This window comes from Rhipicephalus microplus, chromosome 6 (genome assembly GCF_043290135.1).
Source record: "Rhipicephalus microplus isolate Deutch F79 chromosome 6, USDA_Rmic, whole genome shotgun sequence".
In the NCBI taxonomy this organism is placed as follows: domain Eukaryota; kingdom Metazoa; phylum Arthropoda; class Arachnida; order Ixodida; family Ixodidae; genus Rhipicephalus; species Rhipicephalus microplus.
Genome location: NC_134705.1, coordinates 84,552,932 through 84,672,287, shown reverse-complemented (window position 1 = coordinate 84,672,287; position 119,356 = coordinate 84,552,932). Strand labels below are relative to the sequence as shown.

The 119,356-nt window shown below is 56.7% G+C and overlaps 5 non-coding genes and 13 pseudogenes across 5 annotated transcripts; 9 read left to right on the top strand and 9 right to left on the bottom strand.

The window, feature by feature from the left end:
• Window positions 1–7,391: 7,391 nt before the first annotated feature.
• On the bottom strand, window positions 7,392–7,564 carry LOC142766161 (U2 spliceosomal RNA; annotated as a pseudogene).
• Window positions 7,565–15,750: 8,186 nt separating this feature from the next.
• On the bottom strand, window positions 15,751–15,933 carry LOC142766321 (U2 spliceosomal RNA). The gene has a single exon (XR_012884493.1). It is a non-coding gene; the product is annotated as a U2 spliceosomal RNA (small nuclear RNA).
• Window positions 15,934–25,247: 9,314 nt separating this feature from the next.
• LOC142766444 (U2 spliceosomal RNA) lies at window positions 25,248–25,429 on the bottom strand (annotated as a pseudogene).
• A 6,210-nt stretch (window positions 25,430–31,639) lies between these two features.
• Window positions 31,640–31,848, bottom strand: LOC142766213 (U2 spliceosomal RNA; annotated as a pseudogene).
• An 8,217-nt stretch (window positions 31,849–40,065) lies between these two features.
• Window positions 40,066–40,255, bottom strand: LOC142766297 (U2 spliceosomal RNA). The gene has a single exon (XR_012884477.1). It is a non-coding gene; the product is annotated as a U2 spliceosomal RNA (small nuclear RNA).
• A 7,132-nt stretch (window positions 40,256–47,387) lies between these two features.
• LOC142766435 (U2 spliceosomal RNA) lies at window positions 47,388–47,568 on the bottom strand (annotated as a pseudogene).
• A 6,525-nt stretch (window positions 47,569–54,093) lies between these two features.
• On the bottom strand, window positions 54,094–54,268 carry LOC142766399 (U2 spliceosomal RNA; annotated as a pseudogene).
• A 3,074-nt stretch (window positions 54,269–57,342) lies between these two features.
• LOC142766451 (U2 spliceosomal RNA) lies at window positions 57,343–57,524 on the bottom strand (annotated as a pseudogene).
• Window positions 57,525–59,987: 2,463 nt separating this feature from the next.
• On the bottom strand, window positions 59,988–60,171 carry LOC142766325 (U2 spliceosomal RNA). Its single transcript, XR_012884496.1, has one exon. It is a non-coding gene; the product is annotated as a U2 spliceosomal RNA (small nuclear RNA).
• Window positions 60,172–60,636: 465 nt separating this feature from the next.
• LOC142766274 (U2 spliceosomal RNA) lies at window positions 60,637–60,819 on the top strand. Its single transcript, XR_012884456.1, has one exon. It is a non-coding gene; the product is annotated as a U2 spliceosomal RNA (small nuclear RNA).
• An 8,197-nt stretch (window positions 60,820–69,016) lies between these two features.
• On the top strand, window positions 69,017–69,189 carry LOC142766160 (U2 spliceosomal RNA; annotated as a pseudogene).
• A 9,294-nt stretch (window positions 69,190–78,483) lies between these two features.
• LOC142766398 (U2 spliceosomal RNA) lies at window positions 78,484–78,658 on the top strand (annotated as a pseudogene).
• An 8,198-nt stretch (window positions 78,659–86,856) lies between these two features.
• LOC142766159 (U2 spliceosomal RNA) lies at window positions 86,857–87,029 on the top strand (annotated as a pseudogene).
• A 7,133-nt stretch (window positions 87,030–94,162) lies between these two features.
• Window positions 94,163–94,352, top strand: LOC142766295 (U2 spliceosomal RNA). The gene has a single exon (XR_012884475.1). It is a non-coding gene; the product is annotated as a U2 spliceosomal RNA (small nuclear RNA).
• Window positions 94,353–102,494: 8,142 nt separating this feature from the next.
• On the top strand, window positions 102,495–102,669 carry LOC142766148 (U2 spliceosomal RNA; annotated as a pseudogene).
• A 4,933-nt stretch (window positions 102,670–107,602) lies between these two features.
• Window positions 107,603–107,781, top strand: LOC142766355 (U2 spliceosomal RNA; annotated as a pseudogene).
• A 2,542-nt stretch (window positions 107,782–110,323) lies between these two features.
• Window positions 110,324–110,539, top strand: LOC142766316 (U2 spliceosomal RNA; annotated as a pseudogene).
• Window positions 110,540–117,099: 6,560 nt separating this feature from the next.
• LOC142766443 (U2 spliceosomal RNA) lies at window positions 117,100–117,281 on the top strand (annotated as a pseudogene).
• The last annotated feature ends 2,075 nt before the right edge of the window (window positions 117,282–119,356 follow it).

Below are 119,356 nucleotides of genomic sequence, written 5' to 3'. Positions count from 1 at the left end.
GAGGGTATTTCTGCGTGTGGCCCGGAGTGTCTGCTTGCGCCCAACCAACTATTTGTTGCGCCACTCCAGTATAGGAGCAGGCCTCTCCCGAGGTAATCGCCCGCTTGGAAGAGGGAGCGCGCCGTCTTCACAGCGAGGATTTTGCTTAGGGTGAGGGCGTGCGGTAGCCCAAGCCCCCCCTCTGTCACAGCCATCTGTAGGAGGCTTCGCCGCACCGGTGGAGGTTTGTGGTTCCAAAGGAATGCGTTTAGCATCTTGTTGATCTGGGTTGCCACTTTCACAGGCATGACAGCAACCCGGCTCGTGTAGAGGGCTAGTGCGCAAACACACGTTTTCGCGGCGAGAGCCTTCTCATGAATGGACAGACTGTGCCGGCTCGCTCTTTCGATGAAGTGGCGAGCCCTGTCTAGGACTCGCGTCCACGTTGTCACCGCCACTCCCTCGCATGTGTAGTAAATGCCCAGCACTTTCACCGTAGATACGATGCTGATTTCTCCGATTGCCTCGGCGGGGAAGCCACCGAACAGGAGGGCCTTACTCTTGGCTTCGTTCAGCAAGGCGCCCGATATTCCTGCGTAGGTGCTGAAGATCCGACGGAAGTGCTCCAAACTGCTTGGGTTCCGGACGAACAGGGAGACGTCGTCAGCGTATGCTAACACCTTTAGTTCGTCAGAGCCCGTCAGGGGTAGGCCTCTAAACTGCGGGTCACATGCGAGGTTTGTAAGTAGGGGTTCCAGTGACAGGATGAAGAGCGTCGGGCCCAACGGGCACCCCTGTCTTATTCCGCGCGTGTATTGGAATCCAGCCGACTCGGACCCGTTGACTACGACGCTGCCTCTCAGATCTTTATACAGGAGTTCTAGTATAGAGACGAAGTCCGCTGGGAGGCCGAAATGACGGAGCATTTCGAACAGGTATGCATGCCGCACCCTGTCGAAGGCCTTCGCCTGGTCCAGCGACAAGAAGGCTCCCTTAATTTTCTTTGCTGCGGCGAACTCGAATGCGTCTCTTGTGAGCGAAAGATTCGCAAACATAGATCTGCCTGGCACGGCGCAGGTCTGGTGCGGGGCTACCATGTCTGGGAGGAAGAGTTTGAGCCGATTGTTGACTATGGTTGCCACGATTTTATAGTCAACATTAAGAAGGGTAATCGGACGCCAAGACGCCGGGTCACATGGGGGGGCTCCGTCTTTCAAGATCAGGACGATCCGTCCGTGGCGGAAAGAGTCCGGCTTCACCCGTTGCTTGAGAACCAGGTTTACAACCTCAAGGAGGTGATTACCAAGAGTCTCAAGAAAAGCAACATAGAAAGCAGCCGTGAGGCCGTCTGTTCCTGGGGCAGAAGTTGGGGGCATGGTGCCTAAGGCGCAACGAAGCTCCTCAATCGTTGCTTCGCCACACAAAGTCGTGTAGTCAGCCTCGTCCAAGCGCCGGAGATTCCTGCAGAGATCGCTTGTTGCTCTTGGTAGCCCAGGTTCACAGGGCTCAGTCTGCTGGAAGGCCGACCTGAAGTGGTCCCGGAAGATGGCTGCAATCTCGGCCTGGTCTTCTGTGATCGTCCCGTCAGGACGCCTGGCCTCAGTGATCTTTGAGCAGCCATTCCCGTTCACCTCCCACAGATCGACTTCCGTTGTGTCTGCCGCGGTACTCTGCGTCGCCTTTGGCCTCCGCGTCAACTCTTGTAGGAGTCTGCCGTACTGGACCTCCAAGGCCCCAAGGTAGTCTTTTGTGCAGGCAGTTAGGGTGTCGGCACCTTCGATTATTCTCTTCCTCCGCAGAAGCTCATTCATTTCTCTGGTTATTCTTTTTTTTCGTTTCCTGCCCTCTCTTTGCAGGAGCCCTTTCCACACATTCTTCAGGTGGTCCCAGACTTCAGGGGTGACCTGGGGGGCTTCTTTCAGCGAGTTTGCGATGAGGTCCTGAAGAATCGGGGCGCAAGTTTTGTCATCCAACAGCGCCGAGTCGAGTCGCCAGCGCGTGCTGCCGGTAGGAAGACCGGGCGTTCCCTTGACCGTTGTGAGGACTGGGGCATGGTCAGTTTGCCCTTGCAGGAAGTCCGGCAGGGCTAGGACTTCGCACGACATAATGGAGGGGAGGAGGAAGTCCGGGACGTAAGCCCGGTCGATCCTGCTTGCCGTGGTTCTTGATGACCGGGTGGGAACGAAGGTGTCATCGTGGAGATGGACCCATACATCCGTGAGCCGCAGGTGCCGAAGGATCTTCACCAGTTCTTTGGCGTGGTAGGTTGATCCCCCTCGGCCTGGACCCCGGATGTCTCTCGTCGAGTCAACCACGCAGTTGAAGTCACCAAGAATCACGTGTGGCAGAGGATCGGTTAGGCATTCATGGAGTTCCTTAAAAAAGGAGTTTGTATCCGCGCGCGTCACTGGGGCGTATACGTTCGTAAAACGGACTCTCCTTCCGTCCACGTATATGTCTAGCATGATCGAGCGGCCATTTGCTGAAAAAATACAGTGGGAGCCCTGCCGGTAGCGACCCGAAACGAAAATGACCCCGACACCACAGGACCTGGCAGTCGTCAAGGAGAAAAAGGCATCAGTGTGGCACGAACGCCGGAAATTAACCACGTCTAAGGGAGACCTGAAGTTGGTCTCTTGGACGAAAAGTATGTCTATGTCCTGACCTTGGGCAACGGATAAGACCTGACGTTGTTTGTCCCTGTCTCGGAACCCACGGACGTTCCAGGTGGCAAACTTAAGCGACGGCATCTCCGATGGCTGCGCGCACAGCTGAGTGAAGGTAAAGAGCCAGCTGAGAGCAGGCAAAAAAAACTAGGGAGGCATTGTTAGGGGGACAAACGCCTAGGCTGTTGAGCAGAACGGGCTCGCGTGTTTTTCGTCGGTGCGGTGATCGCCTGTTTAACAGCACGCAAGCGTCAAATGTAAACAAGCGTGACGTCACGCGCTGCCGCGATAGCGAAAGAGTGTGAAAGCGCGTGTGTGCCTGCGATAAGAGGAGCATTGCAGCATGGCTTGATTCCGGTGTCGGTGGCGAGGGTGTCTCGGCGTGGCTAATCTTAGTAAGAGGGGAGGGGGGGGGGGGAGAGCGGCGCGTCGCCTAGGCAGATGGATGGCCACTTATTTTCTTCGCTCCCCGGTGTCATCCGCGGGGGCGGAGGGGGGGCCGTCGCCTATAGAGCCCTTTCGCGACTTCTTTGGCTGGTTGCGGGCTAATGTTGCATCACTGTCGCTGCTTGTTTCAGGGGGCTTTGAGCGGCGTAGGGCGTGCTCGGCGCTCTCGGCTCTCCCCCCTTTCTCCTTCCTCCTGTCTTCTGTACCGGTCGCCGACCTTCGGCGCGAGCGTGAACGGTGCCGCCGCTGTTCGAGTTCAGGCGGGAGCGTGTTTGCGGGAGAGGAAGGGGGGGCGTCTCCTGAGCTGCTCGCTATTGGTAACTGGTGGAAGAGGCCGGTGAGGGTTGTCGAATCGTCGTGTGCAGCGTCGCCCGGGAGTATGTAGCGGCCGCAACTCGTGATCGGGATGTCTTCTGAGCAGTTTGGGCGTGTGTGCCTGCTGGGCAGCGGCGGGAAAGATTCGTCGTCCAGTCTGCGCGGCGCTTGCTCCTCTCTATTATTAGTCGCCTTGGCCTTTGCGGTTTCTTGGTCATCAGGCTCCGATAAGACCACCACCCATGAATCACGTGACGAGTTCGGGGAACTGGACTCGGTGCCGCTTCCGCCGTCGGAGACGCGGTGTGTGTGAGGGCTGTCTGCTCCTCCCGCTTTCGCTGGCTGACCCGCGGGAAGCGACGTGGACGTGGACTCGGCGTGCGTACTGTCACTCGTGTTCGTGGTATCCGTCTCCCTAACTGGTGGAACGCTAGGGGGGGTACGAGTGGGGGGGCCCGAACGCAAGACTTGCAAGTTCGGCTTGTCGGTACGGCTGACCAGGGGGGTGAGGACGCTCGCGCGGTCTTGTTTGTTGGCGGCGGTTGTAAGAGCAGTCGGGAGGCCACGGGCGGCTGCGACATAAGACCGTTTGCGAAAACATTCGCGTGTGCCGTGTTGGCCCCCACATCGCTGGCACTCGGCTTCGCATCCCTCCGTATCATGGCCAAAGGTGCCACACCGTTTGCAATAAGGCGTCGAGCAAGCGGAGGCCATGTGGCCCACCTCGCTACACCGCGCGCAAACGCGCCGCATTCCCCGGTACTCGAACATTACGCGGTGCCCCGCGACGGTTGTGAAGTTGGGCACCGGTTTGTTCATTTCCATGCGCACAACTCGTATGCCATTCAGCTTGTTTGGGCGGTTTGTGGCTGTCGCAAAGGCCACGCTCTTCACCTTCCCAAACTGCGCAAGTGCGTTTATCAGGGGTTCATCGGGGAGAAATGCGGGGTAGCGAAACACGTTAACGAAAGTTATCGGTGGCCCCACAGCCTCCACTGCCACTTTCACATTGCTAACGACAAAACCCTCGGCTACCGTCAATTTGGTTGCTTGAGCCGCGGTGCGAGTACACACCAGGAAGCGCGATCCACCCATATGCTGGAGTACGTGCACGCTATCATCTCCGGCAGTGCGCTCTACTGCATCGATTAAATCATCTATACAAAGATCGCCGTCTGGCGCGTTAAAGAAAAAACAATTTTCCCTCACCGGGAGGTTAGTTTGCGCGGATGTCATGCTGGTAAGCGTTGCCTGTTGCTCCTCCAAGCTAGGAGAAGGGGGGGCGTGGCTGTGACTGGTAGGAACGCAGCTATGCTGCGTACTGGTAGACGGGCTCAGCAGGCGCTGTGTCCGAGGTCTGGTAGTTGATGGTAGACGGCGGGGCGGAAGGCACCAGGGCAGCAGGTGGGGTCCGGGGTCCGCACGTCATCGGGCATGGGGGGGTCACCGAGCAGGAAAGCCCGGGACAGGGATCCGGGTGCTGCAGGCTGGGCCGACAGCTCTCCGGGGTAGACGCTGGACTTTCTTTTCGCACTGGAAGGCCCGGGGGTCGACGTCGGCGCGACGTGACCCCAGGTCCGGCTGAGTGACTCGCGCGAGAAAAAACGGCTTGCTCGGACACTTTGATCTTAGCCAAAAGGCCGAGAAGCGATGCAATTCATTAGCACGTAATTAAAATCCATTCTTTCACACCTCGTACTTAGTTCTGGCCAAAAGCCGGGCAAACAGTAGCAAAGCAATTCCGACGTCCACCCATGCACAACCAGCATTGTGCACCGACAGCGGCAGCGCTGGCTTCACGGCATTGCTTTTATCCCCAGTCCGCTTGAAGTTTCTAGTTTCGCTTACAAACATGTTAAAACTGAAACCTTCTTTTTCCCAGAGGTCGAAGCCACGCGTGCTTGCTTGCATGCGTACTCTCTATGCGCCCATGACGTCACACCAAATGCTTGCTGGCGAACATTATCAGGCATGTCGCGAGGGATGCTACAGCATTTGTTTTAAAAACTGATGCATAGTGTACATGTCCAACTCGAGCACCAAAGTCTGGAAGGAAGGAAAAAAAAAAAAATGACTGTGCAAAATGTGAATACGTCACCCATCCAACATGGCTTCTACGCCGGCTGCCCAAGCAACGCCTCTGCAACGACGCCCACAATCATCGGCAAAAAGGTGGTGCCTTTGGCTGCTTCAGCACGCTCAACATATGCCTTGCAAGTTCCGACGTGGCGGAACACCGCACCGAGGTCGACGAAGGTCCTGCCGTGAAAGGCAGACCCGGGAATGCGTGCGAAACGTCTACCGCGTGGGTTGTGAAGCCGGTGAATGAAGGATCATGTGGCAGAGGGTGACGGAACGTGAGTGTGCGACTTGACGCTGCGATGTCGTTCAAGCGTTCAACGGGCCGGCAGGTTCTGTCTGTCGTGGTCGAAAACGTCCGAGTTTTGCTGATTCCGAGGGGTAGGAGTGCTATGGTGGCGTGTACGAGGCGCTGGTGCGGCGCTCCGTCGATCGTGCCGGACGGACATGAGGCGGCCGAAGGCGGTCGTGAAGTGGTCGCGGAAATCAGTGGAGAAGTACTCGCCTGCGCTTTTCGTCGAAGACGCGCGACAGACGGTCTTCGGGAGACACGGGTGGTTGCACAAATGCGACCGTGCGTCAACGTGCAGCCATATTCGTGGATTATTTCGCCCCATTACGATAGCTTCGTCACTGCGCTCGCTGGTGTTGCTTGTTTTTGTTGACCTTCACTTGTGGCTCACACCCACTGTGGGGGATTGGCTGGTTTGTTGTTCTGCTTCTTCGACTTCTACATACTCGGCTTAGTGAAGCTGTGAGGAGTGACGAGTGGGTACGGAGGCAAAGCGCGCCCGGGGCGTGATCTCACGCGTCCTGGGGTCCACGTCGCTTCAGGTACGTGCGTGGTGCGTCCGAACGTCTAGTGCGCAATTTTCTTGGAACTTCCAGCAACTGGCAATTCCATTGAGGTGAGCGTGCGAGGATGTTCGTTGTAATTAACGAGAGCCAACGGTGGATGAGCTGGTATGAGATGGTGTTCAGAAATGAAGTGTTTGATCAACAAGGCGATGCCCGCCGTGGTGGTCTGATGGCCGTAAGGTACTCGGCTGCTGACCCGCAGGTGGTGGGATCGAATCCCGGCCGCGGCGGCTGCATTTCCCTGTGCTCAGATTAGGGTGCACGTGAAAGAACCCCAGGTGGTCGAAATTTTCCCATAATCATATGGTGGTTTTGGGACGTCAAACCCCAAAGGTCAGTGGACATAGGAAAAGCACATCGGGGCTTTGCCGCTCCACCGTACAGCAGGTGTGTGCGGAGTGGGTCCTGTGGCGTTCTTTGCGATTTTAATTTGTGATGGGGAATAGTGTAGATGCGTAGACGTGGCGAGAGCACGCGTCTTCAGGTTCAGACGCCGCGTGAAGATGTGAAATAAAAATGCCTTCGCTTGCCACTGCAACTGTAAACAGAAACACCAACCAAACCCCATTTTCTAGAGGCTTTTTTTATTTTTCGTTGCGAAACGGGTGAATTCGAAAAGCGGAAATAGCTTGGCACATACATACACACTTCTACACACATACATACATACACATCGCACATGCATACACATCGTATACACACTTCTAGCTTTCCTCCGAAACAGTAATGATAATTTCCTCAATAGTTTTATTAATATGAGTAGGAACGTTAAAAAAAATAAGAAACTTGAGTATGTACGTGTGAACATAACAAAATAAAAGAGACCCTCCATATATGAAATACACACGGAAACATTTATTTTCCCAGAGCAATCGTAAGTGTAAACACAGCTAGCGCACTCCCTGCACGCGAATACCGCGTCAGCCGGGGCGGCGTGCCGCCACCGTCTCGGACACTCGACGCACCCAAGCCGTTTACCCCGGTATCATGGGTAAATCCGAACACTCCTTCTATCATTGAATTTATTGTCGAACTCACCCCGCAGGGGGTGAGTGGGCCGATCCCGGAGGTAGTGCAATACCGGGCCAACCCGTGGCGGAGGTGAAGCAAGCTTCAAGCACTCCGCCGCATCACAAAAATAAGTTTAATATCTTGGATCCAAATAGGATCCGTATCAGATATTAAGCTGATAAGAACAGATACTACACAAGGAGAAGTTTATTCAACTCTCAACGCATGAAACAAAAAAAACAGTACAGTATGCACCGCCGGGTAATCGGCTGATAACTACATCAAAAACATGAGTTACTTATAGCACAGAAAAAAAACAGAGTAACATTGAACAACGGATGTGTGTATATACAAAGGTGAGTAAACAAGGCGTACAGGGAAACGAAAAAAACACGCGGGCTATATACATATATACAATGCCGGAAAACAAGATGAGCAATGGATATCAGTTTCCCCACGAATGAATATAGACGCTGGGGGGGGGGGGGTACACAACAAGGTCTGAGTTACACCTCAAAAGATTGACACATGGGATGCATGTAGAACGCACAACTTAAACATAAGGTGTTGGAGCCGGAGGGGGGGGGGGGTTAGAAGGGAGTGATTGGGGCGGCTAGCTTGCCGTCCCTGAGGAAGAAAAATTTCGTATGCCAGCGGCGGAGGAACTTTTCCTCGCCGCTGGCTTCGAGTTCGGCCGATAAATAGGCCCACAGCAGCCTTCGGATCCTCGAGACTGCCGGAAACGCGGCTCGTACTGGTTTCCTGCGCGCTTCCGCAAGCGACCGCCTCTGCCATAAAACCAACACTGTGAAAATCACCACGAGTTGGGCGAAGGCGCCTTTGTTACGTTTGTGGTTGGGAGGGGTGCGGATGCCGAAGGAGTGGGCCACCATGCGCCACACGGGTTTCACCGCGACGCATTCAAACAACGCGTGCTCCTGCGTTTCCACGACGCGACAGTTGGGGCAGCTAGCATTCGGGACTATGCCTAATTTGTTAAGGCGCTGTCTTGTAGGTAGGACGTGCCAGGCCTTTTTAAGGAGCAAATCGTGCGCCTCGCGGGGGATGCCGCAACGGAGGGAGCCAAGTTCGCTCTGCGCGCGCTTGGCCCGTTTTCGGTCGGCATCGCTTAGCTGGTTCATCGTGATGGCCTCGACGATGCGTGCTGGCGGGTCTTCGTCTACGTCACAGCCGGGTAGTTCATTCCCCAACATGCGCATTGTTGCCGCTGCCGTTTTATAGTAGGGCGCGGGTGCTTCAGCAAAAGGACCGGTGTGTCGGCCAGCGTCCAGCCAGTCGTGCCTGGCACCGCTCCAGTAGAGGAGGAGGTTGTGGCCAACGTAATCACTCGCGCGCGCGAGCGCTCGGGCGGTTTTAAGGGCTAGAATTCTGCCTGCGCTCTGTACATGTGGAAGGCCGAGACCCCCTTCGGATACTGCCAGGTGTAAGAGGTGTCTTTTTAAAGGTGGCGGCTTCCCTTCCCACAAGTACGCCGTGATGAGCTTGGACAGCTGGTTTATCGTCCTTGCGGGCATCACTGCTACTCGACTTGCGTACAAAGCAAGTGCGCAAATACTCGTTTTAACCGCCAGCGCTTTCTCGCGCAACGAGAGGTCTCGCAGGCCTGCACGCTCTGCCATTTGAGCGGCCCTTTCAAGGACGCGGGACCACGTTGACGGTGCGACTCCCTCGCTCGAAAAATATATCCCGAGTACCTTTACTGTGTTGACCGCTTGAAAGGTGCCGATGGCATGCGCAGGGAAATTGCCGAAGCGAAGGGCCCTGCACTTTTCCTCGTTCAGCTGCGCTCCGGACGCTGCCGCGTAGAATGCGAAGAGCTGACGAAAACGGTCGAGGCTACTGGCGTCCCTCACGAAAAGGGAGATGTCATCGGCATAACCAAGGATCTTTAGTTCCGCAGTTCCTGTGAGCGGGAGGCCCCGAATACGCGTGTCACCGGCTACGGACGTGAGCAGGGGCTCTATGGAAAGCACAAACAGGGTCGGGCCAAGTGGGCATCCCTGTCTGATCCCACGCGTGTACTGGAAGGTGTCCGTAGTGGAGCCGTTCACAACCACATGGCACCTGAGGTCCGAGTAGAGGAGCTTGATGATGTTAACAAACCCTGCCGGGAGGCCAAACTCTCGGAGCGTTTCGAACAGGTAGGCGTGCCTGACCCGGTCGAAGGCCTTGGCCTGGTCGAGGGAAAGAAAAGCTCCCGATACTCTTTTCTCGGTGGCGTACTGAAAGGCGTCTCTAGTCATGTTCAGGTTGGCAAACAGTGATCTGCCCGGAACTGCGCAGGTTTGGTGCGGCGCGATGATGTCCGGCAGAAAGGTCTTTAAACGGCTGTTTAGAATAGAGGCGACAATCTTGTAATCCGCATTCAGTAGCGTGATAGGGCGCCATGACGTGGGGTCGTTCGGTGGTGAGCCTTCCTTAAGTATCAGGACCACGCGCCCCATGGCAAACGAGGCGGGTTTCGCGTGGCCTTCGAGAATGCTGTTGATTACGCCAAGTAGCGGCTCGCTCAGGATACTAAAAAAGGTCGCATAAAACCCTGCAGTGAGGCCATCCGCGCCGGGAGCTGAGTTCGGTGGCATAGACTGGATGGCGGCCCACAATTCCTGCATCGTCGCTGCGCCGCATAAGGTCGGGCATTCACCTTCATCGAGGTGTTTCAAGAATTGGTACAGTTCTGACCGGTGCGGTAGCTCCGATGAGGTCGTTATGGGCTCCGGTTCGCGGAAAGCGGTCTCGAAGTGGCGTCGAAAGGTCGCCTCGATCTCTGCTGGGTCTTCCGTGAGTGTGCCGTCTGGGCGCCTTACTTGTAGGATCCGTACTGAGCCGTTGCCGCTTACTTCGCGCAGGTCCTCTTCCCGGTGCCCCTCTGAGGTGGTTCGGAACGCGCACTTCTCGCCGGTGATGGCTCGTTGCAGTCGTGCATGCTGTACCTTAAGCGCGGCAAGATAGTCGCGAGTGCAGGAAGTGAGACACTCGGCGTTCTGGACGATGCGCATCCTGCGCAGCAGCTCGTTCATCTGAGCCGTAATGCGTTTTTTTCTCGCTCTGCCCTCTTGTTGTAAATGCGCCTTCCAGGTCGCCTTGAGGTCGTCCCAGACGGCCGGGGTCACTCGGGGGGTCGCTCTGATTGTGGCTTCAATGCGTTGCTGCATCAGGGGGGTGGAAACCGGGTCATTTAATAAAGCCGGATCTAGGCGCCACGACGCGTTTGCTGGACTGGGGCCGGGCTTCCCGCGCACGGTTGTCACCAACGGGACGTGATCCGAAATGCCCGCCAAGGCAGGAGGCAACGGGAGCACCTCACACGCCTCAAGGGAAGGTAACAAAAGGTCAGGTAAGTAGGCGCGGTCGAGCCTACTGGCGGTGGTCCTCGACATGCGAGTGGGACCGAATGCGTTATCATGCTGGAGAACCCATGCATCCGAGAGTCGCAGTCGGCGAAGGAGTCTGACAAGGTCTTTCGCGTGGTAGGCTGAGCCTCCGCGACCTGGGCCCCTGATGTCCCTTGTAGTGTCGACGACGCAGTTGAAGTCGCCGAGGACTACATGCGGGAGGGGCGCTTGCAAGGACTCGCCGAGCTCTCTAAAAAAGGTGTTCGTTTCCGTTCTCGTTGTTGGCGCGTACACATTAACGAGCCGTACTTTGCGACCGTCGATGAAGATGTCCAGGATTAGCGTACGGCCGTCGGCGCCAAACACGCAATGAGCCTTTTGCCTGAACCTTCCAGAGACGAAGACGACTCCGACCCCGCATGACTTGGCCCGCGTCAAGGAAAAGAAGGCATCGACCTGGCAAAGGTTCCGAAAAAGGGTGACATCGAGGAGGGAACGGAAATTCGCCTCTTGGACGAACAGCAGGTCAATGTCATGGAGCTTGGCCAAAGAGATGACGGCGGTTTGCTTCGTCTTATCGCGGAACCCGCGTACGTTCCAGGTGGCGAAACGCAGCCGGTCAGCCATAAAGCGGAGCTAGGAGGGGAGAGGGGGCGAGTTTACGAAAGGGTGAGTGCATGGCGCGCCAGGGGAAAGGGACACAGAGGGAGAAGGAAGGGAGCGCAGTGGGGGAAGGGCGCTGCCATCTGGGGTGGGGTCGGCGTACTAGGCGCTGGAATCGCCGGCTTGAGGGGGCGGGTCCCCTTCGCTTTCCGCGCGCTCGCCCAACTTCTGTGATTTCGCTTTCGGAGGGGCGTCGCTGTCGCTGCTCCTCGCGCCGAGCCCGGCCCGTCGCTGCTTCGTCTCTCCGCTCGTCGCTCGTTCTCTCGGGTCGCTCTTAACACCCTCTCCTGTGCGTCGGCGCGAGCGCGAGCGCGAGCGTGTCCTCTGTTCGCGGCCAGTCGCGGTCTGAGCTGTAATCGGGTCCCGGTTTCGGCAGAGACTGGGCAACGCATGGTCAGAGGAGGGCGCAGGGAGGGGTATCAGGCTTGGTTGAGCGCGGACTTCAGGGAGCACGTAGTACCCGCGACTCACGATGGGCAAGTCCTCTCGGGCGGGGTCTTGGCTCCTTTCTTCCAAGTCCAGGGGAGTGACTGGAGCCAGCACGTTAGTGGGTGGGTTTGCGACAAGGAGGCTCGCTGCTTCTTGCTCAGAGGCACCAGTAAGGGCTTTAGGCGCGACAGAGGAACCCTGGCGGCCGGGCCCGCCTAGCGGGCGTGCGGGCTGCGTGGTGGGTGACGATTGTGCAGAGACCGTCTCGAGGTCACTGGTGTCTGTTTCAGACGACGTGGTGGCGACGTCGTCAACGCTTCCCGGCTTCTCCCCTTCGTTGGCAGACGAAGTGTCCGCACTGCTGCCTGTGGGCGGGCCAGTATTGCAGTTGCGGTCCTCGGGTGGGAGCCCCTTCCCAATGGTGCGAGGTGCAGTCCTTGGCGAAAGCACCTGTAGGCGTGGGGCACTGGCGGCCTTCGATACGGCAGGGCCGCTTACATGTACAAGTGAGGGGGTGGTATCAGTCAGTGTGGGGAAACCGCGGGCGGCAGACGCGTAAGAGCGCCTCCGAAAACACTCGCGCTTCCCGTGGTGGCCGCCACAGCGTTTACATTCGGCCTCGCAGCCCTCCGTATCGTGGCCAAAAATGCCACACCGTCTGCAGTACGCGGCAGAACATGCGGTCGCCATATGTCCGACCTCGCCGCAGCGGGCGCACACGCGACGCATCCCACGGTATTCACACATGACTTTGTGCCCCGCTATTGTCATGAAATTAGGAACAGGCCGGGACATTTCTATTTTGACTAGCCTCACACCATTTAGCTTAGTCTGGCGAGTCGCCAAGGTGGCGAAGGAAATGCTCTTAATTTTGCCGAAAGGGGCAAGAGCATTACTAAGGGCCTCATCAGACAAGAAAGCCGGGTAGCGGTAGACGTTCACGTACGTCACCGGCGGCCCGACTGCCTCGACCGGCACCTTCACCCCATTCACCGTGAAACCCTCCGCCACCATTAGGCTCGTCGCCTGACTAGCATTGCGAGTACACACAAGGAACTTTGCGCCCCCCATGTGCTGAAGCACGAATACACTATCATCACCAGCGGTTAATTCTACTGCATCACTCAGATCGTCAACAGAGACATCGCCCTCGGGCGCGGAAAACATGAAACAATTCTCCCTCACCGGGAGCTCAACTGGCATGGCCATACTGGTGGGCGGATCCCGCAAGCCGCCGGGGGGGGGCGAGGCTCTGGGACGACTCGTGACGTGCAGTCAAGCTGCACACTGGTAGGCAGCGGCTCAGCTGAGGCGGGGGCCGCTTGGGGTCTGGTGATGGCAGGGGTCGCCGCTAGGAGCTCCGGGGCAGCAGGGGCGGACCGGGGGCCTGGCTCGACCTGGCATGTAGAGGGTCTCTGGGCGGGAAGGCCCGAAACCCAAGGGTGGCAGCCGCGTGCACGAGGCTGCGGCGGCGAAGGGCTTGCACTGGTTCTGGGGCTCGAACTCCGAGAGGGCCCGGGGGCCGACGCCGACGTGACGTGACCCCGGGACTCGCGCGAGGGCTCGTAAAAAACAGCTAACTCGACACTTTGATCTTAGCCAAAAGGCCGAGAAGCGATGCAATTCATTAGCACGTAATTAAAATCCATTCTTTCACACCTCGTACTTAGTTCTGGCCAAAAGCCGGGCAAACAGTAGCAAAGCAATTCCGACGTCCACCCATGCACAACCAGCATTGTGCACCGACAGCGGCAGCGCTGGCTTCACGGCATTGCTTTTATCCCCAGTCCGCTTGAAGTTTCTAGTTTCGCTTACAAACATGTTAAAACTGAAACCTTCTTTTTCCCAGAGGTCGAAGCCACGCGTGCTTGCTTGCATGCGTACTCTCTGCCCATGACGTCACACCAAATGCTTGCTGGCGAACATTATCAGGCATGTCGCGAGGGATGCTACAGCATTTGTTTTAAAAACTGATGCATAGTGTACATGTCCAACTCGAGCACCAAAGTCTGGAAGGAAGGAAAAAAAAAAAAAATGACTGTGCAAAATGTGAATACGTCACCCATCCAACATGGCTTCTACGCCGGCTGCCCAAGCAACGCCTCTGCAACGACGCCCACAATCATCGGCAAAAAGGTGGTGCCTTTGGCTGCTTCAGCACGCTCAACATATGCCTTGCAAGTTCCGACGTGGCGGAACACCGCACCGAGGTCGACGAAGGTCCTGCCGTGAAAGGCAGACCCGGGAATGCGTGCGAAACGTCTACCGCGTGGGTTGTGAAGCCGGTGAATGAAGGATCATGTGGCAGAGGGTGACGGAACGTGAGTGTGCGACTTGACGCTGCGATGTCGTTCAAGCGTTCAACGGGCCGGCAGGTTCTGTCTGTCGTGGTCGAAAACGTCCGAGTTTTGCTGATTCCGAGGGGTAGGAGTGCTATGGTGGCGTGTACGAGGCGCTGGTGCGGCGCTCCGTCGATCGTGCCGGACGGACATGAGGCGGCCGAAGGCGGTCGTGAAGTGGTCGCGGAAATCAGTGGAGAAGTACTCGCCTGCGCTTTTCGTCGAAGACGCGCGACAGACGGTCTTCGGGAGACACGGGTGGTTGCACAAATGCGACCGTGCGTCAACGTGCAGCCATATTCGTGGATTATTTCGCCCCATTACGATAGCTTCGTCACTGCGCTCGCTGGTGTTGCTTGTTTTTGTTGACCTTCACTTGTGGCTCACACCCACTGTGGGGGATTGGCTGGTTTGTTGTTCTGCTTCTTCGACTTCTACATACTCGGCTTAGTGAAGCTGTGAGGAGTGACGAGTGGGTACGGAGGCAAAGCGCGCCCGGGGCGTGATCTCACGCGTCCTGGGGTCCACGTCGCTTCAGGTACGTGCGTGGTGCGTCCGAACGTCTAGTGCGCAATTTTCTTGGAACTTCCAGCAACTGGCAATTCCATTGAGGTGAGCGTGCGAGGATGTTCGTTGTAATTAACGAGAGCCAACGGTGGATGAGCTGGTATGAGATGGTGTTCAGAAATGAAGTGTTTGATCAACAAGGCGATGCCCGCCGTGGTGGTCTGATGGCCGTAAGGTACTCGGCTGCTGACCCGCAGGTGGTGGGATCGAATCCCGGCCGCGGCGGCTGCATTTCCCTGTGCTCAGATTAGGGTGCACGTGAAAGAACCCCAGGTGGTCGAAATTTTCCCATAATCATATGGTGGTTTTGGGACGTCAAACCCCAAAGGTCAGTGGACATAGGAAAAGCACATCGGGGCTTTGCCGCTCCACCGTACAGCAGGTGTGTGCGGAGTGGGTCCTGTGGCGTTCTTTGCGATTTTAATTTGTGATGGGGAATAGTGTAGATGCGTAGACGTGGCGAGAGCACGCGTCTTCAGGTTCAGACGCCGCGTGAAGATGTGAAATAAAAATGCCTTCGCTTGCCACTGCAACTGTAAACAGAAACACCAACCAAACCCCATTTTCTAGAGGCTTTTTTTATTTTTCGTTGCGAAACGGGTGAATTCGAAAAGCGGAAATAGCTTGGCACATACATACACACTTCTACACACATACATACATACACATCGCACATGCATACACATCGTATACACACTTCTAGCTTTCCTCCGAAACAGTAATGATAATTTCCTCAATAGTTTTATTAATATGAGTAGGAACGTTAAAAAAATAAGAAACTTGAGTATGTACGTGTGAACATAACAAAATAAAAGAGACCCTCCATATATGAAATACACACGGAAACATTTATTTTCCCAGAGCAATCGTAAGTGTAAACACAGCTAGCGCACTCCCTGCACGCGAATACCGCGTCAGCCGGGGCGGCGTGCCGCCACCGTCTCGGACACTCGACGCACCCAAGCCGTTTACCCCGGTATCATGGGTAAATCCGAACACTCCTTCTATCATTGAATTTATTGTCGAACTCACCCCGCAGGGGGTGAGTGGGCCGATCCCGGAGGTAGTGCAATACCGGGCCAACCAGTGGCGGAGGTGAAGCAAGCTTCAAGCACTCCGCCGCATCACAAAAATAAGTTTAATATCTTGGATCCAAATAGGATCCGTATCAGATATTAAGCTGATAAGAACAGAGTGCTTTTATTGATGTTCAATACAAGTCTTCTAGTGACTGTAAATGCACTCGTTTGTGATTTTGGTGAGACCAGGACCGACGGCAGGAAAGTGCCCCAGAACAGTGATGCCAGAAGTTGAACCCTGTTAGACGTAGTCCAGGATCAAGAAAAGCACCAGGTAGGCTCCGGATGTGGTGTTTTCAGGAACACTGCGACCAGGGAACTCGTGCCGGACAGGAACCCATGTGTTGTGATTTGATGGTGGTGATCAGTTGATCAAGGAGGGGACCAGGCTTCGTAGTGGTAGATTACTGTCAGTTGCGGCCGTGGCCGACGTGGGTGTGGTAAACGGACCGAGACGCCGCCACCACCTCGCTGACGCAAAGTTTCTTCATCAGGCGCAGATAAGATCTGGAGCACAGTCGCCTCAGGACTTGGTCGTTGGCCGGATCCCAGGCGCCAAGTGTTCCAACGATGACCGCGGCCACCGTCACTCTCTGGTAGCGTCGGCGGAGGTAGGCAGCGACGGGTTCGTACTTGGCGAGCTTGTCGTTGCGGGCGTTCGAGAAGGCCTCTGGTGTATTTTCGAATGGACAAGCCACGTCAATCACCAAGGCCTCCTCGCCGCGCACAACGACCAGGTCAGGGCGTAGGCCAGTGTCGCCGACGAACCGGTTCTCGTAAGCCACCGTGAATTGACGGGTTGCTGCTGTACGTAGGCGTTTGACCACCGCGTTGTGCCGCGCCTGATACATGGCACTGTGTGTCATGCAGTGGCACAACACATGCGGTAAAGTCTCACGTTGGTATCCGCAGACCCGGCAACGCTGATCGCGGTCGGCGGGACCCCACATGACCGAACCGTTGAGAGGTAGTAGGTTCAGACGCGCTCGGTGGATGAAGCGCCAGTCCGCGAAGTGTGTGAACGCTCCACTCCGCATGAAATGAGAACTGGCCCGATCCGCCGAGACGCAAGCCATGACCTTGCCTTGGTTGGATTGTGCATGTAGGGCGTTGTCGCGATCTGTGGCGAGTACATCTCGCAGAGACCGCATGACGCGGTTGCGATGTGAAGGCGGTAGGGTGACGTCGCCGCACGTGATGGTGACGTGGTCGGGGCTCAACGACCACGAGACGTGTAATGCCGGGACGCCTTGCGGGCCTCCGTCCACACGGAACGAAGCTGTGTGGCAGGTGTGGACTGAACTCCTTGGAGGTCGCCGGACAGATAAGCCTCGAGTTCGAATCGGGTCGCCTCCCATCCGAGTCGTGTCGAGGCGATGTCATAGGCGTCGGAGAGTGCCAACTCGCGCAAGCACCGATCAGACGTCGTGAGGAGTTTGAATGCCGAGTCGACGCGGCAGATGTCGCTTAACTCGGCAGCCACAGGTATGGCAACTGCCCCGCCAGCAGAGCTCCCGTAGACGTAATGGGTGGACGCGTTGGTCGGCACGTAGAGGGTTCGTTTGACAAGTGGCCGTATAGCGTCGTCGAGACGGCGCCAGTCGGACTTGCCAAGTACCCCGCATCGCATTGCGAAATTTAGGGCCGGGTACACGAAAGACTTCAGTGCATCGATGCGCTGCCAGGGGGCTAGTAGAGAGGAGAAGAGGGCCCTCGCTTGGCAGATGGCGTCGTCCACAGGTGAAGAACCGGTCCTAGCTGGAAGGCGGAAACCCACCGGGCGTCCCAAGAAACGCAGTGGCTCGGAGTTCTCGAGTGCTGAGACAGGGACGCCGGACACCTGGAATACGGTAGGACGCATTCCGACGGGGGTCATGCCACTCATATGCACAGTAGAGCACTTTGATGGATTTAAAGCTAGTCCAAGAGGACCAGCTAGGGACTCCACCCTGTCAATTCGCTGCTGTAGGAGGGAAGGGGAGTCGGCCAGCGGCGTGAGGTCGTCTGCGTATGCAAGAATTTTATGGTCGTCTTCATCGCCCTGTACGCCACGAATGATCGGGTCCACGACGAGGTTAAAAAGCAACCCCGATAGGGGGCAACCTTGGCGGAGACCTGATCGAATAGGTACCGGCTCTGTTACTCCTTCAGCTGCGACGATGAGGGTATTGTTATCGCGGTAGAGATCTGCGATTATCTCAGTGAATGTGTCTCCAGCACCAGCTCCCCGTAGAGCGTCGAAGAGGGCCTGATGGGGTACGGACCCGTAAGCATTGGTGAAATCCAGTAGTGCTGCACAGAAGTCCGGGCCACCAGCTCTTGCCGCGTCGAACTTGTGCTGGAACACATAATTGAGCTCGAATACCCCATCGTGCGGGAGGAAGCCCTTTTGGCAATGGGAAAGAACTTGATGGTCCGTAATCCATTTTTGTAGTCGGGCTGCCAAGCACTTGGCGTATAGTTTTGAGGCTGTACTTCCAAGTGCTATCGGTCGCCAATTACCAGGAATTGAAGGGTCCCCTCTCTTGTGAATTAATATTGTCCTTGAGGTCCGCCATGAGTCAGGTGTTCGACGGTGGTGAATACAGGCGTTAAACAGTGCAGACAGGAATTTAGCTTCTGGGTCGACGGACTTCCAGTGTCGATAGGTGAGCCTGTCGGAGCCAGGAGATGTATTCTCTGATTTGCGAAGCCGGAGAAGGACCTCGTCTGCCGAGAAAGACGCCATATTCACAGGTTCGGGGGCCAGAGGTCGTTGAAAGAGGGTTGTCGTGTCAGCTGTGCGGTGAGACCAGGTAGAGCCCCAATGATCCTGGAGTTCCTGAAGTGGTATGTCGCAGGACCGGGGAGGACCTTCCAGTATCAGTCGCACAGCACGACGACGATTCCGGCGGTATAATCGCTGGATGTCCGTAGCGTTCTCGGGGTTGATCGAGCGTGGGGACCGACCAGGTACTACGGGAGGGAGACGAACAGCCTCCGTAGCTATGGTAACGGCTTGTGTCCACGCCTGGTCACATATCGCCCAGGAATCCTGCGTTGGTGGATTACGCAGTGTGGAACGGAGTGATTGTACTTGCTGTGCAAGCAGAGCCGTGTTGTCTGGTGGCATGTCCATTGCCGGGTCATCCACTGGTACGTCAGGGGCGTCGTCATCGTTAACCGCCTCGTCAGGGTCATCGGTCCGTTCCGGGAGTGAAGATGAAGGGGAACTCGAACGAGAGGTCGATGAATCTGGAGAGATAGTCGGATGAGCTGACGTACCAGGCGTAACAGTTGTCTCGCCAGATGTGGATTGGTCGGGTGGCACGGGCGTTGGCGGTCCGGGATCCGAAGGTAGCGGTCGAGGCGTCGTATAACCGGAATTAGAAGTGGTTGCTGTGTTGTCCGGTGTGGAAGACGCTGTAGACCGTGAAGCCGACGGAGAACCGGTAGCCGAAGTGCTATAGACCGAACCCGTACTCGAGGATGGCGTCGATGTAGAAGACTTGCCTCCACGACGTCTTCGAGGCCGGGAAACGGTTTCTGTAACCTGTACTTCCTGTTGGACTCGGTGAGCTGTACCTGAAGGAGCTGGTCCGGGAGATGGTGTGCTCTCTGTGCCAGAGGAATTAGAGGGAGTCGCCGTAGGCTGCCGTGGCGGGCGAAGAGGTACAAATGGAGTGGATTCCTCTTGCGCATGCCGCGCCATAGTGTGCCGGGCCAAGGAGCGATCGCAATTGAAGCTCTTCGGGCAATATCGGCAGGGGTGGTAAGGCTCGTTCGAGGCAGGACCCGGGCAGTCGTGGCGGGCAGACAGCGAATTCAACCGGGCATCACAGGCGACGCACCGGTAGAGACGCCCCGTTGGCCGAACCCCGTGTTTCTGCTCCATGTGGGACCGCCACGCGGACAGTCGGAGCGAGACTGATGTGCGGGCTTGGCAGCCTGCGCAACAGGGATACGGACAACGAAGGATCCCAGGCACCGGCAGGTACACCGTCATGATGCCCTGGTGAATGACGGGCGGTCGGGAGCGAGGAGGGCCCGATGCTGCCGCTGAAACGCCAGTAGACGCGGGTGTGCCAGGACGAGGCCGCTGGGCCGGCGGGGGCGCCGGTGTGCTCGTCCCCGAAGGAGGAGCGGGACGCCGCCGACGGCTACCGGAACCCGGGAAGAGCGGCTCGACGGATACGGCAGGTGGCCGGCGGGGAGCAGACATGGCCAGGCAGGGACTTCTCCAGGTCCTCGAGGACGGACGTCCGGACAGGAAGGCCGGGGCGTCGGCGACGGCGAAGTGGTCACGAAGACCGGGGTCCGTTAGTGTCACCAGCAGGCATTGGCGACCGGACCGGGAGTGGCAAGCAAGAAAAGGCTTGTAGACTCTCACCACTCCCGGAGGGCGTCTTCTCCCGCTGGCTTGACTGGAACGCCCGGTCGGTCGGTGTCCACGTCCCCGTGGCTTGATGTCCGGTCCGGTAGGCTCCGACGACGGCGGCGATGAAGTGGTCACGAGGACCGGGGCCCGTGGGTGTCGTCAGCAGGCATTGACGACCGGGCCGGGAGTGGCAGGCAAGAAAAGGCTCGTGGACTCTTACCACTCCCGGAGGGCGTCTGCTCCTGCTGGTGGGCCCGCCGCGTCGGTAGATGGCCGGAGACTCCTTCGAAGGTGCAGCAGGGCCGAGGAACCAGGTGGACCCAGGAACAGCGTAGCTCCGTGCGACCAGGGGGGGGACCTTCCAGGGCGGTCGGGCTGCCAAGCACTTGGCGTATAGTTTTGAGGCTGTACTTCCAAGTGCTATCGGTCGCCAATTACCAGGAATCGAAGGGTCCCCTCTCTTGTGAATTAATATTGTCCTTGAGGTCCGCCATGAGTCAGGTGTTCGACGGTGGTGAATACAGGCGTTAAACAGTGCAGACAGGAATTTAGCTTCTGGGTCGACGGACTTCCAGTGTCGATAGGTGAGCCTGTCGGAGCCAGGAGATGTATTCTCTGATTTGCGAAGCCGGAGAAGGACCTCGTCTGCCGAGAAAGACGCCATATTCACAGGTTCGGGGGCCAGAGGTCGTTGAAAGAGGGTTGTCGTGTCAGCTGTGCGGTGAGACCAGGTAGAGCCCCAATGATCCTGGAGTTCCTGAAGTGGTATGTCGCAGGACCGGGGAGGACCTTCCAGTATCAGTCGCACAGCACGACGACGATTCCGGCGGTATAATCGCTGGATGTCCGTAGCGTTCTCGGGGTTGATCGAGCGTGGGGACCGACCAGGTACTACGGGAGGGAGACGAACAGCCTCCGTAGCTATGGTAACGGCTTGTGTCCACGCCTGGTCACATATCGCCCAGGAATCCTGCGTTGGTGGATTACGCAGTGTGGAACGGAGTGATTGTACTTGCTGTGCAAGCAGAGCCGTGTTGTCTGGTGGCATGTCCATTGCCGGGTCATCCACTGGTACGTCAGGGGCGTCGTCATCGTTAACCGCCTCGTCAGGGTCATCGGTCCGTTCCGGGAGTGAAGATGAAGGGGAACTCGAACGAGAGGTCGATGAATCTGGAGAGATAGTCGGATGAGCTGACGTACCAGGCGTAACAGTTGTCTCGCCAGATGTGGATTGGTCGGGTGGCACGGGCGTTGGCGGTCCGGGATCCGAAGGTAGCGGTCGAGGCGTCGTATAACCGGAATTAGAAGTGGTTGCTGTGTTGTCCGGTGTGGAAGACGCTGTAGACCGTGAAGCCGACGGAGAACCGGTAGCCGAAGTGCTATAGACCGAACCCGTACTCGAGGATGGCGTCGATGTAGAAGACTTGCCTCCACGACGTCTTCGAGGCCGGGAAACGGTTTCTGTAACCTGTACTTCCTGTTGGACTCGGTGAGCTGTACCTGAAGGAGCTGGTCCGGGAGATGGTGTGCTCTCTGTGCCAGAGGAATTAGAGGGAGTCGCCGTAGGCTGCCGTGGCGGGCGAAGAGGTACAAATGGAGTGGATTCCTCTTGCGCATGCCGCGCCATAGTGTGCCGGGCCAAGGAGCGATCGCAATTGAAGCTCTTCGGGCAATATCGGCAGGGGTGGTAAGGCTCGTTCGAGGCAGGACCCGGGCAGTCGTGGCGGGCAGACAGCGAATTCAACCGGGCATCACAGGCGACGCACCGGTAGAGACGCCCCGTTGGCCGAACCCCGTGTTTCTGCTCCATGTGGGACCGCCACGCGGACAGTCGGAGCGAGACTGATGTGCGTGCGGGCTTGGCAGCCTGCGCAACAGGGATACGGACAACGAAGGATCCCAGGCACCGGCAGGTACACCGTCATGATGCCCTGGTGAATGACGGGCGGTCGGGAGCGAGGAGGGCCCGATGCTGCCGCTGAAACGCCAGTAGACGCGGGTGTGCCAGGACGAGGCCGCTGGGCCGGCGGGGGCGCCGGTGTGCTCGTCCCCGAAGGAGGAGCGGGACGCCGCCGACGGCTACCGGAACCCGGGAAGAGCGGCTCGACGGATACGGCAGGTGGCCGGCGGGGAGCAGACATGGCCAGGCAGGGACTTCTCCAGGTCCTCGAGGACGGACGTCCGGACAGGAAGGCCGGGGCGTCGGCGACGGCGAAGTGGTCACGAAGACCGGGGTCCGTTAGTGTCACCAGCAGGCATTGGCGACCGGACCGGGAGTGGCAAGCAAGAAAAGGCTTGTAGACTCTCACCACTCCCGGAGGGCGTCTTCTCCCGCTGGCTTGACTGGAACGCCCGGTCGGTCGGTGTCCACGTCCCCGTGGCTTGATGTCCGGTCCGGTATGCTCCGACGACGGCGGCGATGAAGTGGTCACGAGGACCGGGGCCCGTGGGTGTCGTCAGCAGGCATTGACGACCGGGCCGGGAGTGGCAGGCAAGAAAAGGCTCGTGGACTCTTACCACTCCCGGAGGGCGTCTGCTCCTGCTGGTGGGCCCGCCGCGTCGGTAGATGGCCGGAGACTCCTTCGAAGGTGCAGCAGGGCCGAGGAACCAGGTGGACCCAGGAACAGCGTAGCTCCGTGCGACCAGGGGGGGGACCTTCCAGGGCGGTCGGCTCCCCGGGAGGGACCGTTCTCGACCTTTGGCTGTAAAGATCAAAGTGGGAGATCCACGTGTACTACACTTTGATCTTAGCCAAAAGGCCGAGAAGCGATGCAATTCATTAGCACGTAATTAAAATCCATTCTTTCACACCTCGTACTTAGTTCTGGCCAAAAGCCGGGCAAACAGTAGCAAAGCAATTCCGACGTCCACCCATGCACAACCAGCATTGTGCACCGACAGCGGCAGCGCTGGCTTCACGGCATTGCTTTTATCCCCAGTCCGCTTGAAGTTTCTAGTTTCGCTTACAAACATGTTAAAACTGAAACCTTCTTTTTCCCAGAGGTCGAAGCCACGCGTGCTTGCTTGCATGCGTACTCTCTATGCGCCCATGACGTCACACCAAATGCTTGCTGGCGAACATTATCAGGCATGTCGTGAGGGATGCTACAGCATTTGTTTTAAAAACTGATGCATAGTGTACATGTCCAACTCGAGCACCAAAGTCTGGAAGGAAGGAAAAAAAAAAAATGACTGTGCAAAATGTGAATACGTCACCCATCCAACATGGCTTCTACGCCGGCTGCCCAAGCAACGCCTCTGCAACGACGCCCACAATCATCGGCAAAAAGGTGGTGCCGTTGGCTGCTTCAGCACGCTCAACATATGCCTTGCAAGTTCTGACGTGGCGGAACACCGCACCGAGGTCGACGAAGGTCCTGCCGTGAAAGGCAGACCCGGGAATGCGTGCGAAACGTCTACCGCGTGGGTTGTGAAGCCGGTGAATGAAGGATCATGTGGCAGAGGGTGACGGAACGTGAGTGTGCGACTTGACGCTGCGATGTCGTTCAAGCGTTCAACGGGCCGGCAGGTTCTGTCTGTCGTGGTCGAAAACGTCCGAGTTTTGCTGATTCCGAGGGGTAGGAGTGCTATGGTGGCGTGTACGAGGCGCTGGTGCGGCGCTCCGTCGATCGTGCCGGACGGACATGAGGCGGCCGAAGGCGGTCGTGAAGTGGTCGCGGAAATCAGTGGAGAAGTACTCGCCTGCGCTTTTCGTCGAAGACGCGCGACAGACGGTCTTCGGGAGACACGGGTGGTTGCACAAATGCGACCGTGCGTCAACGTGCAGCCATATTCGTGGATTATTTCGCCCCATTACGATAGCTTCGTCACTGCGCTCGCTGGTGTTGCTTGTTTTTGTTGACCTTCACTTGTGGCTCACACCCACTGTGGGGGATTGGCTGGTTTGTTGTTCTGCTTCTTCGACTTCTACATACTCGGCTTAGTGAAGCTGTGAGGAGTGACGAGTGGGTACGGAGGCAAAGCGCGCCCGGGGCGTGATCTCACGCGTCCTGGGGTCCACGTCGCTTCAGGTACGTGCGTGGTGCGTCCGAACGTCTAGTGCGCAATTTTCTTGGAACTTCCAGCAACTGGCAATTCCATTGAGGTGAGCGTGCGAGGATGTTCGTTGTAATTAACGAGAGCCAACGGTGGATGAGCTGGTATGAGATGGTGTTCAGAAATGAAGTGTTTGATCAACAAGGCGGTGCCCGCCGTGGTGGTCTGATGGCCGTAAGGTACTCGGCTGCTGACCCGCAGGTGGTGGGATCGAATCCCGGCCGCGGCGGCTGCATTTCCCTGTGCTCAGATTAGGGTGCACGTGAAAGAACCCCAGGTGGTCGAAATTTTCCCATAATCATATGGTGGTTTTGGGACGTCAAACCCCAAAGGTCAGTGGACATAGGAAAAGCACATCGGGGCTTTGCCGCTCCACCGTACAGCAGGTGTGTGCGGAGTGGGTCCTGTGGCGTTCTTTGCGATTTTAATTTGTGATGGGGAATAGTGTAGATGCGTAGACGTGGCGAGAGCACGCGTCTTCAGGTTCAGACGCCGCGTGAAGATGTGAAATAAAAATGCCTTCGCTTGCCACTGCAACTGTAAACAGAAACACCAACCAAACCCCATTTTCTAGAGGCTTTTTTTATTTTTCGTTGCGAAACGGGTGAATTCGAAAAGCGGAAATAGCTTGGCACATACATACACACTTCTACACACATACATACATACACATCACACATGCATACACATCGTATACACACTTCTAGCTTTCCTCCGAAACAGTAATGATAATTTCCTCAATAGTTTTATTAATATGAGTAGGAACGTTAAAAAAAATAAGAAACTTGAGTATGTACGTGTGAACATAACAAAATAAAAGAGACCCTCCATATATGAAATACACACGGAAACATTTATTTTCCCAGAGCAATCGTAAGTGTAAACACAGCTAGCGCACTCCCTGCACGCGAATACCGCGTCAGCCGGGGCGGCGTGCCGCCACCGTCTCGGACACTCGACGCACCCAAGCCGTTTACCCCGGTATCATGGGTAAATCCGAACACTCCTTCTATCATTGAATTTATTGTCGAACTCACCCCGCAGGGGGTGAGTGGGCCGATCCCGGAGGTAGTGCAATACCGGGCCAACCCGTGGCGGAGGTGAAGCAAGCTTCAAGCACTCCGCCGCATCACAAAAATAAGTTTAATATCTTGGATCCAAATAGGATCCGTATCAGATATTAAGCTGATAAGAACAGAATTTTTTATTATGCTTAGTACACAAACATCATACATGGTTATATAACAGAACAAGAAACGGTAATAAAAGGTGTATATAATAAAATCAGGTAACAAAAAGGCTAAAAAAGAGTTAGTGGTGTTAGTATGAATAAAAGCGTATAACAATAAAAAACGCGGTATCGCTTCTCGAATAAAAAACTATTTACAAAACGCCTATATGGCCACGATAAATGTCCGTAGAGGCAGCGATCGTGTCTGAAACGCAAAGTCTTTTCATGGTGCGCAGGTAGCTCCTGGAGCAGAACCTGCGGCAGACACGATCGTTGGCCGGATCCCACGAGCCGAGGCAGCCTACGACGATGGCGTCGACGGAGACGCGCTGGAACCGCTGGAGGAGATGACGCTGTAGAGGGGCGTACTTCTCCTCCTTGACCCTCCGAGCCTCCTGGAACGCCTGCATACGGTTGTCGAAGGGACAGCAGACGTCCAGGATTAGGGCTTCCTCACCACGGGCCAGGACGAGGTCGGGTCGCAAGCCGGGGACGCCGACCTGCTGGTTCTCCCCGATGACGGTGAACCGCCCCAGGGCCGCCTTCTTGAGGCGCGCAACGATGGCGTTGTGGCGCTCTGTCATGGCCCGGCTCTGCCGCATGCAGTGGCAGAGGACGTGCGGCAGGGTCTCCTCCCCGTACCCGCAGCGTCGGCACCTCTTGTCAGCTGCGGGCACCCACGTTCTTGTGCCGTTCAGGGGGAGGAGATTCAGCCGGGCTCGATGAATGAAGCGCCACTCCTTGAAGCGAGTGTAGCGGCCGGACCTCATGAAGTGGAAACTGGCGGGGTCCGCCGCTACACATGCCATCGCCTTGCCCTGGGACGGCTTCTCCTGGAGAGAACGGTCCCGGTCCTGGTTGAGGATGGCCCGAAGGATCTTGATGAGCTTGTTTCGGTTCCGCGCTGACACCGTGGCCTCTCCGCAGGTGATGCGGGCGCCCTGGTCCAGTAGCTCCCAGGCGACGGACAGGCGACGGGAGGCTTTGCGTGCCTCCGTCCAGACAGACTGCAGCTGGGTCGCAGTCTGCCGGAAGTCGCCCTCCGTTTCGCCTGAGAGGTAGGCCTCGGTGTCGTCCGTGTCCGCCGGTCGCCTCAGCCGCCTCGACACCACCCGGTTGAGCTCCTCCCTCGCTCGCTCCCGGACCTCCAGATCAGTCGACGACAGGAGCTTGAAGGCCCCGTCCACTCGGCAGATGTCGCTGAGCTCCGCCGCAAGAGGGATCCCTGCAGTGCCGGCATGTGCGCTCCCGTACACATACTCGTTTGACGCTCTGGCCGGCACGTACAGGGTCTTCTTGATCAGCGGGCGAAGCTCCTCGTCCAAGCGATGCCACTCTCCTTTGCTGGCAAGGCCCACCCGCATGGCGAAGTTGAGGGCTGGATATAGAAATGTTTTAATAGAATCCAGCCTCTGCCATGGAGTGAGCATGGAGGAGAGCAGCCGTCTGCCGAGATGGATGGCCTCGTCGACCGTTGTCTGGTCCGGTAGCACCCGAAACCCCACAGGACGCCCCAGGAACCGGTGCCCCTCGAAGTCCGCCAGTGCCGGGACCGGGACGCTCCCCACGGTGAAAGTGGTGGGCCGTGTGCCCACCGGGTAGCGCCCGGACAGGTGGAGGGTGCGGCACTTGGCAGGCTTCAGTCGCAGCCCGAGCGGGTCCGAAAGGGCCGTCACCACGTTGAGGCGGCGCTGCAAGGTGGCGAGATCCCCGGCGAGCAGCGTCAGATCATCGGCGTAGGCAAGGATGTTGTGTTGCCTATCGCCTCCCTGCACCGCTCTAATGATGGGGTCCACCACCAGGTTGAACAGCAGGCCGCTCAGGGGACAGCCTTGGCGTAGGCCCGCTCCGATGGCGATGGGCTCCGTGGTGCCGTCAGCTGCCACGACGCAGGTGGTGTTGGCGCGGTAGAGTTCCTCCACGATCTCCGCGAAGGGCTCCCCTGCGCCGGCGCCGCGGACAGCGTCGACGAGGGCCTCATGGGCGACCGAGCCGAAGGCGTTGGCGTAGTCGAGGAACCCCACGCACAGCTCCCCACCTCCCGTCCTGGCGTCGTCCAGGCGTCCCTGCAGCACGAAGTTGTGTTCGAACACCCCATCGTGCGGCAGGAAGCCCTTCTGACACCTGGACAGTACCGCATGGTCGCCCAACCACCGCTGCAGCCGCGTGGTGAGACACCCGGCATACAGTTTGGCGATCGTTCGACCAAGGGCAATGGGTCGCCAGTTTGTGGGGTCCTCGCGGTCACCCTTCTTGTGAATGAGGATCGTCCTCGTCGACTTCCAGCTCCGGGGTGTGCGGCGGTATTTGAGGCAGACGTTGAATACCGCCGCAAGGTACCGCCCTTCAGGGTCCACCTGCCTCCAGTGGTGGTAAGTGAGGCGGTCCTCTCCCGGAGCTGTACTCTCGCACCTTCGGAGCTTGGCTGCGACCTCGTCGTCCAAGAAGGGGCAGAGGTCCAGTTCCTCATTGGTGGGGGCTCGCGTCCTGAGAATTGTTGTGTCCACTGCTGCCGGAGACCAGAGGCGGGTGTAGTAGCTCTGAAGCGTGCCTGGGTCAATGGGGCAGAGCTGCGAAGGGCCCTCAGCAATCAGCCGGACGGCCCGGCGCCGGTTCCTCCTGTAAAGAGCCTGTATCTGGGAGGGGTTATCGGGATTGATCTCGCGCCGAGGTGGTGTTTGGCGCGAGTCCCGATTGGGCAGCCTCAGGTGGTCAGTAATGGCTGCCTCTGCGCGGTCCAGGATGGTTTCGAACCGCGCCCACTCCTCCTCAGATACGGGCAACCGGCTTAGTGCCCGCAGCTCCGCCGTCATTTCAGCTAGGACCCAGGCACTCTCTGGTCCGGCGGTGTCGGCCATCTCCTCCTGGGTGCCATATGTGCTGCCGCTGTGTCGGTTGACTCGGCGGGGTGTCATCGCCTCGGGAGAAGGTGGTGGTGGACTCCCGATGGCTCGCCCCGCAGTCTGCTCTGGAAGCTCCCCCTCTGCAGGACTGCAGTACTCGTCCGAGGGGGAACTCGGTCGTGCTGCCTGGTGGTCAGCTGGGCTGCCCGCCGCATCCTCGACGCCGCCTGGCAGGGGGGTAGGCAGGACCTCCTGTGGAGAGGGTCCTGCGGCGGCGCTTTGGGTGGGTGAAGCGGTGGCCCGCTGCTGCTGGTCCGTCTCGCCTGGTGAAGAGCCGGCGCCACTCTGCGAGGGAGAGGGGGCCACCACTGGGGGTGTCCCCGGAGTGGCGGCACGTCCGGGCGAGGCCTGCTGGTGGGGACTGGTGGAACCGGTGGCGCTGGTGGGCGGCTGTCGGGGCGGAGCACCTGCGGCGACGTTTTGCCTGGCCTGCTTCGCACGGCAGGCAAAAGGCCACGCAAAGGTCACCACCGCCGGCCCGCGCGGCGTCCAGGCGCTCCTGCAGCACGAAGTTGTGTTCAAACACGCCGTCGTGCGGCAGGAACCCCTTTTGACACCTCGAGAGCACGTCATGGTCACACACCCACTGCTGCATGCGGGAAGCTAGGCAACCCGCATACAGCTTGGAGATGGTGTTCCCAAGGGCAATGGGTCTCCAATTCGTGACCTCACTCGGATCACCCTTCTTGTGGATTAGGATGGTCCTCGTTTCCTTCCAGGCGTCGGGCACTTGCTTGAAATGGAGGCACACGTTGAATGCTGCGGATAGAAAGAGACCATCAGGATCATGTTCTTTCCAATGACGGTAGGTGATCCTGTCACTGCCGGGGGCCGTGTTTTCGCATCTGCGAAGACGGGCCGCCACCTCGTCGCTGGTGAATCGGGCGAGGCAGATCTCTGTCATGTCGTCCGGGCGAGCCTTGTTAAATGCGACTACACTTTGATCTTAGCCAAAAGGCCGAGAAGCGATGCAATTCATTAGCACGTAATTAAAATCCATTCTTTCACACCTCGTACTTAGTTCTGGCCAAAAGCCGGGCAAACAGTAGCAAAGCAATTCCGACGTCCACCCATGCACAACCAGCATTGTGCACCGACAGCGGCAGCGCTGGCTTCACGGCATTGCTTTTATCCCCAGTCCGCTTGAAGTTTCTAGTTTCGCTTACAAACATGTTAAAACTGAAACCTTCTTTTTCCCAGAGGTCGAAGCCACGCGTGCTTGCTTGCATGCGTACTCTCTATGCGCCCATGACGTCACACCAAATGCTTGCTGGCGAACATTATCAGGCATGTCGCGAGGGATGCTACAGCATTTGTTTTAAAAACTGATGCATAGTGTACATGTCCAACTCGAGCACCAAAGTCTGGAAGGAAGGAAAAAAAAAAAAAAATGACTGTGCAAAATGTGAATACGTCACCCATCCAACATGGCTTCTACGCCGGCTGCCCAAGCAACGCCTCTGCAACGACGCCCACAATCATCGGCAAAAAGGTGGTGCCTTTGGCTGCTTCAGCACGCTCAACATGTGCCTTGCAAGTTCCGACGTGGCGGAACACCGCACCGAGGTCGACGAAGGTCCTGCCGTGAAAGGCAGACCCGGGAATGCGTGCGAAACGTCTACCGCGTGGGTTGTGAAGCCGGTGAATGAAGGATCATGTGGCAGAGGGTGACGGAACGTGAGTGTGCGACTTGACGCTGCGATGTCGTTCAAGCGTTCAACGGGCCGGCAGGTTCTGTCTGTCGTGGTCGAAAACGTCCGAGTTTTGCTGATTCCGAGGGGTAGGAGTGCTATGGTGGCGTGTACGAGGCGCTGGTGCGGCGCTCCGTCGATCGTGCCGGACGGACATGAGGCGGCCGAAGGCGGTCGTGAAGTGGTCGCGGAAATCAGTGGAGAAGTACTCGCCTGCGCTTTTCGTCGAAGACGCGCGACAGACGGTCTTCGGGAGACACGGGTGGTTGCACAAATGCGACCGTGCGTCAACGTGCAGCCATATTCGTGGATTATTTCGCCCCATTACGATAGCTTCGTCACTGCGCTCGCTGGTGTTGCTTGTTTTTGTTGACCTTCACTTGTGGCTCACACCCACTGTGGGGGATTGGCTGGTTTGTTGTTCTGCTTCTTCGACTTCTACATACTCGGCTTAGTGAAGCTGTGAGGAGTGACGAGTGGGTACGGAGGCAAAGCGCGCCCGGGGCGTGATCTCACGCGTCCTGGGGTCCACGTCGCTTCAGGTACGTGCGTGGTGCGTCCGAACGTCTAGTGCGCAATTTTCTTGGAACTTCCAGCAACTGGCAATTCCATTGAGGTGAGCGTGCGAGGATGTTCGTTGTAATTAACGAGAGCCAACGGTGGATGAGCTGGTATGAGATGGTGTTCAGAAATGAAGTGTTTGATCAACAAGGCGATGCCCGCCGTGGTGGTCTGATGGCCGTAAGGTACTCGGCTGCTGACCCGCAGGTGGTGGGATCGAATCCCGGCCGCGGCGGCTGCATTTCCCTGTGCTCAGATTAGGGTGCACGTGAAAGAACCCCAGGTGGTCGAAATTTTCCCATAATCATATGGTGGTTTTGGGACGTCAAACCCCAAAGGTCAGTGGACATAGGAAAAGCACATCGGGGCTTTGCCGCTCCACCGTACAGCAGGTGTGTGCGGAGTGGGTCCTGTGGCGTTCTTTGCGATTTTAATTTGTGATGGGGAATAGTGTAGATGCGTAGACGTGGCGAGAGCACGCGTCTTCAGGTTCAGACGCCGCGTGAAGATGTGAAATAAAAATGCCTTCGCTTGCCACTGCAACTGTAAACAGAAACACCAACCAAACCCCATTTTCTAGAGGCTTTTTTTATTTTTCGTTGCGAAACGGGTGAATTCGAAAAGCGGAAATAGCTTGGCACATACATACACACTTCTACACACATACATACATACACATCGCACATGCATACACATCGTATACACACTTCTAGCTTTCCTCCGAAACAGTAATGATAATTTCCTCAATAGTTTTATTAATATGAGTAGGAACGTTAAAAAAAATAAGAAACTTGAGTATGTACGTGTGAACATAACAAAATAAAAGAGACCCTCCATATATGAAATACACACGGAAACATTTATTTTCCCAGAGCAATCGTAAGTGTAAACACAGCTAGCGCACTCCCTGCACGCGAATACCGCGTCAGCCGGGGCGGCGTGCCGCCACCGTCTCGGACACTCGACGCACCCAAGCCGTTTACCCCGGTATCATGGGTAAATCCGAACACTCCTTCTATCATTGAATTTATTGTCGAACTCACCCCGCAGGGGGTGAGTGGGCCGATCCCGGAGGTAGTGCAATACCGGGCCAACCCGTGGCGGAGGTGAAGCAAGCTTCAAGCACTCCGCCGCATCACAAAAATAAGTTTAATATCTTGGATCCAAATAGGATCCGTATCAGATATTAAGCTGATAAGAACAGATACTACAAAGAGAAGTTTATTTAGACTCTCAACACATTCGGCAACAGAACAGAAATATTTACAAATACTCAGCCAGGAATTCGGCTGTAATGACACTCAAAACAGCACTTGACCCAATTTGGGCACAAGAAGAACACAGCTGTATTGTACAGTAAATCATATAATATACAAAAACCTATTTACATAAACAATGGATACAGTGAAATGAAAGCACATGATCTATTACGTATTTACATGCCGAAAGGAAACTTTATACAAAGATAAGCGGCACTCCCGCAAACAAACATAAACACTACGGGGGGGGGGGCGGTTAACAGGGGGGGGCCAGAAGAAACCTCGTGCATGGAGCACGCCTTAATATCAGTGTAACTACGACCGAGGGAAGGGCTACATGTCTGTGCTTGTGCTATAAGGGGGGGGGGGGTGGCCCCGCTTGGTTACAGAGTTGGGGGGGTAGTTAATAGGGGATTAGGGGGGACACTAATTTACCATTGCGCAGGAAGAAAAATCTGGTGTGCCAGCGCCGGAGGAAGGATTCCTCGCCACTAGCCTCCAACTCCTCCGAGAGGTGCGCCCACACCAATCGCTTGATTCGGCTCACTGTGGGGTACGCGGCTCTAACGGGCTTCCTCCTCGCTTCTGCTAGCGAACGGCGCTGCCATATCACAAAGAGAGTGAGGGCGAAGACCACTCGCGCGAAGGTGCCCTTGTTGCGTCTGTGGTTTGGCGGAGGGCGGATGCCGAAGCACTGCGCAATCATGCGCCATACGGGTCTCGCAGCAGGGCAGTTTAGGAGCGCGTGGTCTTGTGTTTCTGTCTCTCGGCAGTTCGGGCAGCGGGCGTCGGGAACGATACCGAAATGGTGTAACCTTTGCCTCGTGGGGAGGACGTTCCACGCCCGTTTCCAAAGGAAGTCTTGGACCTCGCGGGGGGTGTCTCGACTGAACGTGGCGATTTCTCGCATCGCTCGCCTGGCACGTCGCTTGTCGTCTTCGTCGAGCTGGTGGGCCGTGAGTGTCTCGACCAGTCTGGCTGGCGGGTCGGACTCGATCTCGCATCCAGGGACCTCCTTTGCGAGCATACGCATAGTCGCTGCCGCCACCCTATAAAAGGGGGAGGGCGACTCGGCAAAGGGTCCGGAGTGGCCACCCGCTTCAAGCCAGTCGTTGCCCGCGCTGCTCCAGTAGAGGAGTAAACCCCTGCCCGCATAGTCGCTCTTCTGCGCTAGCGCACGGGCGGTCTTCAAGGCGAGGATCTTGCTCGTGGTCTGGACATGGGGGAGGCCAAGTCCTCCCTCGCTCGGTGCGAGCTGCAGAAGGTGGCGCTTGACTGGCGGGGGGTTGCCATCCCACATAAAAGCTGTTATGAGCTGGTTGAGGTGGTTCGCAATTCTGGTGGGCATGGTGGTCACTCGGCTAACGTGGGAGGCGAGGGCGCAGATGCTGGTCTTCACCGCTACGGCTTTGTCACGCAGGGTAAGGTCGGAGAGCTTGGCGCGTTCAATAAGTAGGTGGGCCCTGTCTATCACTCTACGCCAGGTGGATGCCGCCACACCCTCGCAGGTGAATAGCACTCCCAGGACTTTCACAGCAGAGACAGCCTCGATCGTCCCAATAGCCTCAGCCGGAAAAGGGCCAAAGAGCAAGGCCTTACTCTTGGCTTCGTTTAGCCTTGCTCCCGATGCGGCGGCATAGGTGCTGAATACCTGGCGGAAGCGAACGAGACTGCGTGCATCTCTTAGAAAGAGTGAGAGGTCGTCCGCGAAGGCCAGGATCTTCAACTCCTCCAGGCCCGTTAGTGGCAGGCCCCTGATGCGTTCGTCGCTGGCCACAGATGTTATGAGTGGCTCGATGGAAAGGACGAAAAGGGTCGGGCCTAACGGGCACCCCTGCCTGATACCTCTTGTGTACGGGAAAGAGTCGGTCGTGGCACCGTTCACAGCTACGCAGCACTGCAGGTCCTGGTAAAGGAGCGCGATGACCGCGACGAACTCTTCCGGGAAACCAAACTCGGCCAGCGTTCCAAGCAGGTAGGAGTGCCTCACCCTGTCAAAGGCCTTAGCCTGGTCCAGGGAGAGGAAGGCCCCAGCGACTCGCTTGTAGGAGGCATACTCGAACACATCCCTGGTCAACGTTAGGTTGGTGTACATAGAGCGGCCAGGGACAGCGCAGGACTGGTGCGGAGCGATCAAGTCCGGCAGGAAAACCTTCGTTCTGTTGTTTACTATGGCCGCCACGATCTTATAATCTACATTAAGTAGGGTGATCGGGCGCCAAGATGACGGGTCGTTCGGGGGCGCACCGTCTTTAAGGATCAGGACGATCCGTCCCGCACCGAAGGAGGCCGGCTTTGCACGCTCCCCCAGTACCAGGTTGACGATATGCAGAAGGGGGGCGCCAAGGACGTCAAAAAAGGTCATGTAGAACCCCGCTGTCAGGCCATCGATGCCTGGCGCCGAGTTGGGCGACATTGACCTGATTGCCTGGCGGAGTTCGTCGAGTGAAGCGGGAGCGCATAGGGTCTCGCATTCGTCGACTTCGAGGCGTCGGAGGTTCTTGAATAAGGCCTTGTCGAGGGCGGGGTCGGGCTGCACTTCGCTCGGGTCGGGTTCGCTAAAGGCCACCTTGAAGTGGTCGCGAAATGTGGCCTCGATCTCTACCGGGTCTGAAGTAAGTGTGCCGTCGGGGCGCAACACTTCCGAGATGCGCAGCGACCCGTTCCCACTGACCTCGCGCAAGTCCGCGTCCGACGGATCGCCCGGGACGGCTCGCGCCGCTCGGGTTCCCTTGGCGGTCGCACTGAGCAGCCTGTCGTGTTGGACCATGAGTGAGTCCAAGTAGTCGCGAGTGCAAGTCGTGAGAGCGTCAGCACTTTGGATAATCCGGATTCTGCGTAGGATCTCATTCAGTCTTGCTGTTAAACGCTTCTTCCGTGCGCTACCCTCCTGCTGCAGGAGTTCCCGCCACGTCGCCTTCAGGTCGTCCCAATCGGCCGGGGATGCGCAGGGGGAAGCCAGGAGCGAACTTTCCAGCCGAGACCTAATGCGCGCGACGCACTCATCGTCTTGCAAGATCACGGGGTCGAGGCGCCAGGCTGCGTCGCGCCGCCGGGCACCCGGCTTCGCTTTCACGGTTACTACCACTGGGGCGTGGTCCGATGACTTCACCAGGGTGTTCGGCAGAGCGAGGACCTCGCACGAGATGACAAGGGGAAGCAGCATGTCTGGGACATAAATGCGGTCTAGCCGGCTCTCTGTGTGTCTTGACGTGCGGGTTGGTACAAAGTCATCACCGTGGTGGTGGACCCAGGCGTCCGTGAGCATGAGGTGTCGTAGAATCTTGGTGAGCTCCTTGGCGTGGTAGGATGAGCCACCGCGCCCCGGGCCTCTTACATCCCTCGTGGTGTCGACGACGCAGTTAAAGTCGCCGAGGACCACGTGGGGAAGGGGCTCGAGAAGGTAAGCGTGCAGGTCCCGGAAGAACCGATTGGTGTCCGAACGCGTGACGGGTGCGTAGACGTTAGTGAATCGAAACTTCCTCCCGTCGATAAATAAGTCGAGTAGGAGGGTTCGTCCGTCTGCTCCGAACACGCAATGCGCCTTTTCCCGGTAACGGCCCGAGACGAAAATCACGCCGACGCCACACGCCTTGGCATTCGTCAGGGAAAAAAACCCTTCGACCTGACAGTTACGACGGAAAAGGGTCACGTCGAGAGGGGTCCTAAAGTTGGCTTCCTGCACGAACAGAAGGTCGATGCCCTGGTTCTTGGCGAACGACACCACAGCGCTTTGCTTGACTCGGTTGCGAAACCCGCGAACGTTCCAAGTTGCAAATCGCAGTGGCGTCATCGGCTAGCGTGACGTAACGACAGACGGAGTGCGGAGGGGGAAAGGAGGAAGCAGCGCGCGCCGGCGCTACGGAGAGGGGGAAACATACGGCGCCGAAAGAAAGGAGGAGGCTGCGAGAGAGCGGGTGAGGAGAGGGAAGCTACGCAGCCGGCGAGGGCAGAGATCGGGCGCATACTCAATGTTGGGGGCCAGCAGGTTTGGGGGGGGGCTCCCCTTTGCCGGCGCTGTTTGTGTCGAGCTTCTTCGCTTTTGCGTGCGGGGGAGCATCGCTGTCGCTGCTCCGCCCTTCAGGCCCGGGTCGGCGCTGCCTTGGCTCCTTGCTAGGAGTCCTGTGGCGGGCGGTCTCAACGTCGTCTTTCCGCCTTCGGGAGCGCGAGCGGGTTCGCTGCTCGCGGCCGGGTGCCGATTGGTCCGCCGTCGTATTTGGGCGTAGCGCTGAGGGAACGGAGGGAGGGAGAAGGGTGGTCCTGTCGCCGTCTCGATCGCCGGGAAGCATGTAAAACCCGCGGCTTACTATGGGTACCTCGTCCCGGGCGGGGTCTTGGGCTTGGGGTTTCAGGTCCTCGGGGGTCACTGGGGCCAGCGCGTTCGCGGGTGCTTTCGGGTCGGGGGAACTTGCCGCATCCAGCACAGGGGCATCGGGCGACGCTTCCGGTGCAACAGGCAAACTTTGGCAAACAACCTCGCCCAGCGGGTGTGCGGGTGACGCGAGGGGTGACGATGGAGTCGACACGGTTTCAAAATCGCTCGATTCCGTGTCGGAGGATGAGGCGGGCGCGGTAGAAGCCTTCATCCGCGTCTCCTCCACCGTTGCGGTCAAGGTGGTAGTTCCGCCGCTGTCTGTGACCTGGTCAGAGCTCGTATCGCGCTCCTCAGAAAGGGGGCCGTTCGTAGTCGTGGGGGATGACGACTTGGGCGAGAGCACCTGCAGGCGCGAGGAGGAGCCAACTGCCCTTGGTGAAGCGGGGCTGCGTAACTGGGAAGGGGCTGTAGCGCGGTCAGGCAAGGAAGGGAAACCGCGGGCTGCCGACGCGTAAGAGCGCCTGCGGAAGCACTCCGCGGTACCGTGCTGACCACCGCAGCGCTTACATTCTGCACTACAACCCTCCGTCTCGTGGCCGAAAGAGCTACATCGTTTACAATAGGCGGTGGTACACGCGGTTGCCATATGCCCAGACTCGCCACAGCGCGCGCACACGCGCCGCATCCCCCGGTATTCGCACATTACTCTGTGCCCAGCGATTGTCAAAAAGTTAGGAACGGGGCGGCTCATTTCTATCTTAACTAACCTGACCCCGTTCAACTTAGTCTGGCGAGAGGGTAAGGTGGCAAAGGAGATGCTCTTAACCTTGCCAAACTGGGCTAAAGCGTTACTGAGGACCTCGTCGGGCAGGAAAGCCGGATAACGGTAGACGTTCACGTACGTCACCGGCGGCCCGACTGCCTCTACCGGCACCTTCACGCTGTTAACTTCGAACCCCTCTGCCACCATTAGCCTCGTCGCCTGACTGGCGTTCCGCGTGCACACTAGGAATTTTGCTCCCCCCATGTGCTGGAGCACAAACACACTGTCGTCACCGGCGGTTCTTTCGACCGCGTCAATCAAATCGTCAACAGAAACGTCGCCCTCGGGCGCCGAGAACATAAAACAATTCTCCCTTACCGGGAGCTCAAATGGCATGGCCATGCTGGTAGGCGGATCCCGCAAGCTGCCGGGGGGGGGCGAGGCTCTGGGACGACTCGTGACGTGCAGACGAGCTGCACACTGGTATGCGGCGGCTCAGCCGAGGCGGGGGCCGCTTAAGGTCTGGTGGTGGCAGGGGTCGCAGCTAGGAGCTCCGGGGCAGCAGGGGCGGACCGGGGGCCTGGCTTGACCTGGCATGTAGAGGGTCTCCGGGCGGGAAGGCCCGAAACCCAAGGGTGGCAGCCGCGTGCACGAGGCGGCGGCGGCGAAGGGCTTGCACTGGCTTTGGAACTCGACTCCGAGAGGGCCCGGGGGCCGACGCCGACGTGACGTGACCCCGGGACTCGCGCGAGGACTCGTAGAGACAGCTAACTCGACACTTTGATCTTAGCCAAAAGGCCGAGAAGCGATGCAATTCATTAGCACGTAATTAAAATCCATTCTTTCACACCTCGTACTTAGTTCTGGCCAAAAGCCGGGCAAACAGTAGCAAAGCAATTCCGACGTCCACCCATGCACAACCAGCATTGTGCACCGACAGCGGCAGCGCTGGCTTCACGGCATTGCTTTTATCCCCAGTCCGCTTGAAGTTTCTAGTTTCGCTTACAAACATGTTAAAACTGAAACCTTCTTTTTCCCAGAGGTCGAAGCCACGCGTGCTTGCTTGCATGCGTACTCTCTATGCGCCCATGACGTCACACCAAATGCTTGCTGGCGAACATTATCAGGCATGTCGCGAGGGATGCTACAGCATTTGTTTTAAAAACTGATGCATAGTGTACATGTCCAACTCGAGCACCAAAGTCTGGAAGGAAGGAAAAAAAAAAAATGACTGTGCAAAATGTGAATACGTCACCCATCCAACATGGCTTCTACGCCGGCTGCCCAAGCAACGCCTCTGCAACGACGCCCACAATCATCGGCAAAAAGGTGGTGCCTTTGGCTGCTTCAGCACGCTCAACATATGCCTTGCAAGTTCCGACGTGGCGGAACACCGCACCGAGGTCGACGAAGGTCCTGCCGTGAAAGGCAGACCCGGGAATGCGTGCGAAACGTCTACCGCGTGGGTTGTGAAGCCGGTGAATGAAGGATCATGTGGCAGAGGGTGACGGAACGTGAGTGTGCGACTTGACGCTGCGATGTCGTTCAAGCGTTCAACGGGCCGGCAGGTTCTGTCTGTCGTGGTCGAAAACGTCCGAGTTTTGCTGATTCCGAGGGGTAGGAGTGCTTTGGTGGCGTGTACGAGGCGCTGGTGCGGCGCTCCGTCGATCGTGCCGGACGGACATGAGGCGGCCGAAGGCGGTCGTGAAGTGGTCGCGGAAATCAGTGGAGAAGTACTCGCCTGCGCTTTTCGTCGAAGACGCGCGACAGACGGTCTTCGGGAGACACGGGTGGTTGCACAAATGCGACCGTGCGTCAACGTGCAGCCATATTCGTGGATTATTTCGCCCCATTACGATAGCTTCGTCACTGCGCTCGCTGGTGTTGCTTGTTTTTGTTGACCTTCACTTGTGGCTCACACCCACTGTGGGGGATTGGCTGGTTTGTTGTTCTGCTTCTTCGACTTCTACATACTCGGCTTAGTGAAGCTGTGAGGAGTGACGAGTGGGTACGGAGGCAAAGCGCGCCCGGGGCGTGATCTCACGCGTCCTGGGGTCCACGTCGCTTCAGGTACGTGCGTGGTGCGTCCGAACGTCTAGTGCGCAATTTTCTTGGAACTTCCAGCAACTGGCAATTCCATTGAGGTGAGCGTGCGAGGATGTTCGTTGTAATTAACGAGAGCCAACGGTGGATGAGCTGGTATGAGATGGTGTTCAGAAATGAAGTGTTTGATCAACAAGGCGATGCCCGCCGTGGTGGTCTGATGGCCGTAAGGTACTCGGCTGCTGACCCGCAGGTGGTGGGATCGAATCCCGGCCGCGGCGGCTGCATTTCCCTGTGCTCAGATTAGGGTGCACGTGAAAGAACCCCAGGTGGTCGAAATTTTCCCATAATCATATGGTGGTTTTGGGACGTCAAACCCCAAAGGTCAGTGGACATAGGAAAAGCACATCGGGGCTTTGCCGCTCCACCGTACAGCAGGTGTGTGCGGAGTGGGTCCTGTGGCGTTCTTTGCGATTTTAATTTGTGATGGGGAATAGTGTAGATGCGTAGACGTGGCGAGAGCACGCGTCTTCAGGTTCAGACGCCGCGTGAAGATGTGAAATAAAAATGCCTTCGCTTGCCACTGCAACTGTAAACAGAAACACCAACCAAACCCCATTTTCTAGAGGCTTTTTTTATTTTTCGTTGCGAAACGGGTGAATTCGAAAAGCGGAAATAGCTTGGCACATACATACACACTTCTACACACATACATACATACACATCGCACATGCATACACATCGTATACACACTTCTAGCTTTCCTCCGAAACAGTAATGATAATTTCCTCAATAGTTTTATTAATATGAGTAGGAACGTTAAAAAAAATAAGAAACTTGAGTATGTACGTGTGAACATAACAAAATAAAAGAGACCCTCCATATATGAAATACACACGGAAACATTTATTTTCCCAGAGCAATCGTAAGTGTAAACACAGCTAGCGCACTCCCTGCACGCGAATACCGCGTCAGCCGGGGCGGCGTGCCGCCACCGTCTCGGACACTCGACGCACCCAAGCCGTTTACCCCGGTATCATGGGTAAATCCGAACACTCCTTCTATCATTGAATTTATTGTCGAACTCACCCCGCAGGGGGTGAGTGGGCCGATCCCGGAGGTAGTGCAATACCGGGCCAACCCGTGGCGGAGGTGAAGCAAGCTTCAAGCACTCCGCCGCATCACAAAAATAAGTTTAATATCTTGGATCCAAATAGGATCCGTATCAGATATTAAGCTGATAAGAACAGAGTGTAAATTTTATTATGTTACAGACAATGCATGGGATGTCTGGAATAAGCCGGACGACATCGTATTGTTCCTGGACATAGCACCGGGATAGCCAGTTGGAAGTGGACGCGGATGGTGGTACCAGGGACGCCAGGATGTAGGTCATCACAGGAACCGCCGGAACAGCAGCGGCTTAGTCAGGGCACCTGGCAGGTGGTGGGCGATGTGGCGACGTAGACGGTGGGTCTTGTCTTGGTCATCGGTCGTCTAGCTGCGTCCATGTCCCACGTGCGCGTGGTAGATGGCGCGGGACGCTGCCACCACCTCGCTCACGCAGAGTTTCTTCATGAGACGCAGGTAGCTGCGGGAGCACAGGCGCTGGAGGACGCGGTCGTTGGCCGGGTCCCAAGCGCCGAGAGCCCCGACGATGACGGCGGCCACCGTTACTCTCTGGTAGCGGCGACGCAGGTAGTCGGCGACGGGTTGGTAGCGTGCGACCTTGTCGTTTCGCGTGTTGGTAAAGGCCTCCGGTGTGTTCTCGAACGGGCAAGCCACGTCGATCACCAGGGCCTCCTCCCCGCGAACCAGGACAAGGTCAGGACGCAGTCCGGTGTCGCCGACCGGCCGGTTCTCGTACGCTACGGTGTAGTCGCGGGCAGCGGCCGTGCGAAGGCGCGAGACCACCGCGTTGTGCCGTGCCTGAGACATGGCGCTGTGCGTCATGCAGTGGCAAAGCACGTGCGGTAGCGTCTCCCTCGCGTAGCCGCAGACCCGGCAACGCTGGTCTCGGTCAGTAGGGCCCCACATGACGGCGCCATTCAGGGGTAGCAGGTTGAGGCGCGCCCGGTGGATAAACCGCCAGTCGGCGAAGTGTGTGAACGCTCCCGTGGAGATGAAATGGGAGCTCGCACGATCCGCCGAGACGCAGGCCATCACCTTTCCCTGGTTCGGTTGGTCATGGAGGGCGTTGTCCCTGACGTGGGCCAGCACATCTCGTAGCGTTCGCATTACCCGGTTCCGCTGTGTTGAAGGTAGCGTCGCGTCGCCGCAGGTGATGGTAACGTTGTCGGGCCGCAGGGACCACGAGACTTGTAGTCTTCGGGACGCCTTACGGGCCTCGGTCCACACGCTGCGCAGCTGGGTTGCCGGCCTTGAGTGGACGACCTGTCGGTCGCCAGAGAGGTACGCCTCCAACTCGAAACGGGTAGCCTCCCATCCGAGGCGGGTGGAGGCGATCTCGTAAGCGTCGGACAGGGCGAGATCCCGCAACGACTGATCTGAAGTCGTCAGGAGCTTGAAAGCGGAGTCGATACGACAGATGTCGTATAACTCCGCTGCCACCGGTATCGCTACTGCTCCTCCGGAGGCGCTCCCGTAGACGTAGTTCGTCGAGGCGTTCACCGGTAGGTAGAGTGTTCGCTTGACCATGGGCCTGATGGCAAGGTCCAACCGGTGCCAATCTGTTTTAGTCAGGGCGCCGCACCTCATGGAAAAGTTCAGAGCAGGGAACACAAATGTCTTGAGGGCGTCAATACGCTGCCAGGGGGCTAGGAGGGACGAAAAAATTGCCGTGGCGTTGCGAATGGCGTCCTCAATGACATTGGTCCCCGCTCGCTGTGGAAGGCGGAAACCCACCGGGCGTCCGAGGTAGCGGAGCGGCTCGGAGTCGCTCAAGGCCGTTACCGGGACGCCGGAGACCCGGAACACGGTTGGCCGCATTCCGACGGGGGTGACGCCGCTGAGGTGCAAGGTCGTACACTTGCCCGGGTTGAGAGATAGCCCGAGCGGTGTTGATAGCGCCTCGACCGTGTCGATGCGTTGTTGGAGAAGAGCAGGACAGTCGGCCAGGGGCGTCAGGTCGTCGGCATAGGCGAGGATGTTGTGGTCGTCGCCCGTGCCTTGGACGCCTCGAACTACGGGGTCTATGACCAGGTTGAAGAGCAACCCGCTGAGCGGGCAGCCCTGGCGTAGACCCGAGTGGATAACGACCGGATCTGTCGTGCCCTCTGCAGCAACGATGACAGTTTGGTTGTCACGGTAGAGGTCCTCGATGAGGGCGGTGAACGTCTCCCCAGCACCGGAACCACGGAGGGCATCCAGGAGGGCTTGGTGAGGCACGGACCCGTAGGCGTTTGCGAAGTCCAGGAGGGCTGCGCAAAACTCCGTGCCACCAGCTCTGGCTGCGTCCATGCGGTGCTGAAAGATATAATTCAGCTCGAAAACGCCGTCATAAGGGAGGAAACCTTTTTGGCACCTTGACAAGACCTGGTGATCCATGATCCAGGCTTGCAGGCGCGACGCAAGACACTTGGCGTACAGCTTGGAGGCAGTACAGCCGAGTGCGATGGGGCGCCAGTTGCCCGGAACAGAGGGATCACCTTTCTTGTAGATGAGAACCGTGCGTGACGTTCGCCATGAGTCCGGGGTGCGACGGTGGTGAACACAGGCGTTGAACAGGGAGGACAGGAAGCGGGCCTCCGGGTCGACGGACCTCCAGTGTTGGTACGTCAGTCTGTCGGGTCCGGGAGCCGTGTTCTCCGACTTCCGAAGCCGGAGGAGAACTTCGTCCGCCGAGAACGACGCCGTGTTGACCGGAACAGGAGCCGCTGGTCGTTGAAACAACGCTGACGTGTCTGCCGTGCGAGGTGACCAAGTGGAGGCCCAATGGTCCTGGATGTCTCGTATAGGTATGGTACAGGACCGTGTGGGACCCTCCATGATCAGGCGCACGGCACGTCGGCGGTTCCTGCGGTAGAGACGCTGGATCTCTGTCGCGTTGTCGGGGTTGACGTCTCGAGCAGGGCGTCCCGGTGTTGCCGGAGGGAGGCGGACAGCTTCCGCAGCCAGAGCAACAGCCTGAGACCATGCCTGCTCACACGTCGCCCATGATTCTGGCGTTGGGGCTGAACGGAGCGTGGCTCGCAAGACGCGGACCTGCTCCGCAAGCAGCATGGTGCGGTCCGTTGGCATCTCCATCGTCGGTGCTTCGACAGGAGTGTCGTGTGCACCGTCGTCGACTTCATCCACGCCAGTGTCTTCCAACCGCTCGGAAAGGGAAGGGGATGAGGAGGAGCGGGAATTGGTCGACAGAGGGCGGCGGTCGACGACGATGCCGGCAGCTGGGACACTCTGTTCGTCCACCGGCTCGTTGGCCGATGCGTCGTCGGAGTCGTCGGTACCGGAGACGTCGGCAAGCTCCGTGGACATCCGTGAGGAAGCCCTTGAAGCCGACGACGTGGTGCCGGGACCGGTACGGCGACGAGAAGACGAGCCGGGCGTGGATGAGACCTCGCCAGTCGTGGACTGGGGACCAGGATCTGGTGGCACGGACGGTGGCGTTCCGGGACCCGAAGGCGATTGCCGAGGCGTAGAAGAGCCGGAGCCAGAAGTTGGAGAGGAGTGGCCTGGCATAGTAGACGTCTCGGAACTTGACACCGACGGAGAACCGGTTGCCGAAGTGCTGGAGGCCGACCCGGTACTGGAAGATGGCGTCGATGTGGAGGAATGGCCTCCACGACGTCTTCGAGACCGGGAAACGGTTGCTCGGGTCTGTGGTGCTGGTACTGCTCGGCAAGTTGTACCGGAAGGAGCTGGGCCGGAGCGTGGTGTGGTTTCTATGCCAGAGGAACTGGAGGTAGTCGCCGTAGGCTGCCGTGGGGGGCGAAGAGGTACAAATGGAGTGGACTCCTCTTGCGCATGCCGTGCCATGGTGTGCCGGGCCAAGGAGCGTTCGCAATTGAAGCTCTTCGGGCAATACCGGCAGGGGTGGTAAGGCTCGTTCGAGGCAGGACCCGGGCAATCGTGGCGGGCGGACAGCGAATTCAACCGGGCATCACAGGCGACGCACCGGTAGAGCCGCTCCGTTGGCCGAACCCCGTGTTTCTGCTCCATGTGGGACCGACACGCGGACAGTCGGAGCGAGACTGATGTGCGGGCTTGGCAGCCCGCGCAACAGGGATAAGGACAACGAAGGAGCCCTGGCACCGGCAGGTACACTGTCATGATGCCCCGGTAAATGATGGGCGGTCGGGAGCGAGGAGGGCCCGATGCTGCCGCTGAAACGCCAGTAGACGCGGGTGTGCCAGGACGAGGCCGCTGGGCCGGCGGGGGCGCCGGTGTGCTCGTCCCCGAAGGGGGAGCGGGACGCCGCCGACGGCTACCGGAACCCAGGAAGAGCGGCTCGACGGACACGGCAGGTGGCCGGCGGGGGGTAGGCATGGCCAGGCAGGGACTTCTCCAGGTCCTCGTGGACGGACGTCCGGGCAGGAAGGCCGGGGCGACGGCGACGACGTCGGCGAAGTAGTCACGAAGACCGGGGTCCGCTGGTGTCACCAGCAGGCATTGGCGACCGGACCGGGAGTGGCAGGCAAGAAAAGGCTTGTAGACTCTCACCACTCCCGGAGGGCGTCTTCTCCCGCTGGCTTGACTGGGACGCCCGGTCGGTCGAAGTCCACGTCCCCGTGGCTTGATGTCCGGTCCGGTAGGCTCCGACGACGGCGGCGATGAAGTGGTCACGAGGACCGGGGCCCGTGGATGTCGTCAGCAGGCATTGACGACCGGGCCGGGAGTGGCAGGCAAGAAAAGGCTCGTGGACTCTTACCACTCCCGGAGGGCGTCTGCTCCTGCTGGTGGGCCCGCCGCGTCGGTAGATGGCCGGAGACTCCTTCGAAGGTGCAGCAGGGCCGAGGAACCAGGTGGACCCAGGAACAGCGTAGCTCCGTGCGACCAGGGGGGGGGGACCTTCCAGGGCGGCCGGCTCCCCGGGAGGGACCGTTCTCGACCTTTGGCTGTAAAGATCAAAGTGGGAGATCCACGTGTACTACACTTTGATCTTAGCCAAAAGGCCGAGAAGCGATGCAATTCATTAGCACGTAATTAAAATCCATTCTTTCACACCTCGTACTTAGTTCTGGCCAAAAGCCGGGCAAACAGTAGCAAAGCAATTCCGACGTCCACCCATGCACAACCAGCATTGTGCACCGACAGCGGCAGCGCTGGCTTCACGGCATTGCTTTTATCCCCAGTCCGCTTGAAGTTTCTAGTTTCGCTTACAAACATGTTAAAACTGAAACCTTCTTTTTCCCAGAGGTCGAAGCCACGCGTGCTTGCTTGCATGCGTACTCTCTATGCGCCCATGACGTCACACCAAATGCTTGCTGGCGAACATTATCAGGCATGTCGCGAGGGATGCTACAGCATTTGTTTTAAAAACTGATGCATAGTGTACATGTCCAACTCGAGCACCAAAGTCTGGAAGGAAGGAAAAAAAAAAAAAAATGACTGTGCAAAATGTGAATACGTCACCCATCCAACATGGCTTCTACGCCGGCTGCCCAAGCAACGCCTCTGCAACGACGCCCACAATCATCGGCAAAAAGGTGGTGCCTTTGGCTGCTTCAGCACGCTCAACATATGCCTTGCAAGTTCCGACGTGGCGGAACACCGCACCGAGGTCGACGAAGGTCCTGCCGTGAAAGGCAGACCCGGGAATGCGTGCGAAACGTCTACCGCGTGGGTTGTGAAGCCGGTGAATGAAGGATCATGTGGCAGAGGGTGACGGAACGTGAGTGTGCGACTTGACGCTGCGATGTCGTTCAAGCGTTCAACGGGCCGGCAGGTTCTGTCTGTCGTGGTCGAAAACGTCCGAGTTTTGCTGATTCCGAGGGGTAGGAGTGCTATGGTGGCGTGTACGAGGCGCTGGTGCGGCGCTCCGTCGATCGTGCCGGACGGACATGAGGCGGCCGAAGGCGGTCGTGAAGTGGTCGCGGAAATCAGTGGAGAAGTACTCGCCTGCGCTTTTCGTCGAAGACGCGCGACAGACGGTCTTCGGGAGACACGGGTGGTTGCACAAATGCGACCGTGCGTCAACGTGCAGCCATATTCGTGGATTATTTCGCCCCATTACGATAGCTTCGTCACTGCGCTCGCTGGTGTTGCTTGTTTTTGTTGACCTTCACTTGTGGCTCACACCCACTGTGGGGGATTGGCTGGTTTGTTGTTCTGCTTCTTCGACTTCTACATACTCGGCTTAGTGAAGCTGTGAGGAGTGACGAGTGGGTACGGAGGCAAAGCGCGCCCGGGGCGTGATCTCACGCGTCCTGGGGTCCACGTCGCTTCAGGTACGTGCGTGGTGCGTCCGAACGTCTAGTGCGCAATTTTCTTGGAACTTCCAGCAACTGGCAATTCCATTGAGGTGAGCGTGCGAGGATGTTCGTTGTAATTAACGAGAGCCAACGGTGGATGAGCTGGTATGAGATGGTGTTCAGAAATGAAGTGTTTGATCAACAAGGCGATGCCCGCCGTGGTGGTCTGATGGCCGTAAGGTACTCGGCTGCTGACCCGCAGGTGGTGGGATCGAATCCCGGCCGCGGCGGCTGCATTTCCCTGTGCTCAGATTAGGGTGCACGTGAAAGAACCCCAGGTGGTCGAAATTTTCCCATAATCATATGGTGGTTTTGGGACGTCAAACCCCAAAGGTCAGTGGACATAGGAAAAGCACATCGGGGCTTTGCCGCTCCACCGTACAGCAGGTGTGTGCGGAGTGGGTCCTGTGGCGTTCTTTGCGATTTTAATTTGTGATGGGGAATAGTGTAGATGCGTAGACGTGGCGAGAGCACGCGTCTTCAGGTTCAGACGCCGCGTGAAGATGTGAAATAAAAATGCCTTCGCTTGCCACTGCAACTGTAAACAGAAACACCAACCAAACCCCATTTTCTAGAGGCTTTTTTTATTTTTCGTTGCGAAACGGGTGAATTCGAAAAGCGGAAATAGCTTGGCACATACATACACACTTCTACACACATACATACATACACATCGCACATGCATACACATCGTATACACACTTCTAGCTTTCCTCCGAAACAGTAATGATAATTTCCTCAATAGTTTTATTAATATGAGTAGGAACGTTAAAAAAAATAAGAAACTTGAGTATGTACGTGTGAACATAACAAAATAAAAGAGACCCTCCATATATGAAATACACACGGAAACATTTATTTTCCCAGAGCAATCGTAAGTGTAAACACAGCTAGCGCACACCCTGCACGCGAATACCGCGTCAGCCGGGGCGGCGTGCCGCCACCGTCTCGGACACTCGACGCACCCAAGCCGTTTACCCCGGTATCATGGGTAAATCCGAACACTCCTTCTATCATTGAATTTATTGTCGAACTCACCCCGCAGGGGGTGAGTGGGCCGATCCCGGAGGTAGTGCAATACCGGGCCAACCCGTGGCGGAGGTGAAGCAAGCTTCAAGCACTCCGCCGCATCACAAAAATAAGTTTAATATCTTGGATCCAAATAGGATCCGTATCAGATATTAAGCTGATAAGAACAGAATTTTTATTATGCTTAGTACACAAACATCATACATGGTTATATAACAGAACACGAAACGGTAATAAAAGGTGTATATAATAAAATCAGGTAACAAAAAGGCTAAAAAAGAGTTAGTGGTGTTAGTATGAATAAAAGCGTATAACAATAAAAAACGCGGTATCGCTTCTCGAATAAAAACTATTTACAAAACGCCTATATGGCCACGATAAATGTCCGTAGAGGCAGCGATCGTGTCTGAGACGCAAAGTCTTTTCATGGTGCGCAGGTAGCTCCTGGAGCAGAACCTGCGGCAGACACGATCGTTGGCCGGATCCCACGAGCCGAGGCAGCCTACGACGATGGCGTCGACGGAGACGCACTGGAACCGCTGGAGGAGATGACGCTGTAGAGGGGCGTACTTCTCCTCCTTGACCCTCCGAGCCTCCTGGAACGCCTGCATACGGTTGTCGAAGGGACAGCAGACGTCCAGGATCAGGGCTTCCTCACCACGGGCCAGGACGAGGTCGGGTCGCAAGCCGGGGACGCCGACCTGCTGGTTCTCCCCGATGACGGTGAACCGCTCCAGGGCCGCCTTCTTGAGGCGCGCAACGATGGCGTTGTGGCGCTCTGTCATGGCCCGGCTCTGCCGCATGCAGTGGCAGAGGACGTGCGGCAGGGTCTCCTCCCCGTACCCGCAGCGTCGGCACCTCTTGTCAGCTGCGGGCACCCACGTTCTTGTGCCGTTAAGGGGGAGGAGATTCAGCCGGGCTCGATGAATGAAGCGCCACTCCTTGAAGCGAGTGTAGCGGCCGGACCTCATGAAGTGGAAACTGGCGGGGTCCGCCGCTACACACGCCATCGCCTTGCCCTGGGACGGCTTCTCCTGGAGAGAACGGTCCCGGTCCTGGTTGAGGATGGCCCGAAGGATCTTGATCAGCTTGTTCCGGTTCCGCGCTGACACCGTGGCCTCTCCGCAGGTGATGCGGGCGCCCTGGTCCAGTAGCTCCCAGGCGACGGACAGGCGACGGGAGGCTTTGCGTGCCTCCGTCCAGACAGACTGCAGCTGGGTCGCAGTCTGCCGGAAGTCGCCCTCCGTTTCGCCTGAGAGGTAGGCCTCAGTGTCGTCCGTGTCCGCCGGTCGCCTCAGCCGCCTCGACACCACCCGGTTGAGCTCCTCCCTCGCTCGCTCCCGGACCTCCAGATCAGTCGACGACAGGAGCTTGAAGGCCCCGTCCACTCGGCAGATGTCGCTGAGCTCCGCCGCAAGAGGGATCCCTGCAGTGCCGGCATGTGCGCTCCCGTACACATACTCGTTTGACGCTCTGGCCGGCACGTACAGGGTCTTCTTGATCAGCGGGCGAAGCTCCTCGTCCAAGCGATGCCACTCTCCTTTGCTGGCAAGGCCCACCCGCATGGCGAAGTTGAGGGCTGGATATAGAAATGTTTTAATAGAATCCAGCCTCTGCCATGGGGTGAGCATGGAGGAGAGCAGCCGTCTGCCGAGATGGATGGCCTCGTCGACCGTTGTCTGGTCCGGTAGCACCCGAAACCCCACAGGACGCCCCAGGAACCGGTGCCCCTCGAAGTCCGCCAGTGCCGGGACCGGGACGCTCCCCACGGTGAAAGTGGTGGGCCGTGTGCCCACCGGGTAGCGCCCGGACAGGTGGAGGGTGCGGCACTTGGCAGGCTTCAGTCGCAGCCCGAGCGGGTCCGAAAGGGCCGTCACCACGTTGAGGCGGCGCTGCAAGGTGGCGGGATCCCCGGCGAGCAGCGTCAGATCATCGGCGTAGGCAAGGATGTTGTGTTGCCTATCGCCTCCCTGCACCGCTCTAATGATGGGGTCCACCACCAGGTTGAACAGCAGGCCGCTCAGGGGACAGCCTTGGCGTAGGCCCGCTCCGATGGCGATTGGCTCCGTGGTGCCGTCAGCTGCCACGACGCAGGTGGTGTTGGCGCGGTAGAGTTCCTCCACGATCTCCGCGAAGGGCTCCCCCGCGCCGGCGCCGCGGACAGCGTCGACGAGGGCCTCATGGGCGACCGAGCCGAAGGCGTTGGCGTAGTCGAGGAACCCCACGCACAGCTCCCCACCTCCCGTCCTGGCGTCGTCCAGGCGTCCCTGCAGCACGAAGTTGTGTTCGAACACCCCATCGTGCGGCAGGAAGCCCTTCTGACACCTGGACAGTACCGCATGGTCGCCCAACCACCGCTGCAGCCGCGTGGTGAGACACCCGGCATACAGTTTGGCGATCGTTCGACCAAGGGCAATGGGTCGCCAGTTTGTGGGGTCCTCGCGGTCGCCCTTCTTGTGAATGAGGATCGTCCTCGTCGACTTCCAGCTCCGGGGTGTGCGGCGATATTTGAGGCAGACGTTGAATACCGCGGCAAGGTACCGCCCTTCAGGGTCCACCTGCCTCCAGTGGTGGTAAGTGAGGCGGTCCTCTCCCGGAGCTGTACTCTCGCACCTTCGGAGCTTGGCTGCGACCTCGTCGTCCAAGAAGGGGCAGAGGTCCAGTTCCTCGTTGGTGGGGGCTCGCGTCCTGAGAATTGTTGTGTCCACTGCTGCCGGAGACCAGAGGCGGGTGTAGTAGCTTTGAAGCGTGCCTGGGTCAATGGGGCAGAGCTGCGAAGGGCCCTCCGCAATCAGCCGGACGGCCCGGCGCCGGTTCCTCCTGTAAAGAGCCTGTATCTGGGAGGGGTTATCGGGATTAATCTCGCGCCGAGGTGGTGTTTGGCGCGAGTCCCGATTGGGCAGCCTCAGGTGGTCAGTAATGGCTGCCTCTGCGCGGTCCAGGATGCTTTCGAACCGCGCCCACTCCTCCTCAGATACGGGCAACCGGCTTAGTGCCCGCAGCTCCGCCGTCATCTCAGCTAGGACCCAGGCACTCTCTGGTCTGGCGGTGTCGGCCATCTCCTCCTGGGTGCCGTATGTGCTGCCGCTGTGTCGGTTGACTCTGCGGGGTGTCATCGCCTCGGGAGAAGGTGGTGGTGGACTCCCGATGGCTCGCCCCGCAGTCGGCTCTGGAAGCTCCCCCTCTGCAGGACTGCAGTACTCGTCCGAGGGGGAACTCGGTCGTGCTGCCTGGTGGTCAGCTGGGCTGCCCGCCGCATCCTCGACGCCGCCTGGCAGGGGGGTAGGCAGGACCTCCTGTGGAGAGGGTCCTGCGGCGGCGCTTTGGGTGGGTGAAGCGGTGGCCCGCTGCTGCTGGTCCGTCTCGTCCGGTGAAGAGCCGGCGCCACTCTGCGAGGGAGAGGGGGCCACCACTGAGGGTGTCCCCGGAGTGGCGGCACGTCCGGGCGAGGCCTGCTGGTGGGGACTGGTGGAACCGGTGGCGCTGGTGGGCGGCTGTCGGGGCGGAGCACCTGCGGCGACGTTTTGCCTGGCCTGCTTCGCCTCCTCCCTCAAGTGCCACTGTTGATGGTTGTGAAGGCCCTTCCTTGCGGGGAAGGACCTTGGGCACTTATCGCATTGGTGCCGGAAACGCGGGGGAGGGGCGGCGGTGGGAACGTTGGCCAGGCATTTGTTGACATGGGCCATTGGTCTTTGGCCCAGGACGTCGCCGCATAACGAGCAGATGTAGGAGGTGCTCGTAATTCTGGCTCCGTGCTCCGCCTCCAGGTGCCGCTCCAGGGACTGCCGCCGAGAGGTCCATGTGGCCGGGTTGTAGGTGGCCCCGCAGCCGAGCTCGCAGCACTCGATGGCAGGAGGCACGGGGAAGTACACTACAAGTGTACTCCCGTCGCGCACTGGCTGGCGCTCCTGCCAAGGGGGGTCGCCGTCATCCTCGCTGGAGTCCAGGGTTGGACCCCCGGAGGCCATGACCCTATTGCCACGCTAGGCGTGAGGGCCAGGGGGCCTCGGCGAGGACAGGGTGGTCGACGGCGACCATGGCGGGGCCAGGGAGGCCCCCGAGTGCGGCTGCGGCAGGACCAGGACGGCAGGCGCAGCACCGGCAAGCAGCAGGCAGGACCAAGCAGCAGGCACGACCAGACGGCAGGGCAGCAGGTCCTGGGGCAGCAGGACAACGGCAGCAAAACCAGGGCAGCAACACCAGGGCAGCAGGCAGGCAGCAGGAGGCGGCCGAATCCGAGTAGCAGCAGTGGACAAGGGGTGGGTGGGAGCGAGGGAGAAAGACTCCGCTGTAACCGGGCGGGTATCCGGTTGCCTCTACGAAGATCAGGGAGTGCAGGGCGGTCAAGCCACCACTACACTTTGATCTTAGCCAAAAGGCCGAGAAGCGATGCAATTCATTAGCACGTAATTAACATCCATTCTTTCACACCTCGTACTTAGTTCTGGCCAAAAGCCGGGCAAACAGTAGCAAAGCAATTCCGACGTCCACCCATGCACAACCAGCATTGTGCACCGACAGCGGCAGCGCTGGCTTCACGGCATTGCTTTTATCCCCAGTCCGCTTGAAGTTTCTAGTTTCGCTTACAAACATGTTAAAACTGAAACCTTCTTTTTCCCAGAGGTCGAAGCCACGCGTGCTTGCTTGCATGCGTACTCTCTATGCGCCCATGACGTCACACCAAATGCTTGCTGGCGAACATTATCAGGCATGTCGCGAGGGATGCTACAGCATTTGTTTTAAAAACTGATGCATAGTGTACATGTCCAACTCGAGCACCAAAGTCTGGAAGGAAGGAAAAAAAAAAAAAATGACTGTGCAAAATGTGAATACGTCACCCATCCAACATGGCTTCTACGCCGGCTGCCCAAGCAACGCCTCTGCAACGACGCCCACAATCATCGGCAAAAAGGTGGTGCCTTTGGCTGCTTCAGCACGCTCAACATATGCCTTGCAAGTTCCGACGTGGCGGAACACCGCACCGAGGTCGACGAAGGTCCTGCCGTGAAAGGCAGACCCGGGAATGCGTGCGAAACGTCTACCACGTGGGTTGTGAAGCCGGTGAATGAAGGATCATGTGGCAGAGGGTGACGGAACGTGAGTGTGCGACTTGACGCTGCGATGTCGTTCAAGCGTTCAACGGGCCGGCAGGTTCTGTCTGTCGTGGTCGAAAACGTCCGAGTTTTGCTGATTCCGAGGGGTAGGAGTGCTATGGTGGCGTGTACGAGGCGCTGGTGCGGCGCTCCGTCGATCGTGCCGGACGGACATGAGGCGGCCGAAGGCGGTCGTGAAGTGGTCGCGGAAATCAGTGGAGAAGTACTCGCCTGCGCTTTTCGTCGAAGACGCGCGACAGACGGTCTTCGGGAGACACGGGTGGTTGCACAAATGCGACCGTGCGTCAACGTGCAGCCATATTCGTGGATTATTTCGCCCCATTACGATAGCTTCGTCACTGCGCTCGCTGGTGTTGCTTGTTTTTGTTGACCTTCACTTGTGGCTCACACCCACTGTGGGGGATTGGCTGGTTTGTTGTTCTGCTTCTTCGACTTCTACATACTCGGCTTAGTGAAGCTGTGAGGAGTGACGAGTGGGTACGGAGGCAAAGCGCGCCCGGGGCGTGATCTCACGCGTCCTGGGGTCCACGTCGCTTCAGGTACGTGCGTGGTGCGTCCGAACGTCTAGTGCGCAATTTTCTTGGAACTTCCAGCAACTGGCAATTCCATTGAGGTGAGCGTGCGAGGATGTTCGTTGTAATTAACGAGAGCCAACGGTGGATGAGCTGGTATGAGATGGTGTTCAGAAATGAAGTGTTTGATCAACAAGGCGATGCCCGCCGTGGTGGTCTGATGGCCGTAAGGTACTCGGCTGCTGACCCGCAGGTGGTGGGATCGAATCCCGGCCGCGGCGGCTGCATTTCCCTGTGCTCAGATTAGGGTGCACGTGAAAGAACCCCAGGTGGTCGAAATTTTCCCATAATCATATGGTGGTTTTGGGACGTCAAACCCCAAAGGTCAGTGGACATAGGAAAAGCACATCGGGGCTTTGCCGCTCCACCGTACAGCAGGTGTGTGCGGAGTGGGTCCTGTGGCGTTCTTTGCGATTTTAATTTGTGATGGGGAATAGTGTAGATGCGTAGACGTGGCGAGAGCACGCGTCTTCAGGTTCAGACGCCGCGTGAAGATGTGAAATAAAAATGCCTTCGCTTGCCACTGCAACTGTAAACAGAAACACCAACCAAACCCCATTTTCTAGAGGCTTTTTTTATTTTTCGTTGCGAAACGGGTGAATTCGAAAAGCGGAAATAGCTTGGCACATACATACACACTTCTACACACATACATACATACACATCGCACATGCATACACATCGTATACACACTTCTAGCTTTCCTCCGAAACAGTAATGATAATTTCCTCAATAGTTTTATTAATATGAGTAGGAACGTTAAAAAAAATAAGAAACTTGAGTATGTACGTGTGAACATAACAAAATAAAAGAGACCCTCCATATATGAAATACACACGGAAACATTTATTTTCCCAGAGCAATCGTAAGTGTAAACACAGCTAGCGCACTCCCTGCACGCGAATACCGCGTCAGCCGGGGCGGCGTGCCGCCACCGTCTCGGACACTCGACGCACCCAAGCCGTTTACCCCGGTATCATGGGTAAATCCGAACACTCCTTCTATCATTGAATTTATTGTCGAACTCACCCCGCAGGGGGTGAGTGGGCCGATCCCGGAGGTAGTGCAATACCGGGCCAACCCGTGGCGGAGGTGAAGCAAGCTTCAAGCACTCCGCCGCATCACAAAAATAAGTTTAATATCTTGGATCCAAATAGGATCCGTATCAGATATTAAGCTGATAAGAACAGAGTGAGGTTGTCAAAAGAGGCAGCACACAAGAGAGGAAGTAGAAGTCTCGGCCTTGCTGGCCCGATCAAAGGCCGCCCGGACCTCCGGGACCACCGGGCCTGACCTAGGGTGCGGCGCCCTACCGGCTGCCCCAGCGTCCACCCTTTCTCACCAAAGGGCTTGGCCAGTCGCCATGGCTTAGAGCCATGGTGGAGCTGCATTGGAGCAGGCCGGCAGAGCAGGGGCTGAGCCGCACGTCCACCCAGGGCCGGGGAACCCTGGGCTTAGTCGGGAAGGCCGCCTTGGGCGACCACCCGCCAGCTAAGCAAGCGACCCCAGAGCTTATAGCTCAATACAGCGGTGATAGCGGGGTGAGCCTTTTGCCCACCGCGGAGCGTCACTCCCCTGCTGCCGCACCCCGAAGAGAGGCCGCAAGTGGATCCCGCAGGCATAACACCTTCGCGGGTCCAAAGACCCCAGACAGTCCTGCTGGAGAGGCCAGGCGGTCAGGGGTGGGTTTGGACCCACGCCCTGACCTCAGGACAGGGGAAGAACGTATAAGTTGCGGTGCAACTGCCCAGTCAGCTCCCGAAGGAACCCGGTTTGGATGCACCGCAAGCGTAAGAAGGAAGCGGGAAAAGAGAAGCGAGAGGAGAAAGAAAAAAAAGAGTGAAAAGGGTTGTCCCCCCTCAAGGGGGGGCATCCAACCCCGGCCCAAAGGCCAAAAATGTAGTCCCGAGAGGTAGGACTACACTTTGATCTTAGCCAAAAGGCCGAGAAGCGATGCAATTCATTAGCACGTAATTAAAATCCATTCTTTCACACCTCGTACTTAGTTCTGGCCAAAAGCCGGGCAAACAGTAGCAAAGCAATTCCGACGTCCACCCATGCACAACCAGCATTGTGCACCGACAGCGGCAGCGCTGGCTTCACGGCATTGCTTTTATCCCCAGTCCGCTTGAAGTTTCTAGTTTCGCTTACAAACATGTTAAAACTGAAACCTTCTTTTTCCCAGAGGTCGAAGCCACGCGTGCTTGCTTGCATGCGTACTCTCTATGCGCCCATGACGTCACACCAAATGCTTGCTGGCGAACATTATCAGGCATGTCGCGAGGGATGCTACAGCATTTGTTTTAAAAACTGATGCATAGTGTACATGTCCAACTCGAGCACCAAAGTCTGGAAGGAAGGAAAAAAAAAAAAAATGACTGTGCAAAATGTGAATACGTCACCCATCCAACATGGCTTCTACGCCGGCTGCCCAAGCAACGCCTCTGCAACGACGCCCACAATCATCGGCAAAAAGGTGGTGCCTTTGGCTGCTTCAGCACGCTCAACATATGCCTTGCAAGTTCCGACGTGGCGGAACACCGCACCGAGGTCGACGAAGGTCCTGCCGTGAAAGGCAGACCCGGGAATGCGTGCGAAACGTCTACCGCGTGGGTTGTGAAGCCGGTGAATGAAGGATCATGTGGCAGAGGGTGACGGAACGTGAGTGTGCGACTTGACGCTGCGATGTCGTTCAAGCGTTCAACGGGCCGGCAGGTTCTGTCTGTCGTGGTCGAAAACGTCCGAGTTTTGCTGATTCCGAGGGGTAGGAGTGCTATGGTGGCGTGTACGAGGCGCTGGTGCGGCGCTCCGTCGATCGTGCCGGACGGACATGAGGCGGCCGAAGGCGGTCGTGAAGTGGTCGCGGAAATCAGTGGAGAAGTACTCGCCTGCGCTTTTCGTCGAAGACGCGCGACAGACGGTCTTCGGGAGACACGGGTGGTTGCACAAATGCGACCGTGCGTCAACGTGCAGCCATATTCGTGGATTATTTCGCCCCATTACGATAGCTTCGTCACTGCGCTTGCTGGTGTTGCTTGTTTTTGTTGACCTTCACTTGTGGCTCACACCCACTGTGGGGGATTGGCTGGTTTGTTGTTCTGCTTCTTCGACTTCTACATACTCGGCTTAGTGAAGCTGTGAGGAGTGACGAGTGGGTACGGAGGCAAAGCGCGCCCGGGGCGTGATCTCACGCGTCCTGGGGTCCACGTCGCTTCAGGTACGTGCGTGGTGCGTCCGAACGTCTAGTGCGCAATTTTCTTGGAACTTCCAGCAACTGGCAATTCCATTGAGGTGAGCGTGCGAGGATGTTCGTTGTAATTAACGAGAGCCAACGGTGGATGAGCTGGTATGAGATGGTGTTCAGAAATGAAGTGTTTGATCAACAAGGCGATGCCCGCCGTGGTGGTCTGATGGCCGTAAGGTACTCGGCTGCTGACCCGCAGGTGGTGGGATCGAATCCCGGCCGCGGCGGCTGCATTTCCCTGTGCTCAGATTAGGGTGCACGTGAAAGAACCCCAGGTGGTCGAAATTTTCCCATAATCATATGGTGGTTTTGGGACGTCAAACCCCAAAGGTCAGTGGACATAGGAAAAGCACATCGGGGCTTTGCCGCTCCACCGTACAGCAGGTGTGTGCGGAGTGGGTCCTGTGGCGTTCTTTGCGATTTTAATTTGTGATGGGGAATAGTGTAGATGCGTAGACGTGGCGAGAGCACGCGTCTTCAGGTTCAGACGCCGCGTGAAGATGTGAAATAAAAATGCCTTCGCTTGCCACTGCAACTGTAAACAGAAACACCAACCAAACCCCATTTTCTAGAGGCTTTTTTTATTTTTCGTTGCGAAACGGGTGAATTCGAAAAGCGGAAATAGCTTGGCACATACATACACACTTCTACACACATACATACATACACATCGCACATGCATACACATCGTATACACACTTCTAGCTTTCCTCCGAAACAGTAATGATAATTTCCTCAATAGTTTTATTAATATGAGTAGGAACGTTAAAAAAATAAGAAACTTGAGTATGTACGTGTGAACATAACAAAATAAAAGAGACCCTCCATATATGAAATACACACGGAAACATTTATTTTCCCAGAGCAATCGTAAGTGTAAACACAGCTAGCGCACTCCCTGCACGCGAATACCGCGTCAGCCGAGGCGGCGTGCCGCCACCGTCTCGGACACTCGACGCACCCAAGCCGTTTACCCCGGTATCATGGGTAAATCCGAACACTCCTTCTATCATTGAATTTATTGTCGAACTCACCCCGCAGGGGGTGAGTGGGCCGATCCCGGAGGTAGTGCAATACCGGGCCAACCCGTGGCGGAGGTGAAGCAAGCTTCAAGCACTCCGCCGCATCACAAAAATAAGTTTAATATCTTGGATCCAAATAGGATCCGTATCAGATATTAAGCTGATAAGAACAGAATTTTTTATTATGCTTAGTACACAAACATCATACATGGTTATATAACAGAACAAGAAACGGTAATAAAAGGTGTATATAATAAAATCAGGTAACAAAAAGGCTAAAAAAGAGTTAGTGGTAAACACTACACTTTGATCTTAGCCAAAAGGCCGAGAAGCGATGCAATTCATTAGCACGTAATTAAAATCCATTCTTTCACACCTCGTACTTAGTTCTGGCCAAAAGCCGGGCAAACAGTAGCAAAGCAATTCCGACGTCCACCCATGCACAACCAGCATTGTGCACCGACAGCGGCAGCGCTGGCTTCACGGCATTGCTTTTATCCCCAGTCCGCTTGAAGTTTCTAGTTTCGCTTACAAACATGTTAAAACTGAAACCTTCTTTTTCCCAGAGGTCGAAGCCACGCGTGCTTGCTTGCATGCGTACTCTCTATGCGCCCATGACGTCACACCAAATGCTTGCTGGCGAACATTATCAGGCATGTCGCGAGGGATGCTACAGCATTTGTTTTAAAAACTGATGCATAGTGTACATGTCCAACTCGAGCACCAAAGTCTGGAAGGAAGGAAAAAAAAAAATGACTGTGCAAAATGTGAATACGTCACCCATCCAACATGGCTTCTACGCCGGCTGCCCAAGCAACGCCTCTGCAACGACGCCCACAATCATCGGCAAAAAGGTGGTGCCTTTGGCTGCTTCAGCACGCTCAACATATGCCTTGCAAGTTCCGACGTGGCGGAACACCGCACCGAGGTCGACGAAGGTCCTGCCGTGAAAGGCAGACCCGGGAATGCGTGCGAAACGTCTACCGCGTGGGTTGTGAAGCCGGTGAATGAAGGATCATGTGGCAGAGGGTGACGGAACGTGAGTGTGCGACTTGACGCTGCGATGTCGTTCAAGCGTTCAACGGGCCGGCAGGTTCTGTCTGTCGTGGTCGAAAACGTCCGAGTTTTGCTGATTCCGAGGGGTAGGAGTGCTATGGTGGCGTGTACGAGGCGCTGGTGCGGCGCTCCGTCGATCGTGCCGGACGGACATGAGGCGGCCGAAGGCGGTCGTGAAGTGGTCGCGGAAATCAGTGGAGAAGTACTCGCCTGCGCTTTTCGTCGAAGACGCGCGACAGACGGTCTTCGGGAGACACGGGTGGTTGCACAAATGCGACCGTGCGTCAACGTGCAGCCATATTCGTGGATTATTTCGCCCCATTACGATAGCTTCGTCACTGCGCTCGCTGGTGTTGCTTGTTTTTGTTGACCTTCACTTGTGGCTCACACCCACTGTGGGGGATTGGCTGGTTTGTTGTTCTGCTTCTTCGACTTCTACATACTCGGCTTAGTGAAGCTGTGAGGAGTGACGAGTGGGTACGGAGGCAAAGCGCGCCCGGGGCGTGATCTCACGCGTCCTGGGGTCCACGTCGCTTCAGGTACGTGCGTGGTGCGTCCGAACGTCTAGTGCGCAATTTTCTTGGAACTTCCAGCAACTGGCAATTCCATTGAGGTGAGCGTGCGAGGATGTTCGTTGTAATTAACGAGAGCCAACGGTGGATGAGCTGGTATGAGATGGTGTTCAGAAATGAAGTGTTTGATCAACAAGGCGATGCCCGCCGTGGTGGTCTGATGGCCGTAAGGTACTCGGCTGCTGACCCGCAGGTGGTGGGATCGAATCCCGGCCGCGGCGGCTGCATTTCCCTGTGCTCAGATTAGGGTGCACGTGAAAGAACCCCAGGTGGTCGAAATTTTCCCATAATCATATGGTGGTTTTGGGACGTCAAACCCCAAAGGTCAGTGGACATAGGAGAAGCACATCGGGGCTTTGCCGCTCCACCGTACAGCAGGTGTGTGCGGAGTGGGTCCTGTGGCGTTCTTTGCGATTTTAATTTGTGATGGGGAATAGTGTAGATGCGTAGACGTGGCGAGAGCACGCGTCTTCAGGTTCAGACGCCGCGTGAAGATGTGAAATAAAAATGCCTTCGCTTGCCACTGCAACTGTAAACAGAAACACCAACCAAACCCCATTTTCTAGAGGCTTTTTTTATTTTTCGTTGCGAAACGGGTGAATTCGAAAAGCGGAAATAGCTTGGCACATACATACACACTTCTACACACATACATACATACACATCGCACATGCATACACATCGTATACACACTTCTAGCTTTCCTCCGAAACAGTAATGATAATTTCCTCAATAGTTTTATTAATATGAGTAGGAACGTTAAAAAAAATAAGAAACTTGAGTATGTACGTGTGAACATAACAAAATAAAAGAGACCCTCCATATATGAAATACACACGGAAACATTTATTTTCCCAGAGCAATCGTAAGTGTAAACACAGCTAGCGCACTCCCTGCACGCGAATACCGCGTCAGCCGGGGCGGCGTGCCGCCACCGTCTCGGACACTCGACGCACCCAAGCCGTTTACCCCGGTATCATGGGTAAATCCGAACACTCCTTCTATCATTGAATTTATTGTCGAACTCACCCCGCAGGGGGTGAGTGGGCCGATCCCGGAGGTAGTGCAATACCGGGCCAACCCGTGGCGGAGGTGAAGCAAGCTTCAAGCACTCCGCCGCATCACAAAAATAAGTTTAATATCTTGGATCCAAATAGGATCCGTATCAGATATTAAGCTGATAAGAACAGACTTTTTATTCAATTTTCACGTACAAAAACATCATAATGGTTAGGAAAAAACTCAACGAGAAAACTTAGTATAAGTGTAAAAGTTAAAATCCGGTAACAAAAGGGTTAAAAACTGTTAGTACACATAAGTTAAAAACGGTAAAACTGTAAAGGTGTATAAGTCTAAAAATATGGAAAAAATAATCGCAACTCTAAAAACTTTGGCTATACAATGTCACTGTACACCGATGTGGCGGCGGTAAATGTCCGTGGAAGCTGCGATCGTGTCACTGACGCACAAGCGTTTCATTGTCCGCAGATAGTTCTTTGAACACAGTCTGCGCGTGACACGATCGTTAGCCGGATCCCACGACCCCAGGCAGCCGACGACGATGGCTTCGACGGAAACGCGCTGCCGGAAACGCGCTGCCGGAAACGCGCTGCTGGAAACGCGCTGACGGAAACGCGCTGTCGGAAACGCGACGGAAACGCGCTTCGACGGAAACGCGCGAAACTAGAAGACTTGTATTGAACATCAATAAAAGCACTCTGTTCTTATCAGCTTAATATCTGATACGGATCCTATTTGGATCCAAGATATTAAACTTATTTTTGTGATGCGGCGGAGTGCTTGAAGCTTGCTTCACCTCCGCCACGGGTTGGCCCGGTATTGCACTACCTCCGGGATCGGCCCACTCACCCCCTGCGGGGTGAGTTCGACAATAAATTCAATGATAGAAGGAGTGTTCGGATTTACCCATGATACCGGGGTAAACGGCTTGGGTGCGTCGAGTGTCCGAGACGGTGGCGGCACGCCGCCCCGGCTGACGCGGTATTCGCGTGCAGGGAGTGCGCTAGCTGTGTTTACACTTACGATTGCTCTGGGAAAATAAATGTTTCCGTGTGTATTTCATATATGGAGGGTCTCTTTTATTTTGTTATGTTCACACGTACATACTCAAGTTTCTTATTTTTTTTAACGTTCCTACTCATATTAATAAAACTATTGAGGAAATTATCATTACTGTTTCGGAGGAAAGCTAGAAGTGTGTATACGATGTGTATGCATGTGCGATGTGTATGTATGTATGTGTGTAGAAGTGTGTATGTATGTGCCAAGCTATTTCCGCTTTTCGAATTCACCCGTTTCGCAACGAAAAATAAAAAAAGCCTCTAGAAAATGGGGTTTGGTTGGTGTTTCTGTTTACAGTTGCAGTGGCAAGCGAAGGCATTTTTATTTCACATCTTCACGCGGCGTCTGAACCTGAAGACGCGTGCTCTCGCCACGTCTACGCATCTACACTATTCCCCATCACAAATTAAAATCGCAAAGAACGCCACAGGACCCACTCCGCACACACCTGCTGTACGGTGGAGCGGCAAAGCCCCGATGTGCTTTTCCTATGTCCACTGACCTTTGGGGTTTGACGTCCCAAAACCACCATATGATTATGGGAAAATTTCGACCACCTGGGGTTCTTTCACGTGCACCCTAATCTGAGCACAGGGAAATGCAGCCGCCGCGGCCGGGATTCGATCCCACCACCTGCGGGTCAGCAGCCGAGTACCTTACGGCCATCAGACCACCACGGCGGGCATCGCCTTGTTGATCAAACACTTCATTTCTGAACACCATCTCATACCAGCTCATCCACCGTTGGCTCTCGTTAATTACAACGAACATCCTCGCACGCTCACCTCAATGGAATTGCCAGTTGCTGGAAGTTCCAAGAAAATTGCGCACTAGACGTTCGGACGCACCACGCACGTACCTGAAGCGACGTGGACCCCAGGACGCGTGAGATCACGCCCCGGGCGCGCTTTGCCTCCGTACCCACTCGTCACTCCTCACAGCTTCACTAAGCCGAGTATGTAGAAGTCGAAGAAGCAGAACAACAAACCAGCCAATCCCCCACAGTGGGTGTGAGCCACAAGTGAAGGTCAACAAAAACAAGCAACACCAGCGAGCGCAGTGACGAAGCTATCGTAATGGGGCGAAATAATCCACGAATATGGCTGCACGTTGACGCACGGTCGCATTTGTGCAACCACCCGTGTCTCCCGAAGACCGTCTGTCGCGCGTCTTCGACGAAAAGCGCAGGCGAGTACTTCTCCACTGATTTCCGCGACCACTTCACGACCGCCTTCGGCCGCCTCATGTCCGTCCGGCACGATCGACGGAGCGCCGCACCAGCGCCTCGTACACGCCACCATAGCACTCCTACCCCTCGGAATCAGCAAAACTCGGACGTTTTCGACCACGACAGACAGAACCTGCCGGCCCGTTGAACGCTTGAACGACATCGCAGCGTCAAGTCGCACACTCACGTTCCGTCACCCTCTGCCACATGATCCTTCATTCACCGGCTTCACAACCCACGCGGTAGACGTTTCGCACGCATTCCCGGGTCTGCCTTTCACGGCAGGACCTTCGTCGACCTCGGTGCGGTGTTCCGCCACGTCGGAACTTGCAAGGCATATGTTGAGCGTGCTGAAGCAGCCAAAGGCACCACCTTTTTGCCGATGATTGTGGGCGTCGTTGCAGAGGCGTTGCTTGGGCAGCCGGCGTAGAAGCCATGTTGGATGGGTGACGTATTCACATTTTGCACAGTCATTTTTTTTTTTTTCCTTCCTTCCAGACTTTGGTGCTCGAGTTGGACATGTACACTATGCATCAGTTTTTAAAACAAATGCTGTAGCATCCCTCGCGACATGCCTGATAATGTTCGCCAGCAAGCATTTGGTGTGACGTCATGGGCGCATAGAGAGTACGCATGCAAGCAAGCACGCGTGGCTTCGACCTCTGGGAAAAAGAAGGTTTCAGTTTTAACATGTTTGTAAGCGAAACTAGAAACTTCAAGCGGACTGGGGATAAAAGCAATGCCGTGAAGCCAGCGCTGCCGCTGTCGGTGCACAATGCTGGTTGTGCATGGGTGGACGTCGGAATTGCTTTGCTACTGTTTGCCCGGCTTTTGGCCAGAACTAAGTACGAGGTGTGAAAGAATGGATTTTAATTACGTGCTAATGAATTGCATCGCTTCTCGGCCTTTTGGCTAAGATCAAAGTGTCGAGTTAGCTGTTTTTTTACGAGCCCTCGCGCGAGTCCCGGGGTCACGTCACGTCGGCGTCGGCCCCCGGGCCCTCTCGGAGTTCGAGCCCCAGAACCAGTGCAAGCCCTTCGCCGCCGCAGCCTCGTGCACGCGGCTGCCACCCTTGGGTTTCGGGCCTTCCCGCCCGGAGACCCTCTACATGCCAGGTCGAGCCAGGCCCCCGGTCCGCCCCTGCTGCCCCGGAGCTCCTAGCGGCGACCCCTGCCATCACCAGACCCCAAGCGGCCCCCGCCTCAGCTGAGCCGCTGCCTACCAGTGTGCAGCTTGACTGCACGTCACGAGTCGTCCCAGAGCCTCGCCCCCCCCGGCGGCTTGCGGGATCCGCCCACCAGTATGGCCATGCCAGTTGAGCTCCCGGTGAGGGAGAATTGTTTCATGTTTTCCGCGCCCGAGGGCGATGTCTCTGTTGACGATCTGATTGATGCAGTAGAATTAACCGCTGGTGATGATAGTGTATTCGTGCTTCAGCACATGGGGGGCGCAAAGTTCCTTGTGTGTACTCGCAATGCTAGTCAGGCGACGAGCCTAATGGTGGCGGAGGGTTTCACGGTGAATGGGGTGAAGGTGCCGGTAGAGGCAGTCGGGCCGCCGGTAACGTACGTGAACGTCTACCGCTACCCGGCTTTCTTGTCTGATGAGGCCCTTAGTAATGCTCTTGCCCCTTTCGGCAAAATTAAGAGCATTTCCTTCGCCACCTTGGCGACTCGCCAGACTAAGCTAAATGGTGTGAGGCTAGTCAAAATAGAAATGTCCCGGCCTGTTCCTAATTTCATGACAATAGCGGGGCACAAAGTCATGTGTGAATACCGTGGGATGCGTCGCGTGTGCGCCCGCTGCGGCGAGGTCGGACACATGGCGACCGCATGTTCTGCCGCGTACTGCAGACGGTGTGGCATTTTTGGCCACGATACGGAGGGCTGCGAGGCCGAATGTAAACGCTGTGGCGGCCACCACGGGACGCGCGAGTGTTTTCGGAGGCGCTCTTACGCGTCTGCCGCCCGCGGTTTCCCCACACTGACTGATACCACCCCCTCACTTGTACATGTAAGCGGCCCTGCCGTATCGAAGGCCGCCAGTGCCCCACGCCTACAGGTGCTATCGCCAAGGACTGCACCTCGCACCATTGGGAAGGGGCTCCCACCCGAGGACCGCAACTGCAATACTGGCCCGCCCACAGGCAGCAGTGCGGACACTTCGTCTGCCAACGAAGGGGAGAAGCCGGGAAGCGTTGACGACGTCGCCACCACGTCGTCTGAAACAGACACCAGTGACCTCGAGACGGTCTCTGCACAATCGTCACCCACCACGCAGCCCGCACGCCCGCTAGGCGGGCCCGGCCGCCAGGGTTCCTCTGTCGCGCCTAAAGCCCTTACTGGTGCCTCTGAGCAAGAAGCAGCGAGCCTCCTTGTCGCAAACCCACCCACTAACGTGCTGGCTCCAGTCACTCCCCTGGACTTGGAAGAAAGGAGCCAAGACCCCGCCCGAGAGGACTTGCCCATCGTGAGTCGCGGGTACTACGTGCTCCCTGAAGTTCGCGCTCAACCAAGCCTGATACCCCTCCCTGCGCCCTCCTCTGACCATGCGTTGCCCAGTCTCTGCCGAAACCGGGACCCGATTACAGCTCAGACCGCGACTGGCCGCGATCAGAGGACACGCTCGCGCTCGCGCTCGCGCCGACGCACAGGAGAGGGTGTTAAGAGCGATCCGAGAGAACGAGCGACGAGCGGAGAGACGAAGCAGCGACGGGCCGGGCTCGGCGCGAGGAGCAGCGACAGCGACGCCCCTCCGAAAGCGAAATCACAGAAGTTGGGCGAGCGCGCGGAAAGCGAAGGGGACCCGCCCCCTCAAGCCGGCGATTCCAGCGCCTAGTACGCCGACCCCACCCCAGATGGCAGCGCCCTTCCCCCACTGCGCTCCCTTCCTTCTCCCTCTGTGTCCCTTTCCCCTGGCGCGCCATGCACTCACCCTTTCGTAAACTCGCCCCCTCTCCCCTCCTAGCTCCGCTTTATGGCTGACCGGCTGCGTTTCGCCACCTGGAACGTACGCGGGTTCCGCGATAAGACGAAGCAAACCGCCGTCATCTCTTTGGCCAAGCTCCATGACATTGACCTGCTGTTCGTCCAAGAGGCGAATTTCCGTTCCCTCCTCGATGTCACCCTTTTTCGGAACCTTTGCCAGGTCGATGCCTTCTTTTCCTTGACGCGGGCCAAGTCATGCGGGGTCGGAGTCGTCTTCGTCTCTGGAAGGTTCAGGCAAAAGGCTCATTGCGTGTTTGGCGCCGACGGCCGTACGCTAATCCTGGACATCTTCATCGACGGTCGCAAAGTACGGCTCGTTAATGTGTACGCGCCAACAACGAGAACGGAAACGAACACCTTTTTTAGAGAGCTCGGCGAGTCCTTGCAAGCGCCCCTCCCGCATGTAGTCCTCGGCGACTTCAACTGTGTCGTCGACACTACAAGGGACATCAGGGGCCCAGGTCGCGGAGGCTCAGCCTACCACGCGAAAGACCTTGTCAGACTCCTTCGCCGACTGCGACTCTCGGATGCATGGGTTCTCCAGCATGATAACGCATTCGGTCCCACTCGCATGTCGAGGACCACCGCCAGTAGGCTCGACCGCGCCTACTTACCTGACCTTTTGTTACCTTCCCTTGAGGCGTGTGAGGTGCTCCCGTTGCCTCCTGCCTTGGCGGGCATTTCGGATCACGTCCCGTTGGTGACAACCGTGCGCGGGAAGCCCGGCCCCAGTCCAGCAAACGCGTCGTGGCGCCTAGACCCGGCTTTATTAAATGACCCGGTTTCCACCCCCCTGATGCAGCAACGCATTGAAGCCACAATCAGAGCGACCCCCCGAGTGACCCCGGCCGTCTGGGACGACCTCAAGGCGACCTGGAAGGCGCATTTACAACAAGAGGGCAGAGCGAGAAAAAAACGCATTACGGCTCAGATGAACGAGCTGCTGCGCAGGATGCGCATCGTCCAGAACGCCGAGTGTCTCACTTCCTGCACTCGCGACTATCTTGCCGCGCTTAAGGTACAGCATGCACGACTGCAACGAGCCATCACCGGCGAGAAGTGCGCGTTCCGAACCACCTCAGAGGGGCACCGGGAAGAGGACCTGCGCGAAGTAAGCGGCAACGGCTCAGTACGGATCCTACAAGTAAGGCGCCCAGACGGCACACTCACGGAAGACCCAGCAGAGATCGAGGCGACCTTTCGACGCCACTTCGAGACCGCTTTCCGCGAACCGGAGCCCATAACGACCTCATCGGAGCTACCGCACCGGTCAGAACTGTACCAATTCTTGAAACACCTCGATGAAGGTGAATGCCCGACCTTATGCGGCGCAGCGACGATGCAGGAATTGTGGGCCGCCATCCAGTCTATGCCACCGAACTCAGCTCCCGGCGCGGATGGCCTCACTGCAGGGTTTTATGCGACCTTTTTTAGTATCCTGAGCGAGCCGCTACTTGGCGTAATCAACAGCATTCTCGAAGGCCACGCGAAACCCGCCTCGTTTGCCATGGGGCGCGTGGTCCTGATACTTAAGGAAGGCTCACCACCGAACGACCCCACGTCATGGCGCCCTATCACGCTACTGAATGCGGATTACAAGATTGTCGCCTCTATTCTAAACAGCCGTTTAAAGACCTTTCTGCCGGACATCATCGCGCCGCACCAAACCTGCGCAGTTCCGGGCAGATCACTGTTTGCCAACCTGAACATGACTAGAGACGCCTTTCAGTACGCCACCGAGAAAAGAGTATCAGGAGCTTTTCTTTCCCTCGACCAGGCCAAGGCCTTCGACCGGGTCAGGCACGCCTACCTGTTCGAAACGCTCCGAGAGTTTGGCCTCCCGGCAGGGTTTGTTAACATCATCAAGCTCCTGTACTCGGACCTCAGGTGCCATGTGGTTGTGAACGGCTCCACTACGGACACCTTCCAGTACACGCGTGGGATCAGACAGGGATGCCCACTTGGCCCGACCCTGTTTGTGCTTTCCATAGAGCCCCTGCTCACGTCCGTAGCCGGTGACACGCGTATTCGGGGCCTCCCGCTCACAGGAACTGCGGAACTAAAGATCCTTGGTTATGCCGATGACATCTCCCTTTTCGTGAGGGACGCCAGTAGCCTCGACCGTTTTCGTCAGCTCTTCGCATTCTACGCGGCAGCGTCCGGAGCGCAGCTGAACGAGGAAAAGTGCAGGGCCCTTCGCTTCGGCAATTTCCCTGCGCATGCCATCGGCACCTTTCAAGCGGTCAACACAGTAAAGGTACTCGGGATATATTTTTCGAGCGAGGGAGTCGCACCGTCAACGTGGTCCCGCGTCCTTGAAAGGGCCGCTCAAATGGCAGAGCGTGCAGGCCTGCGAGACCTCTCGTTGCGCGAGAAAGCGCTGGCGGTTAAAACGAGTATTTGCGCACTTGCTTTGTACGCAAGTCGAGTAGCAGTGATGCCCGCAAGGACGATAAACCAGCTGTCCAAGCTCATCACGGCGTACTTGTGGGAAGGGAAACCGCCACCTTTAAAAAGACACCTCTTACACCTGGCAGTATCCGAAGGGGGTCTCGGCCTTCCACATGTACAGAGCGCAGGCAGAATTCTAGCCCTTAAAACCGCCCGAGCGCTCGCGCGCGCGAGCGATTACGTTGGCCACAACCTCCTCCTCTACTGGAGCGGTGCCAGGCACGACTGGCTGGACGCTGGCCGACACTCCGGTCCTTTTGCTGAAGCACCCGCGCCCTACTATAAAACGGCAGCGGCAACAATGCGCATGTTGGGGAATGAACTACCCGGCTGTGACGTAGACGAAGACCCGCCAGCACGCATCGTCGAGGCCATCACGATGAACCAGCTAAGCGATGCCGACCGAAAACGGGCCAAGCGCGCGCAGAGTGAACTTGGCTCCCTCCGTTGCGGCATCCCCCGCGAGGCGCACGATTTGCTCCTTAAAAAGGCCTGGCACGTCCTACCTACAAGACAGCGCCTTAACAAATTAGGCATAGTCCCGAATGCTAGCTGCCCCAACTGTCGCGTCGTGGAAACGCAGGAGCACGCGTTGTTTGAATGCGTCGCGGTGAAACCCGTGTGGCGCATGGTGGCCCACTCCTTCGGCATCCGCACCCCTCCCAACCACAAACGTAACAAAGGCGCCTTCGCCCAACTCGTGGTGATTTTCACAGTGTTGGTTTTATGGCAGAGGCGATCGCTTGCGGAAGCGCGCAGGAAACCAGTACGAGCCGCGTTTCCGGCAGTCTCGAGGATCCGAAGGCTGCTGTGGGCCTATTTATCGGCCGAACTCGAAGCCAGCGGCGAGGAAAAGTTCCTCCGTCGCTGGCATACGAAATTTTTCTTCCTCAGGGACGGCAAGCTAGCCGCCCCAATCACTCCCTTCTAACCCCCCCCCCCCCTCCGGCTCCAACACCTTATGTTTAGGTTGTGCGTTCTACATGCATCCCATGTGTCAATCTTTTGAGGTGTAACTCAGACCTTGCTGTGTACCCCCCCCCCCCCAGCGTCTATATTCATTCGTGGGGAAACTGATATCCATTGCTCATCTTGTTTTCCGGCATTGTATATATGTATATAGCCCGCGTGTTTTTTTCGTTTCTCTGTACGCCTTGTTTACTCACCTTTGTATATACACACATCCGTTGTTCAATGTTACTCTGTTTTTTTTTTCTCTGTGCTATAAGTAACTCATGTATTTGATGTAGTTATCAGCCGATTACCCGGCGGTGCATACTGTACTGTTTTTTTTTTGTTTCATGCGTTGAGAGTTGAATAAACTTCTCCTTGTGTAGTATCTGTTCTTATCAGCTTAATATCTGATACGGATCCTATTTGGATCCAAGATATTAAACTTATTTTTGTGATGCGGCGGAGTGCTTGAAGCTTGCTTCACCTCCGCCACGGGTTGGCCCGGTATTGCACTACCTCCGGGATCGGCCCACTCACCCCCTGCGGGGTGAGTTCGACAATAAATTCAATGATAGAAGGAGTGTTCGGATTTACCCATGATACCGGGGTAAACGGCTTGGGTGCGTCGAGTGTCCGAGACGGTGGCGGCACGCCGCCCCGGCTGACGCGGTATTCGCGTGCAGGGAGTGCGCTAGCTGTGTTTACACTTACGATTGCTCTGGGAAAATAAATGTTTCCGTGTGTATTTCATATATGGAGGGTCTCTTTTATTTTGTTATGTTCACACGTACATACTCAAGTTTCTTATTTTTTTAACGTTCCTACTCATATTAATAAAACTATTGAGGAAATTATCATTACTGTTTCGGAGGAAAGCTAGAAGTGTGTATACGATGTGTATGCATGTGCGATGTGTATGTATGTATGTGTGTAGAAGTGTGTATGTATGTGCCAAGCTATTTCCGCTTTTCGAATTCACCCGTTTCGCAACGAAAAATAAAAAAAGCCTCTAGAAAATGGGGTTTGGTTGGTGTTTCTGTTTACAGTTGCAGTGGCAAGCGAAGGCATTTTTATTTCACATCTTCACGCGGCGTCTGAACCTGAAGACGCGTGCTCTCGCCACGTCTACGCATCTACACTATTCCCCATCACAAATTAAAATCGCAAAGAACGCCACAGGACCCACTCCGCACACACCTGCTGTACGGTGGAGCGGCAAAGCCCCGATGTGCTTTTCCTATGTCCACTGACCTTTGGGGTTTGACGTCCCAAAACCACCATATGATTATGGGAAAATTTCGACCACCTGGGGTTCTTTCACGTGCACCCTAATCTGAGCACAGGGAAATGCAGCCGCCGCGGCCGGGATTCGATCCCACCACCTGCGGGTCAGCAGCCGAGTACCTTACGGCCATCAGACCACCACGGCGGGCATCGCCTTGTTGATCAAACACTTCATTTCTGAACACCATCTCATACCAGCTCATCCACCGTTGGCTCTCGTTAATTACAACGAACATCCTCGCACGCTCACCTCAATGGAATTGCCAGTTGCTGGAAGTTCCAAGAAAATTGCGCACTAGACGTTCGGACGCACCACGCACGTACCTGAAGCGACGTGGACCCCAGGACGCGTGAGATCACGCCCCGGGCGCGCTTTGCCTCCGTACCCACTCGTCACTCCTCACAGCTTCACTAAGCCGAGTATGTAGAAGTCGAAGAAGCAGAACAACAAACCAGCCAATCCCCCACAGTGGGTGTGAGCCACAAGTGAAGGTCAACAAAAACAAGCAACACCAGCGAGCGCAGTGACGAAGCTATCGTAATGGGGCGAAATAATCCACGAATATGGCTGCACGTTGACGCACGGTCGCATTTGTGCAACCACCCGTGTCTCCCGAAGACCGTCTGTCGCGCGTCTTCGACGAAAAGCGCAGGCGAGTACTTCTCCACTGATTTCCGCGACCACTTCACGACCGCCTTCGGCCGCCTCATGTCCGTCCGGCACGATCGACGGAGCGCCGCACCAGCGCCTCGTACACGCCACCATAGCACTCCTACCCCTCGGAATCAGCAAAACTCGGACGTTTTCGACCACGACAGACAGAACCTGCCGGCCCGTTGAACGCTTGAACGACATCGCAGCGTCAAGTCGCACACTCACGTTCCGTCACCCTCTGCCACATGATCCTTCATTCACCGGCTTCACAACCCACGCGGTAGACGTTTCGCACGCATTCCCGGGTCTGCCTTTCACGGCAGGACCTTCGTCGACCTCGGTGCGGTGTTCCGCCACGTCGGAACTTGCAAGGCATATGTTGAGCGTGCTGAAGCAGCCAAAGGCACCACCTTTTTGCCGATGATTGTGGGCGTCGTTGCAGAGGCGTTGCTTGGGCAGCCGGCGTAGAAGCCATGTTGGATGGGTGACGTATTCACATTTTGCACAGTCATTTTTTTTTTTTTCCTTCCTTCCAGACTTTGGTGCTCGAGTTGGACATGTACACTATGCATCAGTTTTTAAAACAAATGCTGTAGCATCCCTCGCGACATGCCTGATAATGTTCGCCAGCAAGCATTTGGTGTGACGTCATGGGCGCATAGAGAGTACGCATGCAAGCAAGCACGCGTGGCTTCGACCTCTGGGAAAAAGAAGGTTTCAGTTTTAACATGTTTGTAAGCGAAACTAGAAACTTCAAGCGGACTGGGGATAAAAGCAATGCCGTGAAGCCAGCGCTGCCGCTGTCGGTGCACAATGCTGGTTGTGCATGGGTGGACGTCGGAATTGCTTTGCTACTGTTTGCCCGGCTTTTGGCCAGAACTAAGTACGAGGTGTGAAAGAATGGATTTTAATTACGTGCTAATGAATTGCATCGCTTCTCGGCCTTTTGGCTAAGATCAAAGTGTCCGAGCAAGCCGTTTTTTTTCTCGCGCGAGTCACTCAGCCGGACCTGGGGTCACGTCGCGCCGACGTCGACCCCCGGGCCTTCCAGTGCGAAAAGAAAGTCCAGCGTCTACCCCGGAGAGCTGTCGGCCCAGCCTGCAGCACCCGGATTCCTGTCCCGGGCTTTCCTGCTCGGTGACCCCCCCATGCCCGATGACGTGCGGACCCCGGACCCCACCTGCTGCCCTGGTGCCTTCCGCCCCGCCGTCTACCATCAACTACCAGACCTCGGACACAGCGCCTGCTGAGCCCGTCTACCAGTACGCAGCATAGCTGCGTTCCTACCAGTCACAGCCACGCCCCCCCTTCTCCTAGCTTGGAGGAGCAACAGGCAACGCTTACCAGCATGACATCCGCGCAAACTAACCTCCCGGTGAGGGAAAATTGTTTTTTCTTTAACGCGCCAGACGGCGATCTTTGTATAGATGATTTAATCGATGCAGTAGAGCGCACTGCCGGAGATGATAGCGTGCACGTACTCCAGCATATGGGTGGATCGCGCTTCCTGGTGTGTACTCGCACCGCGGCTCAAGCAACCAAATTGACGGTAGCCGAGGGTTTTGTCGTTAGCAATGTGAAAGTGGCAGTGGAGGCTGTGGGGCCACCGATAACTTTCGTTAACGTGTTTCGCTACCCCGCATTTCTCCCCGATGAACCCCTGATAAACGCACTTGCGCAGTTTGGGAAGGTGAAGAGCGTGGCCTTTGCGACAGCCACAAACCGCCCAAACAAGCTGAATGGCATACGAGTTGTGCGCATGGAAATGAACAAACCGGTGCCCAACTTCACAACCGTCGCGGGGCACCGCGTAATGTTCGAGTACCGGGGAATGCGGCGCGTTTGCGCGCGGTGTAGCGAGGTGGGCCACATGGCCTCCGCTTGCTCGACGCCTTATTGCAAACGGTGTGGCACCTTTGGCCATGATACGGAGGGATGCGAAGCCGAGTGCCTGCGATGTGGGGGCCAACACGGCACACGCGAATGTTTTCGCAAACGGTCTTATGTCGCAGCCGCCCGTGGCCTCCCGACTGCTCTTACAACCGCCGCCAACAAACAAGACCGCGCGAGCGTCCTCACCCCCCTGGTCAGCCGTACCGACAAGCCGAACTTGCAAGTCTTGCGTTCGAGCCCCCCCACTCGTACCCCCCCTAGCGTTCCACCAGTTAGGGAGACGGATACCACGAACACGAGTGACAGTACGCACGCCGAGTCCACGTCCACGTCGCTTCCCGCGGGTCAGCCAGCGAAAGCAGGAGGAGCAGACAGCCCTCACACACACCGCGTCTCCGACGGCGGAAGCGGCACCGAGTCCAGTTCCCCGGACTCGTCACGTGATTCATGGGTGGTGGTCTTATCGGAGCCTGATGACCAAGAAACCGCAAAGGCCAAGGCGACTAATAATAGAGAGGAGCAAGCGCCGCGCAGACTGGACGACGAATCTTTCCCGCCGCTGCCCAGCAGGCACACACGCCCAAACTGCTCAGAAGACATCCCGATCACGAGTTGCGGCCGCTACATACTCCCGGGCGACGCTGCACACGACGATTCGACAACCCTCACCGGCCTCTTCCACCAGTTACCAATAGCGAGCAGCTCAGGAGACGCCCCCCCTTCCTCTCCCGCAAACACGCTCCCGCCTGAACTCGAACAGCGGCGGCACCGTTCACGCTCGCGCCGAAGGTCGGCGACCGGTACAGAAGACAGGAGAAAGGAGAAAGGGGGGAGAGCCGAGAGCGCCGAGCACGCCCTGCGCCGCTCAAAGCCCCCTGAAACAAGCAGCGACAGTGATGCAACATTAGCCCGCAACCAGCCAAAGAAGTCGCGAAAGGGCTCTATAGGCGACGGCCCCCCCTCCGCCCCCGCGGATGACACCGGGGAGCGAAGAAAATAAGTGGCCATCCATCTGCCTAGGCGACGCGCCGCTCTCCCCCCCCCCCCCCTCCCCTCTTACTAAAATTAGCCACGCCGAGACACCCTCGCCACCGACACCGGAATCAAGCCATGCTGCAATGCTCCTCTTATCGCAGGCACACACGCGCTTTCACACTCTTTCGCTATCGCGGCAGCGCGTGACGTCACGCTTGTTTACATTTGACGCTTGCGTGCTGTTAAACAGGCGATCACCGCACCGACGAAAAACACGCGAGCCCGTTCTGCTCAACAGCCTAGGCGTTTGTCCCCCTAACAATGCCTCCCTAGTTTTTTTTGCCTGCTCTCAGCTGGCTCTTTACCTTCACTCAGCTGTGCGCGCAGCCATCGGAGATGCCGTCGCTTAAGTTTGCCACCTGGAACGTCCGTGGGTTCCGAGACAGGGACAAACAACGTCAGGTCTTATCCTTTGCCCAAGGTCAGGACATAGACATACTTTTCGTCCAAGAGACCAACTTCAGGTCTCCCTTAGACGTGGTTAATTTCCGGCGTTCGTGCCACACTGATGCCTTTTTCTCCTTGACGACTGCCAGGTCCTGTGGTGTCGGGGTCATTTTCGTTTCGGGTCGCTACCGGCAGGGCTCCCACTGTATTTTTTCAGCAAATGGCCGCTCGATCATGCTAGACATATACGTGGACGGAAGGAGAGTCCGTTTTACGAACGTATACGCCCCAGTGACGCGCGCGGATACAAATTCCTTTTTTAAGGAACTCCATGAATGCCTAACCGATCCTCTGCCACACGTGATTCTTGGTGACTTCAACTGCGTGGTTGACTCGACGAGAGACATCCGGGGTCCAGGCCGAGGGGGATCAACCTACCACGCCAAAGAACTGGTGAAGATCCTTCGGCACCTGCGGCTCACGGATGTATGGGTCCATCTCCACGATGACACCTTCGTTCCCACCCGGTCATCAAGAACCACGGCAAGCAGGATCGACCGGGCTTACGTCCCGGACTTCCTCCTCCCCTCCATTATGTCGTGCGAAGTCCTAGCCCTGCCGGACTTCCTGCAAGGGCAAACTGACCATGCCCCAGTCCTCACAACGGTCAAGGGAACGCCCGGTCTTCCTACCGGCAGCACGCGCTGGCGACTCGACTCGGCGCTGTTGGCTGACAAAACTTGCGCCCCGATTCTTCAGGACCTCATCGCAAACTCGCTGAAAGAAGCCCCCCAGGTCACCCCTGAAGTCTGGGACCACCTGAAGAATGTGTGGAAAGGGCTCCTGCAAAGAGAGGGCAGGAAACGAAAAAAAAGAATAACCAGAGAAATGAATGAGCTTCTGCGGAGGAAGAGAATAATCGAAGGTGCCGACACCCTAACTGCCTGCACAAAAGACTACCTTGGGGCCTTGGAGGTCCAGTACGGCAGACTCCTACAAGAGTTGACGCGGAGGCCAAAGGCGACGCAGAGTACCGCGGCAGACACAACGGAAGTCGATCTGTGGGAGGTGAACGGGAATGGCTGCTCAAAGATCACTGAGGCCAGGCGTCCTGACGGGACGATCACAGAAGACCAGGCCGAGATTGCAGCCATCTTCCGGGACCACTTCAGGTCGGCCTTCCAGCAGACTGAGCCCTGTGAACCTGGGCTACCAAGAGCAACAAGCGATCTCTGCAGGAATCTCCGGCGCTTGGACGAGGCTGACTACACGACTTTGTGTGGCGAAGCAACGATTGAGGAGCTTCGTTGCGCCTTAGGCACCATGCCCCCAACTTCCGCCCCAGGAACAGACGGCCTCACGGCTGCTTTCTATGTTGCTTTTCTTGAGACTCTTGGTAATCACCTCCTTGAGGTTGTAAACCTGGTTCTCAAGCAACGGGTGAAGCCGGACTCTTTCCGCCACGGACGGATCGTCCTGATCTTGAAAGACGGAGCCCCCCCATGTGACCCGGCGTCTTGGCGTCCGATTACCCTTCTTAATGTTGACTATAAAATCGTGGCAACCATAGTCAACAATCGGCTCAAACTCTTCCTCCCAGACATGGTAGCCCCGCACCAGACCTGCGCTGTGCCAGGCAGATCTATGTTTGCGAATCTTTCGCTCACAAGAGACGCATTCGAGTTCGCCGCAGCAAAGAAAATTAAGGGAGCCTTCTTGTCGCTGGACCAGGCGAAGGCCTTCGACAGGGTGCGGCATGCATACCTGTTCGAAATGCTCCGTCATTTCGGCCTCCCAGCGGACTTCGTCTCTATACTAGAACTCCTGTATAAAGATCTGAGAGGCAGCGTCGTAGTCAACGGGTCCGAGTCGGCTGGATTCCAATACACGCGCGGAATAAGACAGGGGTGCCCGTTGGGCCCGACGCTCTTCATCCTGTCACTGGAACCCCTACTTACAAACCTCGCATGTGACCCGCAGTTTAGAGGCCTACCCCTGACGGGCTCTGACGAACTAAAGGTGTTAGCATACGCTGACGACGTCTCCCTGTTCGTCCGGAACCCAAGCAGTATGGAGCACTTCCGTCGGATCTTCAGCACCTACGCAGGAATATCGGGCGCCTTGCTGAACGAAGCCAAGAGTAAGGCCCTCCTGTTCGGTGGCTTCCCCGCCGAGGCAATCGGAGAAATCAGCATCGTATCTACGGTGAAAGTGCTGGGCATTTACTACACATGCGAGGGAGTGGCGGTGACAACGTGGACGCGAGTCCTAGACAGGGCTCGCCACTTCATCGAAAGAGCGAGCCGGCACAGTCTGTCCATTCATGAGAAGGCTCTCGCCGCGAAAACGTGTGTTTGCGCACTAGCCCTCTACACGAGCCGGGTTGCTGTCATGCCTGTGAAAGTGGCAACCCAGATCAACAAGATGCTAAACGCATTCCTTTGGAACCACAAACCTCCACCGGTGCGGCGAAGCCTCCTACAGATGGCTGTGACAGAGGGGGGGCTTGGGCTACCGCACGCCCTCACCCTAAGCAAAATCCTCGCTGTGAAGACGGCGCGCTCCCTCTTCCAAGCGGGCGATTACCTCGGGAGAGGCCTGCTCCTATACTGGAGTGGCGCAACAAATAGTTGGTTGGGCGCAAGCAGACACTCCGGGCCACACGCAGAAATACCCTCGCATTTCTACAGGACAGCATCAGCGACGATGCGCATGCTTACCAAAGAGACGCCAGACTGCGACGTTGACGCCGACCCGCCCACCCGAATCGCGGAAGCCCTCAACCGCGCCCAACTATCCGACGAGGAGAAAACGGTGGCCAGAAACGCTCTTCGAGCCCTGCCAACAACCTTCCACGGCCAGCCAAAGGCGACCCATGACTTTGCGTGGCAGAAGGCGTATAACGTGCTGCCAACGCGGCAGCGCCTGCACAAACTCGGCATCGTCCCGAACGCGCGTTGCCCGAATTGCCGCGAAACGGAAACGCAGAAACACGCCCTAGTTGATTGCACGGCCGCCAAGCCTGTGTGGCGCATCATCGCACGATGTTTCCGCATCCGCCCTCCCCCCTATCTCAGGCGAAACAAAGGCGCCTTCGCTAAACTGGTCGTGGCATGCACGCTCTTCGCGATTTGGAAGCGTCGCTCCCTCGCGGAAGCGCGCCGCTCGCCAGTGAGGGCGGCATTTCCGGTAGTAGCGAACATTCGCTTGATGGTGTGGGCATTCCTGTCCGAAGCGCTAGAAGCTGGCGGGGAGGAAAAGTTTTTGCGCCGCTGGCACACCAAGTTTTTCTTTTTGAGAAACGGAAAGCTCGTTTCCCCGATCATCCCCTACTGACACCCCCCCCCCCCTCCCACCTTTTTTTTTAGTTCCGGACCGCCGTCCGAGGCCCCCCTCCCCACCACCTCCCACCCTTTTCTTCAAATGAGCGATACATAGGGTATCACGCAGGAGCCTAACTGCTCCCTCGATAAACGAACAAGCTTTATCCTGTTTTGAGCAGATGCGCACACGACCGCGCTGCAATGTGCTTGCCCTGCGCAGCGCCGCCGCGCTGCGCAGAGCGCTCACTGCGTAGCATTGTATAAATTTAATAAATGTTGCATGTATTTATTTTATGTAGGCCGGGTGCATAGTGTACACACTTGCATGTTAATTTGCGAGTCGGGCGTGGGAGAGCCTGTTAAAATGACTGCATATGTATTGTTTTCCCGTTCAGGCGCGCCTATTCACATACGTGTTGTTCCTGTAACGCGGCGCTCCAATGATCGCGCCAAACTATTGTGACCAGCCGAAGTGCCGGCTGAGTATTATGTATAAGTCAGTGACCTGAGTATACATGTTTGGAGTTAAATAAACTTCTCCTTGTTGTAGTCCTACCTCTCGGGACTACATTTTTGGCCTTTGGGCCGGGGTTGGATGCCCCCCCTTGAGGGGGGACAACCCTTTTCACTCTTTTTTTTCTTTCTCCTCTCGCTTCTCTTTTCCCGCTTCCTTCTTACGCTTGCGGTGCATCCAAACCGGGTTCCTTCGGGAGCTGACTGGGCAGTTTCACCGCAACTTATACGTTCTTCCCCTGTCCTGAGGTCAGGGCGTGGGTCCAAACCCACCCCTGACCGCCTGGCCTCTCCAGCAGGACTGTCTGGGGTCTTTGGACCCGCGAAGGTGTTATGCCTGCGGGATCCACTTGCGGCCTCTCTTCGGGGTGCGGCAGCAGGGGAGTGACGCTCCGCGGTGGGCAAAAGGCTCACCCCGCTATCACCGCTGTATTGAGCTATAAGCTCTGGGGTCGCTTGCTTAGCTGGCGGGTGGTCGCCCAAGGCGGCCTTCCCGACTAAGCCCAGGGTTCCCCGGCCCTGGGTGGACGTGCGGCTCAGCCCCTGCTCTGCCGGCCTGCTCCAATGCAGCTCCACCATGGCTCTAAGCCATGGCGACTGGCCAAGCCCTTTGGTGAGAAAGGGTGGACGCTGGGGCAGCCGGTAGGGCGCCGCACCCTAGGTCAGGCCCGGTGGTCCCGGAGGTCCGGGCGGCCTTTGATCGGGCCAGCAAGGCCGAGACTTCTACTTCCTCTCTTGTGTGCTGCCTCTTTTGACAACCTCACTCTGTTCTTATCAGCTTAATATCTGATACGGATCCTATTTGGATCCAAGATATTAAACTTATTTTTGTGATGCGGCGGAGTGCTTGAAGCTTGCTTCACCTCCGCCACGGGTTGGCCCGGTATTGCACTACCTCCGGGATCGGCCCACTCACCCCCTGCGGGGTGAGTTCGACAATAAATTCAATGATAGAAGGAGTGTTCGGATTTACCCATGATACCGGGGTAAACGGCTTGGGTGCGTCGAGTGTCCGAGACGGTGGCGGCACGCCGCCCCGGCTGACGCGGTATTCGCGTGCAGGGAGTGCGCTAGCTGTGTTTACACTTACGATTGCTCTGGGAAAATAAATGTTTCCGTGTGTATTTCATATATGGAGGGTCTCTTTTATTTTGTTATGTTCACACGTACATACTCAAGTTTCTTATTTTTTTTAACGTTCCTACTCATATTAATAAAACTATTGAGGAAATTATCATTACTGTTTCGGAGGAAAGCTAGAAGTGTGTATACGATGTGTATGCATGTGCGATGTGTATGTATGTATGTGTGTAGAAGTGTGTATGTATGTGCCAAGCTATTTCCGCTTTTCGAATTCACCCGTTTCGCAACGAAAAATAAAAAAAGCCTCTAGAAAATGGGGTTTGGTTGGTGTTTCTGTTTACAGTTGCAGTGGCAAGCGAAGGCATTTTTATTTCACATCTTCACGCGGCGTCTGAACCTGAAGACGCGTGCTCTCGCCACGTCTACGCATCTACACTATTCCCCATCACAAATTAAAATCGCAAAGAACGCCACAGGACCCACTCCGCACACACCTGCTGTACGGTGGAGCGGCAAAGCCCCGATGTGCTTTTCCTATGTCCACTGACCTTTGGGGTTTGACGTCCCAAAACCACCATATGATTATGGGAAAATTTCGACCACCTGGGGTTCTTTCACGTGCACCCTAATCTGAGCACAGGGAAATGCAGCCGCCGCGGCCGGGATTCGATCCCACCACCTGCGGGTCAGCAGCCGAGTACCTTACGGCCATCAGACCACCACGGCGGGCATCGCCTTGTTGATCAAACACTTCATTTCTGAACACCATCTCATACCAGCTCATCCACCGTTGGCTCTCGTTAATTACAACGAACATCCTCGCACGCTCACCTCAATGGAATTGCCAGTTGCTGGAAGTTCCAAGAAAATTGCGCACTAGACGTTCGGACGCACCACGCACGTACCTGAAGCGACGTGGACCCCAGGACGCGTGAGATCACGCCCCGGGCGCGCTTTGCCTCCGTACCCACTCGTCACTCCTCACAGCTTCACTAAGCCGAGTATGTAGAAGTCGAAGAAGCAGAACAACAAACCAGCCAATCCCCCACAGTGGGTGTGAGCCACAAGTGAAGGTCAACAAAAACAAGCAACACCAGCGAGCGCAGTGACGAAGCTATCGTAATGGGGCGAAATAATCCACGAATATGGCTGCACGTTGACGCACGGTCGCATTTGTGCAACCACCCGTGTCTCCCGAAGACCGTCTGTCGCGCGTCTTCGACGAAAAGCGCAGGCGAGTACTTCTCCACTGATTTCCGCGACCACTTCACGACCGCCTTCGGCCGCCTCATGTCCGTCCGGCACGATCGACGGAGCGCCGCACCAGCGCCTCGTACACGCCACCATAGCACTCCTACCCCTCGGAATCAGCAAAACTCGGACGTTTTCGACCACGACAGACAGAACCTGCCGGCCCGTTGAACGCTTGAACGACATCGCAGCGTCAAGTCGCACACTCACGTTCCGTCACCCTCTGCCACATGATCCTTCATTCACCGGCTTCACAACCCACGCGGTAGACGTTTCGCACGCATTCCCGGGTCTGCCTTTCACGGCAGGACCTTCGTCGACCTCGGTGCGGTGTTCCGCCACGTCGGAACTTGCAAGGCATATGTTGAGCGTGCTGAAGCAGCCAAAGGCACCACCTTTTTGCCGATGATTGTGGGCGTCGTTGCAGAGGCGTTGCTTGGGCAGCCGGCGTAGAAGCCATGTTGGATGGGTGACGTATTCACATTTTGCACAGTCATTTTTTTTTTTTTCCTTCCTTCCAGACTTTGGTGCTCGAGTTGGACATGTACACTATGCATCAGTTTTTAAAACAAATGCTGTAGCATCCCTCGCGACATGCCTGATAATGTTCGCCAGCAAGCATTTGGTGTGACGTCATGGGCGCATAGAGAGTACGCATGCAAGCAAGCACGCGTGGCTTCGACCTCTGGGAAAAAGAAGGTTTCAGTTTTAACATGTTTGTAAGCGAAACTAGAAACTTCAAGCGGACTGGGGATAAAAGCAATGCCGTGAAGCCAGCGCTGCCGCTGTCGGTGCACAATGCTGGTTGTGCATGGGTGGACGTCGGAATTGCTTTGCTACTGTTTGCCCGGCTTTTGGCCAGAACTAAGTACGAGGTGTGAAAGAATGGATGTTAATTACGTGCTAATGAATTGCATCGCTTCTCGGCCTTTTGGCTAAGATCAAAGTGTCGAGTTAGCTGTTTTTTTACGAGCCCTCGCGCGAGTCCCGGGGTCACGTCACGTCGGCGTCGGCCCCCGGGCCCTCTCGGAGTTCGAGCCCCAGAACCAGTGCAAGCCCTTCGCCGCCGCAGCCTCGTGCACGCGGCTGCCACCCTTGGGTTTCGGGCCTTCCCGCCCGGAGACCCTCTACATGCCAGGTCGAGCCAGGCCCCCGGTCCGCCCCTGCTGCCCCGGAGCTCCTAGCGGCGACCCCTGCCATCACCAGACCCCAAGCGGCCCCCGCCTCAGCTGAGCCGCTGCCTACCAGTGTGCAGCTTGACTGCACGTCACGAGTCGTCCCAGAGCCTCGCCCCCCCCGGCGGCTTGCGGGATCCGCCCACCAGTATGGCCATGCCAGTTGAGCTCCCGGTGAGGGAGAATTGTTTCATGTTTTCCGCGCCCGAGGGCGATGTCTCTGTTGACGATCTGATTGATGCAGTAGAATTAACCGCTGGTGATGATAGTGTATTCGTGCTTCAGCACATGGGGGGCGCAAAGTTCCTTGTGTGTACTCGCAATGCTAGTCAGGCGACGAGCCTAATGGTGGCGGAGGGTTTCACGGTGAATGGGGTGAAGGTGCCGGTAGAGGCAGTCGGGCCGCCGGTAACGTACGTGAACGTCTACCGCTACCCGGCTTTCTTGTCTGATGAGGCCCTTAGTAATGCTCTTGCCCCTTTCGGCAAAATTAAGAGCATTTCCTTCGCCACCTTGGCGACTCGCCAGACTAAGCTAAATGGTGTGAGGCTAGTCAAAATAGAAATGTCCCGGCCTGTTCCTAATTTCATGACAATAGCGGGGCACAAAGTCATGTGTGAATACCGTGGGATGCGTCGCGTGTGCGCCCGCTGCGGCGAGGTCGGACACATGGCGACCGCATGTTCTGCCGCGTACTGCAGACGGTGTGGCATTTTTGGCCACGATACGGAGGGCTGCGAGGCCGAATGTAAACGCTGTGGCGGCCACCACGGGACGCGCGAGTGTTTTCGGAGGCGCTCTTACGCGTCTGCCGCCCGCGGTTTCCCCACACTGACTGATACCACCCCCTCACTTGTACATGTAAGCGGCCCTGCCGTATCGAAGGCCGCCAGTGCCCCACGCCTACAGGTGCTATCGCCAAGGACTGCACCTCGCACCATTGGGAAGGGGCTCCCACCCGAGGACCGCAACTGCAATACTGGCCCGCCCACAGGCAGCAGTGCGGACACTTCGTCTGCCAACGAAGGGGAGAAGCCGGGAAGCGTTGACGACGTCGCCACCACGTCGTCTGAAACAGACACCAGTGACCTCGAGACGGTCTCTGCACAATCGTCACCCACCACGCAGCCCGCACGCCCGCTAGGCGGGCCCGGCCGCCAGGGTTCCTCTGTCGCGCCTAAAGCCCTTACTGGTGCCTCTGAGCAAGAAGCAGCGAGCCTCCTTGTCGCAAACCCACCCACTAACGTGCTGGCTCCAGTCACTCCCCTGGACTTGGAAGAAAGGAGCCAAGACCCCGCCCGAGAGGACTTGCCCATCGTGAGTCGCGGGTACTACGTGCTCCCTGAAGTTCGCGCTCAACCAAGCCTGATACCCCTCCCTGCGCCCTCCTCTGACCATGCGTTGCCCAGTCTCTGCCGAAACCGGGACCCGATTACAGCTCAGACCGCGACTGGCCGCGATCAGAGGACACGCTCGCGCTCGCGCTCGCGCCGACGCACAGGAGAGGGTGTTAAGAGCGATCCGAGAGAACGAGCGACGAGCGGAGAGACGAAGCAGCGACGGGCCGGGCTCGGCGCGAGGAGCAGCGACAGCGACGCCCCTCCGAAAGCGAAATCACAGAAGTTGGGCGAGCGCGCGGAAAGCGAAGGGGACCCGCCCCCTCAAGCCGGCGATTCCAGCGCCTAGTACGCCGACCCCACCCCAGATGGCAGCGCCCTTCCCCCACTGCGCTCCCTTCCTTCTCCCTCTGTGTCCCTTTCCCCTGGCGCGCCATGCACTCACCCTTTCGTAAACTCGCCCCCTCTCCCCTCCTAGCTCCGCTTTATGGCTGACCGGCTGCGTTTCGCCACCTGGAACGTACGCGGGTTCCGCGATAAGACGAAGCAAACCGCCGTCATCTCTTTGGCCAAGCTCCATGACATTGACCTGCTGTTCGTCCAAGAGGCGAATTTCCGTTCCCTCCTCGATGTCACCCTTTTTCGGAACCTTTGCCAGGTCGATGCCTTCTTTTCCTTGACGCGGGCCAAGTCATGCGGGGTCGGAGTCGTCTTCGTCTCTGGAAGGTTCAGGCAAAAGGCTCATTGCGTGTTTGGCGCCGACGGCCGTACGCTAATCCTGGACATCTTCATCGACGGTCGCAAAGTACGGCTCGTTAATGTGTACGCGCCAACAACGAGAACGGAAACGAACACCTTTTTTAGAGAGCTCGGCGAGTCCTTGCAAGCGCCCCTCCCGCATGTAGTCCTCGGCGACTTCAACTGTGTCGTCGACACTACAAGGGACATCAGGGGCCCAGGTCGCGGAGGCTCAGCCTACCACGCGAAAGACCTTGTCAGACTCCTTCGCCGACTGCGACTCTCGGATGCATGGGTTCTCCAGCATGATAACGCATTCGGTCCCACTCGCATGTCGAGGACCACCGCCAGTAGGCTCGACCGCGCCTACTTACCTGACCTTTTGTTACCTTCCCTTGAGGCGTGTGAGGTGCTCCCGTTGCCTCCTGCCTTGGCGGGCATTTCGGATCACGTCCCGTTGGTGACAACCGTGCGCGGGAAGCCCGGCCCCAGTCCAGCAAACGCGTCGTGGCGCCTAGACCCGGCTTTATTAAATGACCCGGTTTCCACCCCCCTGATGCAGCAACGCATTGAAGCCACAATCAGAGCGACCCCCCGAGTGACCCCGGCCGTCTGGGACGACCTCAAGGCGACCTGGAAGGCGCATTTACAACAAGAGGGCAGAGCGAGAAAAAAACGCATTACGGCTCAGATGAACGAGCTGCTGCGCAGGATGCGCATCGTCCAGAACGCCGAGTGTCTCACTTCCTGCACTCGCGACTATCTTGCCGCGCTTAAGGTACAGCATGCACGACTGCAACGAGCCATCACCGGCGAGAAGTGCGCGTTCCGAACCACCTCAGAGGGGCACCGGGAAGAGGACCTGCGCGAAGTAAGCGGCAACGGCTCAGTACGGATCCTACAAGTAAGGCGCCCAGACGGCACACTCACGGAAGACCCAGCAGAGATCGAGGCGACCTTTCGACGCCACTTCGAGACCGCTTTCCGCGAACCGGAGCCCATAACGACCTCATCGGAGCTACCGCACCGGTCAGAACTGTACCAATTCTTGAAACACCTCGATGAAGGTGAATGCCCGACCTTATGCGGCGCAGCGACGATGCAGGAATTGTGGGCCGCCATCCAGTCTATGCCACCGAACTCAGCTCCCGGCGCGGATGGCCTCACTGCAGGGTTTTATGCGACCTTTTTTAGTATCCTGAGCGAGCCGCTACTTGGCGTAATCAACAGCATTCTCGAAGGCCACGCGAAACCCGCCTCGTTTGCCATGGGGCGCGTGGTCCTGATACTTAAGGAAGGCTCACCACCGAACGACCCCACGTCATGGCGCCCTATCACGCTACTGAATGCGGATTACAAGATTGTCGCCTCTATTCTAAACAGCCGTTTAAAGACCTTTCTGCCGGACATCATCGCGCCGCACCAAACCTGCGCAGTTCCGGGCAGATCACTGTTTGCCAACCTGAACATGACTAGAGACGCCTTTCAGTACGCCACCGAGAAAAGAGTATCAGGAGCTTTTCTTTCCCTCGACCAGGCCAAGGCCTTCGACCGGGTCAGGCACGCCTACCTGTTCGAAACGCTCCGAGAGTTTGGCCTCCCGGCAGGGTTTGTTAACATCATCAAGCTCCTGTACTCGGACCTCAGGTGCCATGTGGTTGTGAACGGCTCCACTACGGACACCTTCCAGTACACGCGTGGGATCAGACAGGGATGCCCACTTGGCCCGACCCTGTTTGTGCTTTCCATAGAGCCCCTGCTCACGTCCGTAGCCGGTGACACGCGTATTCGGGGCCTCCCGCTCACAGGAACTGCGGAACTAAAGATCCTTGGTTATGCCGATGACATCTCCCTTTTCGTGAGGGACGCCAGTAGCCTCGACCGTTTTCGTCAGCTCTTCGCATTCTACGCGGCAGCGTCCGGAGCGCAGCTGAACGAGGAAAAGTGCAGGGCCCTTCGCTTCGGCAATTTCCCTGCGCATGCCATCGGCACCTTTCAAGCGGTCAACACAGTAAAGGTACTCGGGATATATTTTTCGAGCGAGGGAGTCGCACCGTCAACGTGGTCCCGCGTCCTTGAAAGGGCCGCTCAAATGGCAGAGCGTGCAGGCCTGCGAGACCTCTCGTTGCGCGAGAAAGCGCTGGCGGTTAAAACGAGTATTTGCGCACTTGCTTTGTACGCAAGTCGAGTAGCAGTGATGCCCGCAAGGACGATAAACCAGCTGTCCAAGCTCATCACGGCGTACTTGTGGGAAGGGAAACCGCCACCTTTAAAAAGACACCTCTTACACCTGGCAGTATCCGAAGGGGGTCTCGGCCTTCCACATGTACAGAGCGCAGGCAGAATTCTAGCCCTTAAAACCGCCCGAGCGCTCGCGCGCGCGAGCGATTACGTTGGCCACAACCTCCTCCTCTACTGGAGCGGTGCCAGGCACGACTGGCTGGACGCTGGCCGACACTCCGGTCCTTTTGCTGAAGCACCCGCGCCCTACTATAAAACGGCAGCGGCAACAATGCGCATGTTGGGGAATGAACTACCCGGCTGTGACGTAGACGAAGACCCGCCAGCACGCATCGTCGAGGCCATCACGATGAACCAGCTAAGCGATGCCGACCGAAAACGGGCCAAGCGCGCGCAGAGTGAACTTGGCTCCCTCCGTTGCGGCATCCCCCGCGAGGCGCACGATTTGCTCCTTAAAAAGGCCTGGCACGTCCTACCTACAAGACAGCGCCTTAACAAATTAGGCATAGTCCCGAATGCTAGCTGCCCCAACTGTCGCGTCGTGGAAACGCAGGAGCACGCGTTGTTTGAATGCGTCGCGGTGAAACCCGTGTGGCGCATGGTGGCCCACTCCTTCGGCATCCGCACCCCTCCCAACCACAAACGTAACAAAGGCGCCTTCGCCCAACTCGTGGTGATTTTCACAGTGTTGGTTTTATGGCAGAGGCGATCGCTTGCGGAAGCGCGCAGGAAACCAGTACGAGCCGCGTTTCCGGCAGTCTCGAGGATCCGAAGGCTGCTGTGGGCCTATTTATCGGCCGAACTCGAAGCCAGCGGCGAGGAAAAGTTCCTCCGTCGCTGGCATACGAAATTTTTCTTCCTCAGGGACGGCAAGCTAGCCGCCCCAATCACTCCCTTCTAACCCCCCCCCCCCCTCCGGCTCCAACACCTTATGTTTAAGTTGTGCGTTCTACATGCATCCCATGTGTCAATCTTTTGAGGTGTAACTCAGACCTTGCTGTGTACCCCCCCCCCCCCCCCAGCGTCTATATTCATTCGTGGGGAAACTGATATCCATTGCTCATCTTGTTTTCCGGCATTGTATATATGTATATAGCCCGCGTGTTTTTTTCGTTTCTCTGTACGCCTTGTTTACTCACCTTTGTATATACACACATCCGTTGTTCAATGTTACTCTGTTTTTTTTTTCTCTGTGCTATAAGTAACTCATGTATTTGATGTAGTTATCAGCCGATTACCCGGCGGTGCATACTGTACTGTTTTTTTTGTTTCATGCGTTGAGAGTTGAATAAACTTCTCCTTGTGTAGTATCTGTTCTTATCAGCTTAATATCTGATACGGATCCTATTTGGATCCAAGATATTAAACTTATTTTTGTGATGCGGCGGAGTGCTTGAAGCTTGCTTCACCTCCGCCACGGGTTGGCCCGGTATTGCACTACCTCCGGGATCGGCCCACTCACCCCCTGCGGGGTGAGTTCGACAATAAATTCAATGATAGAAGGAGTGTTCGGATTTACCCATGATACCGGGGTAAACGGCTTGGGTGCGTCGAGTGTCCGAGACGGTGGCGGCACGCCGCCCCGGCTGACGCGGTATTCGCGTGCAGGGAGTGCGCTAGCTGTGTTTACACTTACGATTGCTCTGGGAAAATAAATGTTTCCGTGTGTATTTCATATATGGAGGGTCTCTTTTATTTTGTTATGTTCACACGTACATACTCAAGTTTCTTATTTTTTTTAACGTTCCTACTCATATTAATAAAACTATTGAGGAAATTATCATTACTGTTTCGGAGGAAAGCTAGAAGTGTGTATACGATGTGTATGCATGTGCGATGTGTATGTATGTATGTGTGTAGAAGTGTGTATGTATGTGCCAAGCTATTTCCGCTTTTCGAATTCACCCGTTTCGCAACGAAAAATAAAAAAAGCCTCTAGAAAATGGGGTTTGGTTGGTGTTTCTGTTTACAGTTGCAGTGGCAAGCGAAGGCATTTTTATTTCACATCTTCACGCGGCGTCTGAACCTGAAGACGCGTGCTCTCGCCACGTCTACGCATCTACACTATTCCCCATCACAAATTAAAATCGCAAAGAACGCCACAGGACCCACTCCGCACACACCTGCTGTACGGTGGAGCGGCAAAGCCCCGATGTGCTTTTCCTATGTCCACTGACCTTTGGGGTTTGACGTCCCAAAACCACCATATGATTATGGGAAAATTTCGACCACCTGGGGTTCTTTCACGTGCACCCTAATCTGAGCACAGGGAAATGCAGCCGCCGCGGCCGGGATTCGATCCCACCACCTGCGGGTCAGCAGCCGAGTACCTTACGGCCATCAGACCACCACGGCGGGCATCGCCTTGTTGATCAAACACTTCATTTCTGAACACCATCTCATACCAGCTCATCCACCGTTGGCTCTCGTTAATTACAACGAACATCCTCGCACGCTCACCTCAATGGAATTGCCAGTTGCTGGAAGTTCCAAGAAAATTGCGCACTAGACGTTCGGACGCACCACGCACGTACCTGAAGCGACGTGGACCCCAGGACGCGTGAGATCACGCCCCGGGCGCGCTTTGCCTCCGTACCCACTCGTCACTCCTCACAGCTTCACTAAGCCGAGTATGTAGAAGTCGAAGAAGCAGAACAACAAACCAGCCAATCCCCCACAGTGGGTGTGAGCCACAAGTGAAGGTCAACAAAAACAAGCAACACCAGCGAGCGCAGTGACGAAGCTATCGTAATGGGGCGAAATAATCCACGAATATGGCTGCACGTTGACGCACGGTCGCATTTGTGCAACCACCCGTGTCTCCCGAAGACCGTCTGTCGCGCGTCTTCGACGAAAAGCGCAGGCGAGTACTTCTCCACTGATTTCCGCGACCACTTCACGACCGCCTTCGGCCGCCTCATGTCCGTCCGGCACGATCGACGGAGCGCCGCACCAGCGCCTCGTACACGCCACCATAGCACTCCTACCCCTCGGAATCAGCAAAACTCGGACGTTTTCGACCACGACAGACAGAACCTGCCGGCCCGTTGAACGCTTGAACGACATCGCAGCGTCAAGTCGCACACTCACGTTCCGTCACCCTCTGCCACATGATCCTTCATTCACCGGCTTCACAACCCACGCGGTAGACGTTTCGCACGCATTCCCGGGTCTGCCTTTCACGGCAGGACCTTCGTCGACCTCGGTGCGGTGTTCCGCCACGTCGGAACTTGCAAGGCATATGTTGAGCGTGCTGAAGCAGCCAAAGGCACCACCTTTTTGCCGATGATTGTGGGCGTCGTTGCAGAGGCGTTGCTTGGGCAGCCGGCGTAGAAGCCATGTTGGATGGGTGACGTATTCACATTTTGCACAGTCATTTTTTTTTTTTTTTTCCTTCCTTCCAGACTTTGGTGCTCGAGTTGGACATGTACACTATGCATCAGTTTTTAAAACAAATGCTGTAGCATCCCTCGCGACATGCCTGATAATGTTCGCCAGCAAGCATTTGGTGTGACGTCATGGGCGCATAGAGAGTACGCATGCAAGCAAGCACGCGTGGCTTCGACCTCTGGGAAAAAGAAGGTTTCAGTTTTAACATGTTTGTAAGCGAAACTAGAAACTTCAAGCGGACTGGGGATAAAAGCAATGCCGTGAAGCCAGCGCTGCCGCTGTCGGTGCACAATGCTGGTTGTGCATGGGTGGACGTCGGAATTGCTTTGCTACTGTTTGCCCGGCTTTTGGCCAGAACTAAGTACGAGGTGTGAAAGAATGGATTTTAATTACGTGCTAATGAATTGCATCGCTTCTCGGCCTTTTGGCTAAGATCAAAGTGTAGTACACGTGGATCTCCCACTTTGATCTTTACAGCCAAAGGTCGAGAACGGTCCCTCCCGGGGAGCCGGCCGCCCTGGAAGGTCCCCCCCCCCTGGTCGCACGGAGCTACGCTGTTCCTGGGTCCACCTGGTTCCTCGGCCCTGCTGCACCTTCGAAGGAGTCTCCGGCCATCTACCGACGCGGCGGGCCCACCAGCAGGAGCAGACGCCCTCCGGGAGTGGTAAGAGTCCACGAGCCTTTTCTTGCCTGCCACTCCCGGCCCGGTCGTCAATGCCTGCTGACGACATCCACGGGCCCCGGTCCTCGTGACCACTTCATCGCCGCCGTCGTCGGAGCCTACCGGACCGGACATCAAGCCACGGGGACGTGGACTTCGACCGACCGGGCGTCCCAGTCAAGCCAGCGGGAGAAGACGCCCTCCGGGAGTGGTGAGAGTCTACAAGCCTTTTCTTGCCTGCCACTCCCGGTCCGGTCGCCAATGCCTGCTGGTGACACCAGCGGACCCCGGTCTTCGTGACTACTTCGCCGACGTCGTCGCCGTCGCCCCGGCCTTCCTGCCCGGACGTCCGTCCACGAGGACCTGGAGAAGTCCCTGCCTGGCCATGCCTACCCCCCGCCGGCCACCTGCCGTGTCCGTCGAGCCGCTCTTCCTGGGTTTCGGTAGCCGTCGGCGGCGTCCCGCTCCCCCTTCGGGGACGAGCACACCGGCGCCCCCGCCGGCCCAGCGGCCTCGTCCTGGCACACCCGCGTCTACTGGCGTTTCAGCGGCAGCATCGGGCCCTCCTCGCTCCCGACCGCCCATCATTTACCGGGGCATCATGACAGTGTACCTGCCGGTGCCAGGGCTCCTTCGTTGTCCTTATCCCTGTTGCGCGGGCTGCCAAGCCCGCACATCAGTCTCGCTCCGACTGTCCGCGTGGCGGTCCCACATGGAGCAGAAACACGGGGTTCGGCCAACGGAGCGGCTCTACCGGTGCGTCGCCTGTGATGCCCGGTTGAATTCGCTGTCCGCCCGCCACGATTGCCCGGGTCCTGCCTCGAACGAGCCTTACCACCCCTGCCGGTATTGCCCGAAGAGCTTCAATTGCGAACGCTCCTTGGCCCGGCACACCATGGCACGGCATGCGCAAGAGGAGTCCACTCCATTTGTACCTCTTCGCCCCCCACGGCAGCCTACGGCGACTACCTCCAGTTCCTCTGGCATAGAAACCACACCACGCTCCGGCCCAGCTCCTTCCGGTACAACTTGCCGAGCAGTACCAGCACCACAGACCCGAGCAACCGTTTCCCGGTCTCGAAGACGTCGTGGAGGCCATTCCTCCACATCGACGCCATCTTCCAGTACCGGGTCGGCCTCCAGCACTTCGGCAACCGGTTCTCCGTCGGTGTCAAGTTCCGAGACGTCTACTATGCCAGGCCACTCCTCTCCAACTTCTGGCTCCGGCTCTTCTACGCCTCGGCAATCGCCTTCGGGTCCCGGAACGCCACCGTCCGTGCCACCAGATCCTGGTCCCCAGTCCACGACTGGCGAGGTCTCATCCACGCCCGGCTCGTCTTCTCGTCGCCGTACCGGTCCCGGCTCCACGTCGTCGGCTTCAAGGGCTTCCTCACGGATGTCCACGGAGCTTGCCGACGTCTCCGGTACCGACGACTCCGACGACGCATCGGCCAACGAGCCGGTGGACGAACAGAGTGTCCCAGCTGCCGGCATCGTCGTCGACCGCCGCCCTCTGTCGACCAATTCCCGCTCCTCCTCATCCCCTTCCCTTTCCGAGCGGTTGGAAGACACTGGCGTGGATGAAGTCGACGACGGTGCACACGACACTCCTGTCGAAGCACCGACGATGGAGATGCCAACGGACCGCACCATGCTGCTTGCGGAGCAGGTCCGCGTCTTGCGAGCCACGCTCCGTTCAGCCCCAACGCCAGAATCATGGGCGACGTGTGAGCAGGCATGGTCTCAGGCTGTTGCTCTGGCTGCGGAAGCTGTCCGCCTCCCTCCGGCAACACCGGGACGCCCTGCTCGAGACGTCAACCCCGACAACGCGACAGAGATCCAGCGTCTCTACCGCAGGAACCGCCGACGTGCCGTGCGCCTGATCATGGAGGGTCCCACACGGTCCTGTACCATACCTATACGAGACATCCAGGACCATTGGGCCTCCACTTGGTCACCTCGCACGGCAGACACGTCAGCGTTGTTTCAACGACCAGCGGCTCCTGTTCCGGTCAACACGGCGTCGTTCTCGGCGGACGAAGTTCTCCTCCGGCTTCGGAAGTCGGAGAACACGGCTCCCGGACCCGACAGACTGACGTACCAACACTGGAGGTCCGTCGACCCGGAGGCCCGCTTCCTGTCCTCCCTGTTCAACGCCTGTGTTCACCACCGTCGCACCCCGGACTCATGGCGAACGTCACGCACGGTTCTCATCTACAAGAAAGGTGATCCCTCTGTTCCGGGCAACTGGCGCCCCATCGCACTCGGCTGTACTGCCTCCAAGCTGTACGCCAAGTGTCTTGCGTCGCGCCTGCAAGCCTGGATCATGGATCACCAGGTCTTGTCAAGGTGCCAAAAAGGTTTCCTCCCTTATGACGGCGTTTTCGAGCTGAATTATATCTTTCAGCACCGCATGGACGCAGCCAGAGCTGGTGGCACGGAGTTTTGCGCAGCCCTCCTGGACTTCGCAAACGCCTACGGGTCCGTGCCTCACCAAGCCCTCCTGGATGCCCTCCGTGGTTCCGGTGCTGGGGAGACGTTCACCGCCCTCATCGAGGACCTCTACCGTGACAACCAAACTGTCATCGTTGCTGCAGAGGGCACGACAGATCCGGTCGTTATCCACTCGGGTCTACGCCAGGGCTGCCCGCTCAGCGGGTTGCTCTTCAACCTGGTCATAGACCCCGTAGTTCGAGGCGTCCAAGGCACGGGCGACGACCACAACATCCTCGCCTATGCCGACGACCTGACGCCCCTGGCCGACTGTCCTGCTCTTCTCCAACAACGCATCGACACGGTCGAGGCGCTATCAACACCGCTCGGGCTATCTCTCAACCCGGGCAAGTGTACGACCTTGCACCTCAGCGGCGTCACCCCCGTCGGAATGCGGCCAACCGTGTTCCGGGTCTCCGGCGTCCCGGTAACGGCCTTGAGCGACTCCGAGCCGCTCCGCTACCTCGGACGCCCGGTGGGTTTCCGCCTTCCACAGCGAGCGGGGACCAATGTCATTGAGGACGCCATTCGCAACGCCACGGCAATTTTTTCGTCCCTCCTAGCCCCTTGGCAGCGTATTGACGCCCTCAAGACATTTGTGTTCCCTGCTCTGAACTTTTCCATGAGGTGCGGCGCCCTGACTAAAACAGATTGGCACCGGTTGGACCTTGCCATCAGGCCCATGGTCAAGCGAACACTCTACCTACCGGTGAACGCCTCGACGAACTACGTCTACGGGAGCGCCTCCGGAGGAGCAGTAGCGATACCGGTGGCAGCGGAGTTATACGACATCTGTCGTATCGACTCCGCTTTCAAGCTCCTGACGACTTCAGATCAGTCGTTGCGGGATCTCGCCCTGTCCGACGCTTACGAGATCGCCTCCACCCGCCTCGGATGGGAGGCTACCCGTTTCGAGTTGGAGGCGTACCTCTCTGGCGACCGACAGGTCGTCCACTCAAGGCCGGCAACCCAGCTGCGCAGCGTGTGGACCGAGGCCCGTAAGGCGTCCCGAAGACTACAAGTCTCGTGGTCCCTGCGGCCCGACAACGTTACCATCACCTGCGGCGACGCGACGCTACCTTCAACACAGCGGAACCGGGTAATGCGAACGCTACGAGATGTGCTGGCCCACGTCAGGGACAACGCCCTCCATGACCAACCGAACCAGGGAAAGGTGATGGCCTGCGTCTCGGCGGATCGTGCGAGCTCCCATTTCATCTCCACGGGAGCGTTCACACACTTCGCCGACTGGCGGTTTATCCACCGGGCGCGCCTCAACCTGCTACCCCTGAATGGCGCCGTCATGTGGGGCCCTACTGACCGAGACCAGCGTTGCCGGGTCTGCGGCTACGCGAGGGAGACGCTACCGCACGTGCTTTGCCACTGCATGACGCACAGCGCCATGTCTCAGGCACGGCACAACGCGGTGGTCTCGCGCCTTCGCACGGCCGCTGCCCGCGACTACACCGTAGCGTACGAGAACCGGCCGGTCGGCGACACCGGACTGCGTCCTGACCTTGTCCTGGTTCGCGGGGAGGAGGCCCTGGTGATCGACGTGGCTTGCCCGTTCGAGAACACACCGGAGGCCTTTACCAACACGCGAAACGACAAGGTCGCACGCTACCAACCCGTCGCCGACTACCTGCGTCGCCGCTACCAGAGAGTAACGGTGGCCGCCGTCATCGTCGGGGCTCTCGGCGCTTGGGACCCGGCCAACGACCGCGTCCTCCAGCGCCTGTGCTCCCGCAGCTACCTGCGTCTCATGAAGAAACTCTGCGTGAGCGAGGTGGTGGCAGCGTCCCGCGCCATCTACCACGCGCACGTGGGACATGGACGCAGCTAGACGACCGATGACCAAGACAAGACCCACCGTCTACGTCGCCACATCGCCCACCACCTGCCAGGTGCCCTGACTAAGCCGCTGCTGTTCCGGCGGTTCCTGTGATGACCTACATCCTGGCGTCCCTGGTACCACCATCCGCGTCCACTTCCAACTGGCTATCCCGGTGCTATGTCCAGGAACAATACGATGTCGTCCGGCTTATTCCAGACATCCCATGCATTGTCTGTAACATAATAAAATTTACACTCTGTTCTTATCAGCTTAATATCTGATACGGATCCTATTTGGATCCAAGATATTAAACTTATTTTTGTGATGCGGCGGAGTGCTTGAAGCTTGCTTCACCTCCGCCACGGGTTGGCCCGGTATTGCACTACCTCCGGGATCGGCCCACTCACCCCCTGCGGGGTGAGTTCGACAATAAATTCAATGATAGAAGGAGTGTTCGGATTTACCCATGATACCGGGGTAAACGGCTTGGGTGCGTCGAGTGTCCGAGACGGTGGCGGCACGCCGCCCCGGCTGACGCGGTATTCGCGTGCAGGGAGTGCGCTAGCTGTGTTTACACTTACGATTGCTCTGGGAAAATAAATGTTTCCGTGTGTATTTCATATATGGAGGGTCTCTTTTATTTTGTTATGTTCACACGTACATACTCAAGTTTCTTATTTTTTTTAACGTTCCTACTCATATTAATAAAACTATTGAGGAAATTATCATTACTGTTTCGGAGGAAAGCTAGAAGTGTGTATACGATGTGTATGCATGTGCGATGTGTATGTATGTATGTGTGTAGAAGTGTGTATGTATGTGCCAAGCTATTTCCGCTTTTCGAATTCACCCGTTTCGCAACGAAAAATAAAAAAAGCCTCTAGAAAATGGGGTTTGGTTGGTGTTTCTGTTTACAGTTGCAGTGGCAAGCGAAGGCATTTTTATTTCACATCTTCACGCGGCGTCTGAACCTGAAGACGCGTGCTCTCGCCACGTCTACGCATCTACACTATTCCCCATCACAAATTAAAATCGCAAAGAACGCCACAGGACCCACTCCGCACACACCTGCTGTACGGTGGAGCGGCAAAGCCCCGATGTGCTTTTCCTATGTCCACTGACCTTTGGGGTTTGACGTCCCAAAACCACCATATGATTATGGGAAAATTTCGACCACCTGGGGTTCTTTCACGTGCACCCTAATCTGAGCACAGGGAAATGCAGCCGCCGCGGCCGGGATTCGATCCCACCACCTGCGGGTCAGCAGCCGAGTACCTTACGGCCATCAGACCACCACGGCGGGCATCGCCTTGTTGATCAAACACTTCATTTCTGAACACCATCTCATACCAGCTCATCCACCGTTGGCTCTCGTTAATTACAACGAACATCCTCGCACGCTCACCTCAATGGAATTGCCAGTTGCTGGAAGTTCCAAGAAAATTGCGCACTAGACGTTCGGACGCACCACGCACGTACCTGAAGCGACGTGGACCCCAGGACGCGTGAGATCACGCCCCGGGCGCGCTTTGCCTCCGTACCCACTCGTCACTCCTCACAGCTTCACTAAGCCGAGTATGTAGAAGTCGAAGAAGCAGAACAACAAACCAGCCAATCCCCCACAGTGGGTGTGAGCCACAAGTGAAGGTCAACAAAAACAAGCAACACCAGCGAGCGCAGTGACGAAGCTATCGTAATGGGGCGAAATAATCCACGAATATGGCTGCACGTTGACGCACGGTCGCATTTGTGCAACCACCCGTGTCTCCCGAAGACCGTCTGTCGCGCGTCTTCGACGAAAAGCGCAGGCGAGTACTTCTCCACTGATTTCCGCGACCACTTCACGACCGCCTTCGGCCGCCTCATGTCCGTCCGGCACGATCGACGGAGCGCCGCACCAGCGCCTCGTACACGCCACCATAGCACTCCTACCCCTCGGAATCAGCAAAACTCGGACGTTTTCGACCACGACAGACAGAACCTGCCGGCCCGTTGAACGCTTGAACGACATCGCAGCGTCAAGTCGCACACTCACGTTCCGTCACCCTCTGCCACATGATCCTTCATTCACCGGCTTCACAACCCACGCGGTAGACGTTTCGCACGCATTCCCGGGTCTGCCTTTCACGGCAGGACCTTCGTCGACCTCGGTGCGGTGTTCCGCCACGTCGGAACTTGCAAGGCATATGTTGAGCGTGCTGAAGCAGCCAAAGGCACCACCTTTTTGCCGATGATTGTGGGCGTCGTTGCAGAGGCGTTGCTTGGGCAGCCGGCGTAGAAGCCATGTTGGATGGGTGACGTATTCACATTTTGCACAGTCATTTTTTTTTTTTCCTTCCTTCCAGACTTTGGTGCTCGAGTTGGACATGTACACTATGCATCAGTTTTTAAAACAAATGCTGTAGCATCCCTCGCGACATGCCTGATAATGTTCGCCAGCAAGCATTTGGTGTGACGTCATGGGCGCATAGAGAGTACGCATGCAAGCAAGCACGCGTGGCTTCGACCTCTGGGAAAAAGAAGGTTTCAGTTTTAACATGTTTGTAAGCGAAACTAGAAACTTCAAGCGGACTGGGGATAAAAGCAATGCCGTGAAGCCAGCGCTGCCGCTGTCGGTGCACAATGCTGGTTGTGCATGGGTGGACGTCGGAATTGCTTTGCTACTGTTTGCCCGGCTTTTGGCCAGAACTAAGTACGAGGTGTGAAAGAATGGATTTTAATTACGTGCTAATGAATTGCATCGCTTCTCGGCCTTTTGGCTAAGATCAAGGGTCGTGTAAGCAGTTGCCTCGCGCGAGTCACTACGTCGGACCCGGGGTCACGTCACGCTGACCTCATCCCCGGGGTTCAAGCCTCCAAGAATAGCCTGCGGGGCGCTGCCGTCTCCGACGTGCGACCGCTGCCCCTGGGTTTCGGGCCTTCCCGCCCGGTGCCCGCCTGTTCCATGCCGGAAGGAGCAAGGTCCCCGGTCCACGCCCGCCGTCCCGGAGCCCCCCTGCTGCCTACCGGCCGCCTCCTGATCCTGCGCGGCGCCCGCCTCGGCTGAGCCGCTACTACCAGTGTGCAGCGCGCCTGCACGACACAAGTTTCCACCAGTCACGCCCCCTTCCACCGGCGACAACGCCCTCAGAATGGCGGCCACATCCGATTTACCTGTGAGAGAAAACTGTTTCCTGTTTACGGCGCCGGATGGCGACGTTTCTCTTGATGACTTGATCGATGCAGTCGAAGTAGTTGCAGGCGATGATAGTGTGTTCGTGTTGCAGCATATGGGCGGTGCCAAGTTTCTCGTATGCACCCGTAACGCCAGTCAGGCAACTAAGTTAATGGTGGCTGAGGGTTTCCGGGTGAATGGCATAAGCGTACCGGTTGAGGCCGTAGGGCCGCCGGTCACGTATGTAAACGCCTACCGGTACCCAGCCTATATGCCCGACGAGATACTTGGCAACGCCCTGGCGCAGTATGGTAAGGTGCGGGGCATTTCGTTTGCTACTGTGGCCTCCCGTCAAAATAAGTTAAACGGCGTCAGGGTCGTTAAAATCGAAATGAGCAAACCGGTGCCCAACTTTGCGACCATTGCGGGGCACCGTGTCATGTTCGAATACCGAGGCATGAGGCGGGTGTGCGCACGATGCAGCGAGGTGGGCCATATGGCGACCGCGTGCTCCGCACCTTACTGCAAACGATGTGGAATTTTCGGGCACGACACTGAGGGCTGCTCAGCCGAATGCAAGCGTTGTGGGGGGCAACACGGGACGAGAGATTGTTTTAGGAGGCGCACCTACGCGTCCGCCGCACGCGGTTTCCCCTCAGTGACAAACCTTGAGCCGAACTTAGCGCAGTCGAGCGGCCCCTCAGCACCCAGGCCAGGCGTACTCCACTCGCGCATGCAAGTCTTGACGCCCAGGACCGCGGCTCGCACGCCGCCGACAGCTTCCCCCAGCCGAGACCATGATACGGACAGTAGCTTGCTCGCAAGTGTCCCTGTGACAAATTCACCCGCCAACGAGGAAGAGAGGCCCGAGAGGAATGACGACACCGCCGCCACGTCATCAGAAACAGAGTCGAGTGACCTCGAAACCGTCTCGACACCCTCGGCTCCTTCTACACCGTCCGCCCCCCTGTCGGGCCAGGATGGCTGTCACAGCACTTCAGACACTGCCGCAACAACTGACAGGGATGAGCTTCCCCTCTCCATCTCAAAAGCGCCGGTGAATATGCTCGCCCCAGTGTCCGCTCAGGACTTAGATGACGGCATTAAAGACCCCACACGAGACGACCTGCCCATCGTGAGCCGCGGGTACTACGAGCTTCCGGATGACCGCCACCGCCACGGCGCTCAATCAAACCTGCCGCCCACCTCCCGGCTCCCCCTTGATCACGCGCCGCCCCACTTGAGTCGTAAACCGGACCCGCTTGCGTCACAGCCAGCGCCAGGCCGTGATGAGCGGGCACGCTCTCGCTCGCGCCGACGGCAAGGAGAGGATGATAAGAAGGATCCGAGGGGGAGAGCCACAAGCAGAGAGGCGCGGCAGCGGCGAACCGGGCCGGACGCCAGGAGCAGTGACAGTGACGCCCCCCCGAGGGCGAAGACGCAGAAGCTAGCCCAGAGCACCGCCGGCAAAGGGGAACCGCCCCCTAAAGCCAGCGAGGCGTTTTGATTACCTCGCAACAGATGGCAGCGCAGGCGTAAAGCCAGCGAGGCGTTTTGTTTACCTAGCCACAGATGGCAGCACAGGCGAGCGCGCCGTTTGCTGTTCCCCCCTCGCTGAGCGCTCCACCTCCCGCACACTGATGCCCCCCCCCCCCCCCCCCCCCCCCCCCGCTCGCCCTCTAGTTCCCTCGAATGACTGACCAACTCCGCTTCGCTACCTGGAATGTGCGCGGACTCCGCGACAAAACGAAGCAAACCGCGGTCATTTCGTTTGCCCGCTCCCAAGATATTGACCTGCTGTTCGTCCAGGAGGCGAATTTCCGTTCCCCCCTCGACGTCGCGCACTTCCGTAGCCTGTGCCAGGTCGAAGCTTTTTTTTCCTTGACGAGGGCTAAGTCCTGCGGGGTCGGGGTCGTCTTTGTCTCCGGGAGGTTTAGACAAAAGGCTCATTGCGCGTTCGGGGCCGATGGCCGCACGTTGATAGTCGATATTTTCATCGATGGGCAGAAAGTCCGGTTCGTCAACGTGTACGCGCCTGTCACGAGATCGGAGACCAATCCCTTCTTCAGGGAGCTTGGAGAGTTCCTGCTAGCCCCCCTCCCGCATGTGGTCCTGGGAGACTTCAACTGTGTGGTAGACGCTACGAGGGATATCCGGGGACCGGGTCGCGGTGGCTCAGCCTACCACGCAAAAGAACTCATCAGGGTGCTCCGCTGCCTGCGACTTTCCGACGCATGGGTCGTCCTCCACGACGACGATTTCGGCCCCACCCGAGTGTCAAAGGCCACCGCTAGCCGGCTCGACCGTGCCTACTTACCAGAGTTCCTACTGCCCTCCCTAGCAGCGTGTGAGGTGCTCCCGCTACCATCTGCTTTGACTCGTCTCTCTGACCACGCGCCACTGTTAACCACAGTCCGTGCAAAGCCTGGCCCCAAATCGAATGATATGTCGTGGCGCCTGGATTCGGCACTACTGAAGGATCCAGTGTCCGTTCCACAGATCCAGGCACGCATAGAGGCCTCGATCAGAGCGACCTCCCGCATAACACCGACTACCTGGGACGACCTCAAGGCGGCATGGAAGGCTCTTCTCCAAGAAGAAGGTAGTGAAAGAAGAAAGCGCATGACGTCCGAGATGAATGAGATACTGCGCAGAATGCGTATCATTCAGAGTGCGGACATCCTCACCACCTGTACACGAGATTACCTCTCCTCCCTTAAGGTGCAGTACGAAAGACTACTTCGGGCGGCTAACGGCGAAAGATGTGCGACTCGGGCCGCCTCCGATGAACAGTCAGAGGCCGCCCCGCGCGAAGTACGCGGAAACGGCTCGGTACGCATAGTGGAAGTCATGCGCCCCGACGGTACGCTCACGAAGGACCCGACCGAGATCGAGGCGACTTTCTTGCAGCACTTTGAGTCAGCGTTCCGCGAGCCGGACCCCACGACGACCCTCTCGGTGCCAGCGTGCCTGTCGGAGTTGTACAAATCCCTAAAGTGCCTGGAAGAAGATCAGGGCTCGACCATGTGTGGCGCAGCCACGTTAGAGGAGTTGAGGGCCGCGATCGAGCAAATGCCACCGAACTCGGCCCCCGGCGCGGACGGCCTCACCGCGGGCTTCTATGCCACTTTTTTTGAGACCCTGAAGGAACCGCTCCTGGCAGTCGTCAACACGGTCCTTGAAGGACTCGCGAAACCTGCCTCTTTTGGCATGGGGCGCGTAGTCCTTATTCTGAAAGAGGGTGCACCGCGGAACACGCCGTCGTCGTGGCGTCCAATCACGCTGCTCAACGTCGATTATAAGATCGTCGCTTCAATTCTAAACAGTCGGCTTAAGTCCTTTTTGCCAGACATCATTGGTCCGCATCAGGCCTGCGCAGTCCCGGGCAGGTCAATGTTTGCCAATCTGACTGTCACAAGAGACGTCTTTCAATACGCATCTGAGAAAAGAGTCACGGGAGCCTTTCTTTCCCTCGATCAAGCAAAAGCTTTCGACAGAGTTAGGCACACTTACCTGTTCGAAACGCTTCGAGAGTTCGGCCTCCCGCCAGGTTTTGTACAAGTGATCGAGCTCCTGTACTCTGATCTCAGATGCCACGTAGTGGTAAATGGCTCCACGACAGCTACCTTCCAATACACAAGAGGGATAAGGCAGGGGTGCCCACTCGGCCCGACCCTCTTTGTACTCTCGATAGAGCCGCTACTCTCGTCTCTTGCCAGCGATGCGCACATCCGAGGCCTCCCCCTCACAGGATCAGCGGACTTGAAAGTGCTCGCGTACGCCGACGACATCTCCCTTTTTGTCAGGGACCCTAGTAGCCTCGACCGTTTTCGCCAGGTCTTTGCATCCTACGCCCTCGCATCAGGAGCGCAGTTGAACGAGGGAAAGTGCAAGGCACTCCTATTCGGCCATTTCCCGGCGCACGCGATCGGCAACTACGAGGCGGTGAGCACAGTGAAGGTCCTTGGTATATACTTTTCCTGTGAAGGAGTTGCGGCCTCGACGTGGTCCCGAGTCCTCGAAAGGGCTGAACAAGTGTCAGAGCGCGCAGACCTGCGAGGCCTGACGCTTAGAGAGAAAGCCGTAGCGGTCAAGACAAGCATTTGCGCCCTAGCCTCGCATGCGAGCCGAGTGGCGGTGATGCCCGCAAGAGCAGTAAGCCAGCTGTCTAAGCTCATAAACGCATACATGTGGGACGGGAAACCGCCACCGGTGAAACAAAACATGCTGCAACTGGCAACGTCTGAAGGGGGTCTCGGTCTCCCGCATGTTCTGACCGTAAGTAGGGTCCTGGCCCTGAAAACCGCCCGCATGCTCGTGCGCGCGAGCGATTACTTGGGTCGCAACTTACTACTGTACTGGAGCGGAGTGAGGCATGACTGGTTGGATGCAGGCCGTCACACCGGACCCTTTGCGGAGGAGCCTGCGCCCTTCTATAAAACGGCATCTGCGACGTGGCGCATGTTGCAAAAAGAAGTGCCTGACGGCGACGTGGACGAGGACCCGCCAGCGCGCATCGTCGAAGCTATCACGCTGGAACAGTTGAGCGACTCGGACCGGAAACGCGCTGAGCGCGCGAGGCGCGAACTGAACTCGCTTCGCTGCGGCACCCCCCGTGATGCACACGACTTTCTGGTGAAAAAGGCCTGGGCTGTGCTCCCCACCAGAGAACGCCTCAACAAATTTGGAATTGTCCCAGATGCACGCTGCCCTAACTGCCGCGCAGTGGAAACGCAGGATCACGCGCTTTTTCAGTGTATCTCGGTGAAACCCGTGTGGCGGATGGTAGCCCATTCCTTTGGTATCCGGCCCCCTCCTTACCACAAGCGCAACAAGGGTGCCTTTGCCCAACTGGTGCTTGTTTACACATTGCTGGCTATCTGGCAAAGGCGCTCATTAGCAGAGGCGCGCAGGAAGCCTGTGCGAGCCGCGTTCCCGACCGTCTCGCGCATAAGGCGGCTGTTATGGGCTCACCTATCGGGCGAACTCGAGGCCAGCGGCGAGGAGTGCTTCCTCCGACGCTGGCATACCAAATTCTTTTTTGTAAGAGAGGGCAAGCTTCACGCCCCCCTGATAAGCCATTAACCCCCCCCCCCCCTCCTTTTCTTCCTCAATTCTTTGTTACAAGAGCTAAGGGAAAGCAACGCTGTAAATATGTAAATATCTTAGTGTGTTCCATTCATGTATATATGTGGTGTGTGTAGTGCTTATTCAGGCGTACAGAAGCATGTGCGCATAGCAAGTTTGTACATAGTGTATATAGTTCATCAAGCGTTTTGTCTCTTACGTCAATGAATGTGTATTTATTTACGCCCCTTTTGAACTGTATCCGGCCAAAATATGGCTGCGTATTGTGTACGTATAATGATGTGATTGTTTACTCAGTTGGAAGTGAATAAACTTCTCTTTGATGTAGTATCTGTTCTTATCAGCTTAATATCTGATACGGATCCTATTTGGATCCAAGATATTAAACTTATTTTTGTGATGCGGCGGAGTGCTTGAAGCTTGCTTCACCTCCGCCACGGGTTGGCCCGGTATTGCACTACCTCCGGGATCGGCCCACTCACCCCCTGCGGGGTGAGTTCGACAATAAATTCAATGATAGAAGGAGTGTTCGGATTTACCCATGATACCGGGGTAAACGGCTTGGGTGCGTCGAGTGTCCGAGACGGTGGCGGCACGCCGCCCCGGCTGACGCGGTATTCGCGTGCAGGGAGTGCGCTAGCTGTGTTTACACTTACGATTGCTCTGGGAAAATAAATGTTTCCGTGTGTATTTCATATATGGAGGGTCTCTTTTATTTTGTTATGTTCACACGTACATACTCAAGTTTCTTATTTTTTTTAACGTTCCTACTCATATTAATAAAACTATTGAGGAAATTATCATTACTGTTTCGGAGGAAAGCTAGAAGTGTGTATACGATGTGTATGCATGTGCGATGTGTATGTATGTATGTGTGTAGAAGTGTGTATGTATGTGCCAAGCTATTTCCGCTTTTCGAATTCACCCGTTTCGCAACGAAAAATAAAAAAAGCCTCTAGAAAATGGGGTTTGGTTGGTGTTTCTGTTTACAGTTGCAGTGGCAAGCGAAGGCATTTTTATTTCACATCTTCACGCGGCGTCTGAACCTGAAGACGCGTGCTCTCGCCACGTCTACGCATCTACACTATTCCCCATCACAAATTAAAATCGCAAAGAACGCCACAGGACCCACTCCGCACACACCTGCTGTACGGTGGAGCGGCAAAGCCCCGATGTGCTTTTCCTATGTCCACTGACCTTTGGGGTTTGACGTCCCAAAACCACCATATGATTATGGGAAAATTTCGACCACCTGGGGTTCTTTCACGTGCACCCTAATCTGAGCACAGGGAAATGCAGCCGCCGCGGCCGGGATTCGATCCCACCACCTGCGGGTCAGCAGCCGAGTACCTTACGGCCATCAGACCACCACGGCGGGCATCGCCTTGTTGATCAAACACTTCATTTCTGAACACCATCTCATACCAGCTCATCCACCGTTGGCTCTCGTTAATTACAACGAACATCCTCGCACGCTCACCTCAATGGAATTGCCAGTTGCTGGAAGTTCCAAGAAAATTGCGCACTAGACGTTCGGACGCACCACGCACGTACCTGAAGCGACGTGGACCCCAGGACGCGTGAGATCACGCCCCGGGCGCGCTTTGCCTCCGTACCCACTCGTCACTCCTCACAGCTTCACTAAGCCGAGTATGTAGAAGTCGAAGAAGCAGAACAACAAACCAGCCAATCCCCCACAGTGGGTGTGAGCCACAAGTGAAGGTCAACAAAAACAAGCAACACCAGCGAGCGCAGTGACGAAGCTATCGTAATGGGGCGAAATAATCCACGAATATGGCTGCACGTTGACGCACGGTCGCATTTGTGCAACCACCCGTGTCTCCCGAAGACCGTCTGTCGCGCGTCTTCGACGAAAAGCGCAGGCGAGTACTTCTCCACTGATTTCCGCGACCACTTCACGACCGCCTTCGGCCGCCTCATGTCCGTCCGGCACGATCGACGGAGCGCCGCACCAGCGCCTCGTACACGCCACCATAGCACTCCTACCCCTCGGAATCAGCAAAACTCGGACGTTTTCGACCACGACAGACAGAACCTGCCGGCCCGTTGAACGCTTGAACGACATCGCAGCGTCAAGTCGCACACTCACGTTCCGTCACCCTCTGCCACATGATCCTTCATTCACCGGCTTCACAACCCACGCGGTAGACGTTTCGCACGCATTCCCGGGTCTGCCTTTCACGGCAGGACCTTCGTCGACCTCGGTGCGGTGTTCCGCCACGTCGGAACTTGCAAGGCACATGTTGAGCGTGCTGAAGCAGCCAAAGGCACCACCTTTTTGCCGATGATTGTGGGCGTCGTTGCAGAGGCGTTGCTTGGGCAGCCGGCGTAGAAGCCATGTTGGATGGGTGACGTATTCACATTTTGCACAGTCATTTTTTTTTTTCCTTCCTTCCAGACTTTGGTGCTCGAGTTGGACATGTACACTATGCATCAGTTTTTAAAACAAATGCTGTAGCATCCCTCGCGACATGCCTGATAATGTTCGCCAGCAAGCATTTGGTGTGACGTCATGGGCGCATAGAGAGTACGCATGCAAGCAAGCACGCGTGGCTTCGACCTCTGGGAAAAAGAAGGTTTCAGTTTTAACATGTTTGTAAGCGAAACTAGAAACTTCAAGCGGACTGGGGATAAAAGCAATGCCGTGAAGCCAGCGCTGCCGCTGTCGGTGCACAATGCTGGTTGTGCATGGGTGGACGTCGGAATTGCTTTGCTACTGTTTGCCCGGCTTTTGGCCAGAACTAAGTACGAGGTGTGAAAGAATGGATTTTAATTACGTGCTAATGAATTGCATCGCTTCTCGGCCTTTTGGCTAAGATCAAAGTGTAGTCGCATTTAACAAGGCTCGCCCGGACGACATGACAGAGATCTGCCTCGCCCGATTCACCAGCGACGAGGTGGCGGCCCGTCTTCGCAGATGCGAAAACACGGCCCCCGGCAGTGACAGGATCACCTACCGTCATTGGAAAGAACATGATCCTGATGGTCTCTTTCTATCCGCAGCATTCAACGTGTGCCTCCATTTCAAGCAAGTGCCCGACGCCTGGAAGGAAACGAGGACCATCCTAATCCACAAGAAGGGTGATCCGAGTGAGGTCACGAATTGGAGACCCATTGCCCTTGGGAACACCATCTCCAAGCTGTATGCGGGTTGCCTAGCTTCCCGCATGCAGCAGTGGGTGTGTGACCATGACGTGCTCTCGAGGTGTCAAAAGGGGTTCCTGCCGCACGACGGCGTGTTTGAACACAACTTCGTGCTGCAGGAGCGCCTGGACGCCGCGCGGGCCGGCGGTGGTGACCTTTGCGTGGCCTTTCTCGACTTCGCCAACGCATTTGGCTCAGTTCCGCACAACGCACTAATCGATTCTCTTCGTGGTGCAGGTGCAGGAGAGGACTTCTGCGCAATCATCGCAGACCTCTACCGAGACAACGCCACCCGGATTGTCGCCGAAGCTGGGACAACGGCCCCAGTCACAATCTCCGCCGGAATTAGACAGGGCTGCCCACTGAGCGGCCTGCTCTTCAACTTGGTGCTCGATCCAGTCATTCGGGCGGTCCAAGGAGGTGAGAGGCAGCACAATGTGCTGGCTTACGCCGATGATTTGACCCCCTTGGCGGACAGCCCCAAGAAACTGCAGGACCGCATCAACGTCGTGGCGGCTCTCGCGGGCCAGCTGGGACTTCGGCTGAACCCCAAGAAGTGCAGAAGCCTGCACCTCTCTGGTAGGACTCCCGTAGGCACTAGGGACACGAAATTCTTCGTCGACGGAGAAGAGATCCCTCGCATCAGTGACTACGAGAGTCAATCTTTTCTAGGACGCCCCGTCGGGTTCAGCCTTCTCCAAGACCGCTCTAAGGTCGATGAGGCGATCTCCGTCGGCCGCACCCTGCTCGAGTCCATGCTTGCCCCATGGCAGCGAATTGATGCACTGAAAACTTTTGTCTTTCCAGCACTCAACTTCGCCATGCGGTGCGGACAAGTGGGCAAGGCGGAATGGGCCCGCCTAGACGACGCACTCCGGCCCCTGATAAAGCAAACTCTTTATCTTCCAGGTAACGCTGCAAACAACTACCTCTACGGCAGCGCAGCGGCCGGAGCAGCTGGAATCCCCCTCGCCGCAGACACAAGTGACGCCTGCCGCGTGGACAACGCCTTCAAGCTTCTGACCTCGGCCGATCTCGAGGTCCGGGAACTTGCCTTCGAAGCGCTAACCAAAATTGTCTCCAAGCGCATTCGCAGGCAGGCCACCAACGAGGAGCTCGCCTGCTACCTCAGCGGCGAAACGGAGGGCATTTTCCAGGCACGGCCGACACAACTGCAGTCCGTCTGGACCGAGGCTCGGAAGGCTTCCCGCAGGCTACACGTCACCTGGGAAATTTTCGAGGACGGGGGGACCAGCATCACGTGTGACGGAGAGGAAACTCTCACGTCAAAGAAACGACGAAAAGTGGTGAAAACGCTGCGCTTCCGAATGATGCGGGCACGCGATCGCTTCCTTCAAGAAATGCCCAATCAAGGGAAGGCAATGGAATGCGTCGCCGCAGACCCGAGCAGCTCCCACTTCATGCGCTCCGGCAAATTCACCCGCTTTTGCGACTGGCGCTTCATTCACAGGGCACGCCTGAACCTCCTACCTGTGAATGGAGCCAACCCATGGACCACCTCCGCCGACAAACGGTGCCGTGTGTGCGGTTACGCAGTGGAAACGCTGCCACACGTCCTGGGTCACTGCATGCGCCACAGCATGGCCTACACCAGTCGTCACAACAAGATTGTGGCGAGGGTGAAACAAGCCGCCAGCAAGAAGTTCACGGTCACGCATGAGAACAGAGCGGTTGGTACCACCAACCTTCGCCCCGACCTCGTTCTCGCCAGGGGGGAAGAGGCGATCATCGTGGACGTGACCTGCCCCTTTGACAACCGGCTCAAAGCACTCGAGGCAGCCCGACTGGAAAAGGAACGAAAATACGAACCAGTTCGGGACTTCTTGCTCCGCCGCTACCAGAGAGTCACGATCGCAGCAGTCGTCGTCGGCATGCTTGGCTCCTGGGACCCGGCAAATGACAGAGTTTTCAAAAAACTCTGCAGCCGGAGATATCTCCGGTTACTCAAGAAGCTTGCAGTGAGCGAGACCATTGCAGCTTCTCGGGAAGTGTACTGCGCACACGTGGCCATAAAGTGACTGTCACTCGCTGGGCCACGTGCTGACAAAGTCACCCTCCCAAAGACATCGCAAAAATAAGAGGTGATACTACACGACACACGCCCCTTTCACTTTTTCTCCCCTGCTATTTCCTATTTTCACCTTCTCTATACACAGTTCACGATACACCACCTTCTTCCTTTCTGGTTGAAGGAACAAAAAATGAGAACAAGTTTTTCCTTTTCGGTCAGAAATGTTCCTAACATTTTTGAAAACCTCTGTTCTTATCAGCTTAATATCTGATACGGATCCTATTTGGATCCAAGATATTAAACTTATTTTTGTGATGCGGCGGAGTGCTTGAAGCTTGCTTCACCTCCGCCACGGGTTGGCCCGGTATTGCACTACCTCCGGGATCGGCCCACTCACCCCCTGCGGGGTGAGTTCGACAATAAATTCAATGATAGAAGGAGTGTTCGGATTTACCCATGATACCGGGGTAAACGGCTTGGGTGCGTCGAGTGTCCGAGACGGTGGCGGCACGCCGCCCCGGCTGACGCGGTATTCGCGTGCAGGGAGTGCGCTAGCTGTGTTTACACTTACGATTGCTCTGGGAAAATAAATGTTTCCGTGTGTATTTCATATATGGAGGGTCTCTTTTATTTTGTTATGTTCACACGTACATACTCAAGTTTCTTATTTTTTTTAACGTTCCTACTCATATTAATAAAACTATTGAGGAAATTATCATTACTGTTTCGGAGGAAAGCTAGAAGTGTGTATACGATGTGTATGCATGTGCGATGTGTATGTATGTATGTGTGTAGAAGTGTGTATGTATGTGCCAAGCTATTTCCGCTTTTCGAATTCACCCGTTTCGCAACGAAAAATAAAAAAAGCCTCTAGAAAATGGGGTTTGGTTGGTGTTTCTGTTTACAGTTGCAGTGGCAAGCGAAGGCATTTTTATTTCACATCTTCACGCGGCGTCTGAACCTGAAGACGCGTGCTCTCGCCACGTCTACGCATCTACACTATTCCCCATCACAAATTAAAATCGCAAAGAACGCCACAGGACCCACTCCGCACACACCTGCTGTACGGTGGAGCGGCAAAGCCCCGATGTGCTTTTCCTATGTCCACTGACCTTTGGGGTTTGACGTCCCAAAACCACCATATGATTATGGGAAAATTTCGACCACCTGGGGTTCTTTCACGTGCACCCTAATCTGAGCACAGGGAAATGCAGCCGCCGCGGCCGGGATTCGATCCCACCACCTGCGGGTCAGCAGCCGAGTACCTTACGGCCATCAGACCACCACGGCGGGCATCGCCTTGTTGATCAAACACTTCATTTCTGAACACCATCTCATACCAGCTCATCCACCGTTGGCTCTCGTTAATTACAACGAACATCCTCGCACGCTCACCTCAATGGAATTGCCAGTTGCTGGAAGTTCCAAGAAAATTGCGCACTAGACGTTCGGACGCACCACGCACGTACCTGAAGCGACGTGGACCCCAGGACGCGTGAGATCACGCCCCGGGCGCGCTTTGCCTCCGTACCCACTCGTCACTCCTCACAGCTTCACTAAGCCGAGTATGTAGAAGTCGAAGAAGCAGAACAACAAACCAGCCAATCCCCCACAGTGGGTGTGAGCCACAAGTGAAGGTCAACAAAAACAAGCAACACCAGCGAGCGCAGTGACGAAGCTATCGTAATGGGGCGAAATAATCCACGAATATGGCTGCACGTTGACGCACGGTCGCATTTGTGCAACCACCCGTGTCTCCCGAAGACCGTCTGTCGCGCGTCTTCGACGAAAAGCGCAGGCGAGTACTTCTCCACTGATTTCCGCGACCACTTCACGACCGCCTTCGGCCGCCTCATGTCCGTCCGGCACGATCGACGGAGCGCCGCACCAGCGCCTCGTACACGCCACCATAGCACTCCTACCCCTCGGAATCAGCAAAACTCGGACGTTTTCGACCACGACAGACAGAACCTGCCGGCCCGTTGAACGCTTGAACGACATCGCAGCGTCAAGTCGCACACTCACGTTCCGTCACCCTCTGCCACATGATCCTTCATTCACCGGCTTCACAACCCACGCGGTAGACGTTTCGCACGCATTCCCGGGTCTGCCTTTCACGGCAGGACCTTCGTCGACCTCGGTGCGGTGTTCCGCCACGTCGGAACTTGCAAGGCATATGTTGAGCGTGCTGAAGCAGCCAAAGGCACCACCTTTTTGCCGATGATTGTGGGCGTCGTTGCAGAGGCGTTGCTTGGGCAGCCGGCGTAGAAGCCATGTTGGATGGGTGACGTATTCACATTTTGCACAGTCATTTTTTTTTTTTCCTTCCTTCCAGACTTTGGTGCTCGAGTTGGACATGTACACTATGCATCAGTTTTTAAAACAAATGCTGTAGCATCCCTCGCGACATGCCTGATAATGTTCGCCAGCAAGCATTTGGTGTGACGTCATGGGCGCATAGAGAGTACGCATGCAAGCAAGCACGCGTGGCTTCGACCTCTGGGAAAAAGAAGGTTTCAGTTTTAACATGTTTGTAAGCGAAACTAGAAACTTCAAGCGGACTGGGGATAAAAGCAATGCCGTGAAGCCAGCGCTGCCGCTGTCGGTGCACAATGCTGGTTGTGCATGGGTGGACGTCGGAATTGCTTTGCTACTGTTTGCCCGGCTTTTGGCCAGAACTAAGTACGAGGTGTGAAAGAATGGATTTTAATTACGTGCTAATGAATTGCATCGCTTCTCGGCCTTTTGGCTAAGATCAAAGTGTATTTATCGCCACCATATCGGTGTACAGTGACATTGTATAGCCAAAGTTTTTAGAGTTGCGATTTTTTCATGTTTTTAGACTTATACACCTCTACAGTTTTACCGTTTTTAACGTATTTGTTCTAACCCTTTTTAACCCTTTCGTTACCAGATTTTAACTTATACACTTATACAAAGTTTTCTTTTTGAGTTTTTTCCTAACCATTATGATGTTTTTGTACGTAAAAATTGAATAAAAAGTCTGTTCTTATCAGCTTAATATCTGATACGGATCCTATTTGGATCCAAGATATTAAACTTATTTTTGTGATGCGGCGGAGTGCTTGAAGCTTGCTTCACCTCCGCCACGGGTTGGCCCGGTATTGCACTACCTCCGGGATCGGCCCACTCACCCCCTGCGGGGTGAGTTCGACAATAAATTCAATGATAGAAGGAGTGTTCGGATTTACCCATGATACCGGGGTAAACGGCTTGGGTTCGTCGAGTGTCCGAGACGGTGGCGGCACGCCGCCCCGGCTGACGCGGTATTCGCGTGCAGGGAGTGCGCTAGCTGTGTTTACACTTACGATTGCTCTGGGAAAATAAATGTTTCCGTGTGTATTTCATATATGGAGGGTCTCTTTTATTTTGTTATGTTCACACGTACATACTCAAGTTTCTTATTTTTTTTAACGTTCCTACTCATATTAATAAAACTATTGAGGAAATTATCATTACTGTTTCGGAGGAAAGCTAGAAGTGTGTATACGATGTGTATGCATGTGCGATGTGTATGTATGTATGTGTGTAGAAGTGTGTATGTATGTGCCAAGCTATTTCCGCTTTTCGAATTCACCCGTTTCGCAACGAAAAATAAAAAAAGCCTCTAGAAAATGGGGTTTGGTTGGTGTTTCTGTTTACAGTTGCAGTGGCAAGCGAAGGCATTTTTATTTCACATCTTCACGCGGCGTCTGAACCTGAAGACGCGTGCTCTCGCCACGTCTACGCATCTACACTATTCCCCATCACAAATTAAAATCGCAAAGAACGCCACAGGACCCACTCCGCACACACCTGCTGTACGGTGGAGCGGCAAAGCCCCGATGTGCTTTTCCTATGTCCACTGACCTTTGGGGTTTGACGTCCCAAAACCACCATATGATTATGGGAAAATTTCGACCACCTGGGGTTCTTTCACGTGCACCCTAATCTGAGCACAGGGAAATGCAGCCGCCGCGGCCGGGATTCGATCCCACCACCTGCGGGTCAGCAGCCGAGTACCTTACGGCCATCAGACCACCACGGCGGGCATCGCCTTGTTGATCAAACACTTCATTTCTGAACACCATCTCATACCAGCTCATCCACCGTTGGCTCTCGTTAATTACAACGAACATCCTCGCACGCTCACCTCAATGGAATTGCCAGTTGCTGGAAGTTCCAAGAAAATTGCGCACTAGACGTTCGGACGCACCACGCACGTACCTGAAGCGACGTGGACCCCAGGACGCGTGAGGTCACGCCCCGGGCGCGCTTTGCCTCCGTACCCACTCGTCACTCCTCACAGCTTCACTAAGCCGAGTATGTAGAAGTCGAAGAAGCAGAACAACAAACCAGCCAATCCCCCACAGTGGGTGTGAGCCACAAGTGAAGGTCAACAAAAACAAGCAACACCAGCGAGCGCAGTGACGAAGCTATCGTAATGGGGCGAAATAATCCACGAATATGGCTGCACGTTGACGCACGGTCGCATTTGTGCAACCACCCGTGTCTCCCGAAGACCGTCTGTCGCGCGTCTTCGACGAAAAGCGCAGGCGAGTACTTCTCCACTGATTTCCGCGACCACTTCACGACCGCCTTCGGCCGCCTCATGTCCGTCCGGCACGATCGACGGAGCGCCGCACCAGCGCCTCGTACACGCCACCATAGCACTCCTACCCCTCGGAATCAGCAAAACTCGGACGTTTTCGACCACGACAGACAGAACCTGCCGGCCCGTTGAACGCTTGAACGACATCGCAGCGTCAAGTCGCACACTCACGTTCCGTCACCCTCTGCCACATGATCCTTCATTCACCGGCTTCACAACCCACGCGGTAGACGTTTCGCACGCATTCCCGGGTCTGCCTTTCACGGCAGGACCTTCGTCGACCTCGGTGCGGTGTTCCGCCACGTCGGAACTTGCAAGGCATATGTTGAGCGTGCTGAAGCAGCCAAAGGCACCACCTTTTTGCCGATGATTGTGGGCGTCGTTGCAGAGGCGTTGCTTGGGCAGCCGGCGTAGAAGCCATGTTGGATGGGTGACGTATTCACATTTTGCACAGTCATTTTTTTTTTTTCCTTCCTTCCAGACTTTGGTGCTCGAGTTGGACATGTACACTATGCATCAGTTTTTAAAACAAATGCTGTAGCATCCCTCGCGACATGCCTGATAATGTTCGCCAGCAAGCATTTGGTGTGACGTCATGGGCGCATAGAGAGTACGCATGCAAGCAAGCACGCGTGGCTTCGACCTCTGGGAAAAAGAAGGTTTCAGTTTTAACATGTTTGTAAGCGAAACTAGAAACTTCAAGCGGACTGGGGATAAAAGCAATGCCGTGAAGCCAGCGCTGCCGCTGTCGGTGCACAATGCTGGTTGTGCATGGGTGGACGTCGGAATTGCTTTGCTACTGTTTGCCCGGCTTTTGGCCAGAACTAAGTACGAGGTGTGAAAGAATGGATTTTAATTACGTGCTAATGAATTGCATCGCTTCTCGGCCTTTTGGCTAAGATCAAAGTGTAGTATCGCTTCTCGGCCTTTTGGCTAAGATCAAAGTGTAGTGGTGGCTTGACCGCCCTGCACTCCCTGATCTTCGTAGAGGCAACCGGATACCCGCCCGGTTACAGCGGAGTCTTTCTCCCTCGCTCCCACCCACCCCTTGTCCACTGCTGCTACTCGGATTCGGCCGCCTCCTGCTGCCTGCCTGCTGCCCTGGTGTTGCTGCCCTGGTTTTGCTGCCGTGGTCCTGCTGCCTCAGGACCTGCTGCCCTGCCGTCTGGTCGTGCCTGCTGCTTGGTCCTGCCTGCTGCTTGCCGGTGCTGCGTGCCGTCCTGGTCCTGCCGCAGCCGCACTCGGGGGCCTCCCTGGCCCCGCCATGGTCGCCGCCGACCACCCTGTCCTCGCCGAGGCCCCCTGGCCCTCACGCCTAGCGTGGCAATAGGGTCATGGCCTCCGGGGGTCCAACCCTGGACTCCAGCGAGGATGACGGCGACCCCCCTTGGCAGGAGCGCCAGCCAGTGCGCGACGGGAGTACACTTGTAGTGTACTTCCCCGTGCCTCCTGCCATCGAGTGCTGCGAGATTGGCTGCGGGGCCACCTACAACCCGGCCACATGGACCTCTCGGCGGCAGTCCCTGGAGCGGCACCTGGAGGCGGAGCACGGAGCCAGAATTACGAGCACCTCCTACATCTGCTCGTTATGCGGCGACGTCCTGGGCCAAAGACCAATGGCCCATGTCAACAAATGCCTGGCCAACGTTCCCACCGCCGCCCCTCCCCCGCGTTTCCGGCACCAATGCGATAAGTGCCCAAGGTCCTTCCCCGCAAGGAAGGGCCTTCACAACCATCAACAGTGGCACTTGAGGGAGGAGGCGAAGCAGGCCAGGCAAAACGTCGCCGCAGGTGCTCCGCCCCGACAGCCGCCCACCAGCGCCACCGGTTCCACCAGTCCCCACCAGCAGGCCTCGCCCGGACGTGCCGCCACTCCGGGGACACCCCCAGTGGTGGCCCCCTCTCCCTCGCAGAGTGGCGCCGGCTCTTCACCAGGCGAGACGGACCAGCAGCAGCGGGCCACCGCTTCACCCACCCAAAGCGCCGCCGCAGGACCCTCTCCACAGGAGGTCCTGCCTACCCCCCTGCCAGGCGGCGTCGAGGATGCGGCGGGCAGCCCAGCTGACCACCAGGCAGCACGACCGAGTTCCCCCTCGGACGAGTACTGCAGTCCTGCAGAGGGGGAGCTTCCAGAGCAGACTGCGGGGCGAGCCATCGGGAGTCCACCACCACCTTCTCCCGAGGCGATGACACCCCGCCGAGTCAACCGACACAGCGGCAGCACATATGGCACCCAGGAGGAGATGGCCGACACCGCCGGACCAGAGAGTGCCTGGGTCCTAGCTGAAATGACGGCGGAGCTGCGGGCACTAAGCCGGTTGCCCGTATCTGAGGAGGAGTGGGCGCGGTTCGAAACCATCCTGGACCGCGCAGAGGCAGCCATTACTGACCACCTGAGGCTGCCCAATCGGGACTCGCGCCAAACACCACCTCGGCGCGAGATCAATCCCGATAACCCCTCCCAGATACAGGCTCTTTACAGGAGGAACCGGCGCCGGGCCGTCCGGCTGATTGCTGAGGGCCCTTCGCAGCTCTGCCCCATTGACCCAGGCACGCTTCAGAGCTACTACACCCGCCTCTGGTCTCCGGCAGCAGTGGACACAACAATTCTCAGGACGCGAGCCCCCACCAATGAGGAACTGGACCTCTGCCCCTTCTTGGACGACGAGGTCGCAGCCAAGCTCCGAAGGTGCGAGAGTACAGCTCCGGGAGAGGACCGCCTCACTTACCACCACTGGAGGCAGGTGGACCCTGAAGGGCGGTACCTTGCGGCGGTACTCAACGTCTGCCTCAAATACCGCCGCACACCCCGGAGCTGGAAGTCGACGAGGACGATCCTCATTCACAAGAAGGGTGACCGCGAGGACCCCACAAACTGGCGACCCATTGCCCTTGGTCGAACGATCGCCAAACTGTATGCCGGGTGTCTCACCACGCGGCTGCAGCGGTGGTTGGGCGACCATGCGGTACTGTCCAGGTGTCAGAAGGGCTTCCTGCCGCACGATGGGGTGTTCGAACACAACTTCGTGCTGCAGGGACGCCTGGACGACGCCAGGACGGGAGGTGGGGAGCTGTGCGTGGGGTTCCTCGACTACGCCAACGCCTTCGGCTCGGTCGCCCATGAGGCCCTCGTCGACGCTGTCCGCGGCGCCGGCGCAGGGGAGCCCTTCGCGGAGATCGTGGAGGAACTCTACCGCGCCAACACCACCTGCGTCGTGGCAGCTGACGGCACCACGGAGCCCATCGCCATCGGAGCGGGCCTACGCCAAGGCTGTCCCCTGAGCGGCCTGCTGTTCAACCTGGTGGTGGACCCCATCATTAGAGCGGTGCAGGGAGGCGATAGGCAACACAACATCCTTGCCTACGCCGATGATCTGACGCTGCTCGCCGGGGATCCCGCCACCTTGCAGCGCCGCCTCAACGTGGTGACGGCCCTTTCGGACCCGCTCGGGCTGCGACTGAAGCCTGCCAAGTGCCGCACCCTCCACCTGTCCGGGCGCTACCCGGTGGGCACACGGCCCACCACTTTCACCGTGGGGAGCGTCCCGGTCCCGGCACTGGCGGACTTCGAGGGGCACCGGTTCCTGGGGCGTCCTGTGGGGTTTCGGGTGCTACCGGACCAGACAACGGTCGACGAGGCCATCCATCTCGGCAGACGGCTGCTCTCCTCCATGCTCACTCCATGGCAGAGGCTGGATTCTATTAAAACATTTCTATATCCAGCCCTCAACTTCGCCATGCGGGTGGGCCTTGCCAGCAAAGGAGAGTGGCATCGCTTGGACGAGGAGCTTCGCCCGCTGATCAAGAAGACCCTGTACGTGCCGGCCAGAGCGTCAAACGAGTATGTGTACGGGAGCGCACATGCCGGCACTGCAGGGATCCCTCTTGCGGCGGAGCTCAGCGACATCTGCCGAGTGGACGGGGCCTTCAAGCTCCTGTCGTCGACTGATCTGGAGGTCCGGGAGCGAGCGAGGGAGGAGCTCAACCGGGTGGTGTCGAGGCGGCTGAGGCGACCGGCGGACACGGACGACACCGAGGCCTACCTCTCAGGCGAAACGGAGGGCGACTTCCGGCAGACTGCGACCCAGCTGCAGTCTGTCTGGACGGAGGCACGCAAAGCCTCCCGTCGCCTGTCCGTCGCCTGGGAGCTACTGGACCAGGGCGCCCGCATCACCTGCGGAGAGGCCACGGTGTCAGCGCGGAACCGAAACAAGCTCATCAAGATCCTTCGGGCCATCCTCAACCAGGACCGGGACCGTTCTCTCCAGGAGAAGCCGTCCCAGGGCAAGGCGATGGCATGTGTAGCGGCGGACCCCGCCAGTTTCCACTTCATGAGGTCCGGCCGCTACACTCGCTTCAAGGAGTGGCGCTTCATTCATCGAGCCCGGCTGAATCTCCTCCCCCTGAACGGCACAAGAACGTGGGTGCCCGCAGCTGACAAGAGGTGCCGACGCTGCGGGTACGGGGAGGAGACCCTGCCGCACGTCCTCTGCCACTGCATGCGGCAGAGCCGGGCCATGACAGAGCGCCACAACGCCATCGTTGCGCGCCTCAAGAAGGCGGCCCTGGGGCGGTTCACCGTCATCGGGGAGAACCAGCAGGTCGGCGTCCCCGGCTTGCGACCCGACCTCGTCCTGGCCCGTGGTGAGGAAGCCCTAATCCTGGACGTCTGCTGTCCCTTCGACAACCGTATGCAGGCGTTCCAGGAGGCTCGGAGGGTCAAGGAGGAGAAGTACGCCCCTCTACAGCGTCATCTCCTCCAGCGGTTCCAGCGCGTCTCCGTCGACGCCATCGTCGTAGGCTGCCTCGGCTCGTGGGATCCGGCCAACGATCGTGTCTGCCGCAGGTTCTGCTCCAGGAGCTACCTGCGCACCATGAAAAGACTTTGCGTTTCAGACACGATCGCTGCCTCTACGGACATTTATCGTGGCCATATAGGCGTTTTGTAAATAGTTTTTTATTCGAGAAGCGATACCGCGTTTTTTATTGTTATACGCTTTTATTCATACTAACACCACTAACTCTTTTTTAGCCTTTTTGTTACCTGATTTTATTATATACACCTTTTATTACCGTTTCTTGTTCTGTTATATAACCATGTATGATGTTTGTGTACTAAGCATAATAAAAAATTCTGTTCTTATCAGCTTAATATCTGATACGGATCCTATTTGGATCCAAGATATTAAACTTATTTTTGTGATGCGGCGGAGTGCTTGAAGCTTGCTTCACCTCCGCCACGGGTTGGCCCGGTATTGCACTACCTCCGGGATCGGCCCACTCACCCCCTGCGGGGTGAGTTCGACAATAAATTCAATGATAGAAGGAGTGTTCGGATTTACCCATGATACCGGGGTAAACGGCTTGGGTGCGTCGAGTGTCCGAGACGGTGGCGGCACGCCGCCCCGGCTGACGCGGTATTCGCGTGCAGGGAGTGCGCTAGCTGTGTTTACACTTACGATTGCTCTGGGAAAATAAATGTTTCCGTGTGTATTTCATATATGGAGGGTCTCTTTTATTTTGTTATGTTCACACGTACATACTCAAGTTTCTTATTTTTTTTAACGTTCCTACTCATATTAATAAAACTATTGAGGAAATTATCATTACTGTTTCGGAGGAAAGCTAGAAGTGTGTATACGATGTGTATGCATGTGCGATGTGTATGTATGTATGTGTGTAGAAGTGTGTATGTATGTGCCAAGCTATTTCCGCTTTTCGAATTCACCCGTTTCGCAACGAAAAATAAAAAAAGCCTCTAGAAAATGGGGTTTGGTTGGTGTTTCTGTTTACAGTTGCAGTGGCAAGCGAAGGCATTTTTATTTCACATCTTCACGCGGCGTCTGAACCTGAAGACGCGTGCTCTCGCCACGTCTACGCATCTACACTATTCCCCATCACAAATTAAAATCGCAAAGAACGCCACAGGACCCACTCCGCACACACCTGCTGTACGGTGGAGCGGCAAAGCCCCGATGTGCTTTTCCTATGTCCACTGACCTTTGGGGTTTGACGTCCCAAAACCACCATATGATTATGGGAAAATTTCGACCACCTGGGGTTCTTTCACGTGCACCCTAATCTGAGCACAGGGAAATGCAGCCGCCGCGGCCGGGATTCGATCCCACCACCTGCGGGTCAGCAGCCGAGTACCTTACGGCCATCAGACCACCACGGCGGGCATCGCCTTGTTGATCAAACACTTCATTTCTGAACACCATCTCATACCAGCTCATCCACCGTTGGCTCTCGTTAATTACAACGAACATCCTCGCACGCTCACCTCAATGGAATTGCCAGTTGCTGGAAGTTCCAAGAAAATTGCGCACTAGACGTTCGGACGCACCACGCACGTACCTGAAGCGACGTGGACCCCAGGACGCGTGAGGTCACGCCCCGGGCGCGCTTTGCCTCCGTACCCACTCGTCACTCCTCACAGCTTCACTAAGCCGAGTATGTAGAAGTCGAAGAAGCAGAACAACAAACCAGCCAATCCCCCACAGTGGGTGTGAGCCACAAGTGAAGGTCAACAAAAACAAGCAACACCAGCGAGCGCAGTGACGAAGCTATCGTAATGGGGCGAAATAATCCACGAATATGGCTGCACGTTGACGCACGGTCGCATTTGTGCAACCACCCGTGTCTCCCGAAGACCGTCTGTCGCGCGTCTTCGACGAAAAGCGCAGGCGAGTACTTCTCCACTGATTTCCGCGACCACTTCACGACCGCCTTCGGCCGCCTCATGTCCGTCCGGCACGATCGACGGAGCGCCGCACCAGCGCCTCGTACACGCCACCATAGCACTCCTACCCCTCGGAATCAGCAAAACTCGGACGTTTTCGACCACGACAGACAGAACCTGCCGGCCCGTTGAACGCTTGAACGACATCGCAGCGTCAAGTCGCACACTCACGTTCCGTCACCCTCTGCCACATGATCCTTCATTCACCGGCTTCACAACCCACGCGGTAGACGTTTCGCACGCATTCCCGGGTCTGCCTTTCACGGCAGGACCTTCGTCGACCTCGGTGCGGTGTTCCGCCACGTCGGAACTTGCAAGGCATATGTTGAGCGTGCTGAAGCAGCCAAAGGCACCACCTTTTTGCCGATGATTGTGGGCGTCGTTGCAGAGGCGTTGCTTGGGCAGCCGGCGTAGAAGCCATGTTGGATGGGTGACGTATTCACATTTTGCACAGTCATTTTTTTTTTTTTCCTTCCTTCCAGACTTTGGTGCTCGAGTTGGACATGTACACTATGCATCAGTTTTTAAAACAAATGCTGTAGCATCCCTCACGACATGCCTGATAATGTTCGCCAGCAAGCATTTGGTGTGACGTCATGGGCGCATAGAGAGTACGCAT